General features: G+C 35.7%; 4 protein-coding genes across 5 annotated transcripts; 2 read left to right on the forward strand and 2 right to left on the reverse strand.

Annotated features, from left to right (window-relative positions):
- Positions 1-54753: 54753 nt before the first annotated feature.
- Positions 54754-56135, reverse strand: LOC131805705 (uncharacterized). Its single transcript, XM_059129243.1, has 3 exons — positions 55889-56135; positions 55649-55829; positions 54754-55585 (listed from the first exon to the last, which is right to left on the reverse strand). Coding segments are annotated over exons 1-3 (798 nt in total). The 5' UTR covers positions 55891-56135; the 3' UTR covers positions 54754-54970.
- Positions 56136-68958: 12823 nt separating this feature from the next.
- LOC131805710 (uncharacterized) lies at positions 68959-70150 on the forward strand. The gene is made up of 2 exons (XM_059129253.1): positions 68959-69743; positions 69816-70150. The coding sequence occupies exons 1-2, from the start codon at positions 68960-68962 to the stop codon at positions 70148-70150; spliced, it is 1119 nt and encodes a 372-aa protein (XP_058985236.1). The 5' UTR covers position 68959.
- Positions 70151-74183: 4033 nt separating this feature from the next.
- On the forward strand, positions 74184-75374 carry LOC131805711 (uncharacterized). The gene is made up of 2 exons (XM_059129254.1): positions 74184-74967; positions 75040-75374. Exons 1-2 carry the CDS (start codon positions 74184-74186, stop codon positions 75372-75374), a joined length of 1119 nt encoding a protein of 372 aa, XP_058985237.1.
- A 9014-nt stretch (positions 75375-84388) lies between these two features.
- LOC101890616 (uro-adherence factor A) lies at positions 84389-121342 on the reverse strand. Of its 2 annotated transcripts, XM_005189356.4 has the most exons (4): positions 121133-121342; positions 108924-110518; positions 84812-85017; positions 84389-84748 (listed from the first exon to the last, which is right to left on the reverse strand). In XM_005189356.4, exons 1-3 carry the CDS (start codon positions 121233-121235, stop codon positions 84838-84840), a joined length of 1878 nt encoding a protein of 625 aa, XP_005189413.1. In that variant the 5' UTR covers positions 121236-121342; the 3' UTR covers positions 84389-84748; positions 84812-84837. The 2 variants fall into 2 exon arrangements, with proteins under 2 accessions (XP_005189413.1, XP_005189412.1); XM_005189355.4 differs by lacking the exon at positions 84389-84748 and having other exon boundaries at positions 84775-85017.
- Positions 121343-138296: the final 16954 nt, after the last annotated feature.

Consider the following 138296-nt stretch of genomic DNA (forward strand, 5'->3'; position numbering starts at 1 on the left):
GCACATTTCTGAACATTTTTACAGAAATTCGTGAAAATGTCGATATTCTAAAATTTTGGCTGTCCATAGAAAAAATGGAACCAATGAGTTCATTCCAAAATGAGTGACGCAGAATCGTATGCGCCATTGTCAGAGCGACATTAAATACATTTATTTGTTAATTATACACTTCTGAGCATTTTTACAGAAATACGTGAAAATGTGGATATCCCAATTATTTGCTAATTGCACACGACTGAGTATTTTTACAGAAATTCATGAAAATGTCAATATCCCAAAATTTTGACTGTCCATACAAAAAATAGAGCCAACGAGTTTATAGCAGAATGGATGATGCAGAATTGCAAACGCCATTGTCAGAGGGACATTTAATATATTTATTTGCTAATTGCACACGTCTGAACATATTTACAGAAATTCATGAAAATTGCAATATCCCAAAATTTTGACTGTCCAAAAAAAAAAATAGAACAAATGAGTTTATATCAGAACGAATGATGCATTGTCACGACTGAACTTTTTTACAAAAAATCATGAAAATATCGATATCCCAAAATTTTGAGTGTACATAGAAAAAACTGAACCAATGTGTTTATAGCAGAATGAATGATGCAGAATCGCATACGCCATTGTCAGAACGACGTTAAATACATTTATTTGTTAAATGCACATTTCTGAACATTTTTACAGAAATTCGTGAAAATGTCGATATCCTAAAATTTTGGCTGTCCATAGAAAAAATGGAACCAATGAGTTCATTCCAAAATGAGTGACGCAGAATCGTATGCGCCATTGTCAGAGCGACATTAAATGAATTTATTTGCTAATTGCAAACGTCTGAACATTTTTACAGAAATTCATGAAAATATCGATATACCAAAAATTTAGACTGTCCATAGAAAAAATAAAACGAATGAGTTTATAGCAGAATGGATGATGCAGAATCGCATACGCCATTTTCAGAACGACATTAAATGAATTTATTTGCTAATTGCAAACGTCTGAACATTTTTACAGAAATTCATGAAAATATCGATATACCAAAAATTTAGACTGTCCATAGAAAAAACAGAACCAATGAATTTATTGCAGAATGAATGATGCAGAAACGCAAACGCCATTGTCAGAACGACATTTAATGCATTTATTTGCTAATTGCACACGACTGAACATTTTTACAGAAATTCATGAAAATATCGATATAACAAAATTTTGACTGTCCATACAAAAAACAGAACCAATGGGTTTATAGCAGAATGAATGATGCAGAATCGCATACGCCATTGTCAGAACGACGTTAAATACATTTATTTGTTAAATGCACATTTCTGAATATTTTTACAGAAATTCGTGAAAATGTCGATATCCTAAAATTTTGGCTGTCCATAGAAAAAATGGAACCAATGAGTTCATTCCAAAATGAGTGACGCAGAATCGTATGCGCCATTGTCAGAGCGACATTAAATGCATTTATTTGTTACTTGCACACTTCTAAACATTTTTACAAAAATTCGTGAAAATGTCGATATCCCAAAAATTTACACTGTCCATAGAAAAAATAAAACCAATGAGTTTATTGCAGAATGAATGATGCAGAAACGCAAACGCCATTGTCAGAACGACATTTAATGCATTTATTTGCTAATTGCACACGACTGAGTAATTTTACAGAAATTCATGAAAATGTCGATATCCCAAAATTTTGAGTGTACATAGAAAAAACTGAACCAATGAGTTTATAGCAGAATGGATGATGCAGAAGCGCATACGCCATTGTCAGAACGACACTAAATACATTTATTTGTTAATTCCACACTTCGGAACATTTTTACAGAAATTCGTGAATATTTTGATATCCCAAAATTTTAACTGTCCATAGAAAAAAATAGAACCAATGAGTTTATAGCAGAATGGATGTTGCAGATTTATGTATTAATTGCACACTTCTGAAAATTTTTTCAGAAATTCGTGAAAATGTCGATATCCCAAAATTTTGACTGTACATAGAAAAAATAGAACCAATGAGTTTATAGAAGAATGGATGATGCAGAATCGCATACGTCATTATCAGAATGACATTTAATGCATTTATTTGCTAATAAACCACTTCTGAACATTCTTACAGAAATTCGTGAAAATTGCAATATCTTAAAATTTTGATTGTCCATAAAAAAATAGAACCAATGAGTTTAAAGAAGAATGGATGATGCAGAATCGCGTACGCCATTGTCAAAACGATATTTAATGTATTTATTTGTTAATTCCACACATCTGAACATTTTTACAGAAATTCGTGAATATTTTGATATCCGAAAATTTTGACTGTCCATAGAAAAAAATAGAACCAATGAGTTTAAAGAAGAATGGATGATGCAGAATCGCAAACGCCATTATCAGAAAGACATTTAATGTATTTATTTGCTAATTGCACACGACTGAACATTTTTACAGAAATTCATGAAAATGTAGATATCCCAAAATTTTGACTGTCCATAGAAAAAATAGAACCAATGAGTTTATAGCAGAATGGATGATGCAGAATTGCATACGTCCTTGTCAGAAAACATTTAGTGCATTTATATGCTAATAAAACACTTCTGAACATTTTTACAGAAATTCGTGACAATGTCGCTATACCAAAAACTTGACTGTCCATACAAAAAAATAGAACCAATGAGTTTATAGCAGAATGAATAATGCAGAATTGCATACGCCATCGTCAGAGCGACGTTAAATACATTTATTTGTTAATTACACACTTCTTAGCATTTTTACAGAAATTCGTGAAAATGTTTGTATCCCAAAATTTTGACTGTACATAGAAAAAATAGAACCAATGAGTTTATAGCAGAATGAATGATGCAGAATCGCATACGCCAGTGTCAAAACCACATTAAATGCATTTAGTTGTTAATTGCACACTTCTGAGCATTTTTACAGAAATACGCAGGATTGTCGATATCCCAAAATTTTGAGTGTACATAGAAAAAACAGAACCAATGAGCTTATAGCAGAATGGATGATGCAGAATCGCATACACCATTCTCAGAACGACATTAAATACATTTATTTGTTAACTCCACACTTCTGAACATTTTTACAGAAATTCGTGAAAATTTCGATATCCTAAAATTTCGACTGTGCATAGAAAAAAGTAGAACCAATGAGTTTATAACAGAATGGATGATGCAGAATCGCATACGCCATTGTCAGAAAGACATTTAGTGCATTTATTTGTTAATTGCACATTTCTGAACATTTTTACAGAAATTGGTGAAAATATCAGCTATCCCAAAATTTTGACTGTCCGTAGAAAAAATAAAACGAATGAGTTTATAGCAGAATGGATGATGCAGAATCGCATACGCCATTTTCAGAACGACATTTAATGCATTTATTTGCTAATTGCACACGACTGAACATTTTTACAGAAATTCATGAAAATATCGATATAACAAAATTTTGACTGTCCATACAAAAAACAGAACCAATGGGTTTATAGCAGAATGAATGATGCAGAATCGCATACGCCATTGTCAGAACGACGTTAAATACATTTATTTGTTAAATGCACATTTCTGAACATTTTTACAGAAATTCGTGAAAATGTCGATATCCTAAAATTTTGGCTGTCCATAGAAAAAATAGAACCAATGAGTTTATAGCAGAATGGATGATGCAGAATTGCATACGTCCTTGTCAGAAAACATTTAGTGCATTTATATGCTAATAAAACACTTCTGAACATTTTTACAGAAATTCGTGACAATGTCGCTATTCCAAAAACTTGACTGCCCATACAAAAAAATAGAACCAATGAGTTTATAGCAGAATGAATAATGCAGAATTGCATACGCCATCGTCAGAGCGACGTTAAATACATTTATTTGTTAATTACACACTTCTTAGCATTTTTACAGAAATTCGTGAAAATGTTTGTATCCCAAAATTTTGACTATCCATAGAAAAAATGGAACCAATGAGTTCATTCCAAAATGAGTGACGCAGAATCGTATGCGCCATTGTCAGAGCGACATTAAATGCATTTATTTGTTACTTGCACACTTCTAAACATTTTTACAAAAATTCGTGAAAATGTCGATATCCCAAAAATTTACACTGTCCATAGAAAAAATAAAACCAATGAGTTTATTGCAGAATGAATGATGCAGAAACGCAAACGCCATTGTCAGAACGACATTTAATGCATTTATTTGCTAATTGCACACTTCTGAACATTTTCACAGAAATTCATGAAAATTGCAATATCCCAAAATTTTGAGTGTACATAGAAAAAACTGAACCAATGAGTTTATAGCAGAATGGATGATGCAGAATCGCATACGCCATTGTCAGAACGACATTTAATGCATTTATTTGCTAATTGCACACTTCTGAACATTTTTACAGAAATTCGTGAAAATTTCGATATCCTAAAATTTCGACTGTGAATAGAAAAAAGTAGAACCAATGAGTTTATAACAGAATGGATGATGCAGAATCGCATACGCCATTGTCAGAACGACATTTAATGCATTTATTTGCTAATTGCACACGACTGAACATTTTTACAGAAATTCATGAAAATATCGATATAACAAAATTTTGACTGTCCATACAAAAAACAGAACCAATGGGTTTATAACAGAATGGATGATGCAGAATCGCATACGCCATTGTCAGAAAGACATTTAGTGCATTTATTTGTTAATTGCACATTTCTGAACATTTTTACAGAAATTGGTGAAAATATCAGCTATCCCACAATTTTGACTGTCCATAGAAAAAATAAAACGAATGAGTTTATAGCAGAATGAATGATGCAGAATCGCATACGCCATTGTCAGAACGACGTTAAATACATTTATTTGTTAAATGCACATTTCTGAACATTTTTACAGAAATTCGTGAAAATGTCGATATCCTAATATTTTGGCTGTCCATAGAAAAAATGGAACCAATGAGTTCATTCCAAAATGAGTGACGCAGAATCGTATGCGCCATTGTCAGAGCGACATTAAATGAATTTATTTGCTAATTGCAAACGTCTGAACATTTTTACAGAAATTCATGAAAATATCGATATACCAAAAATTTAGACTGTCCATAGAAAAAACAGAACCAATGAATTTATTGCAGAATGAATGATGCAGAAACGCAAACGCCATTGTCAGAACGACATTTAATGCATTTATTTGCTAATTGCACACGACTGAACATTTTTACAGAAATTTATGAAAATATCGATATAACAAAATTTTGACTGTCCATACAAAAAACAGAACCAATGTGTTTATAGCAGAATGAATGATGCAGAATCGCATACGCCATTGTCAGAACGACGTTAAATACATTTATTTGTTAAATGCACATTTCTGAACATTTTTACAGAAATTCGTGAAAATGTCGATATTCTAAAATTTTGGCTGTCCATAGAAAAAATGGAACCAATGAGTTCATTCCAAAATGAGTGGCGCAGAATCGTATGCGCCATTTTCAGAGCGACATTAAATACATTTATTTGTTACTTGCACACTTCTAAACATTTTTACAAAAATTCGTGAAAATGTCGATATCCCAAAAATTTAGACTGTCCATAGAAAAAATAAAACCAATGAGTTTATTGCAGAATGAATGATGCAGAAACGCAAACGCCATTGTCAGAACGACATTTAATGCATTTATTTGCTAATTGCACACGACTGAGTAATTTTACAGAAATTCATGAAAATGTCGATATCCAAAATTTTGAGTGTACATAGAAAAAACTGAACCAATGTGTTTATAGCAGAATGAATGATGCAGAATCGCATACGCCATTGTCAGAACGACGTTAAATACATTTATTTGTTAAATGCACATTTCTGAACATTTTTACAGAAATTCGTGAAAATGTCGATATCCCAAAAATTTACACTGTCCATAGAAAAAATAAAACCAATGAGTTTATTGCAGAATGAATGATGCAGAAACGCAAACGCCATTGTCAGAACGACATTTAATGCATTTATTTGCTAATTGCACACGACTGAGTAATTTTACAGAAATTCATGAAAATGTCGATATCCAAAATTTTGAGTGTACATAGAAAAAACTGAACCAATATGTTTATAGCAGAATGAATGATGCAGAATCGCATACGCCATTGTCAGAACGACGTTAAATACATTTATTTGTTAAATGCACATTTCTGAACATTTTTACAGAAATTCGTGAAAATGTCGATATCCTAAAATTTTGGCTGTCCATAGAAAAAATGGAACCAATGAGTTCATTCCAAAATGAGTGACGCAGAATCGTATGCGCCATTGTCAGAGCGACATTAAATGCATTTATTTGTTACTTGCACACTTCTAAACATTTTTACAAAAATTCGTGAAAATGTCGATATCCCAAAAATTTACACTGTCCATAGAAAAAATAAAACCAATGAGTTTATTGCAGAATGAATGATGCAGAAACGCAAACGCCATTGTCAGAACGACATTTAATGCATTTATTTGCTAATTGCACACGACTGAGTAATTTTACAGAAATTCGCAGGAATGTCGATATCCCAAAATTTTGAGTGTACATAGAAAAAACCGAACCAATGAGATGATGCGTCATTGTCATAACTGTATTTAATGCATTTATTTGCTAATTGCACACTTCTGAACATTTTTACAGAAATTCGTGAATATTTTGATATCCGAAAATTTTGACTGTCCATAGAAAAAATAAAACCAATGAGTTTATTGCAGAATGAATGATGCAGAAACGCAAACGCCATTGTCAGAACGACATTTAATGCATTTATTTGCTAATTGCACACGACTGAACATTTTTACAGAAATTTATGAAAATATCGATATAACAAAATTTTGACTGTCCATACAAAAAACAGAACCAATGTGTTTATAGCAGAATGAATGATGCAGAATCGCATACGCCATTGTCAGAACGACGTTAAATACATTTATTTGTTAAATGCACATTTCTGAACATTTTTACAGAAATTCGTGAAAATGTCGATATTCTAAAATTTTGGCTGTCCATAGAAAAAATGGAACCAATGAGTTCATTCCAAAATGAGTGACGCAGAATCGTATGCGCCATTGTCAGAGCGACATTAAATACATTTATTTGTTACTTGCACACTTCTGAGCATTTTTACAAAAATTCGTGAAAATGTCGATATCCCAAAAATTTAGACTGTCCATAGAAAAAATAAAACCAATGAGTTTATTGCAGAATGAATGATGCAGAAACGCAAACGCCATTGTCAGAACGACATTTAATGCATTTATTTGCTAATTGCACACGACTGAGTAATTTTACAGAAATTCATGAAAATGTCGATATCCCAAAATTTTGAGTGTACATAGAAAAAACTGAACCAATGTGTTTATAGCAGAATGAATGATGCAGAATCGCATACGCCATTGTCAGAACGACGTTAAATACATTTATTTGTTAAATGCACATTTCTGAACATTTTTACAGAAATTCGTGAAAATGTCGATATCCTAAAATTTTGGCTGTCCATAGAAAAAATGGAACCAATGAGTTCATTCCAAAATGAGTGACGCAGAATCGTATGCGCCATTGTCAGAGCGACATTAAATGCATTTATTTGTTACTTGCACACTTCTAAACATTTTTACAAAAATTCGTGAAAATGTCGATATCCCAAAAATTTACACTGTCCATAGAAAAAATAAAACCAATGAGTTTATTGCAGAATGAATGATGCAGAAACGCAAACGCCATTGTCAGAACGACATTTAATGCATTTATTTGCTAATTGCACACGACTGAGTAATTTTACAGAAATTCATGAAAATGTCGATATCCCAAAATTTTGAGTGTACATAGAAAAAACTGAACCAATGAGTTTATAGCAGAATGGATGATGCAGAATCGCATACGCCATTGTCAGAACGACACTAAATACATTTATTTGTTAATTCCACACTTCGGAACATTTTTACAGAAATTCGTGAATATTTTGATATCCCAAAATTTTAACTGTCCATAGAAAAAAATAGAACCAATGAGTTTATAGCAGAATGGATGTTGCAGATTTATGTATTAATTGCACACTTCTGAAAATTTTTTCAGAAATTCGTGAAAATGTCGATATCCCAAAATTTTGACTGTACATAGAAAAAATAGAACCAATGAGTTTATAGAAGAATGGATGATGCAGAATCGCATACGTCATTATCAGAATGACATTTAATGCATTTATTTGCTAATAAACCACTTCTGAACATTCTTACAGAAATTCGTGAAAATTGCAATATCTTAAAATTTTGATTGTCCATAAAAAAATAGAACCAATGAGTTTAAAGAAGAATGGATGATGCAGAATCGCAAACGCCATTATCAGAAAGACATTTAATGTATTTATTTGCTAATTGCACACGACTGAACATTTTTACAGAAATTCATGAAAATGTAGATATCCCAAAATTTTGACTGTCCATAGAAAAAATAGAACCAATGAGTTTATAGCAGAATGGATGATGCAGAATTGCATACGTCCTTGTCAGAAAACATTTAGTGCATTTATATGCTAATAAAACACTTCTGAACATTTTTACAGAAATTCGTGACAATGTCGCTATACCAAAAACTTGACTGTCCATACAAAAAAATAGAACCAATGAGTTTATAGCAGAATGAATAATGCAGAATTGCATACGCCATCGTCAGAGCGACGTTAAATACATTTATTTGTTAATTACACACTTCTTAGCATTTTTACAGAAATTCGTGAAAATGTTTGTATCCCAAAATTTTGACTGTACATAGAAAAAATAGAACCAATGAGTTTATAGCAGAATGAATGATGCAGAATCGCATACGCCAGTGTCAAAACCACATTAAATGCATTTAGTTGTTAATTGCACACTTCTGAGCATTTTTACAGAAATACGCAGGATTGTCGATATCCCAAAATTTTGAGTGTACATAGAAAAAACAGAACCAATGAGCTTATAGCAGAATGGATGATGCAGAATCGCATACACCATTCTCAGAACGACATTAAATACATTTATTTGTTAACTCCACACTTCTGAACATTTTTACAGAAATTCGTGAAAATTTCGAAATCCTAAAATTTCGACTGTGCATAGAAAAAAGTAGAACCAATGAGTTTATAACAGAATGGATGATGCAGAATCGCATACGCCATTGTCAGAAAGACATTTAGTGCATTTATTTGTTAATTGCACATTTCTGAACATTTTTACAGAAATTGGTGAAAATATCAGCTATCCCAAAATTTTGACTGTCCATAGAAAAAATAAAACGAATGAGTTTATAGCAGAATGGATGATGCAGAATCGCATACGCCATTTTCAGAACGACATTTAATGCATTTATTTGCTAATTGCACACGACTGAACATTTTTACAGAAATTCATGAAAATATCGATATAACAAAATTTTGACTGTCCATACAAAAAACAGAACCAATGGGTTTATAGCAGAATGAATGATGCAGAATCGCATACGCCATTGTCAGAACGACGTTAAATACATTTATTTGTTAAATGCACATTTCTGAACATTTTTACAGAAATTCGTGAAAATGTCGATATCCTAAAATTTTGGCTGTCCATAGAAAAAATAGAACCAATGAGTTTATAGCAGAATGGATGATGCAGAATTGCATACGTCCTTGTCAGAAAACATTTAGTGCATTTATATGCTAATAAAACACTTCTGAACATTTTTACAGAAATTCGTGACAATGTCGCTATACCAAAAACTTGACTGTCCATACAAAAAAATAGAACCAATGAGTTTATAGCAGAATGAATAATGCAGAATTGCATACGCCATCGTCAGAGCGACGTTAAATACATTTATTTGTTAATTACACACTTCTTAGCATTTTTACAGAAATTCGTGAAAATGTTTGTATCCCAAAATTTTGACTGTCCATAGAAAAAATGGAACCAATGAGTTTATAGCAGAATGAATGATGCAGAATCGCATACGCCAGTGTCAAAACCACATTAAATGCATTTAGTTGTTAATTGCACACTTCTGAGCATTTTTACAGAAATACGCAGGATTGTCGATATCCCAAAATTTTGAGTGTACATAGAAAAAACAGAACCAATGAGCTTATAGCAGAATGGATGATGCAGAATCGCATACACCATTCTCAGAACGACATTAAATTCATTTATTTGTTAACTCCACACTTCTGAACATTTTTACAGAAATTCGTGAAAATTTCGATATCCTAAAATTTCGACTGTGCATAGAAAAAAGTAGAACCAATGAGTTTATAACAGAATGGATGATGCAGAATCGCATACGCCATTGTCAGAAAGACATTTAGTGCATTTATTTGTTAATTGCACATTTCTGAACATTTTTACAGAAATTGGTGAAAATATCAGCTATCCCAAAATTTTGACTGTCCATAGAAAAAATAAAACGAATGAGTTTATAGCAGAATGGATGATGCAGAATCGCATACGCCATTTTCAGAATGACATTTAATGCATTTATTTGCTAATTGCACACGACTGAACATTTTTACAGAAATTCATGAAAATATCGATATAACAAAATTTTGACTGTCCATACAAAAAACAGAACCAATGGGTTTATAGCAGAATGAATGATGCAGAATCGCATACGCCATTGTCAGAACGACGTTAAATACATTTATTTGTTAAATGCACATTTCTGAACATTTTTACAGAAATTCGTGAAAATGTCGATATCCTAAAATTTTGGCTGTCCATAGAAAAAATGGAACCAATGAGTTCATTCCAAAATGAGTGACGCAGAATCGTATGCGCCATTGTCAGAGCGACATTAAATGCATTTATTTGTTACTTGCACACTTCTAAACATTTTTACAAAAATTCGTGAAAATGTCGATATCCCAAAAATTTAAACTGTCCATAGAAGAAATAAAACCAATGAGTTTATTGCAGAATGAATGATGCAGAAACGCAAACGCCATTGTCAGAACGACATTTAATGCATTTATTTGCTAATTGCACACTTCTGAACATTTTCACAGAAATTCATGAAAATTGCAATATCCCAAAATTTTGAGTGTACATAGAAAAAACTGAACCAATGAGTTTATAGCAGAATGGATGATGCAGAATCGCATACGCCATTGTCAGAACGACACTAAATACATTTATTTGTTAATTCCACACTTCGGAACATTTTTACAGAAATTCGTGAAAATTGCAATATCTTAAAATTTTGATTGTCCATAAAAAAATAGAACCAATGAGTTTAAAGAAGAATGGATGATGCAGAATCGCATACGCCATTGTAAAAACGATATTTAATGTATTCATTTGTTAATTCCACACATCTGAACATTTTTACAGAAATTCGTGAATATTTTCCGAAAATTTTGACTGTCCATAGAAAAAAATAGAACCAATGAGTTTAAAAAAGAATGGATGATGCAGAATCGCAAACGCCATTATCAGAAAGACATTTAATGTATTTATTTGCTAATTGCACACGACTGAACATTTTTACAGAAATTCATGAAAATGTCGATATCCCAAAATTTTGACTGTCCATAGAAAAAATAGAACCAATGAGTTTATAGCAGAATGGATGATGCAGAATTGCATACGTCCTTGTCAGAAAACATTTAATGCATTTATATGCTAATAAAACACTTCTGAACATTTTTACAGAAATTCGTGACAATGTCGCTATACCAAAAACTTGACTGTCCATACAAAAAAATAGAACCAATGAGTTTATAGCAGAATGAATAATGCAGAATTGCATACGCCATCGTCAGAGCGACGTTAAATACATTTATTTGTTAATTACACACTTCTTAGCATTTTTACAGAAATTCGTGAAAATGTTTGTATCCCAAAATTTTGACTGTACATAGAAAAAATAGAACCAATGAGTTTATAGCAGAATGAATGATGCAGAATCGCATACGCCAGTGTCAAAACGACATTAAATGAATTTATTTGTTAATTGCACACTTCTGAGTATTTTTACAGAAATTCATGAAAATTGCAATATCCCAAAATTTTGACTGTCCATACAATAAAATAGAACCAATGAGTTTATAGCAGAATGAATGACGCAGAATCGAATACGCCACTGTCAGAGCGACATTTAATGCATTTATTTGTTAATTTCACACTTCTGAACATTTTTACAGAAATTCGTGGAAGTGTCGATATCCCAAAATTTAGACTGTACATAGAAAAAATAGAACCAATTAGTTTATAGAAGATTGGATGTTGCTGAATCGCATACGCCATTGTCAGAACGACATTAAATGCATTTATTTGTTAATTGCACACTTCTGAACATTTTCACAGAAATTCATGAAAATTGCAATATCCCAAAATTTTGATTGTCCATAGAGAAAATAGAAACAATGAGTTAAATGCAGAAGGGATACTGCAGAAACGCATACGCCACTGTCAGAACGACATTTATTGTATTTATTTGCTAATTGCACACTCCTGAACATTGTTGCGGAAATTCGTGAAAATGTCGATATCCCAAAGTGTTGACTGTCCATAGAAAAAATAGAACTAATGAGTTTATAGCAGAATGAATGATGCAGAATCGCAAACGCCATCGTCAGAACAACATTTAAAGCATTTATTTGTTAATTGCGCACGACGGAGTACTTTTACAGAAATTCATGAACATGTCGATATCCCAAAGATTGGACTGTCCATAGAAAAAATAGAACTAATGAATTTATAGCAGAATGAATGATGCAGAATCGCATACGCCATTGTCAGAACGACATTGAATGCATTTATATGCTAATTGCACACTTTTGAACATTTTTACAGAAACTCGTGAAAATGTCGATATACCAAAATTTTCACTGTCCATAAAAAAATAGAACCAATGAATTTATAGCAGAATGGATGATGCAGAATCGCATACGCCATTGTCAGAACGGCAATAAATGCATTTATTTGTCAATTGCACACTTCTGAACATTTTTACAGAAATTCGTGAAAATGTGGATATTCCAATTATTTGCAATTATTTGCTAATTGCACACGACTGAGTATTTTTACAGAAATTCATGAAAATGTCAATACCCCAAAATTTTGACTGTCCATAGAAAAAATAGAACCAGTGAATTTATAGCAGAATGGATGATGTAGAATCGCATACGTCATTGTCAGAACTGTATTAAATGCATTTATGTGCTAATTGCACATTTCTGAACTTTTTTACAAAATTTCAAGAAAATATCGATATCCCAAAATTTTTACTGTCCATAGAAAAAATAGAACCAGTGAGTTTATAGCAGAATGAATAATGTAGAATTGCATACGCCATCGTCAGAGCGACGTTAAATACATTTATTTGTTAATTAGACACTTCTTAGCATTTTTACAGAAATTCGTGAAAATGTTTGTATCCCAAAATTTTGACTGTACATAGAAAAAGTAGAACCAATGAGTTTATAGCAGAATGAATGATGCAGAATCGCATTTGTTATTTACACACTTCTGAGCATTTTTACAGAAATACGTGAAAATGTGAATATCCCAAAATTTTGACTGTACACAGAAAAAATAGAACCAACGAGTTTATAACAGAATGGATGATCCAGAATCGCCTACCCCAGTGTCAAAACCACATTAAATGCATTTAGTTGTTAATTGCACATTTCTGAACATTTTTACAGAAATTGGTGAAAATATCAGCTATCCCAAAATTTTGAATGTCCATAGAAAAAACAGAACCAATGAGTTTATTGCAGAATGAATGATGCAGAAACGCAAACGCCATTGTCAGAACGACATTTAATGCATTTATTTGCTAATTGCACACGACTGAACATTTTTACAGAAATTCATGAAAATATCGATATAACAAAATTTTGACTGTCCATACAAAAAACAGAACCAATGGGTTTATAGCAGAATGAATGATGCAGAATCGCATACGCCATTGTCAGAACGACGTTAAATACATTTATTTGTTAAATGCACATTTCTGAACATTTTTACAGAAATTCGTGAAAATGTCGATATCCTAAAATTTTGGCTGTCCATAGAAAAAATGGAACCAATGAGTTCATTCCAAAATGAGTGACGCAGAATCGTATGCGCCATTGTCAGAGCGACATTAAATGCATTTATTTGTTACTTGCACACTTCTAAACATTTTTACAAAAATTCGTGAAAATGTCGATATCCCAAAAATTTAGACTGTCCATAGAAAAAATAAAACCAATGAGTTTATTGCAGAATGAATGATGCAGAAACGCAAACGCCATTGTCAGAACGACATTTAATGCATTTATTTGCTAATTGCACACGACTGAGTAATTTTACAGAAATTCATGAAAATGTCGATATCCCAAAATTTTGAGTGTACATAGAAAAAACTGAACCAATGAGTTTATAGCAGAATGGATGATGCAGAATCGCATACGCCATTGTCAGAACGACACTAAATACATTTATTTGTTAATTCCACACTTCGGAACATTTTTACAGAAATTCGTGAATATTTTGATATCCCAAAATTTTAACTGTCCATAGAAAAAAATAGAACCAATGAGTTTATAGCAGAATGGATGTTGCAAATTTATGTATTAATTGCACACTTCTGAAAATTTTTACAGAAATTCGTGAAAATGTCGATAGAAGAATGGATGATGCAGAATCGCATACGTCATTATCAGAATGATATTTAATGCATTTATTTGCTAATAAACCACTTCTGAACATTCTTACAGAAATTCGTGAAAATTGCAATATCTTAAAATTTTGATTGTCCATAAAAAAATAGAACCAATGAGTTTAAAGAAGAATGGATGATGCAGAATCGCGTACGCCATTGTCAAAACGATATTTAATGTATTTATTTGTTAATTCCACACATCTGAACATTTTTACAGAAATTCGTGAATATTTTGATATCCGAAAATTTTGACTGTCCATAGAAAAAAATAGAACCAATGAGTTTAAAGAAGAATGGATGATGCAGAATCGCAAACGCCATTATCAGAAAGACATTTAATGTATTTATTTGCTAATTGCACACGACTGAACATTTTTACAGAAATTCATGAAAATGTCGAACCAATGAGTTTATAGCAGAATGGATGATGCAGAATTGCATACGCCCTTGTCAGAAAACATTTAGTGCATTTATATGCTAATAAAACACTTCTGAACATTTTTACAGAAATTCGTGACAATGTCGCTATACCAAAAACTTGACTGTCCATACAAAAAAATAGAACCAATGAGTTTATAGCAGAATGAATAATGCAGAATTGCATACGCCATCGTCAGAACGACGTTAAATACATTTATTTGTTAATTACACACTTCTTAGCATTTTTACAGAAATTCGTGAAAATGTTTGTATCCCAAAATTTTGACTGTACATAGAAAAAATAGAACCAATGAGTTTATAGCAGAATGAATGATGCAGAATCGCATACGCCAGTGTCAAAACGACATTAAATGAATTTATTTGTTAATTGCACACTTCTGAGTATTTTTACAGAAATTCATGAAAATTGCAATATCCCAAAATTTTGACTGTCCATACAAAAAAATAAAACCAATGAGTTTATAGCAAAATGAATGACGCAGAATCGAATACGCTACTGTCAGAGCAACATTTAATGCATTTATTTGTTAATTTCACACTTCTGAACATTTTTACAGAAATTCGTGGAAGTGTCGATATCCCAAAATTTTGAGTGTACATAGAAAAAACTCAACCAATGAGTTTATAGCAGAATGGATGATGCAGAATCGCATACGCCATCGTCAGAACAACATTTAAAGCATTTATTTGTTAAATGCGCACGACGGAGTACTTTTACAGAAATTCATGAAAATGTCGATATCCCAAAGATTGGACTGTCCATAGAAAAAATAGAACTAATGAATTTATAGCAGAATGAATGATACAGAATCGCATACGCCATTGCCAGAACGACATTAAATGCATTTATTTGTTAATTGCACACTTCTGAACATTTTCACAGAAATTCATGAAAATTGCAATATCCCAAAATTTTGATTGTCCATAGAGAAAATAGAAACAATGAGTTAAATGCAGAAGGGATACTGCAGAAACGCATACGCCACTGTCAGAACGACATTGAATGAATTTATATGCTAATTGCACACTTTTGAACATTTTTACAGAAACTCGTGAAAATGTCGATATACCAAAATTTTCACTGTCCATAGAAAAAATAGAACCAATGAATTTATAGCAGAATGGATGATGCAGAATCGCATACGCCATTGTCAGAACGGCAATAAATGCATTTATTTGTCAATTGCACACTTCTGAACATTTTTACAGAAATTCGTGAAAATGTGGATATTCCAATTATTTGCAATTATTTGCTAATTGCACACGACTGAGTATTTTTACAGAAATTCATAAAAATGTCAATATCCCAAAATTTTGACTGTCCATAGAAAAAATAGAACCAGTGAATTTATAGCAGAATGGATGATGTAGAATCGCATGCGTCATTGTCAGAACTGTATTAAATGCATTTATTTGCTAATTGCACACTTCTGAACTTTTTTACAAAATTTCATGAAAATATCGATATTCCAAAATTTTTACTGTCCATAGAAAAAATAGAACCAGTGAGTTTATAGCAGAATGGATGATGCGTCATTGTCAGAACTGTATTTAATGCATTTATTTGCTAATTGCACACTTCTGAACTTTTTTTTCAAAAATTCATGAAAATATCGATAACCCAAAATTTTTTACTGTCCATAGAAAAAATAGAACCAATGAGTTTATAACAGAATGGATGAAGCAGAATCGCATACGCCATTGTCAGAACGACGTTAAATACATTTATTTGTTAATTATACACTTCTGAGCATTTTTACAGAAATACGTGAAAATGTGGATATCCCAATTATTTGCTAATTGCACACGACTGAGTATTTTTACAGAAATTCATGAAAATGTCAATATCCCAAAATTTTGACTGTCCATACAAAAAAATAGAGCCAACGAGTTTATAGCAGAATGGATGATGCAGAATTGCAAACGCCATTGTCAGAGGGACATTTAATAAATTCATTTGCTAATTGCACACGTCTGAACATATTTACAGAAATTCATGAAAATTGCAATATCCCAAAATTTGGACTGTCCATACAAAAAAAAAAAAAAACAAGTAAAAAAGCTGTAAGTTCGGCCGGGCCGAACTTTTAATACCCTCCACCATTTGGTACAAATTTGGTAATTTCCAAAAAATAAAATCCGTTAAAAATTCTGTTAAAATCTTAAGAATACCGAGTGCTTATACGACGACGTGGGCCTCCATAGGCATATTTTGTCATAAGTTATTACAATAATTTAAATGGGAAACTTGAACAAAAATCTGTTTATAATGTAGTTAAAATCATTAAAATACCGAATATGGGGGGTACCGTTATATGGGGGCTATTCGAAAACGTGGACCTGCACAGACAATTTTCTGGCATGGACTGAAGTATCCATTACGAACTTCACATGCGAAATTTGAAACAATCCCGATAAATAATGTCGCTTAAATCATCAAAATACCGAAAATCGGGGGGTACCCTTATATGGGGGCTATACGAAGACGTGGACCTACATGGCTCAATTTTTGACTTAGGATTTAGTATCCATTACGAACTTCAAATAACAAATTTGAAACAATTCCGGTGAATAATGTCGCTAAATTCATTAAAATACCGAATATCGGGAGGTACCGTTATATGGAGGCTATATGAAGACGTGGGCTTGCACAGACAATTTTCTGTCTTAGGATGTAGTATCCATTTCGAACTTTAAATACCAAATTTGAAACAATTCCGGTGAAAAATGTCGCTAAAATCAGTAAAATACCGAATATCGGGAGGTACCGTTATATGGGGGCTATATGAAAACGTGGAACTACATGGCCCATTTACGAACTTAACCTGCCTACTGGAAAACTAAACATGTGTGCAAAATTTTAGCCATCTATCTCAATTCATTCGAAAGATAGCGTGATTACAACAGACAGACAGACGGACAGACAGACAGACAGACAGACGGACATGGCTAAATCGTCTTAGAATTTTACGCTGATCAAGAATATATATACTTTGTTGGGTCTGACATGAGTATTTCGAGGAGTTACAAACGGAATGACAAAGTTAATATACCCTCCATAGAATGGTGGAGGGTATAACAAGTAAAAAAGCTGTAAGTTCGGCCGGGCCGAACTTTTAATACCCTCCACCATTTGGTACGAATTTGGTAATTTCCAAAAAATAAAATCCGTTAAAAATTCTGTTAAAATCTTAAGAATACCGAGTGCTTATACGACGACGTGGGCCTCCATAGGCATATTTTGTCATAAGTTATTACAATAATTTAAATGTGAAACTTGAACAATGTAGTTAAAATCATTAAAATACCGAATATGGGGGGGGGTACCGTTATATGGGGGCTATTCGAAAACGTGGACCTGCACAGACAATTTTCTGGCATGGACTGAAGTATCCATTACGAACTTCACATGCGAAATTTGAAACAATCCCGATAAATAATGTCGCTTAAATCATCAAAATACCGAAAATCGGGGGATACCCTTATATGGGGGCTATACGAAGACGTGGACCTACATGGCTCAATTTTTGACTTAGGATTTAGTATCCATTACGAACTTCAAATAACAAATTTGAAACAATTCCGGTGAATAATGTCGCTAAATTCATTAAAATACCGAATATCGGGAGGTACCGTTATATGGAGGCTATATGAAGACGTGGACTTGCACAGACAATTTTCTGTCTTAGGATGTAGTATCCATTTCGAACTTTAAATACCAAACTTGAAACAATTCCGGTGAAAAATGTCGCTAAAATCAGTAAAATACCGAATATCGGGGAGTACCGTTATATGGGGGCTATATGAAAACGTGGAACTACATGGCCCATTTACGAACTTAACCTGCCTACTGGAAAACTAAACATGTGTGCAAAATTTTAGCCATCTATCTCAATTCATTCGAAAAATAGCGTGATTACAACAGACAGACAGACAGACGGACAGACAGACAGACAGACGGACATGGCTAAATCGTCTTAGAATTTTACGCTGATCAAGAATATATATACTTTGTTGGGTCTGACATGAGTATTTCGAGGAGTTACAAACGGAATGACAAAGTTAATATACCCTCCATAGAATGGCGGAGGGTATAAAAATAGAACAAATGAGTTTATATCAGAACGAATGATGCATTGTCACGACTGAACTTTTTTACAAAAATTCATGAAAATATCGATAACCCAAAATGTTTACTGTCCATAGAAAAAATAGAACCAATGAGTTTATAACAGAATGTATGATGCAGAATCGCATACGCCATTGTCAGAACGACGTTAAATACATTTATTTGTTAATTATACACTTCTGAGCATTTTTACAGAAATACGTGAAAATGTGGATATCCCAATTATTTGCTAATTGCACACGACTGAGTATTTTTACAGAAATTCATGAAAATGTCAATATCCCAAAATTTTGACTGTCCATACAAAAAAAATAGAGCCAACGAGTTTATAGCAGAATGGATGATGCAGAATTGCAAACGCCATTGTCAGAGGGACATTTAATAAATTTATTTGCTAATTGCACACGTCTGAACATATTTACAGAAATTCATGAAAATTGCAATATCCCAAAATTTGGACTGTCCATACAAAAAAAAAACAAGTAAAAAAGCTGTAAGTTCGGCCGGGCCGAACTTTTAATACCCTCCACCATTTGGTACAAATTTGGTAATTTCCAAAAAATAAAATCCGTTAAAAATTCTGTTAAAATCTTAAGAATACCGAGTGCTTATACGACGACGTGGGCCTCCATAGGCATATTTTGTCATAAGTTATTACAATAATTTAAATGTGAAACTTGAACAAAAATCTGTTTATAATGTAGTTAAAATCATTAAAATACCGAATATGGGGGGGGTACCGTTATATGGGGGCTATTCGAAAACGTGGACCTGCACAGACAATTTTCTGGCATGGACTGAAGTATCCATTACGAACTTCACATGCGAAATTTGAAACAATCCCGATAAATAATGTCGCTTAAATCATCAAAATACCGAAAATCGGGGGGTACCCTTATATGGGGGCTATACGAAGACGTGGACCTACATGGCTCAATTTTTGACTTAAGATTTAGTATCCATTACGAACTTCAAATAACAAATTTGAAACAATTCCGGTGAATAATGTCGCTAAATTCATTAAAATACCGAATATCGGGTGGTACCGTTATATGGAGGCTATATGAAGACGTGGACTTGCACAGACAATTTTCTGTCTTAGGATGTAGTATCCATTTCGAACTTTAAATACCAAATTTGAAACAATTCCGGTGAAAAATGTCGCTAAAATCAGTAAAATACCGAATATCGGGAGGTACCGTTATATGGGGGCTATATGAAAACGTGGAACTACATGGCCCATTTACGAACTTAACCTGCCTACTGGAAAACTAAACATGTGTGCAAAATTGTAGCCATCTATCTCAATTCATTCGAAAGATAGCGTGATTACAACAGACAGACAGACGGACAGACAGACAGACGGACATGGCTAAATCGTCTTAGAATTTTACGCTGATCAAGAATATATATACTTTGTTGGGTCTGACATGAGTATTTCGAGGAGTTACAAACGGAATGACAAAGTTAATATACCCTCCATAGAATGGTGGAGGGTATAAAAATAGAACAAATGAGTTTATATCAGAACGAATGATGCATTGTCACGACTGAACTTTTTTACAAAAAATCATGAAAATATCGATATCCCAAAATTTTTACTGTCCCTAGAAAAAATAGAACCAACGAGTTTATAACAGAATGGATGATCCAGAATCGCATACCCCATTGTCAGAACGACGTTAAATACATTTCTTTGTTAATTACACACTTCTAAGCATTTTTACAGAAATACGTGAAAATGTGGATATCCCAATTATTTGCTAATTGCACACGACTGAGTATTTTTACAGAAATTCATGAAAATGTCAATATCCCAAAATTTTGACTGTCCATACAAAAAAATAGAGCCAACGAGTTTATAGCAGAATGGATGATGCAGAATTGCAAACGCCATTGTCAGAGGGACATTTAATAAATTTATTTGCTAATTGCACACGTCTGAACATATTTACAGAAATTCATGAAAATTGCAATATCCCAAAATTTGGACTGTCCATACAAAAAAAAAAAAAAACAAGTAAAAAAGCTGTAAGTTCGGCCGGGCCGAACTTTTAATACCCTCCACCATTTGGTACAAATTTGGTAATTTCCAAAAAATAAAATCCGTTAAAAATTCTGTTAAAATCTTAAGAATACCGAGTGCTTATACGACGACGTGGGCCTCCATAGGCATATTTTGTCATAAGTTATTACAATAATTTAAATGTGAAACTTGAACAAAAATCTGTTTATAATGTAGTTAAAATCATTAAAATACCGAATATGGGGGGGGGGGGTACCGTTATATGGGGGCTATTCGAAAACGTGGACCTGCACAGACAATTTTCTGGCATGGACTGAAGTATCCATTACGAACTTCACATGCGAAATTTGAAACAATCCCGATAAATAATGTCGCTTAAATCATCAAAATACCGAAAATCGGGGGGTACCCTTATATGGGGGCTATACGAAGACGTGGACCTACATGGCTCAATTGTTGACTTAGGATTTAGTATCCATTACGAACTTCAAATAACAAATTTGAAACAATTCCGGTGAATAATGTCGCTAAATTCATTAAAATACCGAATATCGGGAGGTACCGTTATATGGAGGCTATAAGAAGACGTGGACTTGCACAGACAATTTTCTGTCTTAGGATGTAGTATCCATTTCGAACTTTAAATACCAAATTTGAAACAATTCCGGTGAAAAATGTCGCTAAAATCAGTAAAATACCGAATATCGGGAGGTACCGTTATATGGGGGCTATATGAAAACGTCGAACTACATGGCCCATTTACGAACTTAACCTGCCTACTGGAAAACTAAACATGTGTGCAAAATTTTAGCCATCTATCTCAATTCATTCGAAAGATAGCGTGATTACAACAGACAGACAGACGGACAGACAGACGGACAGACAGACAGACAGACATGGCTAAATCGTCTTAGAATTTTACGCTGATCAAGAATATATATACTTTGTTGGGCCTGACATGAGTATTTCGAGGAGTTACAAACGGAATGACAAAGTTAATATACCCTCCATAGAATGGTGGAGGGTATAAAAATAGAACAAATGAGTTTATATCAGAACGAATGATGCATTGTCACGACTGAACTTTTTTACAAAAATTCATGAAAATATCGATAACCCAAAATTTTTACTGTCCATAGAAAAAATAGAACCAATGTGTTTATAACAGAATGGATGATGCAGAATCGCATACGCCATTGTCAGAACGACGTTAAATACATTTATTTGTTAATTATACACTTCTGAGCATTTTTACAGAAATACGTGAAAATGTGGATATCCCAATTATTTGCTAATTGCACACGACTGAGTATTTTTACAGAAATTCATGAAAATGTCAATATCCCAAAATTTTGACTGTCCATACAAAAAAATAGAGCCAACGAGTTTATAGCAGAATGGATGATGCAGAATTGCAAACGCCATTGTCAGAGGGACATTTAATAAATTTATTTGCTAATTGCACACATCTGAACATATTTACAGAAATTCATGAAAATTGCAATATCCCAAAATTTGGACTGTCCATACAAAAAAAAAAAAAAAAAACAAGTAAAAAAGCTGTAAGTTCGGCCGGGCCGAACTTTTAATACCCTCCACCATTTGGTACAAATTTGGTAATTTCCAAAAAATGAAATCCGTTAAAAATTCTGTTAAAATCTTAAGAATACCGAGTGCTTATACGACGACGTGGGCCTCCATAGGCATATTTTGTCATAAGTTATTACAATAATTTAAATGTGAAACTTGAACAAAAATCTGTTTATAATGTAGTTAAAATCATTAAAATACCGAATATGGGGGGGTACCGTTATATGGGGGCTATTCGAAAACGTGGACCTGCACAGACAATTTTCTGGCATGGACTGAAGTATCCATTACGAACTTCACATGCGAAATTTGAAACAATCCCGATAAATAATGTCGCTTAAATCATCAAAATACCGAAAATCGGGGGGTACCCTTATATGGGGGCTATACGAAGACGTGGACCTACATGGCTCAATTTTTGACTTAGGATTTAGTATCCATTACGAACTTCAAATAACAAATTTGAAACAATTCCGGTGAATAATGTCGCTAAATTCATTAAAATACCGAATATCGGGAGGTACCGTTATATGGAGGCTATATGAAGACGTGGACTTGCACAGACAATTTTCTGTCTTAGGATGTAGTATCCATTTCGAACTTTAAATAACAAATTTGAAACAATTCCGGTGAAAAATGTCGCTAAAATCAGTAAAATACCGAATATCGGGAGGTACCGTTATATGGGGGCTATATGAAAACGTGGAACTACATGGCCCATTTACGAACTTAACCTGCCTACTGGAAAACTAAACATGTGTGCAAAATTTTAGCCATCTATCTCAATTCATTCGAAAGATAGCGTGATTACAACAGACAGACAGACGGACAGACAGACAGACAGACAGACATGGCTAAATCGTCTTAGAATTTTACGCTGATCAAGAATATATATACTTTGTTGGGTCTGACATGAGTATTTCGAGGAGTTACAAACGGAATGACAAAGTTAATATACCCTCCATAGAATGGTGGAGGGTATAAAAATAGAACAAATGAGTTTATATCAGAACGAATGATGCATTGTCACGACTGAACTTTTTTACAAAAATTCATGAAAATATCGATAACCCAAAATTTTTACTGTCCATAGAAAAAATAGAACCAATGAGTTTATAACAGAATGGATGATGCAGAATCGCATACGCCATTGTCAGAACGACGTTAAATACATTTATTTGTTAATTATACACTTCTGAGCATTTTTACAGAAATACGTGAAAATGTGGATATCCCAATTATTTGCTAATTGCACACGACTGAGTATTTTTACAGAAATTCATGAAAATGTCAATATCCCAAAATTTTGACTGTCCATACAAAAAAATAGAGCCAACGAGTTTATAGCAGAATGGATGATGCAGAATTGCAAACGCCATTGTCAGAGGGACATTTAATAAATTTATTTGCTAATTGCACACGTCTGAACATATTTACAGAAATTCATGAAAATTGCAATATCCCAAAATTTGGACTGTCCATACAAAAAAAAAAAAACAAGTAAAAAAGCTGTAAGTTCGGCCGGGCCGAACTTTTAATACCCTCCACCATTTGGTACAAATTTGGTAATTTCCAAAAAATAAAATCCGTTAAAAATTCTGTTAAAATCTTAAGAATACCGAGTGCTTATACGACGACGTGGGCCTCCATAGGCATATTTTGTCATAAGTTATTACAATAATTTAAATGTGAAACTTGAACAAAAATCTGTTTATAATGTAGTTAAAATCATTAAAATACCGAATATGGGGGCGGGGGTACCGTTATATGGGGGCTATTCGAAAACGTGGACCTGCACAGACAATTTTCTGGCATGGACTGAAGTATCCATTACGAACTTCACATCCGAAATTTGAAACAATCCCGATAAATAATGTCGCTTAAATCATCAAAATACCGAAAATCGGGGGGTACCCTTATATGGGGGCTATACGAAGACGTGGACCTACATGGCTCAATTTTTGACTTAGGATTTAGTATCCATTACGAACTTCAAATAACAAATTTGAAACAATTCCGGTGAATAATGTCGCTAAATTCATTAAAATACCGAATATCGGGAGGTACCGTTATATGGAGGCTATATGAAGACGTGGACTTGCACAGACAATTTTCTGTCTTAGGATGTAGTATCCATTTCGAACTTTAAATAACAAATTTGAAACAATTCCGGTGAAAAATGTCGCTAAAATCAGTAAAATACCGAATATCGGGAGGTACCGTTATATGGGGGCTATATGAAAACGTGGAACTACATGGCCCATTTATTTTTACAGAAATTCATGAAAATGTCAATATCCCAAAATTTTGACTGTCCATACAAAAAAATAGAGCCAAAGAGTTTATAGCAGAATGGATGATGCAGAATTGCAAACGCCATTGTCAGAGGGACATTTAATAAATTTATTTGCTAATTGCACACGTCTGAACATATTTACAGAAATTCATGAAAATTGCGATATCCCAAAATTTGGACTGTCCATACAAAAAAAAAAAAACAAGTAAAAAAGCTGTAAGTTCGGCCGGGCCGAACTTTTAATACCCTCCACCATTTGGTACAAATTTGGTAATTTCCAAAAAATAAAATCCGTTAAAAATTCTGTTAAAATCTTAAGAATACCGAGTGCTTATACGACGACGTGGGCCTCCATAGGCATATTTTGTCATAAGTTATTACAATAATTTAAATGTGAAACTTGAACAAAAATCTGTTTATAATGTAGTTAAAATCATTAAAATACCGAATATGGGGGGGGGGGGGGGGTACCGTTATATGGGGGCTATTCGAAAACGTGGACCTGCACAGACAATTTTCTGGCATGGACTGAAGTATCCATTACGAACTTCACATGCGAAATTTGAAACAATCCCGATAAATAATGTCGCTTAAATCATCAAAATACCGAAAATCGGGGGGTACCCTTATATGGGGGCTATACGAAGACGTGGACCTACATGGCTCAATTTTTTACTTAGGATTTAGTATCCATTACGAACTTCAAATAACAAATTTGAAACAATTCCGGTGAAAAATGTCGCTAAAATCAGTAAAATACCGAATATCGGGAGGTACCGTTATATGGGGGCTATATGAAAACGTGGAACTACATGGCCCATTTACGAACTTAACCTGCCTACTGGAAAACTAAACATGTGTGCAAAATTTTAGCCACATATCTCAATTCATTCGAAAGATAGCGTGATTACAACAGACAGACAGACGGACAGACAGACAGACAGACGGACATGGCTAAATCGTCTTAGAATTTTACGCTGATCAAGAATATATATACTTTGTTGGGTCTGACATGAGTATTTCGAGGAGTTACAAACGGAATGACAAAGTTAATATACCCTCCATAGAATGGTGGAGGGTATAAAAATAGAACAAATGAGTTTATATCAGAACGAATGATGCATTGTCACGACTGAACTTTTTTACAAAAATTCATGAAAATATCGATAACCCAAAATTTTTACTGTCCATAGAAAAAATAGAACCAATGAGTTTATAACAGAATGGATGATGCAGAATCGCATACGCCATTGTCAGAACGACGTTAAATACATTTATTTGTTAATTATACACTTCTGAGCATTTTTACAGAAATACGTGAAAATGTGGATATCCCAATTATTTGCTAATTGCACACGACTGAGTATTTTTACAGAAATTCATGAAAATGTCAATATCCCAAAATTTTGACTATCCATACAAAAAAATAGAGCCAACGAGTTTATAGCAGAATGGATGATGCAGAATTGCAAACGCCATTGTCAGAGGGACATTTAATAAATTTATTTGTTAATTGGACACGTCTGAACATATTTACAGAAATTCATGAAAATTGCAATATCCCAAAATTTGGACTGTCCATACAAAAAAAAAAAAAACAAGTAAAAAAGCTGTAAGTTCGGCCGGGCCGAACTTTTAATACCCTCCACCATTTGGTACAAATTTGGTAATTTCCAAAAAATAAAATCCGTTAAAAATTCTGTTAAAATCTTAAGAATACCGAGTGCTTATACGACGACGTGGGCCTCCATAGGCATATTTTGTCATAAGTTATTACAATAATTTAAATGTGAAACTTGAACAAAAATCTGTTTATAATGTAGTTAAAATCATTAAAATTCCGAATATGGGGGGGGTACCGTTATATGGGGGCTATTCGAAAACGTGGACCTGCACAGACAATTTTCTGGCATGGACTGAAGTATCCATTACGAACTTCAAATGCTAAATTTGAAACAATCCCGATAAATAATGTCGCTTAAATCATCAAAATACCGAAAATCGGGGGGTACCCTTATATGGGGGCTATACGAAGACGTGGACCTACATGGCTCAATTTTTGACTTAGGATTTAGTATCCATTACGAACTTCAAATAACAAATTTGAAACAATTCCGGTGAATAATGTCGCTAAATTCATTAAAATACCGAATATCGGGAGGTACCGTTATATGGAGGCTATATGAAGACGTGGACTTGCACAGACAATTTTCTGTCTTAGGATGTAGTATCCATTTCGAACTTTAAATACCAAATTTGAAACAATTCCGGTGAAAAATGTCGCTAAAATCAGTAAAATACCGAATATCGGGAGGTACCGTTATATGGGGGCTATATGAAAACGTGGAACTACATGGCCCATTTATTTTTACAGAAATTCATGAAAATGTCAATATCCCAAAATTTTGACTGTCCATACAAAAAAATAGAGCCAACGAGTTTATAGCAGAATGGATGATGCAGAATTGCAAACGCCATTGTCAGAGGGACATTTAATAAATTTATTTGCTAATTGCACACGTCTGAACATATTTACAGAAATTCATGAAAATTGCAATATCCCAAAATTTGGACTGTCCATACAAAAAAAAAAAACAAGTAAAAAAGCTGTAAGTTCGGCCGGGCCGAACTTTTAATACCCTCCACCATTTGGTACAAATTTGGTAATTTCCAAAAAATAAAATCCGTTAAAAATTCTGTTAAAATCTTAAGAATACCGAGTGCTTATACGACGACGTGGGCCTCCATAGGCATATTTTGTCATAAGTTATTACAATAATTTAAATGTGAAACTTGAACAAAAATCTGTTTATAATGTAGTTAAAATCATTAAAATACCGTATATGGGGGGGGGGGGGGTACCGTTATATGGGGGCTATTCGAAAACGTGGACCTGCACAGACAATTTTCTGGCATGGACTGAAGTATCCATTACGAACTTCACATGCGAAATTTGAAACAATCCCGATAAATAATGTCGCTTAAATCATCAAAATACCGAAAATCGGGGGGTACCCTTATATGGGGGCTATACGAAGACGTGGACCTACATGGCTCAATTTTTGACTTAGGATTTAGTATCCATTACGAACTTCAAATAACAAATTTGAAACAATTCCGGTGAATAATGTCGCTAAATTCATTAAAATACCGAATATCGGGAGGTACCGTTATATGGAGGCTATATGAAGACGTGGACTTGCACAGACAATTTTCTGTCTTAGGATGTAGTATCCATTTCGAACTTTAAATACCAAATTTGAAACAATTCCGGTGAAAAATGTCGCTAAAATCAGTAAAATACCGAATATCGGGAGGTACCGTTATATGGGGGCTATATGAAAACGTGGAACTACATGGCCCATTTACGAACTTAACCTGCCTACTGGAAAACTAAACATGTGTGCAAAATTTTAGCCATCTATCTCAATTCATTCGAAAGATAGCGTGATTACAACAGACAGACAGACGGACAGACAGACAGACGGACATGGCTAAATCGTCTTAGAATTTTACGCTGATCAAGAATATATATACTTTGTTGGGTCTGACATGAGTATTTCGAGGAGTTACAAACGGAATGACAAAGTTAATATACCCTCCATAGAATGGTGGAGGGTATAAAAATAGAACAAATGAGTTTATATCAGAACGAATGATGCATTGTCACGACTGAACTTTTTTACAAAAATTCATGAAAATATCGATAACCCAAAATTTTTACTGTCCATAGAAAAAATAGAACCAATGAGTTTATAACAGAATGGATGATGCAGAATCGCATACGCCATTGTCAGAACGACGTTAAATACATTTATTTGTTAATTATACACTTCTGAGCATTTTTACAGAAATACGTGAAAATGTGGATATCCCAATTATTTGCTAATTGCACACGACTGAGTATTTTTACAGAAATTCATGAAAATGTCAATATCCCAAAATTTTGACTGTCCATACAAAAAAATAGAGCCAACGAGTTTATAGCAGAATGGATGATGCAGAATTGCAAACGCCATTGTCAGAGGGACATTTAATAAATTTATTTGCTAATTGCACACGTCTGAACATATTTACAGAAATTCATGAAAATTGCAATATCCCAAAATTTGGACTGTCCATACAAAAAAAAAAAACAAGTAAAAAAGCTGTAAGTTCGGCCGGGCCGAACTTTTAATACCCTCCACCATTTGGTACAAATTTGGTAATTTCCAAAAAATAAAATCCGTTAAAAATTCTGTTAAAATCTTAAGAATACCGAGTGCTTATACGACGACGTGGGCCTCCATAGGCATATTTTGTCATAAGTTATTACAATAATTTAAATGTGAAACTTGAACAATGTAGTTAAAATCATTAAAATACCGAATATGGGGGGGTACCGTTATATGGGGGCTATTCGAAAACGTGGACCTGCACAGACAATTTTCTGGCATGGACTGAAGTATCCATTACGAAATTCACATGCGAAATTTGAAACAATCCCGATAAATAATGTCGCTTAAATCATCAAAATACCGAAAATCGGGGGATACCCTTATATGGGGGCTATACGAAGACGTGGACCTACATGGCTCAATTTTTGACTTAGGATTTAGTATCCATTACGAACTTCAAATAACAAATTTGAAACAATTCCGGTGAATAATGTCGCTAAATTCATTAAAATACCGAATATCGGGAGGTACCGTTATATGGAGGCTATATGAAGACGTGGACTTGCACAGACAATTTTCTGTCTTAGGATGTAGTATCCATTTCGAACTTTAAATACCAAACTTGAAACAATTCCGGTGAAAAATGTCGCTAAAATCAGTAAAATACCGAATATCTGGGAGTACCGTATATGGGGGCTATATGAAAACGTGGAACTACATGGCCCATTTACGAACTTAACCTGCCTACTGGAAAACTAAACATGTGTGCAAAATTTTAGCCATCTATCTCAATTCATTCGAAAAATAGCGTGATTACAACAGACAGACAGACGGACAGACAGACAGACAGACAGACAGACGGACATGGCTAAATCGTCTTAGAATTTTACGCTGATCAAGAATATATATACTTTGTTGGGTCTGACATGAGTATTTCGAGGAGTTACAAACGGAATGACAAAGTTAATATACCCTCCATAGAATGGTGGAGGGTATAAAAATAGAACAAATGAGTTTATATCAGAACGAATGATGCATTGTCACGACTGAACTTTTTTACAAAAAATCATGAAAATATCGATATCCCAAAATTTTTACTGTCCCTAGAAAAAATAGAACCAACGAGTTTATAACAGAATGGATGATCCAGAATCGCATACCCCATTGTCAGAACGACGTTAAATACATTTATTTGTTAATTACACACTTCTGAGCATTTTTACAGAAATATGTGAAAATGTGGATATCCCAATTATTTGCTAATTGCACACGACTGAGTATTTTTACAGAAATTCATGAAAATGTCAATATCCCAAAATTTTGACTGTCCATACAAAAAATAGAGCCAACGAGTTTATAGCAGAATGGATGATGCAGAATTGCAAACGCCATTGTCAGAGGGACATTTAATAAATTTATTTGCTAATTGCACACGTCTGAACATATTTCCAGAAATTCATGAAAATTGCAATATCCCAAAATTTGGACTGTCCATACAAAAAAAAAAACAAGTAAAAAAGCTGTAAGTTCGGCCGGGCCGAACTTTTAATACCCTCCACCATTTGGTACAAATTTGGTAATTTCCAAAAAATAAAATCCGTTAAAAATTCTGTTAAAATCTTAAGAATACCGAGTGCTTATACGACGATGTGGGCCTCCATAGGCATATTTTGTCATAAGTTATTACAATAATTTAAATGTGAAACTTGAACAAAAATCTGTTTATAATGTAGTTAAAATCATTAAAATACCGAATATGGGGGGGGTACCGTTATATGGGGGCTATTCGAAAACGTGGACCTGCACAGACAATTTTCTGGCATGTACTGAAGTATCCATTACGAACTTCACATGCGAAATTTGAAACAATCCCGATAAATAATGTCGCTTAAATCATCAAAATACCGAAAATCGGGGGGTACCCTTATATGGGGGCTATACGAAGACGTGGACCTACATGGCTCAATTTTTGACTTAGGATTTAGTATCCATTACGAACTTCAAATAACAAATTTGAAACAATTCCGGTGAATAATGTCGCTAAATTCATAAAAATACCGAATATCAGGAGGTACCGTTATATGGAGGCTATATGAAGACGTGGACTTGCACAGACAATTTTCTGTCTTAGGATGTAGTATCCATTTCGAACTTTAAATACCAAATTTGAAACAATTCCGGTGAAAAATGTCGCTAAAATCAGTAAAATACCGAATATCGGGAGGTACCGTTATATGGGGGCTATATGAAAACGTGGAACTACATGGCCCATTTACGAACTTAACCTGCCTACTGGAAAACTAAACATGTGTGCAAAATTTTAGCCATCTATCTCAATTCTTTCGAAAAATAGCGTGATTACAACAGACAGACAGACAGACGGACATGGCTAAATCGTCTTAGAATTTTACGCTGATCAAGAATATATATACTTTGTTGGGTCTGACATGAGTATTTCGAGGAGTTACAAACGGAATGACAAAGTTAATATACCCTCCATAGAATGGTGGAGGGTATAAAAATAGAACAAATGAGTTTATATCAGAACGAATGATGCATTGTCACGACTGAACTTTTTTACAAAAAATCATGAAAATATCGATATCCCAAAATTTTTACTGTCCCTAGAAAAAATAGAACCAACGAGTTTATAACAGAATGGATGATCCACAATCGCATACCCCATTGTCAGAACGACGTTAAATACATTTATTTGTTAATTACACACTTCTGAGCATTTTTACAGAAATACGTGAAAATGTGGATATCCCAATTATTTGCTAATTGCACACGACTGAGTATTTTTACAGAAATTCATGAAAATGTCAATATCCCAAAATTTTGACTGTCCATACAAAAAAATAGAGCCAACGAGTTTATAGCAGAATGGATGATGCAGAATTGCAAACGCCATTGTCAGAGGGACATTTAATAAATTTATTTGCTAATTGCACACGTCTGAACATATTTACAGAAATTCATGAAAATTGCGATATCCCAAAATTTTACTGTCCATACAAAAAAAAAAACAAGTAAAAAAGCTGTAAGTTCGGCCGGGCCGAACTTTTAATACCCTCCACCATTTGGTACAAATTTGGTAATTTCCAAAAAATAAAATCCGTTAAAAATTCTGTTAAAATCTTAAGAATACCGAGTGCTTATACGACGACGTGGGCCTCCATAGGCATATTTTGTCATAAGTTATTACAATAATTTAAATGTGAAACTTGAACAAAAATCTGTTTATAATGTAGTTAAAATCATTAAAATACCGAATATGGGGGGGGGGGGTACCGTTATATGGGGGCTATTCGAAAACGTGGACCTGCACAGACAATTTTCTGGCATGGACTGAAGTATCCATTACGAACTTCACATGCGAAATTTGAAACAATCCCGATAAATAATGTCCTTAAATCATCAAAATACCGAAAATCGGGGGGTACCCTTATATGGGGGCTATACGAAGACGTGGACCTACATGGCTCAATTTTTGACTTAGGATTTAGTATCCATTACGAACTTCAAATAACAAATTTGAAACAATTCCGGTGAAAAATGTCGCTAAAATCAGTAAAATACCGAATATCGGGAGGTACCGTTATATGGGGGCTATATGAAAACGTGGAACTACATGGCCCATTTACGAACTTAACCTGCCTACTGGAAAACTAAACATGTGTGCAAAATTTTAGCCACATATCTCAATTCATTCGAAAGATAGCGTGATTACAACAGACAGACAGACGGACAGACAGACAGACAGACGGACATGGCTAAATCGTCTTAGAATTTTACGCTGATCAAGAATATATATACTTTGTTGGGTCTGACATGAGTATTTCGAGGAGTTACAAACGGAATGACAAAGTTAATATACCCTCCATAGAATGGTGGAGGGTATAAAAATAGAACAAATGAGTTTATATCAGAACGAATGATGCATTGTCACGACTGAACTTTTTTACAAAAATTCATGAAAATATCGATAACCCAAAATTTTTACTGTCCATAGAAAAAATAGAACCAATGAGTTTATAACAGAATGGATGATGCAGAATCGCATACGCCATTGTCAGAACGACGTTAAATACATTTATTTGTTAATTATACACTTCTGAGCATTTTTACAGAAATACGTGAAAATGTGGATATCCCAATTATTTGCTAATTGCACAGGACTGAGTATTTTTACAGAAATTCATGAAAATGTCAATATCCCAAAATTTTGACTATCCATACAAAAAAATAGAGCCAACGAGTTTATAGCAGAATGGATGATGCAGAATTGCAAACGCCATTGTCAGAGGGACATTTAATAAATTTATTTGCTAATTGGACACGTCTGAACATATTTACAGAAATTCATGAAAATTGCAATATCCCAAAATTTGGACTGTCCATACAAAAAAAAAAAAAACAAGTAAAAAAGCTGTAAGTTCGGCCGGGCCGAACTTTTAATACCCTCCACCATTTGGTACAAATTTGGTAATTTCCAAAAAATAAAATCCGTTAAAAATTCTGTTAAAATCTTAAGAATACCGAGTGCTTATACGACGACGTGGGCCTCCATAGGCATATTTTGTCATAAGTTATTACAATAATTTAAATGTGAAACTTGAACAAAAATCTGTTTATAATGTAGTTAAAATCATTAAAATACCGAATATGGGAGGGGGTACCGTTATATGGGGGCTATTCGAAAACGTGGACCTGCACAGACAATTTTCTGGCATGGACTGAAGTATCCATTACGAACTTCACATGCGAAATTTGAAACAATCCCGATAAATAATGTCGCTTAAATCATCAAAATACCGAAAATCGGGGGGTACCCTTATATGGGGGCTATACGAAGACGTGGACCTACATGGCTCAATTTTTGACTTAAGATTTAGTATCCATTACGAACTTCAAATAACAAATTTGAAACAATTCCGTTGAATAATGTCGCTAAATTCATTAAAATACCGAATATCGGGAGGTACCGTTATATGGAGGCTATATGAAGACGTGGACTTGCACAGACAATTTTCTGTCTTAGGATGTAGTATCCATTTCGAACTTTAAATACCAAATTTGAAACAATTCCGGTGAAAAATGTCGCTAAAATCAGTAAAATACCGAATATCGGGAGGTACCGTTATATGGGGGCTATATGAAAACGTGGAACTACATAGCCCATTTACGAACTTAACCTGCCTACTGGAAAACTAAACATGTGTGCAAAATTGTAGCCATCTATCTCAATTCATTCGAAAGATAGCGTGATTACAACAGACAGACAGACGGACAGACAGACAGACGGACATGGCTAAATCGTCTTAGAATTTTACGCTGATCAAGAATATATATACTTTGTTGGGTCTGACATGAGTATTTCGAGGAGTTACAAACGGAATGACAAAGTTAATATACCCTCCATAGAATGGTGGAGGGTATAAAAATAGAACAAATGAGTTTATATCAGAACGAATGATGCATTGTCACGACTGAACTTTTTTACAAAAAATCATGAAAATATCGATATCCCAAAATTTTTACTGTCCCTAGAAAAAATAGAACCAACGAGTTTATAACAGAATGGATGATCCAGAATCGCATACCCCATTGTCAGAACGACGTTAAATACATTTCTTTGTTAATTACACACTTCTGAGCATTTTTACAGAAATACGTGAAAATGTGGATATCCCAATTATTTGCTAATTGCACACGACTGAGTATTTTTACAGAAATTCATGAAAATGTCAATATCCCAAAATTTTGACTGTCCATACAAAAAAATAGAGCCAACGAGTTTATAGCAGAATGGATGATGCAGAATTGCAAACGCCATTGTCAGAGGGACATTTAATAAATTTATTTGCTAATTGCACACGTCTGAACATATTTACAGAAATTCATGAAAATTGCAATATCCCAAAATTTGGACTGTCCATACAAAAAAAAAACAAGTAAAAAAGCTGTAAGTTCGGCCGGGCCGAACTTTTAATACCCTCCACCATTTGGTACAAATTTGGTAATTTCCAAAAAATAAAATCCGTTAAAAATTCTGTTAAAATCTTAAGAATACCGAGTGCTTATACGACGACGTGGGCCTCCATAGGCATATTTTGTCATAAGTTATTACAATAATTTAAATGTGAAACTTGAACAAAAATCTGTTTATAATGTAGTTAAAATCATTAAAATACCGAATATGGGGGGGGGGTACCGTTATATGGGGGCTATTCGAAAACGTGGACCTGCACAGACAATTTTCTGGCATGGACTGAAGTATCCATTACGAACTTCACATGCGAAATTTGAAACAATCCCGATAAATAATGTCGCTTAAATCATCAAAATACCGAAAATCGGGGGGTACCCTTATATGGGGGCTATACGAAGACGTGGACCTACATGGCTCAATTGTTGACTTAGGATTTAGTATCCATTACGAACTTCAAATAACAAATTTGAAACAATTCCGGTGAGTAATGTCGCTAAATTCATTAAAATACCGAATATCGGGAGGTACCGTTATATGGAGGCTATAAGAAGACGTGGACTTGCACAGACAATTTTCTGTCTTAGGATGTAGTATCCATTTCGAACTTTAAATACCAAATTTGAAACAATTCCGGTGAAAAATGTCGCTAAAATCAGTAAAATACCGAATATCGGGAGGTACCGTTATATGGGGGCTATATGAAAACGTCGAACTACATGGCCCATTTACGAACTTAACCTGCCTACTGGAAAACTAAACATGTGTGCAAAATTTTAGCCATCTATCTCAATTCATTCGAAAGATAGCGTGATTACAACAGACAGACAGACGGACAGACAGACAGACAGACATGGCTAAATCGTCTTAGAATTTTACGCTGATCAAGAATATATATACTTTGTTGGGCCTGACATGAGTATTTCGAGGAGTTACAAACGGAATGACAAAGTTAATATACCCTCCATAGAATGGTGGAGGGTATAAAAATAGAACAAATGAGTTTATATCAGAACGAATGATGCATTGTCACGACTGAACTTTTTTACAAAAATTCATCAAAATATCGATAACCCAAAATTTTTACTGTCCATAGAAAAAATAGAACCAATGTGTTTATAACAGAATGGATGATGCAGAATCGCATACGCCATTGTCAGAACGACGTTAAATACATTTATTTGTTAATTATACACTTCTGAGCATTTTTACAGAAATACGTGAAAATGTGGATATCCCAATTATTTGCTAATTGCACACGACTGAGTATTTTTACAGAAATTCATGAAAATGTCAATATCCCAAAATTTTGACTGTCCATACAAAAAAATAGAGCCAACGAGTTTATAGCAGAATGGATGATGCAGAATTGCAAACGCCATTGTCAGAGGGACATTTAATAAATTTATTTGCTAATTGCACACGTCTGAACATATTTACAGAAATTCATGAAAATTGCAATATCCCAAAATTTGGACTGTCCATACAAAAAAAAAAAAAACAAGTAAAAAAGCTGTAAGTTCGGCCGGGCCGAACTTTTAATACCCTCCACCATTTGGTACAAATTTGGTAATTTCCAAAAAATAAAATCCGTTAAAAATTCTGTTAAAATCTTAAGAATACCGAGTGCTTATACGACGACGTGGGCCTCCATAGGCATATTTTGTCATAAGTTATTACAATAATTTAAATGTGAAACTTGAACAAAAATCTGTTTATAATGTAGTTAAAATCATTAAAATACCGAATATGGGGGGGGGGTACCGTTATATGGGGGCTATTCGAAAACGTGGACCTGCACAGACAATTTTCTGGCATGGACTGAAGTATCCATTACGAACTTCACATGCGAAATTTGAAACAATCCCGATAAATAATGTCGCTTAAATCATCAAAATACCGAAAATCGGGGGGTACCCTTATATGGGGACTATACGAAGACGTGGACCTACATGGCTCAATTTTTGACTTAGGATTTAGTATCCATTACGAACTTCAAATAACAAATTTGAAACAATTCCGGTGAATAATGTCGCTAAATTCATTAAAATACCGAATATCGGGAGGTACCGTTATATGGAGGCTATATGAAGACGTGGACTTGCACAGACAATTTTCTGTCTTAGGATGTAGTATCCATTTCGAACTTTAAATAACAAATTTGAAACAATTCCGGTGAAAAATGTCGCTAAAATCAGTAAAATACCGAATATCGGGAGGTACCGTTATATGGGGGCTATATGAAAACGTGGAACTACATGGCCCATTTACGAACTTAACCTGCCTACTGGAAAACTAAACATGTGTGCAAAATTTTAGCCATCTATCTCAATTCATTCGAAAGATAGCGTGATTACAACAGACAGACAGACGGACAGACAGACAGACAGACAGACATGGCTAAATCGTCTTAGAATTTTACGCTGATCAAGAATATATATACTTTGTTGGGTCTGACATGAGTATTTCGAGGAGTTACAAACGGAATGACAAAGTTAATATACCCTCCATAGAATGGTGGAGGGTATAAAAATAGAACAAATGAGTTTATATCAGAACGAATGATGCATTGTCACGACTGAACTTTTTTACAAAAATTCATGAAAATATCGATAACCCAAAATTTTTACTGTCCATAGAAAAAATAGAACCAATGAGTTTATAACAGAATGGATGATGCAGAATCGCATACGCCATTGTCAGAACGACGTTAAATACATTTATTTGTTAATTATACACTTCTGAGCATTTTTACAGAAATACGTGAAAATGTGGATATCCCAATTATTTGCTAATTGCACACGACTGAGTATTTTTACAGAAATTCATGAAAATGTCAATATCCCAAAATTTTGACTGTCCATACAAAAAAATAGAGCCAACGAGTTTATAGCAGAATGGATGATGCAGAATTGCAAACGCCATTGTCAGAGGGACATTTAATAAATTTATTTGCTAATTGCACACGTCTGAACATATTTACAGAAATTCATGAAAATTGCAATATCCCAAAATTTGGACTGTCCATACAAAAAAAAAAAAAAACAAGTAAAAAAGCTGTAAGTTCGGCCGGGCCGAACTTTTAATACCCTCCACCATTTGGTACAAATTTGGTAATTTCCAAAAAATAAAATCCGTTAAAAATTCTGTTAAAATCTTAAGAATACCGAGTGCTTATACGACGACGTGGGCCTCCATAGGCATATTTTGTCATAAGTTATTACAATAATTTAAATGTGAAACTTGAACAAAAATCTGTTTATAATGTAGTTAAAATCATTAAAATACCGAATATGGGGGGGGGGGTGTACCGTTATATGGGGGCTATTCGAAAACGTGGACCTGCACAGACAATTTTCTGGCATGGACTGAAGTATCCATTACGAACTTCACATGCGAAATTTGAAACAATCCCGATAAATAATGTCGCTTAAATCATCAAAATACCGAAAATCGGGGGGTACCCTTATATGGGGGCTATACGAAGACGTGGACCTACATGGCTCAATTTTTGACTTAGGATTTAGTATCCATTACGAACTTCAAATAACAAATTTGAAACAATTCCGGTGAATAATGTCGCTAAATTCATTAAAATACCGAATATCGGGAGGTACCGTTATATGGAGGCTATATGAAGACGTGGACTTGCACAGACAATTTTCTGTCTTAGGATGTAGTATCCATTTCGAACTTTAAATAACAAATTTGAAACAATTCCGGTGAAAAATGTCGCTAAAATCAGTAAAATACCGAATATCGGGAGGTACCGTTATATGGGGGCTATATGAAAACGTGGAACTACATGGCCCATTTACGAACTTAACCTGCCTACTGGAAAACTAAACATGTGTGCAAAATTTTAGCCATCTATCTCAATTCATTCGAAAGATAGCGTGATTACAACAGACAGACGGACAGACAGACAGACAGACAGACGGACATGGCTAAATCGTCTTAGAATTTTACGCTGATCAAGAATATATATACTTTGTTGGGTCTGACATGAGTATTTCGAGGAGTTACAAACGGAATGACAAAGTTAATATACCCTCCATAGAATGGTGGAGGGTATAAAAATAAAACAAATGAGTTTATATCAGAACGAATGATGCATTGTCACGACTGAACTTTTTTACAAAAAATCATGAAAATATCGATATCCCAAAATTTTTACTGTCCCTAGAAAAAATAGAACCAACGAGTTTATAACAGAATGGATGATCCAGAATCGCATACCCCATTGTCAGAACGACGTTAAATACATTTATTTGTTAATTACACACTTCTGAGCATTTTTACAGAAATACGTGAAAATGTGAATATCCCAAAATTTTGACTGTACATAGAAAAAATAGAACCAATGAGTTTATAGCAGAATGGATGATGCAGAATCGCATACGCCAGTGTCAAAACCACATTAAATGCATTTAGTTGTTAATTGCACACTCCTGAGCATTTTTACAGAAATTCTTGAAAATGTCGATATCCCAAAATCTTGACTGTCCATAGAAAAAATAGAACCAACGAGTTTATAACAGAATGGATGATCCAGAATCGCATACCCCATTGTCAGAACGACGTTAAATACATTTATTTGTTAATTACACACTTTTGAGCATTTTTACAGAAATACGTGAAAATGTGAATATCCCAAAATTTTGACTGTACATAGAAAAAATAGAACCAATGAGTTTATAGCAGAATGGATGATGCATAATCGCATACGCCAGTGGCAAAACCACATTAAATGCATTTAGTTGTTCTGAGCATTTTTACAGAAATTCGTGAAAATGCCGATATCCCAAAATCATGACTGTCCATACAAAAAATAGAACCAATGAGCTTATAGCAGAATGGATGATGCAGAATCGCATACACCATTCTCAGAACGACATTAAATACATTTATTTGTTAACTCCACACTTCTGAACATTTTTACAGAAATTCGTGAAAATTTCGATATCCTAAAATTTCGACTGTGCATAGAAAAAAGTAGAACCAATGAGTTTATAACAGAATGGATGATGCAGAATCGCATACGCCATTGTCAGAAAGACATTTAGTGCATTTATTTGTTAATTGCACATTTCTGAACATTTTTACAGAAATTGGTGAAAATATCAGCTATCCCAAAATTTTGACTGTCCATAGAAAAAATAAAACGAATGACTTTATAGCAGAATGGATGATGCAGAATCGCATACGCCATTTTCAGAGCGACATTAAATGAATTTATTTGCTAATTGCAAACGTCTGAACATTTTTACAGAAATTCATGAAAATATCGATATACCAAAAATTTAGACTGTCCATAGAAAAAACAGAACCAATGAGTTTATTGCAGAATGAATGATGCAGAAACGCAAACGCCATTGTCAGAACGACATTTAATGCATTTATTTGCTAGTTGCACACGACTGAACATTTTTACAGAAATTAATGAAAATATCGATATAACAAAATTTTGACTGTCCATACAAAAAACAGAACCAATGGGTTTATTGCAGAATGAATGATGCAGAATCGCATACGCCATTGTCAGAACGACGTTAAATACATTTATTTGTTAAATGCACATTTTTGAACAGAATTACAGAATTACAGAAATTCGTGAAAATGTCGATATCCTAAAATTTTGACTGTCCATAGAAAAAATGGAACCAATGAGTTCATTCCAAAATGAGTGACGCAGAATCGTATGCGCCATTGTCAGAGCGACATTAAATGCATTTATTTGTTACTTGCACACTTCTAAACATTTTAACAAAAATTCGTGAAAATGTCGATATCCCAAAAATTTAGACTGTCCATAGAAAAAAATAGAACCAATGAGTTTATAGCAGAATGGATGATGCAAATTTATGTATTAATTGCACACTTCTGAAAATTTTTACAGAAATTCGTGAAAATGTCGATATCCCAAAATTTTGACTGTACATAGAAAAAATAGAACCAATGAGTTTATAGAAGAAAGGATGATACAGAATCGCAGACGTCATTATCAGAATGACATTTAATGCATTTATTTGCTAATAAACCACTTCTGAACATTCTTACAGAAATTCGTGAAAATGTCGATATACCAACATTTTAAATGTCCATAGAAAAAATGGAACCAATGAGTTTATAGCAGAATGGATGATGCAGAATCGCGTACGCCATTGTCAAAACGATATTTAATGTATTTATTTGTTAATTCCACACATCTGAACATTTTTACAGAAATTCATTAAAATTGTAATATCCCAAAATTTTGATTGTCCATAGAAAAAATAGAACCAATGAGTTTATAGCAGAATGGATTATGCAGAATCGCATACGGCATTGTCAGAACGACACTAAATACATTTATTTGTTAATTCCACACTTCTAAACATTTTCACAGAAATTCGTGAAAATGTCGATATCCCTAAATTTTAACTGTCCATAGTAAAAATAGAACCAACGAGTTTATAGCAGAATGGATGATGTTGAATCGCACGGTATTTAATGCATTTATTTGCTAATTGCGCACTTCTGAACATTTTTACTGAAATTCATGAAAATGTCAATATCCCAAAATTTTGACTGTCCACACAAAAAAATAGAACCAATGAGTTTATAGCAGAACGAATGATGCATTGTCAGAACGGCATTTAATGCATTTATTTGTTAATTGCACACGACTGAACTTTTTTACAAAAATTCATGAAAATATCGATATCCCAAAATTTTTACTGTCCATAGAAAAAATAGAACCAATGAGTTTATATCAGAATGGATGATGAAGAATCGCATACGCCATTGTCAAAACGACGTTAAATACATTTATTTGTTAATTGCACACTTCTGAACATTTTTACAGAAATACGTGAAAATTTCGATATTCTAAAATTTTGACTGTCCATAGAAAAAATAAAACGAATGAGTTTATAGCAGAATGAATGATGCAGAAACGCAAACGCCATTGTCAGAACGACATTTAATGCATTTATTTGCTAATTCCGCACTTCTGAGTATTTTTACAGAAATTCATGAAAATGTCGATATCCCAAAATATTGAGTGTACATAGAAAAAACAGAACCAATGAGTTTATAGCAGAATGGATTATGCAGAATCGCATACGCCATTGTCAGAACGACACTAAATACATTTATTTGCTAATAAAACACTTCTGAACATTTTTACAGAAATTCGTGAAAATGTCGATATCCCAAAATCTTGACTGTCCATACAAAAAAATAGAACCAATGAGTTTATAGCAGAATGGATGATGCAGAATCGCATACGCCATTGTCAGAAAGACATTTAATGCATTTATTTGCTAATAAAACACTTCTGAACATTCTTACAGAAGTTCGTGAAAATGTCGATATACCAAAATTTTAACTGTCCATAGAAATAATAGAATCAATGTGTTTATTGCAGAATCGATGATCGCGTACGCTATTTTCAGAGCGACATTAAATGAATTTATTTGCTAATTGCACACGTCTGAACGTTTTAACAGAAATATCCCAAAAATTAAAATTGCAATATCCCAAAATTTTGACTGTACATAGAAAAAATATAACCAATGAGTTTATAGCAGAATGGATGATGCAGAATCGCATACGCCATTGTCAGAAAGATATTTAATGCATTTATTTGCTAATAAAACACTTCTGAACATTCTTACAGAAATTCGTGAAAATGTCGATATACAAAAATTTTAACTGTCCATAGAAAAAATGGAACCAATGAGTTTATAGCAGAATGGATGATGCAGGATCGCGTACGCCATTTTCAGAGCGACATTAAATGAACTTATTTGCTAATTGCACACGTCTGAACATTTTAACACAAATTCATTAAAATTGTAATATCCCAAAATTTTGATTGTCCATAGAAAAAATAGAACCAATGAGTTTATAGAAGAATGGATGATGCAGAATCACATACGCCATTGTCAGAAAGACATTTAATGCATTTATTTGCTAATTGCACACTTCTGAGCATTTTTACGAAAATACGTTATAATGTCGATATCCCAAATTTTTGAGTGTACATAGAAAACACAGAACCAATGAGTTTATAGCAGAACGGATGATGCAGAATCGCATACGCCATTGACAGAACGACACTAAATACATTTATTTGTTAATTCCACACTTTTGAACATTTTTACAGAAATTCGTGGAAATTTTGATATCTTAAAATTTTGACTCTCCATGGTAAAAAATAGAAATGAGTTTATAGCAGAATGGATGATACAGAATCGCATACGTTAGGTTGAAATATGTGCATTCTGCATTCTGAAATAAAAATTAAATAGCGTGTGTGTTACATGATAAAAGTGTTAACAAATGAAATAAGTTAAATATTCAAAGTTCCCACTGTGGGTTTTAATTCTAAAAGTGGAATTCAAAAAAGACTTTGTTATTAGCTCAAGACATGGGCTGTCTTGCCAAAAATTGAAAATCATACCATTATATGGGGGCTATACGAAGACATGACCTGCACAGGCAATTTTCTCTCAAAGGCTGTAATAATAATTACGAGCTTGAAATATTAAATTTGAAAAAATTCCGATGAATAATATCGCTTAAATCACCAACATACCGAAAATAAATCTGAGCATTTTTACGAAAATACGTAATAATGTCGATATCCCAAATTTTTGAGTGTACATAGAAAACACAGAACCAATGAGTTTATAGCAGAACGGATGATGCAGAATCGCATACGCCATTGACAGAACGACACTAAATACATTTATTTGTTAATTCCACACTTTTGAAAATTTTTACAGAAATTCGTGGAAATTTTGATGTCTTAAAATTTTGACTCTCCATGGTAAAAAATAGAAATGAGTTTATAGCAGAATGGATGATACAGAATCGCATACGTTAGGTTGAAATATGTGCATTCTGCATTCTGAAATAAAAATTAAATAGCGTGTGTGTTTCATGATAAAAGTGTAAACAAATGAAATAAGTTAAATATTCAAAGTTCCCACTGTGGATTTTAATTCTAAAAGTGGAATTCAAAAAAGACTTTGTTATTAGCTCAAGACATGGGCTGTCTTTCCAAAAATTGAACTAAGTCACCTAGCCGACGACTTTATAATGTAGCTAAAATCATACCATTATATGGGGGCTATACGAAGACATGACCTGCACAGGCAATTTTCTCTCAAAGGCTGTAATAATAATTACGAGCTTGAAATATTAAATTTGAAAAAATTCCGATGAATAATATCGCTTAAATCACCAAAATACCGAAAATAGGGAGTTACCATTAGAGCTATCCCAAAACGTGGACCCACATGGCCCATTTTCAATACCAAAACTCCTGCAAGCATAATAATATACGTTTGAGCAAAATTTTATCAACCTATTTCATTTCCTTCGAAAGCTAGAGTGATTTCCACAGACGGACAGATATAGCTAAATCAACATAACATTTTATGCTGTTCAAGAGTATGTATACTTTGTTGGGTCTAAATTGTATATTTCTATATATACTCTACATATTATGGTGGAGGTTATAAAAAGTCTGCGGCATTTTCTCACTCATAAAACATCTGGTTACCCCGGTGTCTACCGTGTCTGAATACAAGCAATCTCATATTGAAGTCCGAGAAATAAAGGACTGTGCTCAATTGTAGCACGTCGATGCGGGCTTGACGCTCATTTCCCAACTACATTCAGCAACATTCAATCGTCCTAACTCCTCTCCGACCGCACTCCCAACAAAAATTCCTTTCTTGATTACGGCAACCGGCTGCAAAGTGTCCGTTCTGTCCACACCGACGACAGGTCATATCGGCATTTATCGTTGGCTCTTGTGTTATCTTCGTTGCTACCAAATCAATTCGGCGATGATGTAATACTTGGTAATACTTGGTGTAGTTAATAAGTCCCTTAGCCATCTCGATCAGCCCGGTTAGATCAGTGAAATCTCTCCGCTTGATGCACCAGTGATATTCGGGCGAAGCACTCTTCGAGATTCTTTCAGTTTCACTCAGTGGTTTGACCATAAAATATTACTGGAGTTCTTTGATTCATATATAATATAATAGTTCTTACAAATTTTAGGTATAATTGGCTAAAATTGTTAAATTAAATCTTGAGAAGCTCTTCTTCTCAGTCTTGTAAAAGTTTCAGAGCTTGCCATTAAGTTTGCAGCTAAGGAGTTGGGATGCGATTCTGTTCTTAGTTTGTAGTTTTGTAGTTGGTGTACTATTTCTTCTTGGACGGTTTTCATGTTCAGTTTCTCGTGTAATCTTTTATTCGTTACGAAGTATGGTGCTCCGGTAATTTTACGCAATGTATTTCATTGAAACTGTTGCAGTATTTTGATTGTTGTGTTGTATCCATAACTGGATACCGTATGACCAAATGGACTTTATGATGCATCTGTATATTAGTATATTGTTTTCGAGAGACTGTTTTGAGTGGACCGATATTGTCCATTTTCGCACCTGACATTGCACGATATTATGATTTGCAAAGTTGTAGCCAAATTGGATTATCGTGCCTCTTCCTGTGCAGAAAATATATTTTTTGAAAATTTCGACCTTTTGTGGGGAGGTACTAGAAGGAGTGGGCCGATATTGCTCATCTCCGAACTCGATCTAAGTGTGACAAAAATATTACGATGTACCAAGTTTGGGTCTAATCGGATACTCCTTTCGAGTGTTATCGTGCGCATCAGCCAGCCTGATAGACAGACAGACGAACGGATGGACATTGCTAGATCGACTCCAAATGTCCTGAAACGGATTTGCCCCAAAGAGACCTAGGGTCTAAAACCGTTATTTCGTTATAGTAAATAACAATTTGATATCGTGTTTCTTTATTTAGGTTAAAAAATATTGAATATAGCCGTTATATTAGGGTCTATATGACGACGTGGACCTACATAGACAACTTTTGCCGTAGGCCATTACAATAATCAAATGCGAAACTTAAAAAACTCGGTCAATAATGTAGCTAAAATCATCAAAATACCGAAGGAGGTACCATTATATAGGGGCTATACGAAGACGTGGCCTGCACAGATAATTTTCTGTCAAAGGCTGTAATAATCATTACGAGCTTCAAATACTAAATTTGAAATATTTCCGATGAGTAATCATCAAAATACCGAAAATAAGGAGTTACCATTATATGGGGGCTATACCAAAACATGGACCCACATGGCCCATTTTCAATACCAAAACTCCTGCAAGCATAATAATATACGTTTGGGTAAAATTTTATCAACCTATTTCATTTCCTTCGACAGACGTAGCTAAATCAGCATAGAATTTTATGCTGTTCAAGAATATATATACTTTGTGGGGTCTAAAATGTATATTTCGAGGTGTTAGAAACGGAATGACAAACTTAATAAACCCTCCATACTATGGTGGAGGTTATAAAAAGTAAAAATATTTATGAACAAAAAATTATGTTCTTTTGAACAGTTGCGTTTCTCGTTGGAGTAAATGTTTTGCTTCGTTCTCTGGGAGGTCACTGGTGACGCATATTTGGATGGTTTGTAAGGACTCGTTTTGTCGGTCTAGAAGGATGTTGATCGTCTGCCGACATGCATTGTACCTGTAGTACTGTTTTAGTCTTTGGGCACCGGTGTGTGAGTGAGTGTAGCCAAGACTTCCATCACTTCTTTCTGCCGAGTACATGGGTGTGATTTTCTCTCTCATGGCCTTGGTGACACTACGGGGAGTTGGGGGTATTAGTCCACACTACCGGTCGTCGTGACAGGCGATTCAGTACCGCTTTTAAGAGCCTTCTCGTTCTCTTTGCTGTCCGCCTAGGAATCTACACTGTGAAGCTTCGTGTTTCGGGACTCTGTTACTGGTGATTTTCGCCACAATATGCTTATTTTTCGCCATATCATTATTTTACCTTTATTATTTATTTATATTCAATTAACACAGTTACCTAGCCCCTAGGGTCATGGACGGTTCCAAAAACTTCTATACATAACTACTCCAAAATTATTTATAATATTCTTCATCTTAAAGATAATTAAAATTAAACATTAAAACAAATTAACAAAAATAAAAAAAACAATCTATTTAATAATAAGATGAATCAGCTATGCAAGAGAAATACAAAAACAAACAAGAAAATCATGAAAATTTTTAAACAATATGTTGGTTGAAGTGAGCATATAATTTACGCTTATAACATTTTAAGGAAGAATTAAATGTCTTAAGATTTGGTGGCAGATGGTTGAAAATACGAGCAATTCTAACATAGAAGGATTTTTCCAACAGAGGAATCAAGCGCGGTAAAAGTATTTGCGGGTTCCTTACAGATCTAGAAAACTTAAAGAGATCCAAAAGAGAAGAATGTGTCTGCAATTTAAAATGTTTGTAGAAGAACAACATTGACCTTAAACTCACAAAGCAATCAAATGAACAACCAACAAACTCTTACACAAAAAGGATTATGATCACGACGTTTAACACAAAAACATATCGCATAACCCTATGAAACAAAAGTTTCAACTTACGAAAAACAAAACCACAACTACCCCCAAAAATCTCAATGCAATATTAAAAGTGAGGCATAATCAAGGCATGGACCAACCGAATTCTAATCTTCTTTGGCAAAACTATATCCAAACAGTACAACTTTTTTAAAACAAAATTTACCTTGGACACTAAAGAATTCACATGCACATCAAATACCAAACCAGAATCAAGAAACAAACCAAGACATTTCATCGAGCTTACAACATTTATAGGCGTCCTATAAATGGAAACATTTATTGAATCCTCTTGCATGTTCCCAAAAAACATTACTTTAGATTTTTGAGTATTAATTGAGAGGCTGTTACAGGACAACCAAGTAACCAACATATTAACATTAAAGTCAATTGATGACTGCAACACATCCATAAACACATATTCTCCTTTAAACAAAATTTGAATGTCATCAGCAAATGACATACAATTCCTACCATTAATACAACTGAGCAAATCATTAACATACATAACGAACAATAGAGGGCCAATAACAGATCCTTGTGGCACACTACTACTCACAGGAAGAAGACTGGAAACAACATTTTTACAACATACATACTGTTTTCTCGCAAACAGGTATGAAAACAATAACTTGCAAGCCGAGGACGAGAAATTGAAGAAACGATGTAGCTTACTGATTAAATTGACATGATTTATCCTGTCAAATGCCTTTTCCAAATCAAGTGATAATAAGACACAACAATCACCAGCACTGACACAATTTCGAATATTATCAGTCAATCCAATCCATTAATACAACTGAGCAAATCATTAGCATACATGACAAACAATAGAGGGTCAATAACAGATCCTTGTGGCACACCACTAATCACAGGTAGAAGACTGGAAACAACATTTTTACAACATACATACTGTTTTCTCGCAAACAGGTATGAAAACAATAACTTGCAAGACGAGGACGAGAAATTGAAGAAACGATGTAGCTTACTGATTAAATTGACATGATTTATCCTGTCAAATGCCTTTTCCAAATCAAGTGATAATAAGACACAACAATCACCAGCACTGACACAATTTCGAATATTATCAGTCAATCCAACCATAAGAGATGTTGTGCTACGATTACTTCTGAACCCATGTTGACTCGGGTGTAATAGCGAATACTCATTTATATATTCAAGCATTTGATCTTTCAATACATACTCAACCATTTTGGAAAGAATTGGCATTATTTATATGGGTCTGTACTAATCAGAATCACCACCTTTATGGATAGGCACTATTTTAGCAACTTTCCAGACCTCAGGAAATGCAGACACTGTTAACATAGTATTAACAACATGCAGCACAAAAGGATAAACAAAAGGGAATACAAGTTTAAGAAAATTAAGCCTGAAGCCATCATAGCCTACTGCCTTTGACTTAATTTTATTAAAGGCACTAACAATTTCATTGTAATTAATGGCCCGAAACGAAAAGCCATCATTAGTCGTCCTTGGAAAACAAGAAATATCGAAGACATCCACAGATTGATAAGAGACAAAACAAGAATTCAGCCTCTCAACATCCACATTATCAACTTCACTTTCCTCGTCACACAATCCATTCTTATTTAATATTGACCACACTTCTTTTGTGGTTTTATTTACAAACAGCTGCTTATGAGCAATACACTTCAATTTCCTTGCACGATTCCTACAACGGCAAAAAATCATCCAATTATCTAAACTCCTATTTTGAAGATATGCCTTATATGAAGAGTCTCTGAGGGAAACATGATATCGGATGTCAGAAAATTTAAACCAATCGCTATTATCACTCTTATAAAATTTTCTTCTAATTGGAACAACTGCATGCAAATTCGAAGACCACAATTCAGAATATTGACCTGTGAATCAACATCCGTCACTGCAAACACCTCTTCAAAGTTGCATAAAGCCAAAGCATCCGAAATAGCTGCTGGGTCAACAGAACTGTAGTCCGCATATTCATAATACAGACCGCTACGACGATGAAGTACATTCAGAGTCAAAAATATAAACGAGTGATTAGAAATGCCAGGACAAGAGAATTGATTTGAAAACGATAACGGACTCAAATGCGACACCAAAAAATAATCCAACAAAGAAGTTGAATTGTGCGCAACGTCAAATTGTGTTGGCATTGAATTAATCACCACAGACAAATTTAAACGATTACAAACATCTCGCATCAATACACTTCGGGTCGGATCAAACATATTCCCCCATAATAATGACATTGGAATACCTTACAACATGGTCAGAAATTTCATCTTCCAATGCCATTATATCAGCATGAGGCAAATAAACAACACCAATTAAAAAAGAACTATTATTAACAACTACCTCACAAAAAACATATTCAGCAACACCATAAGAACTTCCCCTACACACAAGTTTGTGACACATGTCCTGCGCAACATACAAAACAACACCACCTCCTCTGTTACCAGGTCTATCACTCCTATATGAAACGTAATCAGGTATTTTTATGGCTTCCTTTGAAATTGTAGGCTTCAACCAAGATTCTGTCACGCCAAAAATATTAAGATTTTTCCCCTCTAAAATATTTCTTATTTCATGAATGAAATGAATTCTTATTTAAGTTAAAACTTCTAACATTTATTACATTTAACATTTTCCCTAAAATTAAATAGCTGATTCGACAAAAAAAGATTATCACTAAAAACTTCACCTAAGCTGGTTGAAAAACTCAAAATGATAATAAAGACCAAAATATAAACAAAAGTAAAAAAATAACAAAATCGACAAAAAAATCCAAGAAAATATAAATATCAAATAAATAATATACAGTACAATAACCTACTCAACAAGCTCCACTTACAACAGCACATCAACATTCCGCTGTGAAACGGAAACAACAGCATCAACACCGCCAACAGAAGTATTTTCCACAGCAGAAACAACATCGCCATTTAACATACTGATACACCGGGGAATGTCAAACTCATCCTCCCTACCATCTGGGAGTAAAACCAACGCCTTAGGGTTGTCCTCACTTTTTAGCTTAAATCTTCGAATCTTATTGCTTCTCCAAAGCTTTCGGCAAATGTACATTAATTTAGAGGCTGCACGGTTATGGTGATCATTTAGGTACACTCTGCTTCTCACACCTACCCCAGTAATAAGTTTTATCCCATCAGGCAAGCCACTAATAATTATATTTGATCTATTGAGGCGCCTTGTAAGGATACCACTTTCAACATCTGCTTCCTGCTTAGCCTTTTCAATAAGTTTGACAGCATCTTGACAGCGACGGAGTGATTCCTCAACATTCTGAATCTTAACATCAACCGCCGACCGTATCGTTTTCACAACGTCCTTTATCTTAAGCATGAAGCTCTCAAATTGTTTCTCAAGGCATAACTTGTAAGATTCAAACTCTTTCTGCATTGATCCAATAACGTCAGAACCAATTTCAACGCTGTTAGCATTCTGTGTACATACGTTTTCTGAAGCAGAGGCAGCAGCCCCATCAGTACTCTTCTTGATGCACGTAGGACACTTAAACAAAAACATCATTGTCTTCCTATGCTTGTACAAAAAACTGTGTTGCTCTCTCGAAACATCGACACATTTAATGTGGAAAACAATCCACAAATACCACATCCAATTCTGTTCTGGTTGCCCTATACAACAACTGCACAGGTAGGGCACGTATATGTTCTCGTCGCAGCTGGCATGGTCACAGATACAGATATTTCAACAGTCAAAGACAACAAACACGGAGAGCATAAATTGCACCGCAAACACAGAAACAAAGCACACACAGCAACGTCTCCAAATCAAAATGTAAATTTTTGTAAACAAAAGCCCACAAACTGCTGACTGGTTAGTACAAAAACAGCCATTGATCCAACAGCAATGCGCGGCAATTTAATGTTTAATTCTTCTTCTTCCTGCAAACAGCGCTCGCTCATTTATCTTAACAGATAAGCATCCAAAAGACACTACTCCAATAATATCCAACGATCAAGGCACAAGGTTTAATTTCAGCAACAAAAAACACAAATTGCACTGCTTTACATAAATTATTTATTTAATTTTTGAATTTTTTAGGACCCAAGAAGTTTAGTTACACATCGCTGCAGGGCTCTATAAATCGGTAATTCCTCGGCTTTGCATATTTTCATCTTCAAGATAGTTTGCTGCAAGGTTCGGAGTATTTCGGAGGAAGAGAATTATGTCTTCATCTTCAGTGGCAATAAAGTCAATTTGGCGCCGACTACGACCAAAGGATACCGCTATTGTCATTATTTGATGCAGTTTTTGCTGGGGCCCGTCTGCCAACCTGTTTGTAGTTCCCTCCTTGTTTTTCACTGCTTTTTTGATTACGGCAACCGGCTGCAAAGTGTCCATCCTGTCCACACCGACGACAGGTCATATCGGCATTTATCGTTGGCTCTTGTGTTATTTTCGTTGCTACCGATTCAATTTGGCGATGATGGTCTCTTGTAATACTTGGTGTAGTTAATAACTCCCCCTAAGTCCTCAGCCATCTCGTTAGATCAGTGAAATCTCTCCGCTTGATGTACAAGTGATATTCGGGCGAGGCACTCTTCAGGATTCTTTCGATTTTTGCTCTTCGGTGTAGTCATTATGACGCATTAAGTCCTGTCTGCCCGAAAGGACTACCAAGATTTTCAAGAATTGCGGTTATTCCTAAACCATATTAATGCTCGACCATACAACACTTCAGGCATAATCTATCTCGTAGTAAGGAATCGTATAGCCCGAAAGAATACGGTTGCGAATGACATTAAGAAGTACTCAAGCACACTACAAGGATATTCTATTGCTAGAGTTGAAGGAGAAATTAATAAGAACTAAAGCATACCACGGGGATATTCAAGGATATTGTTGCGAGAGACCTTAATAAGTATTCAAGCAGACAACAAGGATATTCAAATCTACAGTTAAAAGTGACCTTAATAAATACTCTAGCAAACTACAACGATATTCAACTCTACAGTTACAAAAGACCTTAGGAAGTACTCAAGTTGACTACAGGGATATTCGTTTGCACTTTACCTTCATAAGTACTCAAAGAGACAACAAGGATATTGAAATCCACAGTTACAAGAGTCCTTAATATACACTCGAGCAGACTACAAGGATACGGTTGCGAGAGACTTTAAGAAGTACTCACAAAGGATATCTAAGGACAAAGCTGTCCCAGGATGCCCAAGAATTCGATTCAAGATGGTTGCTGCTTGGCGCGGAATATGTTGCTGCTTTCGAGGTCTGACGTTGGTTCTTCCGATTCTGCAATCCACCACGTGTTTGTTTACCAAAATTTGGTTATCACAACAACATCACATATGTAAAATGTAAATATGTAACAGAAAAATGTAAACATAATCATGAAATACATTCAATACCGACATTAATCCCTGCTAGCAAATCGGCAGTCGAAAACCGAAATACACTTCTATATAAATTGTGTGGCCTATAATGTAACGTAAAACTTCTTAAATTCAGTGTACCATGGCATTAGTTTTTTTTTAATTTTCCCTCTTATCATTATTTTGTTCACATATTTGTCATTCTCTTGTTGCTTCTATATTTAGGTTGAAATATGTGCATTCTGCATTTTGAAATAAAAATTATCAGCCCGATTCTGAATACTCCCCGGGAGATTATTCCCGGGGAGATTATTTTTCCCGGGAATAAAATCCTCCTATTCTAAACAAACGGGGAGAATGGTAATAAGGGAGAGAGAATTTCGATTATTCGAAGTCAGCTGTTTTGCGTCAGCTGTTTTGTTTGGCTAACAATTTGCAAATATTTTTATGACTTCAAAAGCATAAAGTGATTAAAAATAAAAAAAGAACTATAAAAAAACAATTTAAAAATGTTTAGTGTTGCGTTTGTGATGCTAGCTGATGCAGAAAACGCTGAAGTGCAGCAGCAGGAGAAAAATATGCAAAGGATAGAAAGGAGAAGGTTACGCGATGCCATCAACCCACTTGAGTTGCCTCAATCTTTGTAAGTACATACATGAATAAACTATTATTAAATTTTATTTATTAACAAGAATCTTACTTTTCAAAGATTTGAAAAATATTATAGGGTAAACAAACCGGCATTCAAGTATCTGTTGGGCGTGTTAACTTCCAACATTCAACCTAAACGTAAGTCATTTGCAGTTTCTCCTGTTGTGAAACTAAGTGCGGCTCTACGCTTCTTTGCGGAAGGCGGGTACCAAACAGGCATAGGAAAAGATTGCGACGTGTCTGTGGCCCAGTGTAGTCTTAGCAAAGTTCTCACGGAAGTCATAAATATATTTGAGAAACATCTCTGCCCAAAATGGATAAGGTTCTGCAGAACGGAAGAGGAGAAACGTAAATTGCTTTAGCGCTTTATATAAAGCATGGCATTCCGAGCGTTATAGGATGCGTTGACGGAACACATGTCCGCATTATTGCTCCCTCCGCTTTGTGGACATCTATGAGGCTTTTGACCCCTCATAGATGTCCACAGGATGAATCAGTTGAAATTAAATTCAATGAAATCCATTCAAAGTGCCGCAATGTAGTTGAACGCACCAATGGCGTTTTGAAAAATAGATGGAGGTGCATTCTTGGTGCTAGGGAGTTGCACTATTCTCCTGAAAAAGCCGCAAAAATCACAAATGTTTGCTGTGCCTTGCATAATATATGCATTCATTTCAAATGCAATACTGACGTCAACGATGTTGAACATGTTGATAGTATTAGCATACAATATAGTGATAGTGATGTAGTATCCTTGGCCACGCAGCAGTATTTGTCGGTTGCCCAAAATATTAGAAATAATATTGGACATAATCTGTAGTAGATATTCCCCTAAATTTAGACTCAGACACTAATAAACGGCAATCAATCACTTATATATATTGCGACAGCCTAATGTATATTTGTAAATTAAAATAATAAAACATAGGATTAGTTATCACATAGGAATAGCATCACATTTTATTTTAAACAAACTAAAAAACAATTCAAAAACAACCAAAAAAAAACTCAATAAAATTCATGTTCAAAAACAAACAAAAAGAAAACACATAAATTCATATTCTAAAACTAAAAACAAAACTAATACTATTTACAGGTACGTTCATATGCACGTTTTCAGTCTGTGTGTATGTGTATATATATATATTCAGGTACTTTCTAGATTATTTTTCAGTTCTTCCAGTTCTAAGAGTCGGCGGTTCTTTTCAATTTTATCCTCCACTTCTCTTAGCCGCAATTTTTCCATAATTAAATTGTGCCTTTTCTGCTCTTTTAGTTCTTCCTTTTTGACTTCATAAAGGCGGTCAATAGAACGATACACCTTTTTTGAAATTTGTTGCTGCTCAATCATTGCATCCAACATACGTTTCTGAATGTCTATCTCTTCTGATAGAACGTCGCGAGCGGATGCCTGTGTATTGAAATGCTGGCCACTTATTTTAATTTTTTTCGCCGGCGGCTTTTGCGGAGTGTCTTCATTGCTGTGCACCGCAGGACATTCAGCCTCCTCTCCGTCTGGCTCTAGCAACTCCAGAATTTCATTTGGAAGGCGTTCTGGGTTCTGTATTGTAGAAGTGGAAGATCCTAACCCATACTTGATGGCCACACCTTCCACTGACTCCTTCATGCCAACCAAATCGTATATGGCCTCTTCGTTTGCAGAAAACTTCTGCTCCATGTTGGGGCCTCCACCAGTTCCTCTGGAGTATTTGAGGTTTTGTGCCGCCTTCTGCCGTACATACTTTTTTTGATCGGCCCATACCTGAAAAAGGTTTTGCATTTTTGTCATTTGTGCATTGTACAAATCAAATTTTGTGGTACATACCTTCTTCCACTCGGCAACACTTTTTGATGGTGGCCCGGCAGCATTTAATTCCGCCTCCAAATTGCGCCATACCCGGTTTAGCTCCTCTTTTCCTCCCTTAAACCAACCTCGCGCAATATCGCTATGTAATTGCATAGAGGTAAGCAGAATGTCTAACTGCTTTTTGTTTGTTGTTTTTGACCTGAAAGTAAAAATAAATGTTTTTTTTTTCATTTTTCATGAAAAATTTTAAATACTTACATTTTTTGGCACAACTCGCTTGCAATTTTTTGGCGGAATTATTCCCAAAATTCGTTATCACATTCGCCCTTTTATTGACATTCATAATACCTACTTTTTTCCCGGGGAAGAGTTTCCCATTTTCGAAGTTCATTTAGAATAAGGGAGAAGGGAAAAGGGAAAAAATTCCCCGGGAGATTTTATTTAGAATAGGGGAACAGGGAATAGGGAAAAAATTCCCAGGGAATTGTCATTAAGAATCGGGGTGTATATAGCGTGTTTGTTTCATGATAAAAGTGTAAAAAAAATGAAATAAGTTAAATATTTAAGACTCATACGGTGGGTTTTAATTCTAAAAGTGAAATTGAAAACAGGACTTTGTTATTAGCTTAAGACATCGGCTGCCTTGTTTATAAAAGAACGAGCTATGCCGTGTGAACAAGAACGAGCCATGCCGAAAATTGAACTGAGTCAACCTAGCCGACGACTTAAGCCTGTAAAAACGCCTTCCATGTAAGACATTATCAGTCCCTGATTTGTGTATATACAATGGATTTATAGATATATATTTTGACAATGTGTTGCAGCAAACTGGAAATCATTCTTCTTTAAACAAACGAAATGTGCGACATTTTCACAAGATATATAATAAAAACAAAATACTTTACGGAGATACTCTTCAGGATTCTTTCGATTTTTGCTCTTCGGCGTAGCCATTATGACGCATTAAGTCCTGCATGGTCAATATACAATATTTGAACAATTCTAGGAAAATATTTTTTCGTTGGCGAATTTTACCTTCTAAATATTCCATGAATCTTGCCGAAAGGACTTCCAAGATTTTTAAGGATTGTGGTTATTCCTAAACCATATTAATGCTCGACCATATAGCACTTCAGGCGTAATCTATCTCGTAGCAAGGAATCATATAGCCTGAAAGGATACGGTTACGAAATATATTAAGAAGTACTTAAGCACACTACAAGGATATTCTATTGCAAGAGTTGCATGATAAATTAATAAGTACTCAAGCATACTACGGGGATATTCAAGGATATTGTTGCGAAAGACCTTAATAAGTATTCAAGCAGACAACAAGGATATTCAAATCTACAGTTAAAAAAGACCTTAATAAATACTCGAGCAGGCTACAAGGATATTCAACTCTACAGTTACAAGACACCTTAGTAAGTACTCAAGTTGACTACAAGGATATTCGTTTGCAATTGACCTTCATAAGTACTCAAATAGACAACAAGGATATTGAAATCCACAGTTACAAGAGACCTTAATAAATACTCGAGCAGACTACAAGGATACGGCTGCGAGAGACTTTAAGAAGTACTCACAAAGGATATCTAAGGACTCACACAGGATAATCATGAAATACATTCAATACCGACATTAATCCCTGCTATCAAATCGGTAGTCGAAAACCGAAATACACTTCTATATAAAATGTGTGGCCTATATTGTAACGTAAAACTTCTCAAATTCAGTGAACCATGGCATTTTTTTTACATTTTCCCTCTTATCATTATTTTGTGTACATATTTGTCATTCTCTTGTTGTTGTTTCTACATATATGTTGAAATATGTGCATTCTGCATTTTGAAATAAAAATTATATAGAGTGTGTGTTTCATGATAAAAAAAATGAAATAAGTTAAATATTTAAAGTTCCCACGGTGGGTTTTAATTCTAAAAGTGAAATTGAAAACAAGGCTTTGTTATTAGCTTAAGACATCGGCTGCCTTGTTCATAAAAGAACGAGCTATGTTGTGTGAACAAGAACGAGCCATGCCGAAAATTGAACTAAGTCAACCTAGCCGACGACTTAAGCCTGTAAAAACACCTTCCATGTAAGACATTATCAGTCTCTGATTTGTGTATATAGAATGGATTTATAGATATATATTTTGACAATGTGTTGCAGCAAACTGGAAATCATTCTTCTTTAAACAAACGAAAATTGCGTCATTTTCACCAGATATATAATAAAAACAAACGGAGATATACGTATTTATTTAATAAAGCATAAATATGATATTCGCATACATCATAAATTTAATCTGGTAATAAATCGAAATCAAAGCTAACGTGAACTATTGGAACATGCTCGGCATTAATTTGTGGTTGCTGAGAAAGATCAAAAAGTTCACACTTTTTGAGAGCAAGTTCCAAATCCATTAATTGGACTGTATAGGCTTTCAGCTTCATTTTGGTGACAGATAAACATGGATTCCTCAAAGGTACGTAAAGAGTTATCTTAGTTTTTTGTCTTATTTTTTATCATGAAATTAAATCTTAGTGAGCAAAATTCTAAATAATTTTAAGAAACAAACTAAGAAGATTCTAGCACTTTTGGACATTTTGCCCATGAAACTGTATCCGTACTTCAAAATGTTGCACTCCTTCAAATTCTCTTAAATCAAAAATGGCGCTTTATAAATGGTGGAGAGAGAATTCCCATCAATATAAACATGAAGTTATTTCGAAAATTCGGAAAGAGTCACCCGCAACTAACTCTGCCTTTCCCACCTTAAAGCACGCCGACGACTTTCTATTATTTTTACTTTTCTTTGTAATATATTTATTAATGCTTTCTATCTTAACTTGATATTTGCATTAATTATGAAAGTATTACAAGTTATTAAATACAACAGGGTCCACTTAGTGGTTTGCCCATAAAATATTACTGGTGTTCTTTGATTCATATATATTATAGTTCTTAGAAATTTTAGGTATAATTGGCTAAAATCGTTATATTAAATTAATTTTGCAGCTAAGGAGTTGGGATGCGATTCTGTTCTCAGTTTGTAGTTGATGTACTATTTCTTCTTGGACGGTTTTCATGGTCAGTTCCTCGTGTAATCTTTTATTCGTTACGAAGTATGGTGCTCCGGTAATTTTACGCAATGTGTTTAATTGAAACTGTTGCAGTATTTTGATTGTTGTAGTGTAGTGTACAAATGAGCTTTATGATACATTTGTATATTAGTATTTTGTTTTCGAGAGACAGTTTTGAGTGGACCGATATTGTCCGGTAATTTTACGCAATGTGTTTAATTGAAACTGTTGCAGTATTTTGATTGTTGTAGTGCAGGCATTTCTCCATAACTGGATACCGTATGTACAAATGAGCTTTATGATACATTTGTATATTAGTATTTTGTTTTCGAGAGACAGTTTTAAGTGGACCGATATTGTCCATTTTCGCACCTGACCTAGCATTGACGCAAATATTAGAATTTGCAAAGTTATAGCCAAATCGGATTATCGTGTCTCTTTCTGTGCAGAAAATGTTTTTTTTTTTTTTTTGAAAATTTCGACCGTTTGTGGGGGAGGTACTAGAAGGAGTGGGCCGATATTGCCCATCTTCGAACTCGATCTAAGTTTGACAAATATATTACAATGTACCAAGTTTGGACCAAATCGGATACTCCTTTCGAAAATTATCGTGCGCATCAGTCAGCCAGATAGACAGACAGACGGATTTGGTCCAAAGAGACCTAGGGTCTAAAACCGTTATTTCGACTAGGCACGTTTAACGGAGGGAACGCGTGGAAACAAAAGTATGCAAGTTAACAGGAAATACTTTATTTAATAACCCCTCTACTTACTTCATAATAGCTAATAACAATGTAATATCGTGTTTCTTTACTTAGGTTAAAAGAATTGAATGTAGCCGTAATATTAGGGTCTATGCGACGACGTGGGCCTGCATAGGCAACTTTTGTCGTAGGCCATTACAATAATCAAATGCGAAACTTGAAAACACTTGGTTAATAATGTAGCTTAAATCATCAAAATACCGAATATATGGAGGTACCATTAAATGGGGGCTATACGAAGACATGACCTGCACAGACAATTTTCTGTCAAAGGCTGTAATAATCATTACGAGCTTGAAATATTAAATTTGAAAAAATCCCGATGAATAATGTCGCTTAAATCACCAAAATGGCGAAAATAGGGAGTTACCATTATATGGGAGCTATACCAAAACGTGGACCCACATGGCCCATTTTCAATACCAAAACTCCTGCAAGCATAATAACATACGTTTGAAAGCTAGAGTGATTTTCACAGACGGACAGACATAGCTAAATCAACATAGAATTTTATGTTGTTCAAGAGTATGTATACTTTGTGGGTCTAAAATGTATATTTCGAGGTGTTACAAACGGAATGACAAACTTAATATAATATACATACTATGGTGGAGATTATAAAAAGTACAAATGTTTATGAACAAAAAATTATGTTCTTTTGAACAGTTGCGTTTCTCGTTGGGGTAAATGTTTTGCTTCGTTTTCTGGGAGGTCACGGGCGATGCATACTTGGGTGGTTTGTAAGGACTCGTTTTGTAGGTCTAGGAGGTGTGCGATGTTTGTTGTCTGCCCCCATGCATAGTACCTTTTGTACCGCCTAAGACTTTCTTCACTTCTTTCTGCCGGTTGCATGGGTATGATTTTCTCTCTCATGGCCTTGGTGACACTACGGGTGTTGGGAGGTATTAGTCGTACATTACCGGTCGTCGTGACAGGCGAATCAGTACCGCTTTTAAGAGCCTTCTTCGTTCTCTTTGCTGTCATGTTTCCGCCTAGGAATCTGGACTGTGATGCTTAGCCCATTGTATACGCAGCTGAAGTGTTTCGGGACTCTGTTGCTGGTGATTTTCACAACAATATGCATATTTTTTGCAATATCTTCATCTTCAAGATGGGTTGCTTCGAGGTTAGAAGTATTTCAGCTCCGGCGCACTACATCCTCGTCGGGCTTCTCCGGAGGAAGAGAATTATGTCTTCAGTGGCATCTGGCAGCGCAATTAAGTCAATTTGGTGCCAACTTCGACCAAAGGATACCGCTATTGTCATTATTTGGTGCAGTTTTTGCTGTGGCCCGTCTGCCAACTTGTTTGTTGTTCCCTGCTTGCTTTTCACTGCGTGGGTATAATCGTCTGCGGCATTTCCTCACTCATAAAACATCTAGTTACCCCGGTGTCTACCGTGTCTGAATACAAGCAATCTCATATTGAAATCCGAGAAATAAAGGACTGTGCTCAATTGTAGGGGGCTCTGTCTTCACAACTACATTCCGCAACATTCAATCGTCCTAACTCCTCTCCGACCGCACTCCCAACAAAAATTCCTTTCTTGATTACGGCAACCGGCTGCAAAGTGTCCGTCCTGTTCACACCGACGACAGGTCATATCGGCATTTATCGTTGGCTCCTGTGTTATTTTCGTTGCTACCAAATCAATTCGGCGATGATGGTGTCTTGTAATACTTGGTGTAGTTAATAAGTCCCCTTAGTCCTCTGCCATCTCGATCAGCCCGGTTAGATCAGTGAAATCTCTCCGCTTGATGCACCAGTGATATTCGGGCGAATGTTGGGATGTGATTCTGTTCTCAGTTTGTAGTTGGTGTACTATTTCTTCTTGGACGGTTTTCATGTTCAGTTTCTCGTGTAATCTTTTATTCGTTACGAAGTGTGGTGCTCCGGTAATTTTACGCAATGTATTTCAATGAAACTTTTGCAGTATTTTGATTGTTGTAGTGCAGGCAGTTCCCCATAACTGGATACCGAATGACCTAATGGACTTTATGATACTAGTAGTAGTGACTTTATGTATATTAGTAGTTTGTTTTCGAGAGACTGTTTTGATTGGACCGATATTGTCCATTTTCGCACCTGACCTTGCACGATATTAGGATTTGCAAAGTTGTAGCCAAATCGGATTATCGTGTCTCTTTCTGTGCAGAAAATATATTTTTTGAAAATTTCGAACTTTTGTGGGGGAGGTACTAGAAGGAGTGGGCCGATATTGCTCATCTCCGAACTCGATCTAAGTTTGACAAAAATATTATGATGCACCAAATTTGGACCACTACTTTCGAGTGTTATCGTGCGCATCAGCCAGCCAGATAGACAGACAGACGGATTTGGTCCAAAGAGACCTAGGGTCTAAAACCGTTATTTCGACTAGGCACGTTTATCGGAGGGAACGCGTGGAAACAAAAGTATGCAAGTTAACAGGAAATACTTTATTTAATAATCCCTCTACTTACTTCATAATAGCTAATAACAATGTAATATCGTGTTTCTTTACTTAGGTTAAAAGAATTGAATGTAGCCGTAATATTAGGGTCTATACGACGACGTGGACCTGCATAGGCAACTTTTGTCGTAGGCCATTACAATAATCAAATGCGAAACTTGAAAACACTCGGTTAATAATGTAGCTTAAATCATCAAAATACCGAATATATGGAGGTACCATTAAATGGGGGCTATACGAAGACATGACCTGCACAGACAATTTTCTGTCAAAGGCTGTAATAATCATTACGAGCTTGAAATATTAAATTTGAAAAAATCCCGATGAATAATGTCGCTTAAATCACCAAAATGGCGAAAATAGGGAGTTACCATTATATGGGAGCTATACCAAAACGTGGACCCACATGGCCCATTTTCAATACCAAAACTCCTGCAAGCATAATAATATACGTTTGAAAGCTAGAGTGATTTTCACAGACGGACAGACATAGCTAAATCAACATAGAATTTTATGTTGTTCAAGAGTATGTATACTTTGTTGGTCTAAAATGTATATATATGTATCGAGGTGTTACAAACGGAATGACAAACTTAATATAATATACATACTATGGTGGAGGTTATAAAAAGTACAAATGTTTATGAAAAAAAAATTATGTTCTTTTGAACAGTTGCGTTTCTCGTTGGGGTAAATGTTTTGCTTCGTTTTCTGGGAGGTCACGGGCGATGCATACTTGGGTGGTTTGTAAGGACTCGTTTTGTAGGTCTAGGAGGTGTGCGATGTTTGTTGCCTGCCGACATGCATGGTACCTTTTGTACTGCCTAAGACTTTCTTCACTTCTTTCTGGCGGGTGCATGGGTGTGATTATGCTCTCTCATGGCCTTGGTGTCACTACGGGGAGTTGAGGGGTATTAGTCGCCCATTACCGGTCGTCGTGATAGGCGAATCAGTACCGATTTTAAGAGCCTTCTTCGTTCTCTTTGCTGTCATGTTTCCGCCTAGGAATCTGGACTGTGATGCTTAGCCCATTGTATACGCAGCTGAAGTGTTTCGGGACTCTGTTGCTGGTGATTTTCACAACAATATGCATATTTTTCGGAGTATTTCAGCTCCTGCGCACTGCACCCCCGTCGGGCTTCTCCGGAGTAAGAGATTTATGTCTTCAATTTGGTGCCAACTTCGACCAAAGGATACCGCTATTGTCATTATTTTGTGCTGTTTTTGCTGTGACCCGTCTGACAACTTGTTTGTAGTTCCCTGCTTGTTTTTCACTGCGTGGGTATCATCGTCTGCGGCTATTTCTCACTCATAAAACATCTGGTTGCCCCGGTGTCCACCGTGTCTGAATACAAGCAACCTCATATTGAAGTCCGAGAAATAAAAGACTGTGCTCAATTTTAGGGGGTTCTGTCTTGGTACCCACATTCCCTACGTCAATGCGGGCTTGACGCTCATTTCCCAACTACATTCGGCAACATTCAATCGTCCTAACTCCTCTCCGACCGCACTCCCAACAAAAATTCCTTTCTTGATTACGGCAACCGGCTGCAAAGTGTCCGTCCTGTCCACACCGACGACAGGTCATATCGGCATTATCGTTGGCTCTTGTGTTATTTTCGTTGCTATCAAATCAATTCGGCGATGATGGTCTCTTTTAATACTTAGTGTAGTTAATAAGTCCCCTAAGTCCTCAGCCATCTCGATCAGTCCGGTTAGATCAGTGAAATCTCTCCGCTTGATGTACCAGTGATATTCGGTCGAGGCACTCTTCGAGATTTTTTCAGTTTCACTCAGTGGTTTGCCCATAAAATATTACTGGAGTTCTTTGATTCATATATAATATAATAGTTCTTACAAATTGTAGGTATAATTGGCTAAAGTTGTTAAATTAAATCTTGACTGTTGCAGTATTTTGATTGTTGTAGTGCAGGCAGTTCCCCATAACTGGATACCGTATGACCAAATGGACTTTATGATACATTTGTATATTAGTATTTTCTTTTCGAGAGACTGTTTTGAGTGGACCGATATTGCCCATTTTCACACCCGACATTGCACGATATTATGATTTGCAAAGTTGTAGCCAAATTGGATTATCGTGTCTCTTCCTGTGCAGAAAGTATATTTTTTGAAAATTTCGACCTTTTGTGGGGAGGTACTAGAAGGAGTGGGCCGATATTGCTCATCTCCGAACTCGATCTAAGTGTGACAGAAATATTACGATGTACCAAGTATGGATCAAATCGGATACTCCTTTCGAGTGTTATCGTGCGCATCAGCCAGCCTGATAGACAGACTGACGGACGGATGGACATCTCTAGATCGACAATTTAATATCGTGTTTCTTTATTTAGGTTAAAAAATATTGAATATAGCCGTTATATTAGGGTCTATATGACGACGTGGACCTACATAGACAACTTTTACCGTAGGCCATTACACGAAGACGTGGCCTGCACAGATAATTTTCTGTCAAAGGCTGTAATAATCATTACGAGCTTCAAATACTAAATTTGAAATATTTCCGATGAATAATCATCAAAATACCGAAAATAAAGAGTTACCATTATATTGGGGCTATACCAAAACATGGACCCACATGGCCCATTTTCAATACCAAACCTCCTGCAAGCATAATAATATACGTTTGGGCAAAATTTTATCAACCTATTTCATTTCCTTCGAAAGCTACAGTGATTTCCACAGGCAGACATAGCTAAATCAACATAGAATTTTATGCTGTTCAAGAATATATATACTTTGTGGGGTCTAAAATGTATATTTCGAGGTGTTACAAACGGAATGACAAACTTAATATACCCTCCATACTATGGTGGAGGTTATAAAAAGTAAAAATATGTATGAAAAAAAAAATTATGTTTTTTTTGAACAGTTGCGTTTCTTGTTGGAGTAAATGTTTTGCTTCGTTCTCTGGGAGGTCACTGGTGACGCATATTTGGATGGTTTGTAAGGACTCGTTTTGTCGGTCTAGAAGGTGTGCGATGTTGGTCGTCTGCCAACATGCATGGTATCTTTGGTACTGCTTTCGTCTTTGGGCACCGGTGCGTGAGTGAGTGTAGCCAAGACTTTCATCACTTCTTTCTGCCGGTTGGATGGGTGTGATTTTCTCTCTCATGGCCTTGGTGACACTACGGGGAGTTGGGGGTATTAGTCCACACTACCGGTCGTCGTGACAGGCGATTCAGTACCGCTTTTAAGAGCCTTCCTCGTTCTCTTTGCTGTCATGTTTCCGCCTAGGAATCTGCACTGTGATGCTTAGCCCATTGTATCCGCAGCTGAAGTGTTTCGGGACTCTGTTACTGGCGATTTTCGCCACAATATATTTATTTTTCGCCATAACTTCATCTTCAAGATAGGTTCGGAGTATTTCAGCTCCGGCGCAGGTCATATCGGCATTTATCGTTGGCTCTTGTGTTATTTTCGTTGCTACCGATTCAATTTGGCGATGATGGTCTCTTGTAATACTTGGTGTAGTTAATAACTCCCCCTAAGTCCTCAGCCATCTCGTTAGATCAGTGAAATCTCTCCGCTTGATGTACCAGTGATATTCGGGCGAGGCACTCTTCAGGATTCTTTCGATTTTTGCTCTTCGGTGTAGCCATTATGACGCATTAAGTCCTGTCTGGCCGAAAGGACTTCCAAGATTTTCAAGGATTGTGGTTATTCCTAAACCATATTAATGCTCGACCATATAGCACTTCAGGCATAATCTATCTCGTAGTAAGGAATCGTATAGCCTGAAAGAATACGGTTACGAAAGACATTAAGAAGTACTCAAGCACACTACAAGCATATATCTATTGCTAGAGTTGAAGGAGAAATTAATAAGAACTCAAGCATACTACGGGGATATTCAAGAATATTGTTGCGAGAGACCTTAATAAGTATTCAAGCAGACAACAAGGATATTCAAATTTACATTTGAAAGAGACCTTAATAAATACTCTAGCAGACTACAAGGATATTCAACTCTACAGTTACAAGACACCTTAGTAAGTACTCAAGTTGACTACAAGGATATTCGTTTGCAATTGACCTTCATAAGTTGTCACAGAGACAACAAGGATATTGAAATCCACAGTTACAAGAGATCTTAATAAATACTCGAGCAGACTACAAGGATACGGTTGCGAGAGACTTTAAGAAGTACTCACAAAGGATATCTAAGAACTCACACAGGATCCGTTAAGAAGGTCTCCAGAATATGCAAAGATGTCCCAGGATGCCCAAGAATTCGATTCAAGATGGTTGCTGCTTTGCGCGGTATATGTTGCTGCTTTCGAGGTCTGACGTTGATTCTTCCGATTCTGCAATCCACCACGTGTTTGTTTACCAAAATTTGGTTATCACAACAACATCACATCAAGAAATACATTCAATACCGACATTAATCCCTGCTAGCAAATCCGCAGTCGAAAACCGAAATACACTTCTATAAAAATTGTGTGGCCTATAATGTAACGTAAAACTTCTCAAATTCAGTGTACCATGGCATTTGTTTTTTTTTTTACATTTTCCCTCTTATCATTAGGTGTGTCTGGTTACCCTAAAATTTGTAACAATTGTTACAAATTGTTACTGGAAGTCGTCTGTTAACCCGAAAGTTCTGCAAAAGAGAGCGGTTGGAGAGAGAAATGTTGACAGTTCTTTCAGTGAGAGTTTGCAAATTCTTGCTGGACAAATTTCTTCTTGCAATCACTTGCAACTCTTCTTCTTCTCATTCATCGACATTCAATCAGATGTTTTCTATTGTTTGTTTATTTATTTTTGTGGTTTCAATTTGAAAATATTTTTTTGGAATTAGCAAGACTAATAGTTTTTGGAGAGAAACTTTACAAAATGTGAAAAACGTAAATGTTAACATGTAATAAGAAAATCAAAGACTATTTCCAACATTTTTATTTAAAAAAACCTGTAAAATTAGTATTGCTTCCTTTGTTTTAATTCTCCTTATGGGGGACAAATTGGTTTGTTTTGACAAATCAGCTGATTAGTTGCAAGCTTCTGCAGGAATACCGTCTGTTTACTTTTCGCATTTTCCTTGCAAAAGAGAATAAAACTACCTTACTCTCTCAGAAAGATGTTGCTGGACAATTCCTGCAGGAAAAGTAACCAGACACACCTATTATTTTGTTCACATATTTGTTGTTCTCTTGTTGTTGTTTCTATATTTAGGTTGAAATATGTGCATTCTGCATTTTGAAATAAAAATTATATAGCGTGTGTGCTTCATGATAAAAGTGTAAAAAATTAAATAAGTTAAATACTGCCTTGTTCATATAAGAACGAGCTATGCCATGTGAACAAGAACGAGCCATGCGAAAATTGAACTAAGTCAACCTAGCCGACGACTTAAGCCTGTAAAAACGCCTTCCATTTAAGACACTATCAGTCTCTGATTTGTGTATATACAATGGATTTATAGATATATATTTTGACAATGTGTTGGAGCAAACTGGAAATCATTCTTCTTTAAACAAACGAAATGTGCGTTATTTTCACCAAAAACAAAATGCTTTACGGAGATACTCTTCAGGATTCTTTCGATTTTTGCTCTTCGGTGTAGCCATTATGACGCATTAAGTGCTGCATGTTCAATATACAATATTTCGGTCCAGCCGTTCTGAACTGATTCCATTACCAACGAACAACAATTGATTTATCTGGACCGATTTGCATAATTTGTTGTTCGTCATACCCCGAGTTGGGTTTTTAAAGAAAAAAATATTGACCACGCCTACTTTTACGTTCACTATTTTGATTTATCTAAAATCTTTATATTAGCCAGATAATGAAAATATCGATTTGAAAATTATTACGCGAGATACTGTTGACGTTCCCTCCAACCCTAGGGATTTATTTGGGGGCTGAGGAACTGACCACGCATACTTCTAATCTATATATAATAACCAATTGTTGTTCGGTGGTAATTGAATTAGTTGAGAACGGCTGAAACGATTGGAATATTTTTTTAATGTTCGTCCTACCCAATTTTACGTCCATTATTCGATTTACCTAAAATCCTATTTACCAATATAATGAAGATATCTGCTCCACAGTTAGTATACAACGTAATCTTGACTCTCCCTCCAAGACTAGGTATGTGTGTGGGTCAGAGGAGCTGCCCACACCCACTTGTTTAGATATATATGTAAAAATTTTTAAAAAAGCATAGTAAAATTTCTGTTGAGGATGACTTATTATTTTTAGGGTCCATTTTATATAGCTTAAACATACACAAAGAGCCTCTAATATTTTCCTCTATACTCCGCAAAATTTAAAATAGAGTTTTCAATTTGATCAGTCCTATAGGTTACATAAAGAATCATTTATACAAAATATGTTTCAGGTTGGTCTGCATTGTGATATAGCCCTTTTTAATTCCTTAAATGTTATTTGAAATTTTAGAAAGAACAAAACATTTTTTCAAATAATTATAAGTATAGGACCAAGCTTTAGTATAACCCTTATATGAAGGCATCCGCTAATTTCAACTATTTCAAGGGTCTTGGTTACATTCTAGGTCACCTTAATGTTTTGTCAATTCTGGTTTTACCTATTACCACTGGTGACGCATATTTGGATGGTTTGTAAGGACTCGTTTTGTCGGTCTAGAAGGTGTGCGATGTTGGTCGTCTGCCAACATGCATGGTATGTTTGGTACTGCTTTCGTCTTTGGGCACCGGTGCGTGAGTGAGTGTAGCCAAGACTTTCATCACTTCTTTCTGCCGGTTGCATGGGTGTGATTTTCTCTCTCATGGCCTTGGTGATGTTGATGTGTTAAGAAATGTTATACTACTTTATATAACCAAGTTTCTGTTTTATCTATAGTAGTCTTTGATTTACTATTATATTACAATTCATGTTGTACATACTCAAGTTTTTCATTCCTAATAAAACTTCTACTACAAAAGGTTATGAGCCCAGGAGTCTCTGAGAAAAATAAAAATTATAAAAATATAGAACTTCAAAAATTTATGAAATTTTTTTTTTTTTTTTAAGAAATGGATTTTGCTAAGCACATCAAGCCTTTGGAAAACGAAACGGACTATCCAATATGGAAACGGAAGATGCGTGATTTATTAGACTATCACGAAGGAGCAATTGACGTTATTGAAGGTAAACTAAAGAATCCAAATCCACCATCCTCTGATGCCACGAGTGAACAAAAGAAGCTGTACAAGGAAAAGTCGGACTTGTATAGAAAAGCAAACAGTTATGCAAAATCCATGATAGCAAGCGCAGTAAGTGACAATGTGTATCAAAAGATAATGGATAAAGAAACTGCTGCTGAGGCTTGGGAATCGCTAATGGTTCAATTTGAGGCTAGATCGAAGGATCAATTATTCAAAATATGTATTGACTTCTTCTCATTTACATGGAATTTAAGTGAAGACGTGAGCTTACATATTGCAAAACTCAAAAGTTTGTGGATAGAACTCAATAACGGATTGAAAGGACGTAAGGAAAATGAGCTCCCAGAAGTTTTATTAGTTTGCAAAATCCTTCAAATTTTACCAAGTCATTTTGATACTTTTAAGTCAAGTTGGATGCTTTTAACAAAAAACGAAGAGAAGAATTTTGAGGAAATGACCGCACAACTCTGTATGTATCAAAGAAATTGCAAAGGTGCTGATGTTAAGGACGAAGAAGCTTTAATGCTTAATAATGTCAAGAAAAAATTCCCACAAACCAATAATACAAAAACAAGCAAGAAAAATGGTGCATGCAATTATTGTCATAAGAAAGGTCATTGGATACGAGATTGCAGAAAATGGATAAGTGATGGTAAGCCTATAAAAGAAAAGAAGGCTGAAGCAATAACTCCTCAACACCAGATTTTACCTTTAATGTATGAAGAGATTAACACAATTAAGGAGGATATTTCAAAGAATTGGTGGATTGATAATGGCGCTACACGACACGTGGCAAATAATAGAAATGTATTTAAATCTTTCGAGAAGTTCAAGGAATGTTGCAAGATTAAAGCGGCCGGTGGTGAAATGTTAGATGTAATTGGGAAAGGTACAGTTGATATCAAGTCTTATGTCAACAACAAGGTAATCCAAATCACACTAACAGATGTTTGGTACGTTCCAAGAGTGTCAAGGAACTTATTTTCTGTTTTATCTGCACAAGACTTAAACTTCTTTGCGATCATATTGGATTACAACAAACAGTCTAACATCTCTTAACAAGGGAAAGTGTTGATGTGTTAAGAAATGTTATACTACTTTATATAACCAAGTTTCTGTTTTATCTATAGTAGTCTTTGATTTACTATTATATTACAATTCATGTTGTACATACTCAAGTTTTTCATTCCTAATAAAACTTCTACTACAAAAGGTGACACTACGGGGAGTTGGGGGTATTAGTCCACACTACCGGTCGTCGTGACAGGCGATTCAGTACCGCTTTTAAGAGCCTTCCTCGTTCTCTTTGCTGTCATGTTTCCGCCTAGGAATCTGCACTGTGATGCTTAGCCCATTGTATCCGCAGCTGAAGTGTTTCGGGACTCTGTTACTGGCGATTTTCGCCACAATATATTTATTTTTCGCCATAACTTCATCTTCAAGATAGGTTCGGAGTATTTCAGCTCCGGCGCAGGTCATATCGGCATTTATCGTTGGCTCTTGTGTTATTTTCGTTGCTACCGATTCAATTTGGCGATGATGGTCTCTTGTAATACTTGGTGTAGTTAATAACTCCCCCTAAGTCCTCAGCCATCTCGTTAGATCAGTGAAATCTCTCCGCTTGATGTACCAGTGATATTCGGGCGAGGCACTCTTCAGGATTCTTTCGATTTTTGCTCTTCGGTGTAGCCATTATGACGCATTAAGTCCTGTCTGGCCGAAAGGACTTCCAAGATTTTCAAGGATTGTGGTTATTCCTAAACCATATTAATGCTCGACCATATAGCACTTCTGGCATAATCTATCTCGTAGTAAGGAATCGTATAGCCTGAAAGAATACGGTTACGAAAGATATTAAGAAGTACTCAAGCACACTACAAGCATATTCTATTGCTAGAGTTGAAGGAGAAATTAATAAGAACTCAAGCATACTACGGGGATATTCAAGGATATTGTTGCGAGAGACCTTAATAAGTATTCAAGCAGACAACAAGGATATTCAAATTTACAGTTGAAAGAGACCTTAATAAATACTCTAGCAGACTACAAGGATATTCAACTCTACAGTTACAAGACACCTTAGTAAGTACTCAAGTTGACTACAAGGATATTCGTTTGCAATTGACCTTCATAAGTTGTCACAGAGACAACAAGGATATTGAAATCCACAGTTACAAGAGATCTTAATAAATACTCGAGCAGACTACAAGGATACGTTTGCGAGAGACTTTAAGAAGTACTCACAAAGGATATCTAAGAACTCACACAGGATCCGTAAAGAAGGTCTCCAGAATATGCAAAGATGTCCCAGGATGCCCAAGAATTCGATTCAAGATGGTTGCTGCTTTGCGCGGTATATGTTGCTGCTTTCGAGGTCTGACGTTGATTCTTCCGATTCTGCAATCCACCACGTGTTTGTTTACCAAAATTTGGTTATCACAACAACATCACATCAAGAAATACATTCAATACCGACATTAATCCCTGCTAGCAAATCCGCAGTCGAAAACCGAAATACACTTCTATAAAAATTGTGTGGCCTATAATGTAACGTAAAACTTCTCAAATTCAGTGTACCATGGCATTTGTTTTTTTTTACATTTTCCCTCTTATCATTAGGTGTGTCTGGTTACCCTAAAATTTGTAACAATTGTTACAAATTGTTACTGGAAGTCGTCTGTTAACCCGAAAGTTCTGCAAAAGAGAGCGGTTGGAGAGAGAAATGTTGACAGTTCTTTCAGTGAGAGTTTGCAAATTCTTGCTGGACAATTTTCTTCTTACAATCACTTGCAACTCTTCTTCTTCTCATTCATCGACATTCAATCAGATGTTTTCTATTGTTTGTTTATTTATTTTTGTGGTTTCAATTTGAAAATATTTTTTTGGAATTAGCAAGACTAATAGTTTTTGGAGAGAAACTTTACAAAATGTGAAAAACGTAAATGTTAACATGTAATAAGAAAATCAAAGACTATTTCCAACATTTTTATTTAAAAAAAACCTGTAAAATTAGTATTGCTTCCTTTGTTTTAATTCTCCTTATGGGGGACAAATTGGTTTGTTTTGACAAATCAGCTGATTAGTTGCAAGCTTCTGCAGGAATACCGTCTGTTTACTTTTCGCATTTTCCTTGCAAAAGAGAATAAAACTACCTTACTCTCTCAGAAAGATGTTGCTGGACAATTCCTGCAGGAAAAGTAACCAGACACACCTATTATTTTGTTCACATATTTGTTGTTCTCTTGTTGTTGTTTCTATATTTAGGTTGAAATATGTGCATTCTGCATTTTGAAATAAAAATTATATAGCGTGTGTGCTTCATGATAAAAGTGTAAAAAATTAAATAAGTTAAATACTGCCTTGTTCATATAAGAACGAGCTATGCCATGTGAACAAGAACGAGCCATGCGAAAATTGAACTAAGTCAACCTAGCCGACGACTTAAGCCTGTAAAAACGCCTTCCATTTAAGACACTATCAGTCTCTGATTTGTGTATATACAATGGATTTATAGATATATATTTTGACAATGTGTTGGAGCAAACTGGAAATCATTCTTCTTTAAACAAACGAAATGTGCGTTATTTTCACCAAAAACAAAATGCTTTACGGAGATACTCTTCAGGATTCTTTCGATTTTTGCTCTTCGGTGTAGCCATTATGACGCATTAAGTGCTGCATGTTCAATATACAATATTTCGGTCCAGCCGTTCTGAACTGATTCCATTACCAACGAACAACAATTGATTTATCTGGACCGATTTGCATAATTTGTTGTTCGTCATACCCCGAGTTGGGTTTTTAAAGAAAAAAATATTGACCACGCCTACTTTTACGTTCACTATTTTGATTTATCTAAAATCTTTATATTAGCCAGATAATGAAAATATCGATTTGAAAATTATTACGCGAGATACTGTTGACGTTCCCTCCAACCCTAGGGATTTATTTGGGGGCTGAGGAACTGACCACGCATACTTCTAATCTATATATAATAACCAATTGTTGTTCGGTGGTAATTGAATTAGTTGAGAACGGCTGAAACGATTGGAATATTTTTTTAATGTTCGTCCTACCCAATTTTACGTCCATTATTCGATTTACCTAAAATCCTATTTACCAATATAATGAAGATATCTGCTCCACAGTTAGTATACAACGTAATCTTGACTCTCCCTCCAAGACTAGGTATGTGTGTGGGTCAGAGGAGCTGCCCACACCCACTTGTTTAGATATATATGTAAAAATTTTTAAAAAAGCATAGTAAAATTTCTGTTGAGGATGACTTATTATTTTTAGGGTCCATTTTATATAGCTTAAACATACACAAAGAGCCTCTAATATTTTCCTCTATACTCCGCAAAATTTAAAATAGAGTTTTCAATTTGATCAGTCCTATAGGTTACATAAAGAATCATTTATACAAAATATGTTTCAGGTTGGTCTGCATTGTGATATAGCCCTTTTTAATTCCTTAAATGTTATTTGAAATTTTAGAAAGAACAAAACATTTTTTCAAATAATTATAAGTATAGGACCAAGCTTTAGTATAACCCTTATATGAAGGCATCCGCTAATTTCAACTATTTCAAGGGTCTTGGTTACATTCTAGGTCACCTTAATGTTTTGTCAATTCTGGTTTTACCTATTACCACTGGTGACGCATATTTGGATGGTTTGTAAGGACTCGTTTTGTCGGTCTAGAAGGTGTGCGATGTTGGTCGTCTGCCAACATGCATGGTATGTTTGGTACTGCTTTCGTCTTTGGGCACCGGTGCGTGAGTGAGTGTAGCCAAGACTTTCATCACTTCTTTCTGCCGGTTGCATGGGTGTGATTTTCTCTCTCATGGCCTTGGTGATGTTGATGTGTTAAGAAATGTTATACTACTTTATATAACCAAGTTTCTGTTTTATCTATAGTAGTCTTTGATTTACTATTATATTACAATTCATGTTGTACATACTCAAGTTTTTCATTCCTAATAAAACTTCTACTACAAAAGGTTATGAGCCCAGGAGTCTCTGAGAAAAATAAAAATTATAAAAATATAGAACTTCAAAAATTTATGAAATTTTTTTTTTTTTTTAAGAAATGGATTTTGCTAAGCACATCAAGCCTTTGGAAAACGAAACGGACTATCCAATATGGAAACGGAAGATGCGTGATTTATTAGACTATCACGAAGGAGCAATTGACGTTATTGAAGGTAAACTAAAGAATCCAAATCCACCATCCTCTGATGCCACGAGTGAACAAAAGAAGCTGTACAAGGAAAAGTCGGACTTGTATAGAAAAGCAAACAGTTATGCAAAATCCATGATAGCAAGCGCAGTAAGTGACAATGTGTATCAAAAGATAATGGATAAAGAAACTGCTGCTGAGGCTTGGGAATCGCTAATGGTTCAATTTGAGGCTAGATCGAAGGATCAATTATTCAAAATATGTATTGACTTCTTCTCATTTACATGGAATTTAAGTGAAGACGTGAGCTTACATATTGCAAAACTCAAAAGTTTGTGGATAGAACTCAATAACGGATTGAAAGGACGTAAGGAAAATGAGCTCCCAGAAGTTTTATTAGTTTGCAAAATCCTTCAAATTTTACCAAGTCATTTTGATACTTTTAAGTCAAGTTGGATGCTTTTAACAAAAAACGAAGAGAAGAATTTTGAGGAAATGACCGCACAACTCTGTATGTATCAAAGAAATTGCAAAGGTGCTGATGTTAAGGACGAAGAAGCTTTAATGCTTAATAATGTCAAGAAAAAATTCCCACAAACCAATAATACAAAAACAAGCAAGAAAAATGGTGCATGCAATTATTGTCATAAGAAAGGTCATTGGATACGAGATTGCAGAAAATGGATAAGTGATGGTAAGCCTATAAAAGAAAAGAAGGCTGAAGCAATAACTCCTCAACACCAGATTTTACCTTTAATGTATGAAGAGATTAACACAATTAAGGAGGATATTTCAAAGAATTGGTGGATTGATAATGGCGCTACACGACACGTGGCAAATAATAGAAATGTATTTAAATCTTTCGAGAAGTTCAAGGAATGTTGCAAGATTAAAGCGGCCGGTGGTGAAATGTTAGATGTAATTGGGAAAGGTACAGTTGATATCAAGTCTTATGTCAACAACAAGGTAATCCAAATCACACTAACAGATGTTTGGTACGTTCCAAGAGTGTCAAGGAACTTATTTTCTGTTTTATCTGCACAAGACTTAAACTTCTTTGCGATCATATTGGATTACAACAAACAGTCTAACATCTCTTAACAAGGGAAAGTGTTGATGTGTTAAGAAATGTTATACTACTTTATATAACCAAGTTTCTGTTTTATCTATAGTAGTCTTTGATTTACTATTATATTACAATTCATGTTGTACATACTCAAGTTTTTCATTCCTAATAAAACTTCTACTACAAAAGGTGACACTACGGGGAGTTGGGGGTATTAGTCCACACTACCGGTCGTCGTGACAGGCGATTCAGTACCGCTTTTAAGAGCCTTCCTCGTTCTCTTTGCTGTCATGTTTCCGCCTAGGAATCTGCACTGTGATGCTTAGCCCATTGTATCCGCAGCTGAAGTGTTTCGGGACTCTGTTACTGGCGATTTTCGCCACAATATATTTATTTTTCGCCATAACTTCATCTTCAAGATAGGTTCGGAGTATTTCAGCTCCGGCGCAGGTCATATCGGCATTTATCGTTGGCTCTTGTGTTATTTTCGTTGCTACCGATTCAATTTGGCGATGATGGTCTCTTGTAATACTTGGTGTAGTTAATAACTCCCCCTAAGTCCTCAGCCATCTCGTTAGATCAGTGAAATCTCTCCGCTTGATGTACCAGTGATATTCGGGCGAGGCACTCTTCAGGATTCTTTCGATTTTTGCTCTTCGGTGTAGCCATTATGACGCATTAAGTCCTGTCTGGCCGAAAGGACTTCCAAGATTTTCAAGGATTGTGGTTATTCCTAAACCATATTAATGCTCGACCATATAGCACTTCTGGCATAATCTATCTCGTAGTAAGGAATCGTATAGCCTGAAAGAATACGGTTACGAAAGATATTAAGAAGTACTCAAGCACACTACAAGCATATTCTATTGCTAGAGTTGAAGGAGAAATTAATAAGAACTCAAGCATACTACGGGGATATTCAAGGATATTGTTGCGAGAGACCTTAATAAGTATTCAAGCAGACAACAAGGATATTCAAATTTACAGTTGAAAGAGACCTTAATAAATACTCTAGCAGACTACAAGGATATTCAACTCTACAGTTACAAGACACCTTAGTAAGTACTCAAGTTGACTACAAGGATATTCGTTTGCAATTGACCTTCATAAGTTGTCACAGAGACAACAAGGATATTGAAATCCACAGTTACAAGAGATCTTAATAAATACTCGAGCAGACTACAAGGATACGTTTGCGAGAGACTTTAAGAAGTACTCACAAAGGATATCTAAGAACTCACACAGGATCCGTAAAGAAGGTCTCCAGAATATGCAAAGATGTCCCAGGATGCCCAAGAATTCGATTCAAGATGGTTGCTGCTTTGCGCGGTATATGTTGCTGCTTTCGAGGTCTGACGTTGATTCTTCCGATTCTGCAATCCACCACGTGTTTGTTTACCAAAATTTGGTTATCACAACAACATCACATCAAGAAATACATTCAATACCGACATTAATCCCTGCTAGCAAATCCGCAGTCGAAAACCGAAATACACTTCTATAAAAATTGTGTGGCCTATAATGTAACGTAAAACTTCTCAAATTCAGTGTACCATGGCATTTGTTTTTTTTTACATTTTCCCTCTTATCATTAGGTGTGTCTGGTTACCCTAAAATTTGTAACAATTGTTACAAATTGTTACTGGAAGTCGTCTGTTAACCCGAAAGTTCTGCAAAAGAGAGCGGTTGGAGAGAGAAATGTTGACAGTTCTTTCAGTGAGAGTTTGCAAATTCTTGCTGGACAATTTTCTTCTTACAATCACTTGCAACTCTTCTTCTTCTCATTCATCGACATTCAATCAGATGTTTTCTATTGTTTGTTTATTTATTTTTGTGGTTTCAATTTGAAAATATTTTTTTGGAATTAGCAAGACTAATAGTTTTTGGAGAGAAACTTTACAAAATGTGAAAAACGTAAATGTTAACATGTAATAAGAAAATCAAAGACTATTTCCAACATTTTTATTTAAAAAAAACCTGTAAAATTAGTATTGCTTCCTTTGTTTTAATTCTCCTTATGGGGGACAAATTGGTTTGTTTTGACAAATCAGCTGATTAGTTGCAAGCTTCTGCAGGAATACCGTCTGTTTACTTTTCGCATTTTCCTTGCAAAAGAGAATAAAACTACCTTACTCTCTCAGAAAGATGTTGCTGGACAATTCCTGCAGGAAAAGTAACCAGACACACCTATTATTTTGTTCACTTATTTGTCGTTCTCTTGTTGTTGTTTCTATATTTATGTTGAAATATGTGCATTCTGCATTTTGAAATAAAAATTATATAGCGTGTGTGCTTCATGATAAAAGTGTAAAAAATTAAATAAGTTAAATACTGCCTTGTTCATATAAGAACGAGCTATGCCATGTGAACAAGAACGAGCCATGCGAAAATTGAACTAAGTCAACCTAGCCGACGACTTAAGCCTGTAAAAACGCCTTCCATTTAAGACATTATCAGTCTCTGATTTGTGTATATACAATGGATTTATAGATATATATTTTGACAATGTGTTGGAGCAAACTGGAAATCATTTTTCTTTAAACAAACGAAATGTGCGTTATTTTCACCAAAAACAAAATGCTTTACGGAGATACTCTTCAGGATTCTTTCGATTTTTGCTCTTCGGTGTAGCCATTATGACGCATTAAGTGCTGCATGTTCAATATACAATATTTCGGTCCAGCCGTTCTGAACTGATTCCATTACCAACGAACAACAATTGATTTATCTGGACCGATTTGCATAATTTGTTGTTCGTCATACCCCGAGTTGGGTTTTTAAAGAAAAAAATATTGACCACGCCTACTTTTACGTTCACTATTTTGATTTATCTAAAATCTTTATATTAGCCAGATAATGAAAATATCGATTTGAAAATTATTACGCGAGATACTGTTGACGTTCCCTCCAACCCTAGGGATTTATTTGGGGGCTGAGGAACTGACCACGCATACTTCTAATCTATTTATAATAACCAATTGTTGTTCGGTGGTAATTGAATTAGTTGAGAACGGCTGAAACGATTGGAATATTTTTTTAATGTTCGTCCTACCCAATTTTACGTCCATTATTCGATTTACCTAAAATCCTATTTACCAATATAATGAAGATATCTGCTCCACAGTTAGTATACAACGTAATCTTGACTCTCCCTCCAAGACTAGGTATGTGTGTGGGTCAGAGGAGCTGCCCACACCCACATGTTTAGATCTATATGTAAAAATTTTTAAAAAAGCATAGTAAAATTTCTGTTGAGGATGACTTATTATTTTTCGGGTCAAACTTTTTTAGGGTCCATTTTATATAGCTTAAACATACACAAAGAGCCTCTAATATTTTCCTCTATACTCCGCAAAATTTAAAATAGAGTTTTCAATTTGATCAGTCCTATAGGTTACATAAAGAATCATTTATACAAAATATGTTTCAGGTTGGTCTGCATTGTGATATAGCCCTTTTTAATTCCTTAAATGTTATTTGAAATTTTAGAAAGAACAAAACATTTTTTCAAATAATTATAAGTATAGGACCAAGCTTTAGTATAACCCTTATATGAAGGCATCCGCTAATTTCAACTATTTCAAGGGTCTTGGTTACATTCTAGGTCACCTTAATGTTTTGTCAATTCTGGTTTTACCTATTTCGAGGGTTTTGGTTATATTTTCGAATCGATTTGGCTTAAAATGTGTGTTTAGGCTACTTTGGTAGGGGACCATCTTACATGGGAAATGCATATTTATTGCTCTTTAGTCGAGTCATCATTTATACTAAAAATTGTGCCACTTGTGTGACTCAGATGTGTGAATTATTATGCTTTAAAAACTATGCGTTAAAGGCTAAAACTACAGACCGGCAACGTGGTCTGGGCCAGCTAGTAAATATATATTTTGACAATGTGTAGCAGCAAACTGGAAAACATTAATCTTTAAACGAACCGAATGCGCGGCATTTTCACTAGATATATAAAAAAACAAAATACTTTACGGAGATATGCGTATATATTTAATAAACCATAAATATGATATTCGCATACATCATAAATTTAAGCTGGTAAAAAATCGAAATCATCGCTAACGTGAACTATTGGAACATGCTCGGCATTAATTTGTGGTTGCTGAGAAAGATAAAAAAGTTCATACTTTTTGAGAGCAAGTTCCCAATCCATTAATTTAACTGCATGTAGGCTTTCAGCTTCATTGTAGTGGCGGAGAACCATGGATTCATAAAAGGATACGTAAAGAGTTAATAGTTTTTGTTTATCTTATCCTAGTTTCTTATCATGAAATTAAATCTCAGTGGGCAAAATTCTAAATAATTTTAACAAACATTAACTAAGAAGATTCTACCACTTTTGGACATTTTGTCTATGAATCTGTATTCGTACTTCAAAATGTTGCACTCCTTCAAATTCTCTTAAATCAAAAATGACGCTTTATAAATGGTGGAGAGAGAATCCCCATCAAGAGTCACCGGCAACTAACTCTCCCTTTCTCACCTTAAAGCACCCCGACGGACTTTCTATTATTTTCACTTTCTTTTTAATATATTTATAAACTACAACACTATGTGTTGGGGGTATTATAAGTTTGATTGGGCTAAAACTTATGTAACACCACAAAATATTGATTTCCCACATAGGAAAGTATATATGGATCTTCCTATCTCGCCGAGCTGAGTCGATCTAGCTATGTATGTCCGTCTGTCCATGTTAATTTGTAATCACTCTACAGGTCGCAATTATGACCCGATCTTCACGAAATTTAGAATGGAGTTGGGGCTAGGGTCAGAATAGAACCATATTTCTTTTGGAGATGATCGCCAAATGTTTAGGGGTTCAAATGGACCAAATACTAAAAAAATGTCAGATTTTGCAGTAGCTATACAGGTCGCAATTATAGACCAATCGACGCGGAATTTCGCAAATGTAGCTAGAGTTTTGGGTGGTGATCGGATAATATTTAGCGGGTAAAATAGACTATATATTTTTTGTTGAAAAAATTCAAAATTTTTCATTAAACCGCGAATATTTTATATCCCGGGGAAATCGCAAAGTCATGACAAGGTTACTTCTGATCTTTGCATTGATGTTAAGATCCAAAAAATCGAATATATAGCAAATATATGCGATATATATGTCTATCAAAGAAGATATGCTTAAAAGATCTCATATATGTCGAGAACGGCTGAACTGATTTCGACAGTTCTCATTAATTCAGAATGGCCTCTTGGCAGGAAAGGAAAAACGTCTAAAAAACGCATACAAATATCTCTCTAAAGATGAAAATATTGATTTTGTAACATTTTCTCATATTTTTTCCATTTTGTAATATTTTTGGCATATTTTCATTTTGAATTAAACATTTGGTAATATTTCTACAGCTAACAAAACTAAGTAGTTAGGATATCAGGATATCATATACAGATCGCATTTATGGCCCGATCCTTACGAAATTTTGCATGGGGATGAGTGTCAGAATAGAAGCCTACTCTTTTTGGAGATGATCGCCATATATTTAGGGGTTGAAATGGACCAAAAAACTGCAAAATTGTCAGCAGGTCGTAATTATCGCCCGATCTTCACGCACATTTGAATGGGGGTTACCGCACATTGCAAAAGCCAAGCAGTTTCTAATGGCCATCCAAAAATATTCATATGTGTTAAATAGTTTGCCAACTTTTGTAGACAAAATACGAAAATGTCCATTACAGAGACTTTTTGGAGAATTCCCAAATTTCACGAGAATTCTTCACGTTGAAGAATATAGTCAAATGTCTGTATCTCATATAGATGCGTTTCAGTCAAAAACCATAAATAAATGTTAATATTTTGCCACTTCTGAGAGATTATAGGTCTTTGGGAAATATTGGTTCCAGATCTAGGAAGACCATTTAAGTGCAACATCTACCAATAAATTGGAAATGAGCAAATTAGGTAAGGTTGCTATTATTCGAAAATTAGAGAACGAAACCTGATGGTTTTCTTTTATTATTTGTCACAATATCTTGTGGAATTCTTTCGAGTATCTCGCCTATATAAACTGTATCGTTTATTATGGTGTTGTAGGGTATTCAACGGTCGGCCCCGCTCGGCTGTAGCCTTTGCTTACTTGTTATTAATGCCTTCTATATTAATTTAATATTTACATTAATTAGAAAACTATATGAAAAAAAATTATATAAAAGTTATTTAATTCAACAGGGTTCACCCAGCGATTTTTATTACTGGAGTTCTTTGATTCATATATAATATAATAGTTCTTACAAATGTTAGGACTAATTGGCTGAAATCGTTAAATTAAATCTTGGGGCCTCTCCTTCTCAGTCTTGTAAAAGTTTCAGAGCTTGCCATTAATTTTGCAGCTAAGGGGTTGGGTGCGATTCTGTTCTCAGTTTTTAGTTGATGTACTATTTCTTCTTGGACGGTTTTAATGTTCAGTTCCTCGTGTAATCTTTTATTCCTTACGAAGTATGGTGTTCCGGTAATTTTACGCGATGTGTTTAATTGAAACTGTTGCAGTATTTTGATTGTTGTAGTGCAGGCATTTCCCCATAACTGGATACCGTATGTACAAATGAGCTTTATGATAGATTTGTATCGCTAGATCGACTGCAAATGTCCTGAAACGGACAAATGTCCTGAAACGGTCTGAAGAGACTTAGTGTCTAAAACCGTTATTTCGACTAGGCACGTTTTGACCGTATCAAATGATATATACACTCTGTGGCCATATGGCTGAGGGTATAAAAAATCATACATTTCTACACGTGTAGTTTCAATAAATTAAAAATAGTATTTAACGGAGGGAACGCGCGGAAACAAAAGTATATAAGTTAACAGGAAATACTGTATTAAATAATCTCTCTACTTAATTTATAATAGTAAATAACAGTGTAATATCGTCTTTCTTTATTTAGGTTAACAAATATTGAATATAGCCGTTATATTAGGGTCTATATGACGACGTGGACCTACATAGACAACTTTTGCCGTAGGTCATTACAACAATCAAATGCGAAACTGTAAGAACTCGGTCAATAATGTAGCTAAAATCATCAAAATACCGAATATATGGAGGTACCTGCACAGACAATTTTCTGTCAAAGGCTGTAGTAATCATTACGAGCTTGAAATACTAAATTTGAAACGTAGACCCACATGTCCCATTTTCAATACCAAAACTCCTGCAAGCATAAGAATATACGTTTGAGGAACATTTTATCAACCTATTTCATTTCCATCGAAAGCTAGAGTGATTTCCATAGACGAACAGACATAGCTAAATCAACATAGAATTTTATGCTGTTCAAGAATATATGTACTTGTGGGGTCTAACTAAAATGTATATTTCGAGGTGTTACAAATGGAATAAAAAACTTAATATACCCTCCATACTATGGACAAAAAACTATGTTCTTTTTAACAGTTGCGTTTCTCGTTGGAGTAAATGTTTGGCTTCGTTCTCTGGGAGGTCACTGGTGACGCATATTTGGATGGTTTGTAAGGACTCGTTTCGTCCGTCTAGGAGGTGTGCGATGTTTGTCGTCTGCCGACATGCATGGTACCTTTGGTACTGCTTTCGTCTTTGGGCACCGGTGTGTGAGTGAGTGTACCCAAGACTTTCTTCACTTCTTTCTGCCAGGTGCATGGGTGTGATTTTGCTCTCTCATGGCCTTGGTGACACTACGGGGAGTGGGGGTATTAGTCGCACATTACCGGTCGTCGTGACAGGCGCTTTTAAGAGCCTTCTTCGCTCTCTTTGCTGTCATGTTTCCGCCTAGGAATCTGGACTGTGATGCTTAGCCCATTGTATCCGCAGCTGAAGTGTTTCGGGACTCTGTTGCTGGCGATTTTCATCACAATACGCATATTTTTTGCCATATCTTCATCTTCAAGATAGGTTGCTTCGAGGTTCGGAGTATTTCAGCTCCGGCGCACTCGATCCTCGTCGGGATTCTCCGAAGGAAGAGAATTATGCCTGGCATTTGGCAGCAAAAAAAGTCAATTTGGAGCCGACTTCGACCGATGGATACCGCTATTATCATCATTCGGTGTAATTTTTGCTGGGGCCCGTCTGCCAACCTTGCTTGTAGTTCCCTTCTTGTTTTTCATTGCGTGGGGATAATTGACTGCGGCATTTTCTCACTCATAAAACATCTGGTTGCCCCGGTGTCTACTCCTAAGTCCTCAGTCATTTCGAGCAGGCCGGTTAGGTCAGTGAAATCTCTCCGATTGTCATATTTAAAAAGTACTCAAGAACACTACAAGCATATTCTATTGCTAGTGTTGAAGGTGAACTTAATAAGTACTCAAGCATACTACGGGGATAATCAAGGATAATGTTGCGAGAGACCTTAATAAGTATTCAAGCAGACAACAAGGATATTCAAATATACAGTTAAAAGAGACCTTAGCAAGTACTCAAGTTGACTTAATAAGTACTCAAGCATACTACGGGGATAATCAAGGATAATGTTGCGAGAGACCTTAATAAGTATTCAAGCAGACAACAAGGATATTCAAATATACAGTTAAAAGAGACCTTAGCAAGTACTCAAGTTGACTACAAGTATATTCGATTGCAATTGACCTTCATAAGTACTCAAGCAGACAACAAGGATATTGAAATCCACAGTTGCAAGAGACCTAAAGAAATACTTGAGCAGACTACAAGGATACGGTTGCGAAAGACTTTAAGAAGTACTCACAAAGGATATCTAAGGACTCACACAGTATCCTTTAAGGAAGTCTCCAGGATATGCAAAGATGTCAGATTCGATTGAAGATGGTTACACTTTCCGCGGTAAATGTTGCTGCTTTCGAGGTCTGACGTTGATTCTTCCATCACTTGTTTGTTTACCAAAATTTGGTTATCACAACAAATTCACATGTTTGTAAGTAAAATATATATATGTAACAGAAAAATGTAAATATAATCATGCAATACATTCAATAACGATATTAATCCCTGCTCTCAAATCGGCAGTAGAAGACTGATATACACTTCCATATAACTTGTGTGGCCTATAATGTATTGTAGAACTTCTCCAATTCAGTGTACCATGGCATTTTTTTATTAAATTTTCTCTCTTATCATTATTTTGTTTACATATTTCTCATTATCTTCTTGTTGTTTCTATATATAGGTTGAAATATGTGCATTCTACATTCTGAAATAAATATTGAATAGCGTGTGTACTTCATGATAAAAATGGAAACAAATGAAATACGATAAATACTTAAAGTTCCCACAAGTGGAATTCAAAAAAAGACTTTGTTAATTGCATAGAAAACAGGTTTCCGTCCTGATTTGGGTATATACAATGGATTTATAAATATATATTTTGACAATGTGTTGCAGCAAACTGGAAATCATTCTTCTTTAAACAAACGGAATGTGCGGCATTTTCACTAGATATATAATAAAAACAAAATACTTTACGGAGATATACGTATTTATTTAATAAAACATACATATGATATTCGCATACATCATAAATTTACGCTGGTAATAAATCGAAATCATCGCTAACGTGAACTATTGGAACATGGTCAGCATTAATTTGTGGTTGCTGGGAAATATCAAAAAGTTCATACTTTTTGAGAGCAAGTTCCCAATCCATTAATTGAACTGCATGTAGGCTTTCAGCTTCATTGTGGTGGCGGAGAACCATGGATTCCTGAAAGGATACGTAAAGAGTTAATAGTTTTTGTTTGTTTTATCTTAGTTTTTTATCATAAAATTAAATTTCAGTGGGCAAAATTCTAAATAATTTTAACAAACATAAACTAAGAAGATTCTAGCACTTTACTTCAAAATGTTGCACTCCTTCAAATTCTCTTAAATCAAAAATGGCGCTTTATAAATGATGGAGAGAGAATCCCCATCAATATGAACATGAAGTTAGTCCGAAAATTCGGAAAGAGTCACCCGCAACAAACTCTCCCTTTCTCACCTTAAAGCACTCCGACGACATTCTATTATTTTCACTTTTTTATAATATATGTATTAAAACTTTCTATCTTAATTTGATATTTACATTAATTAGGAAATTATTAAAAGTTATTTAATTAAAAAAAAAAAAGAAAAAAATAATAATAATAGTTCTTACAAATTTTAAGTATAATTCGTTAAAATCGTAAATTAAATCTTGAGGGACTCTCCTTTTCAGTCTTGTAAAAGTTTCAGAGCTTGCCATTAAGATTGCAGGTAAAGGGTTGGGATGTAATTCTGTCTGCCATTTCAGTTTATTGTCTAGGTATAGACCGAGGTATTTAACTTCTTTCTCCTAAGGTAGTGTTATTTGATTCATTTGTACAGATGGACATATTCCCTGGTTGAGAGAGAATGTTACATGGTTGGACTTTGGTTGGATCATTTATAAAGTATGATGAGAAATTTTTGTAGCAAACTACTGTCCATGTCAGGATTTTTGTGTACTGCAAGAACAGCAGTGTCAGATTGCGGAAGATCTGAAGTAAACAGAAGGTATAATATTGGACCCATAACACTACCTTGGGGAACACCAGCTCTTATGCACACAAGGTTGCTGTTTTCGTCAATCTCGTGTACAAGAATCTGTTTTGTATATAAGATTTTATAAATAAATTGATTGGAAGAAGTTGTTTTGCTTTGTATAGTAAACCGTAAACATGCCATACTTTATCAAATGCTTGTGATATGTCTAAAAATGCCGAACTGCAATATTGCTTTGATTCGAATGCAACATTTATTGTTTCGACTAGCCTATGAATCTGTTCAATATTTCCATGACTTTTTCTGAACCCAAATTTATGTGGTGGAATAAGTTTGTTTGCCTCAATAATAGGTGTAAACCTTTTAAGAAACAGTGATTCTAACACTTTGGAGATAATATACTAATTGGCCGGTAAGATTTAACTTGGTCCATCGGTTTTCCAGGTTTTTGGATCATAGTAATTTGGACTACTATCCATTGAGGGGGAATGAAATTGCGTATTAAACAAGCGTTAAACAAGATGTGATAAGGTTAAGACCATCTTGTGAACTTTTGGAGAAATTAGGTCATATCCAGGAGCTTTACCAAGTTTTAAGGTCTTATCGCTTCCGAAACTTCCTTTTTTGAGGACTTTTTTTATGGGTAAATCGAGTTGATGAGGCTGATTTAGTTATTTAATATAATTAGGTGTTTCTTCAGAGTTATTAGGCGGGAAGACGTTAAATAAGTGATTTGCAAACAGTGTTGCTCTTTCTAGGTTACTTTTTGTCCAGCTGTTATCAAATTTCCTAATTGGATAGCTCATTTTAAGCTTTTTTTTATATTTCTGGTTATCTTCCACAGTGAATAGTCTGTACTCAATGTTGTACTCAAATATCGAATTTCTCTTCAGTGTTCCTTTCGTTTATACTTTTTAACAGTTTTTGAAGATCAGATGTGTCTTAATTTTTTTTTTGTCTTCTGGCGATTTAGTTTGTTGTCTCCATTTACTAGCCTTTCTTTTTTCTGATAGCTTCCTTTCTAATGTAATATTAAAGTTTGAGGGTTTGTCGAAGCTACACTTAGGCGTAAGTTCCATGATGACATTTGGATGACTTGAATTAGATGTTTAACAGCTTCTGTAATTTTTTCGTCGGTTTTTAAGGAAAGCTTTTGTTTTATAGTATTGCTGATTTAATAACGAAATAGGTACCAGTTTGTTTTTTTATTGTACAATTTACAATTTTGGTCTACATGTTGTAAGCACTAGAGACACTGGATAGTGATCAGAAGACAAGTTGTAGCTAGTTACACATGTTTCTGAGTTTTCTGGAATGCCCTTGAAGACACAAATATCTATGAGATCTGGAGATTTATTTAAATCAGTTGACCAGTGAGTAGGCGAATTGGGAGAAATAGTTCTTAAATGAAGGTCTTTTATAGCCCAAAAGAGTTGTCTTCCTTTGGTGTTGTAAGACGTGATCCCCAATGGGCGTGTTTTGCGTTTTAATCTCCGCATGCTATGAACTTATTTTCCAGAGTATTGAAGTTACTAACGTATAGATCTTTTTTTACGTTGTGCCTTGGGTCTAAAATGTTATAAAACTGTAAGATGCCCATGTACAGTATGAACAATAATACTTGTCGCTTGTATTTCAGGTGTGCAATAATGTCTTCCTTAGTGATGTTTCATTGTATTTTTTTTAATATGCCTGAACCACCACACGCCTTCCCAGATGGTCGCATAACGTGATAGAAGTTTTATTTTGTAAGATATTTGAAACTTCTAACGTATGTTGTGAGAATCCATTTGCATTCCAGAATACAACTTTTAAAATTTCCTTTCTTTACATTTAGGAAAGTTTTTCAGTGATATTCGTAAGAAGGTTAGACATTTGTTTCATTAGTATGTTTATACCACTCAGCATTTCATGTATTTCTGGAAGTTTATTAGATGTTGTCTGTTGATTTTGTAGTTTGTAATAACCTTTTGAAAATACCTCTGTTGTCATGATATTTTAACAATATAGTTACAAATGTTAACTGATTTAAACCTCTAAGGCAATATGCAAATTTTTGGAAAGGTCTATGGAATAAAATTTTCAAACCACATTTTTGGATTTTTCAATCTTTTATTTGCCAATCGTCTCTGTAATGTGTAAATATACCCTCCACCATACTATGGAGGGTATATTAACTTTGTCATTCCGTTTGTAACTCCTCGAAATACTCATGTCAGACCCAACAAAGTTTATATATTCTTGATCAGCCTAAAATTCTAAGTCGATTTAGCCATGTCCGTCTGTCTGTCTTTCTGTCCGTCTGTCTGTTGTAATCACGCTATCTTTCGAACGAACTGAGATAGAAGGCTAAAATTTTGCACACGTGTTTATTTTTCCAGTAGGTAGATTAAGTTTGTGAATGGGCCATATCAGTACCTTCCTATATTCGGTTTTTTGACGAGTTTAGGTACAATACACACCGAAATTGCTTGAGATGTCGTATTTGACGTTCGTAATGGATGCTATAGCCTGTGACAGAAAATTTTCTATGCTGGTCCAGGTCTTCGCACAGCTCCGATATAACGGTACCTCCCTATATACGATATTTTGATGATTTTAGTTACATAATTCACCGTTTATTTCAAGTTTCGAATGAATAACTTATGACAAACAATGCCTATGTAGGTCCACGTCGTATAGACCCCAATATAACCGATATATTCGGTATTTTTAAAATTTTAACTGAATTTTTTAAGGATTTTATTTTTGGAAAATTTCCAAATTCGTTCCATATGGTGGAGGGTATTCAAAGTTCGGCCCGGCCAAACTTACTGCTTTTTAATTTGTTTATATTAACATGCCTCTGATATGAGCTGATACTCTATGTACTGCAGATACAAACGATTTCACCAAATTCATTTTTTCTAGTCTTTATCATTTTAGGTCTTTGCTGATTGCCTCCACGACACATATTTGTTCTGAATACCATTGAACACTAGAACAGAATTTATGATGTCTAAACTTACATCACATTTTATGGTTGGATTGATTGCAATTTTCTTGTCATTTGGTACATCTACCCTCATGTCAGAATGCTCTTTACTTAACGCATAAATTTCATCTTAATCGATGGGTTTTTGTCAACAGCCCATGCCGGCAATACGGTGGCTTTGATGGTTCTATTATATTATTTTCAGCATTTGTTCGATTTCTTTATTTACAAAATCTGCTATCCCTATGGGATATGAAAAGTGTAGCGCCTCGTTAGAGGTCGAAAACGTCTTGTAACAAAACCTCTTCAATGAAATACTGACTCTTTGTTTTAAAAAATCAAGATATTTAATGTATGATTACAAGGTGTATGAGCAGAAAAAATGACTTCCTATGTGATCTCCAGCGTCACCGATTTTTGCGGATATTGTAATGAAGTAGTTATAGGACGATACAATGGAGAATTTAATGACAACCAAAAGTATTGATTAAATATGTTGACGACCTATTTTGTGTTGTAAAGAAAACGGAGACTTTATATATTTAAAACTTCTTTAATAGACATATTCAGTTTAAACACGAAACCGAAGAACAAGAAAAGCTATCATACTTGGACGCCCTTTTTACACCCAAAAAGAATAAAAATAACAGGGTTAGCACACATCATAAGCGACCGAAAAAAAAAAAAAACAAAAGAGAAACGTAATGTCCTTCAGAACAATGACTTCCAGAAAACACAATTGACGATCTAATAAAAGGCACAAATATAAAACAATAATAATATCAAAAAGAGGAATAAAACGGAAACGTTGTACAAGCCAATTATATACATACCTGGACTTTCGGAGCGATTCTAATATTTATAATAAAGACAAGTATCAATTAGTCTTTATATCAAACAATAACGACAACTTTGTATTTAGCAAAACTAAATTGGAAATTAAAAAAAGAAGATAAGTGCAATGTAGCATATAAGATGAAATATGCACGGGACAAAACAAACATATGCCAGAAGGTATATGCTGCTACAACTAAAAGCAAACTTAAGACAAGATTATCTGGATATAAGTCAAATCAAAAACCGGGCAAACCGCTAGAACAAAGGACGGCGCTCGCGGCACTTTGTACGATGACTGGCCATAAACCAAATTTGACGTTGAAATACAGACACAAGAAAATAATTATAAAGGGCGTTTACCCTAGAAATTTTAAATTCTATTAACATACCAACCGATGAATTATATATCAGTCTTATAATTCAGAAGCATAGACAGACAAAATTTAGTTTAGCATAGGCGGTGAAACATAATCAAAATTATAGAAATAAAACACTGACGCTCAATAGAAAACAAACTGAATTCGAGAAGTATTATATTACAAAGTGATAGACCTGTGTGTTATTTCAGGATTCGGCTACCGAAACGGTTGAAACGTTTGCATGAAAGAAATTTTTGAGAAAGCTTCTGGATAAATCTCGGAACTGAAAAAATCGAATGTTCTATTATGATGTAGAATTTTGTGTAGAATTGTTTCAGAATGACTTTTGGAATTGAAAATTCCTATTGAAAAAAAAAAAAAACAAGTAAAACAATGTAAGTTCGGCCGAGCCGAACTTTGAATGCCCTCCACCATTTGGAGCGAATTTGGCCATTCTCAAAAACAATAAAATCCGTTAAAGATTCTGTTAAAATCTTAAAAATATCGAATGTAGCTGTTATATAAGGTTCTATGCGATGACATGGTCCTGCATAGGTAACTTTTGTCATAAGCCATTACAACATTCAAATGGGAAACTTAAAAAATTGGTGAATAATGTAGCTAAAGTCATCAAAATACCGTATATCGGGAGGTACCGTTATATGGGGGCTACACGAAGACGTGGACCTGCACAGACAATTTTCTGTCTTAGGCTGTAGCATCCATTACGAACTTCAAATACAAAAATTCCGGTGATTATGTCGCTAAAAGCATCAAAATACCGAATATCGGGAGGTACAGTTCTATGGGGGCTATACCCTTGGAATTTATTGAACCAGTCTGTCGTCACAATGGTAGTGATTTAATTGAAGTTGAAAGAACGCCAGAGAATATGGTTAGTGTACCCTTGGAAGTTTCAAATTCTGATATGGAAAAGGAAGGCATATCGAGTGGAGAAGACGAGGAGGAATTTCATGGTTTTGAGTCTGCAGATGAAATATATAAGACATGGTTTGGATGGTTTATATAAGACAACCAGAAAGCTTCATTGAAAAGGGCAAAGAAAATTTGGTATGCAAATTAAAAAGAAGCATCTATGATCTAAAACAATAAGCTCGCTGTTGGAATCTGCGAATTAACAATGTTTTAGTTAATTCTGGATTCAGAAGGGGAAAAGCTGATCCGTACCTTTACGTAAAAGAACAGAACAATTCAACTGTTTATGTCTTAATTTACGTAGACGATATAATTATTGTCAGCGAAAGTAACGAGGAAATTAAAAATGTTGCTAAATCCATAAAGCAAAATTTTGAAATAACTGAACTAGGGGATATAAAATTATATTTGGGAATTGAAGTTACACGGGACAAAGAAGGAGTTTTCTATTTATGCCAAGAAAATTATATTACTAAGATGTTGCAAGAATTCGGACTATATGGTGCAAAAACTTCTTCAATTCCAATAGATCCGGGATATTTAAAGGACACTCAACATGATAATCATAAATTGCTGGAAGATAATCATTTGTATAGAAAGGCAATTGGATATCTGTTATACCTTGCAAATAATACGCGTCCAGATATTTCAGCTGCGGTGTCTATATTATCTAGAAGAGTTGAAAAACCAAGTCAAAGAGATTGGACGGAAGTCAAGCGAGTGTTTAGATATTTGAAAGGAAGTCAAAATTTGAAATTGTGTGTTGGTTCTAAGTCAAATTTGGATCTAAAAGGATATGCTGATGCTGACTGGGCTGGAGATGTCAGTGACCGAAAATCTACTAGCGGTTTTGTGTTTAAACTTGGTGACGCCATCATAAGCTATGCAAGTAGAAAACAGTCGAACGTAACATTGTCTTCAGCAGAAGCAGAGCTAGTAGCGTTAGGGGAAGCATCACATAAAATTTTATGGATTTATCAATTAATTAATGATTTTGGAACCAAAATAACCAATTCAGTAATGTATGAAGAAAACCAAAGTTGCCTCAAAATACTGCAGGAAGATAAAATTAATCCAAGAAGCAAACATATTGATGTAAAATATTACTTTGTTCGTGATTTGCAAAAGTCTAAAAGAATAAGCTACGAATATTGCCCAACAGATAATATGTTAGCTGATATTTTCACTAAACCGTTTCAAAAAATTAAAGTTTGTAGATTTAGGAATTTAATTGGATTAACTATCTAGCTTTAAATGTATATATGTACACATGTATTTACGTTAACAATATCTGATACATTGAGAAGGGGTGTTGGTGTTCGTTCTTGTTGAAACTCTTCTTTCAGTAGTGTGAGTTGACGCAACATTTTCATGAAATTCTCGTTGTGATTCATCAGAAGATGATGTAGAAAGCATTTCATCTGCAGACTCAAAACCATGAAATTCCTCGTTTTCTCCACTCGATATGCCTTCGTTTTCCATATCAGAATTTGAAACTTCCAAGGGTACACTAACCATATTCTCTGACGTTCTTTTAACTTCAATTAAATCACTACCCTTGTGACGACAGACTGGTTCAATAAATTCCACATCTCTACTAATAACAATAGCGTTTGTTTTAGTGTTGAGTAAACGATATGCTTTCGATTCATGACAAGAGCCAACCAAATTGCATTTGACCGCAACATTGTCCAACTTTCTTCTCTTTTGTTTGTTGATATGTGCGTATGCAACCGATCCAAAAATTCGAATATGACTTAAGCTTGGTGTTTTGTTGAACCATAGTGATAAAGGAGTAACATTTGCAACGAAAGTTTGAATCCTGTTCTGAACATAATTTGATTAATTTCAGAATCATTCAACATTCAGCGAGCCATCTCCATCAAACTTCTATTCTTTCTTTCGGCTACACCATTTTGTTCCGGAGAGTAGGGAGCAGTTAGTTGATGAATTATCCCCTTTGATTTTAGATATCCTTCCATTTTCTTGCTACAAAATTCACCTCCACGATCAGATCTTAATATCTTCATTCGTTTACCAAATTGATTTTCCGTCATTTCAACAAATTCTTTTATTTTATCTAAAACCATATCTTTGGTTTTTAAAAAATAAACATGACAGTGTCGGCTGTAGTCATCTATCATTGTTAAAAAATAACGGTTACCATTCGGAGTTGTATTCTGCATTGGTCCGCAAACATCCGCGTGAATTATTTCCAAAATAGTTTCGGATTTTGTTTCTGACACTTTTGGAAAAGACTTTCTTGTTAATTTTGATTATAAACATACCTCACAAGCAGACGAACATGAACATTTCTTTATATTCAATCCAGCAGCTAGATCTTCACTAGCAGTAGTCTTGATCACTTGAATATTTCTGTGACCTAATCGACGATGCCACATATGAATGCATTCCGCTTTGTCACAATACAATTTATTCGCCATTTGACTACTATTAAGGATATACAAATTATTCCTATAACTTCCTGTAGCACAAGCTCGACCATCCATCAATATTGAACAGCTATTCGAATCAAAATGCACCTTGTAACCTTCATTTGTCAATTTCCTTACTAACAGTAAACTTCCATTAAGTTCTGGAACGTACAAAACACCTTGTACACATATTTCTTTGTTTTGACAAACCAGACGACATTCACCAATGCCACTTGCTTTTAATTCGGTACCATCAGCCAAATATATTGAATCATTTTGTTGCTTATTCAATCTGTAAAATGATCCTTCATCGCAGCACATATGGCATGTTGCAGCCGAATCTATGAACCAATTATGTTCCTTTCTTTTCGACGTAACACCGAAACAATGATTTTTATTTTCTTTATTCTCCGCAACATTTTCTCGACTTTTGGCATTCGACATTCGGTCTTCTGTTCGGACAATTTTTCTTTATGTGTCCCATCTTACCACATGAGAAAAATTTTGGCTTAAGTTTCTTTTGCGTTCTAAAAACAGTATTGGCCATTGGAGCAGTTTCAGATTTCCGTTTAAATTCTTGAAGCAGTTTTTCCTTTACAAAATCCACGGTTAAATCAGTCTCCGGACGCATCTCCAACGATGAAACCAAAGAATTGTATTCCTTCGGCAGGCTTCCAAGCAAAAATGCCACCGTCTTGTGCTCACAAATTTCCTCACCAAGGTCATTTAAACGATCCACAATATCCATAAATTCCGTGATATGTTCTTCCATCGACTGACCTCCTTGCATTCTCTTTGTTGACAGTCGACGTAGAAGACTTACTTTATTTGTTAAATTTGACTTCTCGTGGTGCTTCTTTAGAACATTCCAAAATTCCTTAGCTGTCTTAAGCTTCTTGATATGAACTTTTTGAGATTCTTCCACCGCTAAACCGATATTCGCCCTTGCTTTTCCGTCACGAATTAACCATTTCGCATCAGGAGTACTTGGCACTTCTTGAACGATGATATCCCATAGTTCCCGTTCCAGCAATAGCAGCTCCATATTGAATTTCCAATTATGATAGTTGGAATTTGAAAGCTTAGGAAATTGCACATTTGTTCCATTCATTTTTGCCGTTAAAAACACGAAGTACTGATTTAAATTAGTTCTCGGAAGACGAATTAAAATTCCCGATATATTCCACGTAACCTCTGGGCCTATAACCTATTGGAAAATTTGACTTCTCGTGGTGCTTCTTTAGAACATTCCAAAATTCCTTAGCTTCTTGATATGAACTTTTTGAGATTCTTCCACCGCTAAACCGACATTCGCCCTTGCTTTTCCGTCACGAATTAACCATTTCGCATCAGGAGTACTTGGCACTTCTTGAACGATGATATCCCATAGTTCCCGTTCCAGCAATAGCAGCTCCATATTGAATTTCCAATTATGATAGTTGGAATTTGAAAGCTTAGGAAATTGCACATTTGTTCCATTCATTTTTGCCGTTAAAAACACGAAGTACTGATTTAAATTAGTTCTCGGAAGACGAATTAAAATTCCCGATATATTCCACGTAACCTCTGGGCCTATAACCTATTGGAAAGTTTGGAACACGCAGCGGTTTTATATCAAATAAACGGCTTTATTTAAGTTCTTGAATGGAATGAAAAATATATTTTTTATATAAAACATGTATACATATCAATGCCTACTACATTTCTAAACAAGGTAGATATATGATATGGTTATACATTGTACACCAACAGTTTTTATAAAAACAACAATAAAGGGATTAAGCCTGACCATTTTGCAACAACAAAATACTATGGTATACCGAACAAGCAAGCCAACACTGTTCCATTATTCACATCATAGACATAGACAGATACAGGAACCTCGTTAATGGCATACAGTGGAAAATTACACAAACCGTACCTAAATCCCATCCTTTTTCCCACTCCTAACACACGAAATATCACAAGTATACGATATCTTTGAAACCATAGAACCAATAGAAACATACAGAAAGAAAAGAGCCATTAATAATAGACACAGCCTGGAAATATTTCGCGGGATCTCTAGATCACGACGATTTTGAATTAATTACAAAAAAATTAGACCAAGCAATCTTAAATAATAATTTAAAAAAAAATAAATAAATGTTATTTTTACAGAGGTTACAAAACCTTACTCAAATTACAAATAAAATAACAAAATAAATTACGTTTTTATTTATATATAGAGTCTTGGGTTAAAAAGCTAAATCGTTACTAGGATTTATAAAACGCTGGTTACTTTAGAATATGGTTGCGTACTTTGGAGTCCTTTCTATAAAATATATTCAAAAAAAAAAAAAAAGATATAATCTGTACAGGTTCAATTTCTTTTGTTTACTCTGATAGGTTTAGGATGGAATTTAAATAAACTTCTCCCACCTAAGAGAACCTGCTTGAACTTATCGATCTTCCTACACTAGAGAAAAGGCGATTAATACTAAGAAGTATTTTTATCATCAAACTTTTGCACGGTCAAATTGATTCTGAGTTTTTAATTGGTGAAAATAAATTCAATTTCTCCTCAACAACTCAACTAACATTAGCAAAATCGAACTATGAATTAAATAATCCTCTCCGGAGTTTATGTGCTGATTATAATAAATTATACAATACGATTGCTTTGTGTTAACCTTTGCATGTCATACAAAACTCTATACTACGTTTATAGTTTGTAAAACAGTTGCCAGTCTTAGTTTCTGTGATTCAGTATTCGTATTGTTTAGTTTTACTGTAGTTTAGCTTACATATTTTATTTCTTTTTAATTGTTAACCGGCTGATGCTCTAATGTAGCCGGTTTCCCAAGTCTACTAACCCCCTATAATACGGACTATGGGATATACGTGCTCCCTTTTTGTCCCCATAACGAAAATTGCCTTTCTGTAATAATGCAATTATATATGGGTAATTTTCGATTTGCTTATTTTAAAATATTTTTCTGCCAATAAATAAGCATGGTATCATGATAAAATAAAGGTCTGGTCTGGTGGACTATCAAAACATATCTGAAATTCAAAGCTTTTAAGGAGAAACAATTTAAATAAGCTCAATTTGATAAAAACGCGTATATTAAAAAGCTCTGAATTGCATTGTATAGGAAAAATATGTAAACACCAATTTATTTTTGCAGAAATCTCTTAATATTTTTGGCACATTCTTTTACCATGCGAGGTATACACCAAACTGTAAACCAACATCTTGTTTCTGATTGTTTGTATCAAATTTACGGAAATTTAAATGTCAAGAGAATCTATATTTTTGCCATGGTGCCAATTTTGACATTTAATTTAACGGAAAAGTTGCTCGCCGATACGAGTATTATACGCATTTCATACGGTTGTTCTCATGGCAAAAAATACGATAAACACAATAGACTGTCAAAACATTTTTGGAACTCAACATTTTGAATGAAAAATTGTTTATAGTAATTAGTTAACACCTTTTTGCCACGTGGGAATGTGCACTGGGCTGGTGTTTTCCTGACAGGGACTCAATTTAACATCAGTCTAAGCACAAAACTGGCAAAGCAAAATGTGTAAAAAGCGTACAAACATTAAAAACCACAAACAACAACAGAAGAAACGCAATTTTATTTATTAATAACGTTGAGATTAAAATATTGCATAGTTCTAGACCGGATGGTACAGTTATTTCAAAACAATCTTGGAAAGCCATCATTGTAGACATCCAGTGTAACACGTCACGACCTTTTACAAACAGTAAACAAATATTTTGACAATATTAGGCGATGATATCTATCAATGACACCGATATTCCTTGTAACATGTTAGATTAGTCTATCTTGGAAAGCCATCGTTGCAGACATCAAGTGTAACACCTCATGACGCTTATACAAACAGTAAACAAATATTGGGACATCATGTTTCGATGTAAGTCTCAGTAAGTCACTAACAGAAATGAAGCTACGACTGCAATACAATGGGGGTTTTACGGAAGTAATAGGGCACTTCAAGGATTTTTGAAATTTTCTTGATATTAAGTTTGAGGCACAAATTTTCCACATAAAAAAAAAAAAAACAAGAATAAACCTGGACTTGCCAAATTAGAAGTTTCAGACGTGATAGAAAAATGAAAAACCAATTTTATAATCAACAAGGAGTCAAACATGGAACATACAACATTAATAAGAGTGATCTAGCAACATTTTACAAACAAAATGTATAGCAGTTGGTCTATGGAATTATAATAACAAATCTTGGAAACATTTGTTAAGATGTAAAAATCAGAAATGAGATGTCATGCAAATCAAATAAGGCAGGTTTCTTAAACAATACTGTTACCAGAACATCATTATTAGCTTGTTTTAATTTACAACCACCATCTTGAAATTCGTGAGGAAACAAAAGAAACGGACCAAAAATATTAACCAAAACGACTTGATGAAACAGAATTTGAATTGAATCATCGAAGCATCAGACCATCGAGCACAATATTCAACAAAAATCAAGATTCAGTAACAAAAGAAGACCTCTACTTTGGGCCCTTTTAATAACAGTCGCGGAAGTTTATTCTGTGATTATTAGTTACGCTTAAAAACATCTCGCGGGTGTTTCATTTCTTTCCCATTGACGTAACTTCTGCGATGAAAAAGCGATATCACCCGATTTCTAACGCTTAGATGTGATTTCTAAGAAACTTTCTGAATATTTTGTTGCTTGCAGCGTATAATGAAGTCTTGTCATTGTGTTTTTTAAAAACTCCTCGGAAAATATCAATAACAAACCAAGAAATTTGACGAGGAATGGTGACTTTTGTGAAACCATGGTTTCCTCATTTACCCCTGGCAATTTTCCTACTAATAAATAAACGTTGTTTTATAAAAAAATACGGATTGAAGCCTGTCTAAAAATAATTGGTTGAAAATTCTTGGTTTTCTTTTCATACTCCGACAGCAGCATATTTTACAAAAAAAATTTCTATGTGACTGTTGTTGAATTGATTTTTTTTTGTAGTTTTGCTCCTATTTGTCAACCATTTTAAATACGAAAGACCTACATAAGGTTGGTCAATAAGCCAATCTTATAATTGAGTTTGCTGTCACATTATTGTGATCTGAAATTCAAATAGATGACTCCCTTCTATACTCGCACCACGAATCTTTAGTTGTCCAATCTCTCAACAACTATTGTAGCAAAATAAACTCAACAAATGCGAGAATAAAATGGAATTTAAATCTTATATAAAGATAGGTTAGGTTAAAGGACGCGCAATTACCATTTGGTAACCGCTCCACTCGGAGACCTATAGGTCCATTGTGAGTGCTGGGCAGTGGCAGAGCAAGTGTTCGACTGTCTCAATTTCTTCTTCATCTTGACAGATCCTACAGTAGTCAATGTCGTCGCTATCCCATTTCGAGGTCATTGCCCTTACCTTACAGTGACCTGTGATGATACCCAACACAAACTTTAGATCCGGTTTCGACAATGACAGTAGCGATTTTGTTCTCTTCTCTGAGAGTGTGGGCCAGATTCTTTTGGAGATGGTGCAACCAATTTCGTCCAGCCATTTTTGTTGGATTCTCTCAGAGTAGTGTCTGTAGGAAGTGGCACTGTAGTGGTTTAACCGAGTTATCTACTTCAATGATAGTTGATTCGGATCCTAGCCTGTCCAATTCGTCTGCAGTCTCGTTATCTGGGATGTTATAGTGACCAGGAACCCAACAGAGCTTGATGGACAACCCAGTGTTTTCCAAGATTTTCGGCAGTTCAAAACAGCCCTAGACTTAATGGTAAAGGAGTTTAAGACCTTCAGTGCCGCCTGACTATCGACATATATAAGTTAACACCAGACATATTCAAATTCAACATTAGCAACCCAAAGAATTCATCAACCAAAGTATAAGCGTGTCATTTTGCTGACACTGCAGTTCCCACCGAAACACTGACAACAACATCCAACAGGCAGACAGCAACATTCCATCGCCAACACGAGCAGGTGTCCAGTATCATCTGGGTGCATGAATCCAAAGTATAAGTTAGGGTAGTTTTATTTCATTATTCACTTTGTAGTCCGGAACCTTAACCAATAAAGACGTGATTGCTTGCAGTAAGCAGCAATCACAAATTTTTAAAAAAATAAATAAATTAACATTGAATTAATTGGCGCCCGAGAGCAGGGACCTGTTTTTAAACAGGTACTCGAAACCCGAAGAAAGGATTTCCGACAAAAGTCAAGCCTTCAGGTGGTGCCCCAGTAACTTAATTGTGAAAAGGACGTAACGTTATGTTACAGCCCCTAAAGCCCGCGACGCGGATCACTAGATTACGGTAGTTTACAAATAAAAATTTTAAAAAAGTGAAAGTAAAATAAAAACATTGATACAAGAATTGTGAAAAATGAAAAACTATTAAAGAAAATAAAAAAAAACTCCTGAAAAATTAAAAAACAAAGTAAATTAAATTAAATAAAAAGTGAGAATTTAAAAAAAAAAATAAAAAAAAAGTATCAAAATAAAGGAAATTAAAATGATAATTACAAAATGAAAACTTAAAAAAAAAAAACTTGTGAAAACTTAAATGCAAAGTAAATTAAATGAAGTGAGAAATAAAAGAGAAACAATTGTGAGAAATTATAAAAAAAAAAGAGATAAAAATAAAGCAATTTAAATAAGTTTGAATGAATATAAATAAAAATAAAGTTAAGACAGAAATAAAAATTAAAATAAAAAAAATTGTTTGAACAATATTAAATATTTTAACAATTTATAAATAAAAGTGAAAAAAATCGGACACAACAAAACTTTGAAAACTTTGAAAGGACTAAGAAAAACGATCATCTCATCTCATCTCATCTCATCTGTACTAGAAGGATGCTACTCCAGACTCTAATGATGCTGCTATTGTAAGAATAACTTTAAGAATTCAAATTAAGAACAAATTTAGTTCCTAACATTTTATAGTTATAGTTATTTGTTACCTATGAAATTTTTTTTTTTGTTCCCAATACTGATAAATAACGTAACTTTGATAGCTCCACCTTTCCTTTTGATAAAGAGAAAAAATGTTAGAATCAGTAGATGATATTGCCGCAAAATTAAATAGAATTACGATAAATCCATCTTCAAATAACATGGAGACTCAAACAAGGGCAAACACCCTTACATCAGGTAGTTCAGCACTCACGGACAGACAAAGAAATGAAATCACACGAATGATTACAAACCTTTTGGCCGGACGAGACGAAACGTTTGACGATGGTAGTGACATACCGGTAGGAACAGTCTCCTCGAGACTGGAGGAACTGGACAAAGTTCCAGATATAGTGAAATCCTTGAGGGAATTTTCGGGAAAACCCGGAGAATTCAGCTCTTGGAGGAAATCAGTCGAAAGGGTGATTGATTTATACTCATCACGTGGTACCGGGAAATACTACGCAATTTTGCATACAATTCGTACGAAAATTATAGGTGAGGCCGATACTGCTTTAGAATCCTATAGGACTCCATTGGATTGGGCCAAAATACGCAAATGTCTGATGGTGCACTACGCGGATAAACGAGATATAGGTACACTAGAGTACCAAATGAATGTTTTGTGTCAGGGGCACAGAGGTGTCACAGAGTTCTATCAGGACGTCTATCAAACACTATCTCTAATTTTGGATAAGGTTTCCTGCCTGGAATTGGACGACGGTAGTCTCAGAGCCATGACGAATACATATAGAGAGAAGGCACTTGATACCTTCATAAGAGGCCTGAACGGCGACCTTCCTAGGCTGCTCAGTGTCAAGGGTCCTACATCTCTACCAGAGGCTCTACATCTTTGTTTGAAGCTAGACAATATGGCATTTCGGAGAGATTATGCCCAGAAGGGAGGCCATAGACAGGAACCATTGAGGATGTCAACTGGTTCGAAATTTTACCCAGAATTGGCAAATATTCCGACTCATAGGCCTAGAGTATCCCCAGCTTTTCCATTTCCGAACAATTTGAATATGCAGAATCAGCGTCCTCAGTTTGGGGGACAACCATTTGCTCATCGTCCTCAGCAATTCTTTCAGCGAAATCAGATGGGAGGACACCAAATCACTCGTCCTTATACGGGAACCCAGAATTTTCCTCAGAACCAATTTAGGCAATTTCCCTCACAATTTTACAATAACCAGAGTAAGCCAGAACCCATGGATATTGACAGGTCAATACAAGTAAGACCCCAACAGAACCAGAATTTTAAAAGACCTGCCCAGTTTTCGGTACAGACTCCTATGAATAAGATTCAGCGTAATTTTCATGTAAACGTGGATAATCAATACCCAGATATTGAGAACCAATCCCCAAATATCGACGATTACCGAGACAACAGTGACTATCAGCCAGTAGACGAAAATGACACAGGGAATTACGGACAACAGGATATAATACCGGACGATTACCAGGAACGTAACCCCGATGACATTCCAGCCAACTTCATAGATATGAATTTTTTAGATTAAACTGTTCCTCGTTGCCATACTTTCAAGTCAAAACGAGGGACGGGAAGACATTAGACTTTTTATTGGATACAGGAAGCAGTAAAAATTATATAAGACCAACTTTGGTCCTGAGACCCAAGTTGAATGACAATAGGTTTAGCGTAAAATCTGTAGGCGGCGATGTGGAAGTTTCACACCACACTCTTCTTAACATGTTCGGCGTCAATGACGTCCCACTAAAATTCTTCCTTCTACCTGGTTTGGTATCTTTCGACGGGATTTTGGGGAATGACAGCTTGAAGGAATTATCGGCAGTAATTCATACTTCCGAAGATTATTTCCAAGTAAGAGGTGGCAAGAAAATTGCCATTAGACAGAGAATATCCCAGAATGTTAATAGTCTGGAGCTGGAGGCTGATCATCTATCATTAAGTCAGAGGAGTTCTCTCAATAATATTGCAAGGCAGCACCGGAACCTGTTCTCAGATCCGGATGAGAGATTAACATACACCTCTGTTGTGGTTGGAGAAATCCGAACTGAAAACGAATCTCCAATCTATACGCGAAGTTATCCTTACCCAATGGCATTAAAAGATGTCGTGGAGGAAGAGATTCGTCGTCTCCTTCGGGATGGCATCATAAGACCATCCAGATCCCCGTACAACTCCCCTATTTGGGTAGTGCCCAAAAAGGAGGACAGTTCTGGTCGAAAAAAATATCGTTTGGTCGTTGACTTTAGAAAGCTCAACGCCGTCACCATACCGGATAAATATCCGATTCCCGAGGTGACGGAAGTCCTATCTAACCTAGGGGGGAATCAATATTTTACGGTCATTGATCTTAAAAGCGGTTTCCATCAAATACCCCTACGGGAGGAGGATAGACAGAAAACCGCATTCTCAATCAACAATGGCAAGTACGAGTTCACGAGACTGCCATTTGGCCTGAGGAACGCGCCAGCAATATTTCAGCGAACGCTGGACGATATACTCAGAGAATTGATTGGAAAAATCTGTTTTGTTTACATCGATGATATTATCATCTTTGGCAAGGACGAGAAGTCACACGCCGAGAACATAAAGAAAGTTTTCCAAACACTAGAGTCCGCTAATATGAAGATCCAGTTGGACAAGTGTTCATTCTTTAAACAAGAAGTGGAATTTTTGGGATTTATTGTGTCGAGGGATGGTATAAAAACCAACCCAAAGAAAGTGGAAGCCATTCTTAATTTCCCGATTCCTAAGACACTTAAGGAACTTCGTTCTTTCCTTGGCCTCTCGGGCTACTATCGAAGGTTCGTAAGGGGATATGCCGATGTAGCAAAGCCGCTGACATCGCTCCTCAGAGGGGAGGAAGGCAGAATTCCAAAGACAGCTTCCAGTCAAATTCCGGTGACATTAGATGTTTCCGCCGTAGAAGCTTTCAACGAGCTAAGAAATGCATTGGTTTCAAACGATGTGATACTTGCGTATCCAGATTTCAGAGAAGATTTTGACCTAACGACGGATGCCTCCAGTGTCGCTCTTGGAGCAGTGTTGAGTCAAAAGGGAAGACCAATTGCATTCATTTCAAGAACTCTGGATGAAACAGAGGAGCATTACGCCACAAATGAGAGGGAAATGTTGGCCATCATATGGGCCCTCACTACCTTGAGGAATTATCTATACGGATCGAAGAAAGTTATAATTTATACCGACCACCAACCCCTCACTTACGCCATTAGTAACAAAAATAGCAACGCGAAGATGAAACGCTGGAAATGTACTCTGGAGGAATATAATTACGAATTGCGGTACAAACCCGGAAGACAGAATGTCGTAGCAGATGCTCTGTCTAGAACGGTACAGAAGGACAATAATGCTATTACTCCGATTAATTCACTGACTCCCACACAGCATAGTGCGGAGAGCTCACCAGAGACCCTTATACCCAGTGTTGAGTCACCCATTAATGTTTTCAAGAACCAGCTTCTCATAAGTGTGGATGACACATCAACGTACCAGTTCAATGTTGTTTTCCCAAGCATCCACCGACACACAATTACTGAACCACATTATGACGAACGAAAACTTCAAACAATCTTGAAGAGGTATTTGAACCCGTCTGTAATTAACGGAATCAAGGCACCCGAACAAATAATGGGAAAAATTCAGAACATTTATCCACTCCATTTTAGCCAGTACAAATGCAGGTTTACTCAGAAGGTAGTAGAAGATATATTATCAGAAAATGACCAGGAAAGAATAATTATTGATACCCACAATAGAGCCCATAGGAACGACAGAGAGAACAAAACACAGATTTTGGAAAATTATTATTTTCCGGGGATGTCGGGAAAAATAAAGCGAATTATAAAACTGTGCACGACGTGTAAGAAAAACAAATACGAGAGACATCCCAATGAACCTTACCTTTGTGAGACGCCTATTCCAAATTACCCAGGTCATACTATTCATATTGATATATTCTCTACAGATAGGAAATTAGTTCTGACCTCCATTGACAAATTCTCAAAGTACGTTAAAGTGAAAATACTAGACGGAAGATCTACTGAGGCTATTAGAAGACCACTGAGGGAATTATTATTCTCTTACGGAGTTCCGAAGAATGTGGTAATGGACAACGAACCGTCTCTAAATTCCAGTTCGATATTATTCATGATGAAGGACGAATTAGGAATAAATATTTTTACGACCCCATCCTACAGGAGCGAGGCTAACGGACAGATAGAACGCTTTCATTCTACCCTCGCTGAGATAATGAGATGTTTGAAAGGTGATGGAACATCCAGGAATTTTGAGGAATTACTGGAGAGGGCTGTTAATGAATACAATCACTCGATTCACTCCACGGTGAATAGAAGACCTGTTGATTTGTATTTTGGACGCACAATTGACTTTTCTCCACAAGACATAGAGACTACCAGACGGAATATTGTTGACAAACTCAGACAGAAACAGGCCAACGACTTGACGTATCATAACAAAAAGAAACGACCAGTTAAGGATTATATTCCCGGACAATTAATTTATGTAAGCAACAACAAAAGGTTAGGAACGAAACTAAGCGACCGTTACAAAGAGGAAATAGTTAAGGAAAACCGGAATACCACCGTTTTGACCGAAAGCGGAAGGGCTATTCACAAAAGCCATATTAGAAATTAATAAAATCCTAAATTTTACAGATTGTTTCCTGGAAACGCCCTGGCTGACTTCAGCATCCTCGACTACTCGAACGCAAGACTCATTTCAATTCATAATGGAATAGCAAGGAAACAGAACGGGACATTTAAAGTAATTCATTCAATAGATCTTGAACAGTATGAAAACCTCACTCGTGAAACCGAACACATTCTAGACAAATTCGTGAACCTAGACCATCCTCTCCGTCCATTTATGAAGCAACAATTAATTGACATCAATGGACTATTAGACCGTCTGATGCCGCACAGAGAGAAAAGATCGATAGACTTCATAGGAAGTGCTTGGAAGTGGATTGCAGGCAGTCCAGATAGTCATGATTTTCAGATCCTAGAACAGAAAATTGGCAATATTTTGGAAAATAACAATAGACAGCTGATAATAAACCAATTAATTTCGGAAAGAATAACTGAAATAACTAATAAGACGAATGAAATAATAAAAAGGGAAGGGTGGAACGATGAAGTAGTATTCAAAATCGAAAGAAAACTTAATTTTATTGAAAAAGAGTTACAGAACGTAGAGTTTGCAATACAGTGGACTAAAGCTAATATCGTCAATTCATTTCTGCTTTCTAAAATCGAAATCGATCAAATAAACACTGTTTTTGAAAAATATAATATTCCTACTTATTCGATAGATGAACTATTAACTTTTGGATCCGTAAAAATTGTTACAAATAAACGAGAAATTTTGTACATCCTTAGTATCCCTGTAACTCAAGAAGAAGTTTGTAAAGTATATTTCATAAAACCTATAAAAACTGGAGATGTAATTGATAAAATTGAATACGAAAAAATTTTGGAATGTAATAAAGAATTATTTGGAATAAAAACAGAATGTAAAAGTAATTACGACATAACAATTTGTAATAGAGATAAGCTTATTTCATTAAGAAATGATAATTGTATAACTAATTTGTTCAAAAGTAGAGTAGGGAAATGCACCCAAATAAACAACGAACACATACCAACAATTGAAGAGATCGGATCGGACTTGCTCTTGCTGAACCAATATCAAGGCGCTATCAGTGTAGACAACGAGCAGATTTTTTTAAACGGGACTTATCTCATCAAACATTTCAACGTCACTATAAGAATCGATGGCCACAGTTACAGTTCAAGAGGAATAAGTGCCAATAAACCTCTTCCCGCCTTTTTGCAACCAAAAGGTCCAAAAGACAAATTAGAAGAAGTAATATCATTGGAGCTGCTTAAACAGTTGAACGTAAAGAACATCGAACGAATGCGATCTATGGAAACCAAAGGTACCTTAGCAGTCGGCATCGGTTGTGTTTCTGCAATAATCCTTACAACTATAACAATAATATCACTGAGAAGAAAATATGCAAAAAACTCCGAAAATAATAATCTGAAAATCGAAGATGCCCCAGGAGATGAAATAGAGATTGCGGAAGTAAATTTACCTACAACTTCGAAAGAAACTAAAACATCCAGCATTTACAATATTCATTCATCTTGAACAATCGGGACGATTGTATTTAAGAGGGGAGGAGTTAACACCAGACATATTCAAATTCAACATTAGCAACCCAAAGAATTCATCAACCAAAGTATAAGCGTGTCATTTTGCTGACACTGCAGTTCCCACCGAAACACTGACAACAACATCCAACAGGCAGACAGCAACATTCCATCGCCAACACGAGCAGGTGTCCAGTATCATCTGGGTGCATGAATCCAAAGTATAAGTTAGGGTAGTTTTATTTCATTATTCACTTTGTAGTCCGGAACCTTAACCAATAAAGACGTGATTGCTTGCAGTAAGCAGCAATCACAAATTTTTAAAAAAATAAATAAATTAACATTGAATTAATTTATAGTCACCGGACCGCTAACCTCAGTATTCCTCGTGACCAGCAGGTCTGTGGCCTTTTCGACCGCAAAGATTTCCGCCTGGAATACGCTACAGACGTTTCCAAGCTTGTAGGATTTACGAACATTAATGGAATCACAGAATACACCAGCTCCTGTTCCACAGTCCATCTTTGAACCATCGGTATAAACAGCTATGTCGCGGAAAGGTTGGTTGTTATGAACCCAGGCGCCTCTGTAAGGTATGTGTATGTCAGGTGAGTCAAAGCTCAACCGTGGTAAAATATAGTCACTTGTATTGGCTACCACTTCCACATTCCTTACACGTCTTAAAATCGCAGAATGTCCAAAGGGTTAACTTCGCCATTCGTTTAGTTCTCTGAGTCGATGAGCACTCCTGAATGCCTGTTCCTATACATGTCTGCTCGGTGGACTTAAGCACAGTAGGGTGTAGTTGATGACATATGTGTCAGGGTGAATAACTATCTCGAGGAGCTTGCCGCCTTCTTCCATGCGAGAAATATGAAAATATCCGCCACTAAATCGATGGCCACACTATTTACCACATGGACTGCGGAGATGAGAACACAGCTGAATGTGCAGGTCGAGGGGCACATAATTCCGACCACCAACTACCCCAAAATCCTTGGGGTCACATTCGATAGCATGCTCAAGTCTTCCGCGCAAGCCACAGTAGGAACAGGGTCCTCAAGGCGCTAGCCGGCAGCACTTGGGGTGCGGATAAGGAAACCTTGTTGATCTCTTATAAAGCGATAGGTCGGTCTGTAGTTAGCCAAGCGGCTCCAATACGAGTGCAACGCAGTGGAAAAGTATTCAGACCTGCCAGAATGCCGCCTGAGAACTGCAACAGGGTGCCTCCTTATGACTCCTCTGGACCATTTACATGAGGAGACGAAGGTTCTTCCCTTACGTCAGCATAATCATATGCTTTCGTTGCAGTACCTGCTTGGGTGTTATCGTGGGAGTCACCCTAACCCCCATATGGTGGATAGAACTCCCCCACCCAGGCGTGTCAGGAAGGACCTGCATGATCTAGAGAGAGAGGTCCAGCGATATAAGAGAGAGCCCCTAGATCATGAAGCATATCAAGCGGGTCTGAATATCATTCATACTGATGCAGTCGCAGAGGTAGTTAATAATAACAGTATGAATGCCATACTCGGAGTCCACCCCCCCCCATCCATTGCAGCTGAAGAACGTCGGCTGCCTAGGCAAACCAGGGTAGTTTTGGCCCAACAACGTTGAGGATGGTGCAGCCGTCTCAATTCGTATTGGGCACGAATTGACGAAGATGTGCGGAACGCCTGCCCAACGTGCGATACAGGCCCGCACAATATGCTGCACCTGTTTAATTGTCCAGCCAAACCTACCCAACTCCGTCCAGAGGATCTATGGCTACAGCCCATAAAGGTAGCGGAATTCCTAAACCTGGACATTGAGGAAGAACCGGATTAGTCAGGAAACAAACAACGACAACAGTAGGGTGTCCAGTGCGGCTTGATGTGTGCTCCTGAAGGCACCCGTTATTAGTAGGGATGCGGCTCTTTGAACTTTGTCAATGCGTCGTAAGTAGGTTGACTTCTTCAAGGAATGCCACCATACTAGAGCTCCATAGGATATAAAGATAAATTTAGGAGTAGATTTCTACAATCTTTTCAAATTTAATACACATGCTAGAAAAGCGCTAAATTAGGCACAGGAAATTTTTATTTTATTCTAAAAAAATTTATAAGACACATTTTTGCGATGATCACATTACTGATGTTTTACAATACTTCATTAAGCATGTCACCAACTATTGTGTAAGGCATATCGATTTTCGAAAGACAAATGTTGAGACCTTACATCGGAAAAAAATTTAAGTGTATTAACAAGAGACATTCAGGTTATGAAATTTAAATTATTTATGAAAATTCAATGATAAAGTGTTTGTCAACATATTGGTGCAACATTTTGGAAAATTTTAATCTGAGATTAAGTATTCATGATAATGTTTATATGATTGAAGCATTTAACAGCCAATTACAAAAGTGAATCATTACCTTAACTTTTTCCCATTTATCGTCGACATCTTGCAACCAACTAAGAAGTAATCGACCATTATATCTATAACGTGCATTTCTTTCTTTGTCCTCCTGCTCGTGAGATAAAATGTTGTACACCTCATCGTCTTTCATATATGAACAGGCTGAGAAGGGTAACAATTGGCATGCCATATTTCTAGCAGCTTTAGTATGTATACGTAGAATTTCTTGTTCTACATTTAAACAAAGTTTTTCTCTCTCCACGATATGTCGCTGATGTAATTCCAAACGATCCCTATGTTGAATCAAATATATATCTTTCATTTGGCTTGATATGTTGTTTGGGATATCTGGCGCTTCAAAAGTTTTAGTGGACTGAAGCACATAATTCTTGGTATTTAATAAATATTCAGTAAATCCCTGTGGTGCTCTTGGTTTGACAAGCAATACATTCTTCCATTTTTTTTCGATTTGTCTACGTATATTCATATACATTTGAAAACAATTAGTAAATGGTAAATCGTGCGGATGCGAATCTGAACATACAACAATATCGTTATTTCCTGTATTAGTCTTTACATCTTCTGTCTTCGCTCTTATTTTTCTCTTTCTTGGATGTAATTCGACATTATTCGTTAGAACTTCTTTTGATGACGAAGTAGATGAAGTTGAAGGACTTGGGAGATTTAAAATATTATCGTGTTCAAAGGAAATATTTTGATGTGTGGGACTTCCATTTGCATTGGGATATACTGTTTTGCTGTCTACTAAATCATTAGCGGTTGATGATGCAGGTGAAGGTGAATTACTCGGAATTTGTGGAGAGGAATTGTTGGAATTTCTGTCACTAGCAGATAAACCCACCCTGTGCGAACTTCTCAATACCCTCAAATTTTTTTCTTCATTTAACTTGGTATTGGAGTTTTTCTCATCACTAGTGCCACATGAATGGTTAAGTTTTATTGGACTGTCTCGGGGGCTTGTGTTTGTTGTTGAAGGGTCTCGATCATTTGAATCAGTGTTAGATGCCACAACATATGGCAATGCTGGATTTCGAGTCGCATTCAATTTGCCAGCACGAGATCCAGTGCAATCGGAATCTATTGCGCAATTTTGTTGGGGAATAACAATTTTCAACGGTGGAACTTTTAAACAACCACTGCAAAGGGGATCGCTTTTTGAATCATCGTCGTCCACTTCAGATTCTAACGATTTACCTTTAATTAAATCATCTTTATCGCTTGTATTGATACTTTTATTTAGAGCCGAATTAGACTTTGTATTATTTTGTTTGACCGATTTTTCCACTCTATTTGCAACACGCTGGTTATTAGGCTGTTTTATATCTTTCATAACCTCCAACTCTTTGCGTTTCTTCTTTCTCACGTCGTCTGCATCATCACATTCCTCTTCGTCTATATCAGAAAAGTTTCGCTTCAGTATATTAGATGAAGTCTCTGCCGAATTAACTATGTCAAAGCTTCCATCCTTTTTATTTTCGGAATGTAATTCTTCTGGTTTATCTTTACCATCGGTCTTTTCAGAAAAGTGAGATTCGTCGAAATCATCGTCTTTTTTATGTTCTTTACTTTTTTGAGTCGATCGTATGTTATCTGAAAAATATTAAAAGTTTGTTTTGTTAATTAGGCTTATTTCTTCTATCGGAATGAGTTTCCTTTATGTTTTAAAATATGCTGCAAAAATTAGGGAGGCAGTTTAAAAATTTGCAAACCGACTATAAAATAACTTTTTCGCTTTGTTAGAGAGATAGATCAACAATAGAAATCAGAATACTTATTACATTTAATGTTTTTCCTTTTTTCACCTTTTTACATGGTAGAATTATTTTTTCTTTTCTACCATGCCTTTTTATATTTTAATAAAACAAGTGTTGTTCGAGCATGAGGTCTTTGTTGTTGTATTTTTTTATTTTTCAATATTTCGAAATTCGATTAATTTCATTTAAAAAAAAATTTTCTACAATAAAAATAAACAAAGTTCGACTTATATAACACTTGTAATATAGTAGTGTTTTAGTACTTATGTAATAAGGGGGAGATTCTTGTACACAAAACGGTAATATAATGTCGCAACAGCATATATTTTGCTAAATTTCAAATGTACGGAGATATGGAGATATATAAAGTTGGATGGTATATATCTTCAGAAGTGCATATTGGAGGAATTCTGAATATATCAAAATGCTGTGTTATATTTACAAACGCCAAATCAAGAATTTTGCTGTGGGAATTTTTCACACTATTTATTTGATAAAGATGTAAGTCACACCAACTATTTATAACATCAAATGTATACTGGGTACTGTTCATTTCGGATGGCAAAGGAATCAAAGCTTCAGAATCTGGCATTGGAAGCCACCTAATGGAAGGCATATTAAAATCACCAAGGATCAGAATGCGATCGGAATCTTTCATTTTTTCAGTGATTATAAATGTTAAGTGAAGATTAAGGGGGAATATAAGAGCAAGTTACAAACAATTTAGATTTGCCAAATTCAATGGAAACACCAACAAATTATATATCAAGAAAATCATTAAGATCAATTAAATTAGTGGTATATTTGGTATTAACTGCAATAAGGACGCCACTACCTTTTTTACAAACACGATCTTTTCTAAATATTTCATATTTTCAACATAAAATTTCACTATTTAATATAGATATTTTTAACCAAGTTTCGGAGAAAACCAATACATTATAATTGAAATCAATACTATCAGTATATAAACTGGTTAATTTTGTATTAAGCCCCCTTACATTCTGATAGCAAATAGAAAATGAGTAATTTAATTTTTTGGCATTGAATCTGGTCTAAGAGGCAAATGAGCTAAATTATTGGATCTCTCCACAAATTCTTTAATAAAAGCCCTAGCAGGCCAAAATTCTTTTAAAATCAACTGTACAAAAATATTTTCAGGCACAACGATTTTGAAAGAAGATCTACTTTCAGAAAATGCAGATCGGAGCTTATAATATCTAAAAAAGTAATCTCTCTCAATTTTTGATTTTATATAAAAGCTTATATCATCCACCGTTGTTTCTGGTGCAAACCTTGATGCAAATATCATTTTCATGGCGGGAGCCATAGATAATGATCTTTGGACAGGTTGAGTTTTGCCAGTAGCAGTCTCGGGACGATCAGTAGTGATAAGTGAAGGAAGTGATAATTCCTTTATGTCACGAGTAGATTGTGAGGTTTTCTTAAAAGCCTCACTATCAATACTCATAACATCTGGATTATTTACCCCTTTACCCATACCGCTGTTATGTACTGGAACTGGGTGTGTAACAACACTGGCATACGACTGTTCACGTCCAGTCTCAGTTGGTTCAGTGATATTAACTGAAACCGGTTGTGGAACAGTGTTCTCCACAGAAACTATTGCTTTGCGACTAGGCATTCCCTTAGTTGGTGCCTTTTTCGCAGCCCTTTTGCGTTTCTGGCCAGAAACCGACGGTGACGACACAAACTCATCTAATTCTTGGTATTTCTCAAACAATGTAGAGAAATTCTCAAATCGGAGTGGTAGTGAGAAAAAATCTTTTTTCATCGATGTCAATTCCGACTGCAAATCCTTTACAAAATTATAAAAGTCTGCAGAGAGTATCCTACATTGCAACACCAACGAACACCAACATTATTTCTCAATCCCACGGCGGCCGGTTCTATGTACCGGATTGACTCGGAGGCATATTTCTCCGACCAGGGGCCGCCAACCCAGCAAATACATGTTCGTGTTCGTCCATTTTTCCGATGTGGGAGCAACATCACCGGGAATGTTTGCTCCGTATTCTCTTGGTCCGAGCCGGGATCGAGACCCACCCCGGACCAGATCGGTTTCGGTGAGATGCAACGGATGCATAGAGTGGGTGCATTTCTGAAATTGTTCCGGCCTAAACCGAATACAGGAGTATAGCGATAGGGACTACATTGCTTCCTGCTGCGTCAATGTAGACCCCAGTGAGTCTTCATCTTCGGCGTCCTCATCGTCGTCGCAATATGAGACTCCCCCGCAATCTCCTCAACAGCAATCTACGCAGCAGTTGACGCCACACATTGCTGTTCAGGTTCCGGATAATTCATCATTTCTCCAATTTAATTGTGATGGTCTCAGAGGTAAGATCAACGAAATTGTAAGCTTTATGAGTCGGAAGAACATCAAGGTCGCAGCGATCCAGGAAACGAAGCTGAGTACCACCTGCAGGCTTCAAAGTTGTGATGGATACAACGTACTGAGGAAGGATCGCTCCAGAGGTGGAGGTGGAGGATTAGCGTTCCTATTGCACCACTCTGTCCAGTACAGACCTATCTCGCCTGAGCTTGACTCTAGTGACCCGTACATGGAATGTATGGGGGTAGCGGTCAAGTGTGGAACCGCCGAGGTAGAGGTGCTCAACGTGTACATTCCGCCGTTTAATAGCTGTGCCCCACGTTATATGCCTAATATCAGTTCACTACTGGTAGGCAATAACCGTCTGGTGCTAGGGGATTTCAATGTCCATCATGAATTATGGCATTCCGTCCTAGGTAATGGCGCTGGCTGCGCAAATTGATAGCATGGCGCTGGCTGCGCAAATTGAAAGCTCCACGTTTTGCACAGTGAATGAGGACGCGCCCACCAGAATAAGGGGAGACGATATCCATCGTGTCCCCAGGTCTGACGAATGACGTAACTTGGCAATCAGTCATTTCTCTAGGCTCAGACCACCTCCCCATTATTATCGCCATCAACAGATCACCCGACTTCATTGACTCTGAACGCCGCACTTTCCTTAACCATGGGAAAGGTAATTGGCAAGAATTCAGAGAGTATACCAATCGCCGCTTCAGAGAACTGCCCAATCCATCTGATGTTAAGGTAGCGGATAGGTGTTTCCGTGACATCATCAAAGCTGCAGCCGCTCGCTATATACCTGCTGGTCGATTACCTGAAACAAGACCAAATTTCCCAGCAGAGACAGCGCGACGAGCGAGATGAGCTTCGCCGTACTAACCCTAATAACCCCAGAGTCAGGGAACTTACTCTGGAGGTAAACAGGTTAGTAGGTGAGCATAAGCGGAAAAAGTGGTTAGTACATCTGAAGCATTGCAACATCGGTACCGGAACGAGTAAATTGTGGGCAACGGTTAAGTCGCTCTCGAACCCTGGGAAAAAGGACGATCGGACATCTGTCTCATTCAACGGCGTAGAAGTGACAGGTCCGAAGAGGTGCGCGTGTTATTTTAACCGGCAGTTTGTAGAGCACCCCGAGAGTGACAGGGCGAAGAGAAGGATCCTACGCCGTGTACGATCCCTTCCAGCCGAGGAGGTACCACCACAATTTACGTTGGCAGATGTTGCACAGGTCATCAGAAGCGCAAAGACATCCAAAGCGCTTGGTCCTGACGGAATCTCAATGGTGATGTTGAAGCAACTGGATGAACCAGGAGTTAAGTATCTTACAAAGCTTCTCAATCTGTCGTTAGCCACCCTAGTAGTTCCCGATGCCTGGAAAATTGGCAGGGTGGTCCCGCTACTGAAGCCAGGCAAGGATGCCAGCAAAAGTAATTCATACAGGCCGATATCACTTTTGTCACCAGTAGCAAAGACGCTTGAGGCTTTACTCCTCCCCAGCATAAGAGAGTGTTTCCCAGTTGCCGATCATCAACACGGATTCCGGAAATTTCATAGCACAACAACAGCTTTACACGCCATTTCCACACATGTCAGTAGAGGTCTCAGCCAGAACAGGCCGTGCGATAGAACAGTTATGGTGGCACTTGATTTATCAAAAGCCTTTGATACAGTCAATCATGCCACACTGTTCGAGGACATTGAGCGCACCACCCACCGGCCAAGTTTGAAACGTTGGATAGTAAACTACATGTGTGGACGCCAGTCGTACGTGGAATTCAGAAACAAGAAGTCGAGCATCCGTAGAGTTAAACAGGGAGTTCCCCAAGGTGGGGTGATATCTCCGGAACTGTTTAACCTCTACCTTTCTGACATTCCACGCCCTCCAGACGGCATAGAGATTATAACGTACGCAGATGATTGTACGCTCGTGGCGTCCGGACCCATTATTGATGACATTTGCGATCGGTTAAACGCTTACCTTGTTGATCTTACCGCCTTTTTCACTGCGAGGAATATGAAGATATCCGCCATTAAGTCGACGGCCACACTTTTCACCACATGGACTGCGGAGATGGGGCTATCCTTGAATGTGCAGGTCGATGGTGCAATTATTCCGACCACCAACTACCCCAAGGTATTAGGGGTCGCATTCGATAGCCTTTTTAAGTCGTCCGCGCATACCACAGCTATCTGCGACAAGATTAGAAGTAGGAACAAGGTTCTCAAGTCACTGGCCGGCAGTACTTGGGGAGCTGATAAGGAAACCTTGTTGACCTCTTACAACGCGATAGGCCGGTCTGTGGTAAACTATGCGGCTCCGGTGTGGTCCGCCAAAGTCAGTGCTACGCAGTGGAAAAATGTACAGTCCTGCCAGAATGCCGCCCTTAGAACCGCAACAGGGAGCCTTCTCATGACACTTGTCGATCACCTACATGAGGAGGTGAAGGTCTTACCGGTGCGACAGCATAACAAAATGCTGTCAATGCAATACCTGCTTGGGTGTTATAGACAAAGCCATCCAAATCACCATCTTGTGGATAGGCAACCTCCGCCCAGGCACGTTAGGAAATACCTTCATGATCTAGAGAGAGAGGCACAGAGGTATAAGAGAGAGCCTCTAGATCAACAGGCCTATCAAGCGGGACTGAATAGTATTCACTCTAATGCGGTCTCAGAAGCCATTGAAGGATATAGAGTGAATACTGTGCTAGGATCCTCTGCAACAATATTACACAATTCAAAAGGGCACGACATTTAATTAATTTAATTATAATTATTTCTTTTTTAATACACAAGTTACAACCATATTTTTCAAGATTAGATCTGTAGCTGGAAATTTTTTTATTTATTTATTTTAATTTTTTAAATTTTTTTAATAACATGTTCAACGACTTTTGACATAGATTTGACAAATCAAATGACTTACCAGTTTTCGACACAGGCACTATTCGTGCAACCTTCCACGCCCGCGGAAAAGTAGATTTCATAAAAATTTAATGTAAAAAATGCAGGAAATGACAGGAGATGTATAGAAATATAAGTTAAAAAAATTTGACTGGCAAGCCATCAACCTCCACAGCTCCCTCAATGCTCTTACAACATCAGAATAAAATATGCAATAAAACCGAAAAACTCCATCTAACCCTCACTATCAAGAGATTGACCAGGTGCGCCCATAAAACGTGAGTTTCCACTGCAAAAATAATGATTAGCAGCATTGACATCAATTGACGGAGCATGATTACCTCCCAAAACACTAAACTACTTAGAGATTTCCACAGCTTATTATTATTCATACGACCACGTCATTATAGAACTTACGCCTCTCTTTCCTCATCACAGCTTTACAACGATTCCTATTATGTAGATTTATTTGTCAATTTTGTTCTCTTGATGGATCCAAAATTAAATTTGAGTAACCATGGTAAATGAAGAAAAGGGTGTTCTAGGTTTTGTTATACGGTGGTCCAAAGAATTTTCTGATCCATATATAACAAAACAGTTATTTACGTCTCTCGTTAGACCTATATTAGAATACGGTTCTGTTGTATGGGATCCTCAATATGCAATATACCAGCAAGTTAAAATTATTTAGAATGCCTACATTTAAAAGCCGACCTTCAGATTTCCATCTAGTAGAATTAATGTTCCGTATAGAACTAGTAGATACTTCCAATTAATTCATGCCGATTTTCACCGCACGATCCCACGGCGGCCGGTTCTATGTACCGGATTGACTCGGAGGCACATTTCTCCGACCAGGGGCCGCCAACCCAGCAAATACATGTTCGTGTTCGTCCATTTTTCTGATGTGGGAGCAACATTACCCGGAATGTTTGCTCCGTATTCTCTTGGTTCGAGCCGGGATCAAGACCAACCTCGGACAATGTGTCCCCAGGTCTGACGAATGACGTAACTTGGCAATCAGTCATTTCTCTAGGCTCAGACCGCCTCCCCATTATTATCGCCATCAACAGACCACCCGACTTCATTTACTCTGAACGCCGCACTTTCCTTAACCACGTGAAAGCTAATTGGCAAGAATTCAGAGATTATACCAATCGCCGCTTCAAGAACTGCCCAACCCATCTGATGTTCAGGTAACAGATAGGTGTTTCCGGGACATCATCAAAGCTGCAGCCGCTCGCTATATACCTGCTGGTCGAATACCTGAAATAAGACCAAATTTCCCAGCAGAGGCAGCGGGATTAGCAAACGAGCGAGATGAGCTTTGCCGTACTAACCCTAATAACCCCAGAGTCAGGGAACTTACTCTGGAGGTAAACAGGTTAATAGGTGAGCATAAGCGGAAAAAGTGGTTAGTACATCTGAAGCATTGCAACATCGGTACCGGAACGAGTAAATTGTGGGCAACGGTTAAGTCGCTTTCGAACCCTGGAAAAAAGGACGAAGGGACATCTGCCTTATTCAACGGCGTAGAAGTGACAGATCCGAAGAGGTGCGCGTGTTAATTTAACCGGCAGTTTGTAGAGCACCCCGAGAGTGACAGGCGAAGAGAAGGATCCTACGCCGTGTACGATCCCTTCCAGCCGAGGAGGTACCACCACAATTTACGTTGGCAGATGTTGCACAGGTCATCAGAAGCGCGAAGAGTACTACGTCGTATCAGATATCTTCCCGCCGAGGAGGAACAACCACAGTTTACGATGAGTGATGTTGCAAATGTCATCCGGAACGCTAAGTCATCCAAAGCGTTGGCAATGTCGAGTACCCAACGAAAGTTCTCAATTTGTCGCTAGACACCCACATAGTGCCCGAAATCTGGAAAATGGGCCGGGTGGTCCCGCTACTGAAGCCAGGCAAGGATGCCAGTAGCAAAAACTCATGAGGCGGTACCCCTCCCCAGCATTAGAGGAAGCTATCCAGTTTCCAACCACGGATTCCGTCCACAACATAGTACCAAAACAGCATTAGACGCCATTTCCACACATACTAGTAGAGGACTGAACCGGTCAATCGGAATATCCTCGCCCTCCAGACGGCAAAGAGATCGTAACGTATGCGGATGATTGTACGATAATGGCGTCGGGCCCAGTGGTCGATGACATATGTGAAAGGCTGAACCCCTATCTCGCGGAGCTTGACGCATACTTCCACGCGAGGAATATGAAAATATCCGCCGCAAAATCCACGGGCACACTCTTTACCACATGGTCTGCGGAGATGAGAACACAGCTGAATGTACAGGTCGAGAGGAATTTAATGCCGACCACGAACTACCCCAAGTTTCTAGGAGTCGCATTCGACAGCATGTTCAAGTCGACCGCGCAAGCCCCAGCTATCTGCGACAAGATGAAAAGTAGGAACAAGGTCCTCAAGACCGGTAGCACTTAGGGTGCGGACAAGGAAACCTTGTTGACCTCTTATAATGCAATAGGTTGGTCTGTGGTCAGCTATGCGGCTCCAGTGCGGTCTGCGAATACTATTGCTACGCAGTGGAAGCGCATCCAGACCCGCCAGAACTCTGACCTGAGAACTCCGACAGGGTGCCTTCTCATGACACTAGTGGACCATCTACATGAGGAGGCGAATGTCCTTCCCTTACGTCAGCATAATCATATGCTTTCGTTGCAGTACCTGCTTGGGTGTTACCGTGAGAGTCATCCCAACCATCATATGGTGGATAAATCCCCCCACCAGAGGTGTCAGGAAGGACATGCACGATCTAGAGAGGGAGGTCCAACGCTACAAAAATGAACCTATAGATCAAGAAACCTATCAGGCAAGTCTGAGTGGCATTCATACCGATGCAGTCGGGAATGCCATTAGCAGTTATAAAATTAATTCCGTCTTCAGAGTCCACCCCATCCATTGCAGCTGAAGAACGTCATCTGCCTAGACAAACCAGGGTATTTTTGGCGCAATTACGTTCAGGATGGTGTAGTCATCTCAATTAGTATTGGGCACGAATGATGAAGATGTGCGCGACGCGTGCCCGGCGTGTGATACAGGTCCGCACAATACGCTGCACCTTGCACAGCCAAACCTACCCAACTCACTCCAAAAGATCTCTTGCTGCAGCCCATTAACATTGGATCATGGCCTACATTACTCCCGGAGCGTTGACTGGAACCTTATAGTTTATTCCGACTACGATTTTGCAGGTGATATTCGAAAATCAGCAACAGGTATGGTAACACAAATGGGAAAATGGACGGTTTCATGGTTATCACAGCAACAGAATATTGTTGCATTGTCAACAACTGAAGCAGAAAAAATTGCAGCATTAGAAGCAGTAAAACACTTGTTATGGACAAAGCGTTTTATGGAAGAAGTATTAAACAAAATCAAAGCATTATTAAACTAATTAAGAATCCTGAGTACTATAAACGCACTAAACACATTGACGTGAAATATCATTTTATTCGTTAAGAGTTATTTTAAAAGTTCATATTTGTCCCGATTATTTAAACTTTATTATACTATAACATTTAGCGAAAGTGTTATTGGAAATGTAATATACTGTACATAATTTGCATTGTCGTTTGAATTATTTTGTAACAAAGCATGTCATGTTAGAATAGCTATAAATGCATTAAAAATCTGTAAAATTGTCATCGGTCTATTCAAATGACTACCGAAAATTTCAACTGCTTAACTGAGAGATCCTCTAGATCTAGAAGTCAGGTGGGTCTGAATAGCATTCATACCTAAGCAGTCACAGACACCATCAACAAGTATAGTATGAATGACGGCCTCGAAAGCCATCCCCCAACCATTACAACTGAAGAATGCCCGTTTTGGCATTACAAATGATATCAACACAAATGGTACTATTTTGGAAAGGCCGAGTGTAGGCTATAATGTAGTATGAAGATCTTAATACCCCATAATTGGTCCATTTTCGATTTTTGGGGAGTTTTTCAAAAAATTCCGGTAAAAATACCAATTTCCTTGTATTGCACCAGAAAGGATTGAATCATATGACCCTTTGTTGTACAGGTATTTCCATAAGCTTTCAGTTGAAACCCACATGTACATATCGGTTTTGAGGAAATCAGTACATCCCTAGATTTACTTTACTATTTCTAAACCGTTAATCGGAATAACGGGTTTCCTATCCTCATTGCAATAAAAAAAACATTTTCTTGAGGTAGGTGCATACTTCCCGAGATATGGAATTCAAAATTTTAAAAAGTAGTTTCCTTATATTTTGTATTAAATTTAAGTTGCACATATCCTAGAGAAAAACTCAAGGCCACTTAAAATCAACTTGGGTTCGGTGTTGGACCGGAGGAGAAATTCTCAAGCCCCGGCCGAAGGCCGTCAATTTGAAAAATAATTAAACATAAAAATAACTTAATTTGGGATTTTTTTAAAAATTGAATTTTTACTAATATTTAGAATCCAATATTTCGGGAAGCATGGACCCACCTCCCAAAATGTATTCTTTTTGTAATCAGGATGCAAAAACCTACATGTAGTGCGTGACATTTCAAAGTTTTTAATTCGATTATCGGTTCAGAAATAGCAAAGTAAAAAAGTGTATTTTTGGAACTTTGGAATCCTCGGGATGTATTTATATCCGGGAAGTATTTATATCCGCCCGATAATTTGCGCTGTGATTAAGATAACAAGACCTACCTTCGCTAAAAATTCCAGCATTTTTCACCAGCTGGTGATAAACTTCATTTTTTTTCGAAACTTTCCCGGACCAGACAATTTTGTAGAACTATCGACAATCAAATAATAATTACTGGCCAAACATTATGACTTCATATTTTTTCCCAGGAAAAATAAATTTTTAATTGCATCTCTATTCGACTCGCAATTATTTACTGGTAGTCGGTTGGTAAGCTGCTTTCTGGTGTAACAGAACGTGCATAACAAACCCTATCCATTGCTCTGTTCCAGAACTGCAAGAATGTAAAAGTTTGTATTACGATAACCGATTTTCCCTTTATGATATCGGACATAATCGCAAAAATAGTATATTCTGGCAGGTACCGAAACAGAGCATAAAATTATTTATTCTTTTTTTTCAAAATTTATTTGTTAAAGATATTAGCGTGTCAAGCATTTGATTGCAATTCCGTGCTTTGATTAGAAAAAAAAAACATTGAATACCTGATGAAGCCGTCATCTGAATTAGTAGAGCCATTTGCTGCCTTTCGGACATGGGTGTATTTGGATTTGGAGCTCCCATACTCCGTGGTCTCGGTGGTGGCATTTTGTCTTCTATGTATAAAATTGTAATAACCAATTGCTCAATATAATTTACATTGGAGCATTATTAAATTTCATCGAATCAGACAACGGCGCCACTCGATATTTGCAGCGAAGGCGGCTTATTATTTATGTCATAGTAGATTAACAAGGTACCCCTGTCTACCCAACTGGTGGCAATTTAGTTCACATAAGTTGTGTTCCAGAACCTACAAATTAGTACTAAGTAGTGCTAATTCTGTTACAACGCGTTCCCGTACTCCAAAAACTAGCAAAACTTGCAGCTCTCTAGAGAAAAAAATTGGCGCTAAGTGATGCACATTTCTGCTTGTTTTAGCTAAATGAATTTGGCCGAGCAGAAATCTGCATTGTAAATTTGACATTTAATTGGTAGGGTTAACAAGGTTGAAAAATGTATTGATATATTTCAATGTTCGCGCGTCACAACAAATGTAAATTAATATTTGTCGTGCAAAAAACAAAAAGAGAAAATATGGAGCAACTGATTATTCACTTTTGGATGATTCCAGGAGTGAAGAGGACTGGTTGAATGAGGAATCAGACGAAGAAAACGTATTGGAAAACTGTGCAAAATTAGTGAAAGATAAATTGAGAAATTAAGCTTAAAATGAAAGATGTTCGCTTATTAATGCGAACATTTTCTTTTTGTTTTTTAGGTTGGTTGTCTTCCCAACTTGTGGCATTAAGTCTTCTAGCAGACTTAACATTAATTTAACCGGCGCCTCCAACCATGTCAGCTTCTTCGGGGTTGGGATTTGAGAAAACTCCACCTTTAAATACTCTTCAACGCATTCTGAAAACAAAACTTTCTGAATAAAAAGCATTCAAAAATAATTATTAATTTTACTTTTTTTTTCAATACTCATTTTTTTTAAATTTTGGCGTCCATTGCAGTAAGGATTCACCAGTCCGATTTAGACTGTTTACTTTTGGAATTTTGAATGTAGACATTTTATCGCATTTCTGCTAATTTTCCGTTCCCTTATTTTTTGAGCACACCTAAATGAGAATGGCATTTCGTACTGTTCTCTCTTCTGCTAGTTTTACTAATAAAAAAGGACTGGAACACAACTATATATAGCACGATATAGCAAACCCCTGCTGATTCGACTATATGCATGGCACAATTACAGAAGGTAGAACAAAGCTACCTCCCAATTACAATTTTTTTCTTTTGTTGCCCTTATTATGTCACAATATATACATACATATTTTGTGTATGTGTGTGTGTATTGTTTTGAATAAAAAATTCCATAATTTGAAAGTATTTCAATTTTGGTTGCAAAATAAATTCACATTTTCGGCGTAATTTTTTTTATTATTGTTTAATTTAAGATTCAGTAATCTTTCATATATTTAATGAAAATAACAATAAGGTTTCATATCTAATATACTAATATTTTTATAGGGAGGCTGTCAATACAATCACCCCATATTTTTTTGATGATTTAATTATTAATTATTGATAATTTTTATGATATAGATGTGTGTTATTTTGTGGGCTTGTGGATACAGTTATATCCATGAATTAATTGAGTAGGTAGTTATGATTAGTTTAGATACAGTTATATCTAAGTGAATCGCGGACTACAGAAATAGTCTTACGGATATAATGTTGCTTTGTTTAGATACAGTTAAATCTAATCATCCCGCGGACTACAGTAATATTCTTATCGATTTCTTCACTAATCTTCCCGCGGTCTACAGTAATAGTCTTTTCGATTTCTTCGCAGAAGCAGCATCCAATTTTGCATACTACTACCTGTAGAAGTATAACAGTGGGCGACGTTCAATTGGCCAGACAAGAGCTGAAAATAATGAGAGCGTAAGACAAAAAAATAAACTATATGATAGAAAGAGTGTCACGTCTGCGCAGTCTATCGTGTCCTCCGAATAGTAGGAGTTGGCGGGCCAAGCTATTTGGATACTCGGATAGTTTGTTTAAGTACTTGCGGCAAAGCTTCTTTATTTCTTCTTCAACAGTAAGTATATTTAGGTCCTTGTGGATGTTTGCGTTCCTTATGTACCATGGTGCACCTGTAATAAATCAAAGAATATTCGACTGTCTTCTTTGTAGTTTACTTACGTTAGAGGCACTAGCTGTGCCCCAGAACTGTATGCCATACGTCCAAATTGGCTTTATTACAGTCTTATATAATAGGACTTTGTATTCTAATTTAATAGAAGAACGTATACCAATTAACCACTCAAGATTGGACTTTTTTAGTTTAATTTGCGCGATTTTTGCATCGATGTGTTGCTTCCACGTAAGTCTTCGGTCCAGATGCATTCCGAGATATTTTACGGTATCTTTCTGTGGAACTTGAGTATTAAAGATTTTTGTCGTGGGGCAAAGTTCACGTCTTAGAGCAAAAGTAACGTGTATGCACTTGCTTGCATTTACCGATATTCTCCATGTTGTCAGACAATTTTCGAGAAGATATACATGGTGTTGTAGTTTTTCCGACGCAATCAGAGGATCCTTGTGTATGCTAATGAAAGCAGTATCATCAGCAAACGTTGAGGTTAGAGTTTCATTGGTTGTGGGCATATCGGCAGTAAATAACACGTAGAGAATTGGTTCTAAGATACTACCCTGTGGGACGCCAGCCAATATTTTACTCGAAATTGAAAGTATGTATTTCGATTTAACAACAAACGTACGATTTGACAAATAACTACCTAAAAGTTTATGAGTGTTTTTAGGTAGAGTTTCACAAATTTTGTATAGAATTCCAAGATGCCAGACTCTGTCAAACGCTTGGGAAATGTCTATAAATAACGCAGAGCAGTATTCGTTCCTTTCGAATGCCATTCTAATGTTTGTGACCATGCGGTGCACTTGCTCAATAGTACTGTGGTTCTTACGGAAGCTGAATTGATGGTCGGGGATAATATTGCTACTTGTAATATGGGGAGTTAACTTTCTTAGTAATGTTGTTTCGAACAACTTTGAGAGCATAGATAGAAGACCAATGGGTCTATACAATTTGACCTCCGTATGACCTTTTCCAGGTTTGGGGATCATACTATTTCAGCTTCTTTCCATGTAGACTGGAAGTACCCTACTCGAAGAATGCTGTTAAATATAAATAACAATAGTTTAACGACCGGTGTTGATAATTTCTTGAGCATGTTTGGTGTAATTCTATCTTTACCCGGGGATTTTTTTAGTTTCGTCGATGATTTACTTTCTATTTCTTTTGAGTATTGGATTCGGAACAATGTCGCCAATTAAAGGTTGAACAACTGTCGATGGTCCGGAATTTGGGGTAAATCCATTTTCAAGGTGCTAGTCAAATGTGTTTAATTTTTCTTCTATAGTTTTTGTCCAAGTCCCAATTTCTAGGCGAATTGGATATTCGTGGACGATAGGTCTTTTCAAGATTTTTGTGGCTTTCCATAAGCTGTAGTCAGTTCTCTCTGTGGGTTCCAGTTTATTTAAGAATATTTTTAAGTTTCGCTTTTCGTGTAATCTGAGTGCTTGTTTTAGAATTTTTCACATTATTTTATTTTATTCCGAAGCCTAGGGGAGCGGTGCTTCTGCCATTGTCTTCTGACCTTCCTTTTATAAGACACGTGTTTTCGAATGATCGATGGATTGTAGGAATTATTTTCTGGTTTAGGAAATTTAGTGGGAGTATATTTATTTGGTACATAATTTTGTAACTTTTGTAGATAATAAATTGTATATTTATTTGGTAGATAATCCGGGGAAGTTGCGAGTTGAACATCATTTAATGTTTTTATAGTTGGGGAATGGTCTGACGACAAGTCAAAAGAGGGTACCACGGACATTTGTTCCCTCTTAATATTCTTTGTTACCGCAAAGTCAGTTAAGTCAGGACGTTTTTTCAGGTCTGAAGGCCAGTAAGTAGGCTGGCCAGTAGATAACACGTCCAGTTTAGCGGACGAAATGGAGTTTAAAAGCTGTCTACCTCTGGGTGTTATAAGTCTAGATCCCCAGAAAGTGTGCGAATTCGTCTTTGCTTATACTATGTCTCGGAGGACAGTATATAGCAGATATAGCTCTATTCGTTGAAGATAGTGCAACTGTTGTAGCTTGTAGGTGGTCAAACTTATATTCTGGAATGGGGTAATGCTAAATTTTATTAGAAATTATCACCGCGGTGCCACCGCAAGCTCTCCCACTAGGGTGTTTAGTGTCGTATGTACTGTAACCGTTTATTCTAAAACAGTTTCTAGAAGTGAAATGAGTTTCAGATCAGTAAAATGTGTATGTTGAGTGAGTGAATAAAGTTTTCGACCTCGTGTTTATGTTGGCTTAAGCCGTTTGCGTTCCAAAAACAGATTCGAATTTTATCTATTTTTTTTAAAAACTATTTGCATAATCATAGATTGATTTCTCACAATATCTTGCATTATGCTTTGCATACTTGTCATAAAAGACGACGATTAGTTTTTCGATAGATGATTCTATATTTGAATTTTTATAGTTGGGTGAGTCATTTCTCAAAGTATCAGAATATAAGTATTGCATATTGGGATGTGGACATTCCGATGATTTATGGAGGTCACCACAAGTAACACAAACCGATAGCAATTTGCAATACGTTTTGGTATGCCCATACTCTTGGCAGTTTGTACATTGAGGTTGGCCTTTTCTTTTTTGAGGTTCTTCAATTTTCACACCGCGATTACAAAGATTACAAAAAAATTGTCCCTTTTTCTTTAGTTGCGAAGATTCGTATGTTAGTTCTACTTTAAACATAGGTTGCGGAACTTTATCTTTATTGAAAATGTTGATGATAGACTTTGTTTCGAATCCTTCTGCTGCGAGAGCATCTTTTATGTCCTCTATGGGCGTAGAACTATGAAGCCCTTTAATGACGACTAGTCCTTTTAAGCTCTTGATCTGATAGGTGTAATAATTCTTCTTCTCAGAATCCGGAGCACGAACTAAGTCCTTATAATGCAACTCAGTATAAGTTTGTATTTTCGTCTCTTGGAGATTTCCTCTCTCAAGAGATACCGCGTGTAAATTAGGTTTACCCAATATTTGGGAGAGTTGGTTTACAAGATTGTTTGTAGTTTCTTCGCGAAGATATAGTGGGGAGGTTTTTGGGATCTAACCGGTTGTATCATTTCATCAGTCTCGTTATTCGATCCGAAAATTGAGAATCTGTTGTTGCGGTCATTGTTTATAGACTTTTGGGTTTTAGCTTTCGGTACCTTGGTTGGAGTTCTAGAACTAGCTTTTCGATTTGTTACTAAGAAATTTTCAAGAGACGCATTCTTACTTGAAGCGATAGTTTCTTGATGTTCAATCGCATCGTGTGATAGCACCTTTATAGAATTTATTTTGGGCGTGTTTACATTGTTTTGTTTATATGACATTTCTCTTGTTTCGTTGGGAGAAGTCTCACCTGGCAATTTTTTGTAAAACTCTCGGCGATGCCGATTTAGAACGGCTTTGGGGTTTAGCTGTAAGATACCAGCTTTCGTGGCGTTTTGGCGCGGTTGAGCTGAAATCTGTCGACGTCAACTTAAGGTATACGTTTTGCCCGTTCTCACTTACATTTCTCTCTTCCGTATGAGAGAGTGACATACACTTGTTGTTGTTAACACTATAACAAAACGATTTATGTGCTTGGGGAAAAAGAGGATAAAGTAGAAAAAAAAAACTATTTTGCAAAAATTCTTAATAAAAAAGATTTTTTAGCAGGTTTTTTTAGATTCTATTTCCTGAGTTTAGTTAATAGCGTACAGCTTGCTTTTATATTATTTATTTTGCTTTACTTATGAAAAAACACCCTTCATTAGCAACGAAAAATAAAACGCGTCCGTACTTAAAGCCGGCACAAACTCAAATGGGTAAAAAAACTGTACAATTTTGTGATAAAACTGTATTGTCCTACTATTTTGGATCCCACCTCGTAGAATAACCCCGAACTTCCATTCTTGTTTCGCAGTATAAGACTCCAGTACAGAATTTCGTTTTCCAGTTTAGTTGAAGTTGAGCAACCTCTCTTATTGATCCATGACTATATAGTATTTTTGGTTTGTTTAAGCACTACAGCACTACTACTAATATAAAAAAGATTATGATAAGTGCACATGGCATGTGATTCGTCCTCTATTCCTTGTTCGACCATTAATTAAGAAACATTTACTTAATTTCCCACACACAATTTGCTGAGCGAACCAAAATTTTTGTTCTTTGCTCCATTCAAATTGCTCTCAGAACTAAGATGCAATGTGTGCCATCCCTAACAAATGAGAGCATTTATCGAAAAAATAAAAGTTGTGTTCCAGTACTTTTTTAGTAGTAAAACTAGCAGAAGAGAGAACAGTTTGAAATGTCATTCTCATCTAGGTGTGCTCAAAAAATAAGGGAACGGTAAATTAGCAGAAATGCGATAAAATGTCAGAATTCAAAATTCCAAAAGTAAACAGTCTAAATCGGACTGGTGAAAACTTACTGAAAAGGACGCCCAAAATTTAAAAAATGAGTATTGAAGACGATAAGTTAAAATTAATAATCTATAATAATAATTAATAATCTGATTGCTCATTCAGCTAGTCCTCTTCACTGCTGGAATCATCCAAAAGTGAATACATCAGTTGCTCCATATTTTCTCTTTTTGTTTTTTGCACGACAAATATTAGTTTTTCCTTTAGTTTTTAAGCTGATCATTTTCTTTATTTTTGTTGTATCAATACTTTTTTCAACCTTGTTAGCCCTGCCAATTAAATGTCAAATTTACAATATGCACATTTCTGCTCGGCCAAATTCATGTAGCTAAAACAAGCAGAATTTTTTCTCGAGAGAGCTGCAAGTTTGGCTAGTTTTTGGAGTACGGGAACGCGTTGTTACAGAATAAGCACTAATTAGTACTAATTCGTAGGTTTTGGAACACAACTAAATTGAATACGAAGAGTACTTTATCCCCTAGAAGAGCATTGTCTATATACGTTCACGATACGTTGATGATTGTAGCCAAATGTTTCAATGAAATTGTCTTAAAATACACAAAAAGAATTCCTTGTGAGTACTTTATACTCTGGAGGAAATTATCTATATACGGTACCCCCTAATATTCATTATTTTGATGATTTTAGCCACATTTTTCAATGGAATTGTCTGAAAATTCACACAAGGAGTTCCTTATGAGTACTTTGTCTCCTGGAAGAGGCGTATATATAGCGTATATGGGGGATATATCTAACGGTATCTCCCGATATTGGGTATTTTTATTATTTTAGGGACAATATTCACAGGAATTGTTTAATTAATTTAATCGTGTGTAAGTTCGTAATGGGTACTGCAACCTATGACAGTATACTTTCTAAGCAAGTCCACTTTTTCGTATACCAATCGATTCTCGGTATTTTGATAATTTTAATGAAGGTTCGTCTTCCTATTGGCATGTAACGGTTTTCATTTGAGGGGTATTTTTCAACATTTTTTTTCTTCCAATCGGTGCAGGGTATGTTTTGTACTTGTTTTTCAAAATTATTCATTTGACAACATCTCATTGTCAAAAAGTATATTTATAAATCCATTGCACATTCACAAATCAGAGATGGGAACCTGCTTTCCATTCAGTTGAATTTGACAAGCTAAATTACAGGAAATATAAAGATGACTCATTATTTTAAATGGCTTTACCTTCTTAATTTTACAATGCAACTTCCTTACTATCATGGCCAAATTATAAGGTCGACAAGTAAGACCAGCTGACACCTATATTTTCAGTCAACATAATTCGAATTCGCTTTACAACTTCCAGAAATGTCAGTAATACCTCTTTTCTTTGTCAAAACCTTTTTAATTTACATTCGAAAAACAAAATTAAAAATATAAAAGAAAAAGGTTTTTGTTTGTTTTCTCTTTCGAGACGAGCTTAATGATCTGAAATTTGCAGTGAAAAGGAAAGCCAGATAGACACTATCACACACTCACCACTATGCGACGCGTTTCGCCGTTGGTTAAGCGGCTCATCAGGCATATTTGGTGTGGATGATGCCGTTCTCTGGAAAGTATTATATTTTTCGAACTTATTGGAAATTAGCATATGCGAATTATACACTAGAAACTCTCCAGGTTCGACTCACGTTCTATTGGCAGATTTTTTCACAGCAAAGTTATGTTTTTTAGTGATGGATTTTTTGTCCACAACAACTACATTGCTTCCAATGCATACACTTGTTTTAGTGCTGCTTTAGGAAGACGGGTTAATGGTTCTGAACGTAGAGACGGCAACTTCTAGTTGGCTGCACACCGAGGTCCGCATTTCAAATCTCACAGCCAGGCTGAATTTTTGAGTTTTGCCTTGTTAAGGCGAAGATCATATGTTTTATGATTTATGTGTTTGTTTTCTCTTTCGAGACGAGCTTAATGATCTGAAATTTGCAGTGAAAATCTGTGCAGCCAACTAGAAGTTGCCGTTTCTACGTTCAGAGCCATTAACACGTCTTCCTAAAGCAGCACTAAAACAAGTGTATGCATTGGAAGCAATGTAGTTGTTGTGGACAAAAAATCCATCACTACAAAAACAAAACTTTGCTGTGAAAAAGATCTGCCAACAGAACGTGAGTCGAACCTGGAGAGTTTCTAGTGTATAATTCGCATATGCTAATTTGCAATAAATTCGAAATATATACTACTTTCCAGAGAACGGCCCTTGTAAGCCATCATCCACACCAAATATGCCTGATGAGCCGCTTAACCAACGGCGAAACGCGTCGCATAGTGGTGAGTGTGTGATAGTGTCTATCTGGCTTTCCTTTTCACTGCAAATTTCAGATCATTAAGCTCGTCTCGAAAGAGAAAACAAACACATAAATCATAAAACATATGATCTTCGCCTTAACAAGGCAAAACTCGAAAAAGGTTTTTGTATTAGCTCCATGCTGCTGACAATGTGGAGACAGCATTATGTAATCTAAATGTATACATAAAAATACACAAATGCTGTAGACACAGCTAAGCTCTCGCCAAGAACCCCTCAACTGAAGCTAAAGAAATCCTTAAGACGTGGCTAGAAAAGAATCATCCTTGGATGGAATTAAGTCATATACGTAGGGAGATCACTGAGAATTTGCGTGCAGCTGTGATACAACTCGTGAAACATCCGCTATTTCGTTTTATTGAAGGAGAAAATAATATTTTGAAAACATCTAGTAATTCTATTATTTTCTGTGGCGTTATGTAAATAAATTAGAAGGCCTGCGTATGTACGCGAACGGCAGTGGCGGATACTTTCTCTCCTATGTACATTGGAAACTTTACATTGTCCAGAGCGCTATAGAAATGACCACATATTCGATAGCAAAATCTTTTCTCTCTCTCACCCTCTTTTCTCAAAAAAAAAAAAAAAAAAAAAAAAACAAAAATATATTATTGTTGGATTCCAATAAAATCTTGAAAACTTTAAAAGAAATAATAAGTCCAGGCAATACATTAACATTCACGAGATTATTTCTTTTCATTTACTTTAATACAATATTTAAATATTGTATGTTATTGTTGTATTGTGTTGTTGTACAACAATCGCAATAACAAACACATACAAATTTGTTTTTGTACGTAATACAAGTGTCAGAGTTATGTGACCAAAAGTGTAAACAAAATAATTAATTTTCAATAAATTATTTTAATTTCAAAAATATACATTTTTGGAATTTGGCTTATTAAATTGAAAATGCAGAAGAATAGCTCTTAAAATATTTAATTTCATGCCTTTACATCATTCCCCTGAATGTATAGTTGTTAGCTGTTGGTCCTAATCTCTTAACACTTCAAGCAATCGCTAGAAAATCGTGGAAAAGGCAACATCCCTTTTAAGTTGAAATCAAACAGCATACATACAAAAAATATTTTACATTTTGCAATTTTAGGAAACATGAAATATACAAATATATTATCTAACGTGGTGTCGCTGTTCCTTAACCGCAAAAAAAGTTGCTGAACCATCGTCATTGGCGTTTTGTGAAGTACAACGGCGATTTTTTCTATTATTAGGCAAAAAATATGTGAACGCAATGTGAACGCCCTGCAGTGAAATTTTATATCAAAAAAAGGTATACCTATTGAAGAACAAGAAATGAAATTAGATCACAAAACGTCATATTGAGTTTGACACTATTATTACTATAGAGTCAAATCAGCTGGAACTCACTGTTATCTGCTTACTATGGTATAATGTATGCTTACTATGGTATAATGTTTGATACGTCCGTATAACCCAAATACGCCCGTATAACCCAAATAACGACCGTCAATGAGAGTAAAAATATTATAGCATTCAAAATTAAGCATTTTAGGAATAGAGCCAGAGCCGCACTCGAAATCGGCCGTTGCTCCTTCTAATGATACCAAGCTGCTTATGTACACTCAACTTAATTATTTTTTAATAATCCAAATTCCAATTAAGACACTAGTACAACCATGGCAAAATTAAGAAGGTCATTTCATATAAGCATACCCATATATGCATTTTCTGTAACTTACTTTGTCAATTTCACCGCGTAGAAAACAGATTCCCACCTCTGATTTGTGTATGTACAACGAATTCATATTTTCCTGTAAACCAGGATCAGTAATTAAAGTAATTAACCAGGATTTTGTAAACCAGGATCAATAATTAAAAGACATAATATCTTTTCCTTTTGAGTGGTTGTAAGACACTGATTTTTTTATTTCAAATATTTTTTAAGAACTACTCATGGTACAGGGTTGCCCATATTCGACGGACCCATCTGGCAACGCCATAAATTTTGACAGAGATGTCACATCGCTTGATGACATACTGCGTTTGAAGCGTCAGTCCAAGCAGATTTTTACCATGAACCAATACACGCGAGCGCTCTGAAACAGTTGAAATATACAAGAAGTCAATTGTGAAAACTCAACGTGCTTTTAAAACATTAAAAAATGTGAGAAGTGCGCCTTCTAAGAACACCATTAAGCATTTATACGAAAAATTTTCGACTGGTAAGGCTCTTTCTAATCCGAAGAGGCCATATAAGTCGACCAAGGCGATCGGCCGAGAATATCGCTGCCGTACGAGCCAGTGTTGAGAGGTCCCCAAGAACATCCCAAAAACGCCGTTCTCAGCAGTTGGGCATGGCTCGGTAAACTTTACAACGGATTATTCGCATTGATTTGCATTTGTTCCCCTACAAAATTTACGCAAAGAATGTTGCTTGCGGACAAGCCTCGTCGATTGGAATGGGCCCAAAGGGCCCAAAGGTCCGTCGAAAATGGGCAACAATATGGAGGTAGAACAGCTTCATAAAACTACCGATATACAGTCCTGAGGCAATGCTCGCTTCCTGTTAGATTGATTTTCTCTCAAAAATATGATTCAAATTTCTCAATCTTTCAATTTCATGGCTAAACTGGTTATTTGCTCTAAGGCACGAGCTGTACATTGGTTTTGAAAATACTTTTTTTCATGTACCATGGAACTATTTATGATAATATGACTTAGCCTAACTTAGCATTAAGTGTAAGAGAGAGATAGATACCAACAGTACACATGCCACAGTAAATTTTTTGGGGAGGGCGTAAACACGCATAGCTATCTCACATGTGACAAGCAAGCTTGCTGCACTTGCTTATCAGTCTGAGTAAAATTTACCGTAATCTAACACTAACATACCACAGGCAGCAATTGAAAATTCTATATTATTTATTTCTATCTCGAAGGTCTGCTCCCAATATTTTCCTATTTAATTTAATGTGGACTGCATAAAAATATCACTTTAACACATCCCTCTCATCTACACTAGGTAGCCCGCTGTTCTCTTTTACTATAAAAACGTGTTCACTTATCCGTGAACACATTTTGACAATGAGGTGTTGTCAAATGAATAATTTTGAAAAACATTTAAACATATGATTGCTTGATAAAAAGAGAAAAACATTTTTCGAAGAACGTCAATTTGACCGGCGTTAAGTACGGCCAAATTGACGTTATTTTTTATCCTCTTTTCCCCAAGCAGGAGAAATGAACAAATACAACAATCGGTTTGTTATAGTGTTAACAATAAACAGTGCATGTCACTTTCTCACACGGAAGAGAGAAATGTAAGTGAGAACGGGCAAAAGGTATACCTTAAGTTGACGTCGACAGATTTCAGTTAAACCGCGCCAAAGCGCCACGAAAGCTGGTACCTTACAGCCAAATCCCAGAGTCGTTCAAAATCAGCATCACTGAGAGTTTCTCTTGACAACAATTTGTCAGCTGAGACTACTCCGAATGAAACAAGAGAAATGTCATATAAACAAAATAATGTAAACACGCCCAAAATATATACTATAAAGGTGCTATCTCACGAGCGATTGCACATCAAGAAACTATCGCCTCAAGTAAGAATGCGTCTCTAGAACTCTAAAGGTGAAAGCTTGAAGTCGTGGCTAGGCATATTAATGTCAAATTATAATGGAAAACGACAGCTGGATTCTAGTGTGACTCTGTAGTCCCTTTATGAAATGTCACAAAATATACCTAGCCTTGACTTCAAGCTTCTTATGTACTTACATACTAACCAAGGAACCAAATGCTTAAACCCAAGGTCTACAAATAATGACCGCAACAAAAGAATCTCAATTCTCGGTTCGAATAAAGAGGTTGAGGAAATAATGCAACCGGTTAGATCCCAAAAACCTCCTCTTCGCGAAGAAACTACAAATCATGGTAGAACTAAGAAGGTAAAGTCATGCAATAATATGTTTACAATGTTTTCAAATTTATACATATGACAACATCTCATTGTTAAAATCTATATTCATAAATCCATTGTATTCACACAAAATCCGATATGGGATATTTTTTTCATGCATTGAAATTTGACAAGGTAAATTACAGAAAATGCAGAATTGAAATTTATTTTTTTCATTGTACCCTGTTACAAACAATTGGGTGAACAAACTCTCCCAAATGTTGGGTAAATCTAATTTTCATGTGGTATCTATTAAGAGAGGAAAACTCCAAGAGACAAAAATACAAACGTATACTGAGTCGCATTATAAGGACCTAGTTCGTCAGCTCAAAAGGACTTGTCGTCGTAACTAAAGGGCTTCATAGTTATACACCCATAGAGGAAATAAAAGATGCTCTCGCAGCAGAGGGATTCGAAACAAAGTCCATCATCTACATTTTCAATAAAGATAAAGTTCCGCAAGCTATGTTTAAAGTAGAACAAACAAAAAACAAAAGACAAATGCATCCAATTTATAATCTTAGGCTTGTTTGTAATCGCGGGGGGAAAATAAAGGAACCAACTTAGTTTATTATACTCAAAGGCAGACCACTTTTAAACTCCATTTCGTCCGCAAAACTGGATGTGGTATCTACCTGCAAAAACGTCCTGACTCAATTGAATTTTAATTGTCGTCAGACCATAATCCAAGTATAATAACATTAAAGGATATTCAACTCGAAAGTTCCCCGTATTATCTGCCAAATAAACATACAAACTGGATGGAGTACCAAAAATATGTCAGTACACATGTGAATCTTAACACTTCCCTAAAGTCCGGAGAAGAAATTGACAATGCAGTTAAAATATTTAATTCGGTCAACACCGCTGTCAATGTTGCCACTCCCACTAAATTTCCTAAACCAGAAAATAATTCCTACAATCCACCGATCATTCGAAAACACGTGTCTTAAAAAAGGAAGGTCAGAAGACAATGGCAGAAGCACCGCTCCCCTAGGCTTCGGAATAAAATAAAATAATGTGAAAAATTCTAAAACAAGCACTCAGATTACACGAAAAGCGAAACTTAAAAATATTCTTGAATAACCTGGAACCCACAGAGAGAACTGACTACAGCTTATGGAAAGCCAAAAAAAAACTTTAAAAGACCTATCGTCCACGAATATCCAATTCGCCTAGAAATTGGGACTTAGACAAAAACTATAGAAGAAAAAGTAAACGCATTTGACTAGCACCTTGAAAATAGATTTACCCCAAATTCCGGACCATCGACAGTTGTTCAACCTTTAATTGACGACATTCTTCCGAATCCAATACTCAAAAGAAATCGAAAGTTCTAAACCATCGACGAAACTAAAAAATCCCCGGGTAAAGATAAAATTACACCAAACATGCTCAAGAAATTATCAACATTATTTATATTTAACAGCATTCTTCGAGTAGGGTACTTCCAGTCTACATGGAAAGAAACTGAAATAGTATGATCCCCAAACCTGGAAAAGATCATACGGAGGTCAAATTGTATAGACCCATTGGTCTTCTATCTATGCTCTCAAAGTTGTTCGAAACAACATTACTAAGAAAGTTAACTCCCCATATTACAAGTAGCAATATTATCCCCGACCACCAATTCGGCTTCCGTAAGAACCACAGTACTATTGAGCTAGTGCACCGCATGGTCACAAACATTAGAATGACATTCGAAAGGAAGGAATACTGCTCCTTCGTTTGACAGAGTCTGGCATCTTGGAATTCTATACAAAGTTTGTGAAACTCTACCTAAAAACACTCATAAACTATTTTGTAGTTATTTGTCAAATAGCACATTTTTTATTAAATCAAAAGATGTACATTCAAATTCGCGAAAAATATTGGCTGGCGTCCCACAGGGTAGTATCTTAAGTCCAATTTTGTACGTCATATTTATGGCCACAACCAAAGAAACTCTTACCTCAACGTTTGCTGATGATGCTGCCTTCATTGGCATACATAAGGATCATATGATAGCGTCGGGAAAACTACAAACCCATGCAGACCTTCTCGAAAATTGGCTGACAAAATGGAGAATATCGGTAAATGCAAGCAAGTGCATACACGTTACTTTTACTCTATTTTGCCCCACAATAAAAATCTTCAATACTGACAAGACATCGACGCAAAAATCACGCAAATTAAACTAAAAAGGCCAATCTTGACTGGTTAAATGGTTCTTCTATTAAATTAGATAGCCTTCGATGAAATAAAAAAGTCCTATTATATAAGACTGTAATAAAGCCAATTTGGACTTATGTCATACAGCTCGGAGGCACAGCTAGTGTCTCTAATTCTAAGAAGGCAATCGAATATTCTTTAAATAAGAAACGCAAATATCCACAAAGACCTAAACATACTTACCGTTGAAGAAGAAATAAAGAAGCTTTGCCGAAAGTACATCAGCAAACTATCCGTGCGCCTAAATAGCTTGGCCCACCAACTCCTATTATTATAGACTGCGTAGACTTGAAACTCATTCTATCACATAGTTTATGTTTGTCTTACTCTTTCATTATTTTCAGCTCTTGTCTGGTCAATTGAACGTTTTTCGTCGCCCACTACAGGTAGTAGTATGCTAAAATTGAAGCCGCTTATGTGAAGTAGTCGATAAAACTATTACTGCAGTCTGCGAGATGATTAGATATAACTGTATCTAAACAAAGCATCATTGTATCCGTAAGACTATTTCTGTAGTCCGCGAATCAATTAGATATAACTGTATCTAAACTAGTCTGAATTACCTAGTCAATTAATTTACGGATATATCTGAATCCACAAGCCCACAAAAACACACATCTATATATTAAAATAACAATAATAATTATAATAATAATAAAAATAATAATAATAATAATAATAATAATAATAATAATAATAATAATAATAATAATAATAATAATAATAATAATAATAACAATAATAATAATGATAATAATAACAATAATAATTATAATAATTAAAGCACGAAACACTATAGGGTAATTGTATTGACAACCCCCTATAAAAATTAATAGCATGTAAGATATGAAAACTTATGGTTATTTTCATCAAAAATATATTAAAAAATATAATAAAAAATAAACAGTGACACCGCATTGTTTATTATGGTTTCAATGCAAGAATTGCCTTTAGAAACGATCACAATATATTAAGAGGAAGGGTATAAATGAATTAAACTCAAACATTTTTGGAATGTTGAATTTAATAATCCGAATTCAAAAATTTTACATATTTTACAAAATTTTATATAATAACTAGCTGGCCCGGTCCGGGTTGCCGGCCCGTAATTTTAGTCTTTAATGCTTATTATATCCTCCACCTTGGAAAGGCGGGTATATAAACTTTTTCATTCCATTTGTAACATCCATAAATGTTCGTCATAGACCCCATAAAATATACATATGTTGTTTAAATTACGATACAGCCTACATTATTTGACGTAGAGCATCAAAATTTAGCAGAACAATTTGTATTGTGTATAGGATGGTTGGTATTGAAAATGATCTATCGGTCTACGTTTTGGTATAGTCCCCATATAACGGTATCTCTCGAAATTCGGTATTTTGACGATTTTTGCCACATTTCTCCTCGGATTTGTCTAACACATATAACGATACCTACCGATATTTTGAAAAAAGTAATTATCTTTTAACTTTGGTTTGACCACGTTAAATTATTTTGACATCATCTATTTAGGTCCGCCACTCCATAATTGTCGTCGCTTTATACTACCCAAAAAGACTACACATCATATTAGAATTCAATTCAAAAAAAAAAAAAACGCTACAAATGTACATTCCAAAATAGTAAGTCAAAATGGAAAAAATCATGTAAAATAAAACAATACTATTGCACACCACAAAAGTCAAAATGAACATTTTCAAATTTTACATTTTTACGCGATTTTTTGGGTTTTTATCTATTTCTTCCAAGAGACAATTCCGATTTTGTGTGAATCGTTAAAGTCAGATCAGCGGTTCTTGAGTTATAAGCGTAGCAATTAACACAACTTTATTTGATATATATATATAGATAGATTAGAAGTTTGCGTGGTCAGTTCCTTAGCCCCCAAATAAATCCCTAGGGTTGGAGGGAAAGTCAACAGTATCTCGTGTAATAATTTTCAAACCGATATCTTCATTATCTTGCGAATATAAAGATTTTAGATAAATCAAGATTGTGGGCGTAAAAGTAGGCGCGGTCAATATTTTTTTCTTTAAAAACCTAACTCGGAGTATGATGAACGTTTGTACAAAAAATTATGCAAATCGGTCCAGCCGTTTTCAACTGATTCCATTACCAACGAACAACAATTGAT

The sequence above is a fragment of the Musca domestica genome, unplaced genomic scaffold, assembly GCF_030504385.1.
Source record: "Musca domestica strain aabys unplaced genomic scaffold, Musca_domestica.polishedcontigs.V.1.1 6, whole genome shotgun sequence".
NCBI lineage: Eukaryota > Metazoa > Arthropoda > Insecta > Diptera > Muscidae > Musca > Musca domestica.

Coding starts and splice junctions, on each gene's coding strand:
- LOC131805705 (XM_059129243.1), bottom strand. Junction 55,586..55,648: donor GTGTTGCCGAGTGGAAGAAG/GTATGTACCACA, acceptor AACCTTTTTCAG/GTATGGGCCGATCAAAAAAA.
- LOC131805710 (XM_059129253.1), top strand. CDS start 68,960: ATGGATTTTGCTAAGCACATCAAGCCTTTGGAAAACGAAACGGACTAT. Junction 69,744..69,815: donor CAGAAAATGGATAAGTGATG/GTAAGCCTATAA, acceptor TAATGTATGAAG/AGATTAACACAATTAAGGAG.
- LOC131805711 (XM_059129254.1), top strand. CDS start 74,184: ATGGATTTTGCTAAGCACATCAAGCCTTTGGAAAACGAAACGGACTAT. Junction 74,968..75,039: donor CAGAAAATGGATAAGTGATG/GTAAGCCTATAA, acceptor TAATGTATGAAG/AGATTAACACAATTAAGGAG.
- LOC101890616 (XM_005189356.4), bottom strand. CDS start 121,235: ATGCCACCACCGAGACCACGGAGTATGGGAGCTCCAAATCCAAATACA. Junction 110,519..121,132: donor TCAGATGACGGCTTCATCAG/GTATTCAATGTT, acceptor AATATTTTTCAG/ATAACATACGATCGACTCAA. Junction 85,018..108,923: donor ATAAATGGGAAAAAGTTAAG/GTAATGATTCAC, acceptor GTATCCTTTCAG/GAATCCATGGTTCTCCGCCA.